The sequence below is a fragment of the Micromys minutus genome (assembly GCF_963924665.1).
Source record: "Micromys minutus genome assembly, chromosome: 2".
NCBI lineage: Eukaryota > Metazoa > Chordata > Mammalia > Rodentia > Muridae > Micromys > Micromys minutus.
Window position 1 is genome coordinate 48753933 of NC_137971.1, and position 131712 is coordinate 48885644.

The following is a 131712-nucleotide window of genomic DNA, read 5'->3' on the forward strand; positions in this document are numbered from 1 at the left end:
GAGGGCGCCGTCGAGCGCATGGCTGAGCGCGACGAACCCATTCCGCGGCCGCCACCCCGGCGTCCAGCCCGGGCCTTTGAGGACGAGGAGGAAGAAGACCTGCTCATAGGAGGCGCTGGACTCAGGGCCCTGGGGCCTGCCAGGGATAGCCTCCCAGCCTTAGAAGCCCCTCCAGGATTAGGCACCTGAGCCTTTTCCCTGTAAGAAGGGCTTGGCTTCTCTGGAAGAAGGGTTCTGCGAGGCTGTGGCTGTCTGGATATACGGTGCCGCTGGGCTTCTTACTTGGGGCAGAGAAGCATCATTGAGCGAGCTGCCTGGCACAGGCAGGCCTGAGGCCATCTTCAAACACTCCTAGGTAGTAAGAGAGAGTCCCTGGGCTGACCTCTGGGCAGTTTTCAGACCCAAGAAGTCTGGGATAGAGCCACTGATGGTACAACAGATGAGCTGGTTCTCACCTGGAACCAGGGTCACCACTCATCCATACAATCACCCCGACTCTGACTCGATGTCCAGGGCATCTATTACTTTCTCCTGGGGATCGCCTCGGCCTTCCCTAGCTTTTGCTAGCGTCATTACCTTTGGGGCAGATTGTATAGGGGCAAAACTGCCTCTTCATGCCTGTGTTGGGGGTGGAGGGTAGTTCTGGCCAGAGGCAGGGCATAGAGACTGTCCAAGACAGAAGCAGACATAGACTGGGGCCCAACACCCCAGCTTTCCTCAGTTTTCCACCAGGTCTCCCCCTGATAGCTGTAGGGTACACAGAAGAGAGGGTTTCCACCCCATCTTTCCTCCTGATCTCTTCTCAGCATGTGCTGAAATATTGCTGGGCAAAGAGAGATCTTCCCTCTTCTACAGCCTGTGTCCTCGGTTATCATGTATGAGAAGATGATGCCACTGTGCCTCTAGGGCCTCCTGCCCCAAGAGAGAGGGGCTTTGCACTCTAGGAGGCTGCTCAGGGCCTCTGTACTGCCTGCACTCTCCACTTCCTTACATGGGCACAGCCAGGGTGGCTGGCACGGCATGGGGCACTGGACAGGCACCATGTGCCTCTACTCCGTCACCAGGGACAGCCTCTGAGGGGCTGAGGAGACCAGTGCTGCAATTCCCAGGGCCAGATCCAAGCAATAATAGGAGGAGAGGGCCAGAGGACACTCAGGGACACTGTCAGGGCACAGGGGCTGGAGCCCCAGAAGGTAGTGTTTTCTTTAGAAAGAAGAAAAAATAATAACCTTGTAAACATAAATTATATTTCTTGGAGAAAGAATGTGTGTTTCCTACATGTCTATTTATTTATAAGCCCGGGAGCACCGAGTTCTACCGCTGTGGTTGCACCTCCCCCACCCATGTGCCCCAACTTTGTGTCAGGATGACCCTGGTCAGCTGTTGTGTCCTTCCTGTCTGGGGAACAAGTGCCTATCGCAGAAGGAATAGCATTGCTCCCTGAAATTGGTCTTCTGGCATCTCTGGGTGTCCTCATGTTCTGGCTCACCCTACTCTTGCTTATGCTGTGGGGGTCATCTGCAGCTTGGTTCTTGGGTTCTAATTCTTGGATCTCACATGAGCTGGGCTGGACTTCTTTTATTTGCTTGCTAGTTCTGGCCCCTCTCACTCACTCTGTGACTGTACTTGCTCCATTCTCTGCCTTTCTCAGCCTCAGTTCCTTCAGTTTTGCCCCCCCATCACTATGGCAACGAGAGCTGATGTCATGTGAAGCCAAAAGGTCAGGCTCAACACAGTAGCTGGGCTAGTACATTGTGCTGGGCTCTGGGTAAGGAGGAGGCTGGGCATAGATCAAGAGTGAGATAAGATCAGACAGACAGACAGACAGACAGACAGAGTGAAAGTGGGGGGTGGGTAAGACTAATGTGGGACCCAACTGTAGGCTTTGATTTTGTTGAGGTTCCATCTGGGCTCTCTGTAGTCTGGCATTGTGGGGTTAAGGATTTGAGAGGTGAGGTTATCGAGTGGGTTGAGTGAGAGTTGCAGCCCACCAGAGGCTGACTTCTGGTTCTGAAACTTGTCAGATACAGGGGAAAACACCACAGACCAGGTCTGTCCTTGCTCCTAGTTCTGCTGTTGGCTGAATGGCCCTGATGAAGTCTTGGATCCCTGGGCCTTAGTTTCTCCATCTGTAGCCAAGAACTTGGGTTTTTAAGTCTGATGCTCCGACTCAAGACTCTACCCACTGTTTTATCCACCATTCTGTCCTGTGTAGCTACAGCTCAAGTTTCCTTTCTGATGTTTCTGATGCTTCTGCTCCCCTGGCCTGACTCACTCAAGGCCAGATGCCCTACAGTGGGCTCCCGTTTGTCATCCTGAGGTGTTCATGTTCAGATGCCCCCCCTTTCTTTATCAAGCTTAGAGCCCTTATCTATGGCTATTTACTATCCAAGGAGGAGCTGCTGAGGTTGTCAGAAGCAGATCCAGTTTCTTCTTCTGGAAAGTTAGTTTGGTTAGACTCCATGCCAGTGCCCGATGCACTCGTTTGGATCTTTCTTAAGAAATGAGGGCACTTGGAAAAGGAACATCTATTGCCAGGTCCCCAACTCAGCTTCCCTTGGTGGTGAAGAGAGCAGGGTGTCAGGGACCCCATTATCACCGCCTTCCTGTAAGTCCCCTGGAGAGAAGGAAGAGATGTGTGACGCTTGTAACCACAGCCTATACGTAGTCCCCCTGGCCCCGGTTTCGGGCAGTTAGAGGTGGGACACATGCTGAGTAGGACAGGAGAGCTCTAGGGGGTTAGGTTGTGGCATTTAGGGGAAGATGGTCAAGAGAGCTGGTATTCAGAGCAGGAGAAAAAGCCAAGGGGATGTGAGTGGTGGGAAGAGGAGGTGGTAGGACAGCAAACAGGTTGAGGAGTCTGGGTCCTGCCTATTGGCCTGTTTGTAGACATCCAACCCAGTGCTCAGTTCCCACCGTGGAAGAGCTACTCCATCCTTGGCTGGCTGGCAAGTTAGCAAGTGAGATGAGTGAGAATCATAGCCTGTCTCCTCCCCTCTGATTCCCAAGCCTGCAGACCGGCTGACCTTTTGATTGGCAGGCAGGGCATCCGAGTCTGGGATGTTAGCAGGATCCTTTCCTAGCTTTAGGATTGCCCACTGCAATGGTTTGATAAAGGGAGAAATGGGGTGATTGGGAGACCCTTCCCAGAAGCCCCTCCCCTCCTTCCATGCAGCCACACCAACTTTCTTATCTCTCCCAAAGCTTCCTCAAGACATCGGGGCACTGTGATTCTGAAGATGGACATTTATTACCACAGCCAGGCGTGCCACACAGAACGTCTATTCAGACAGGGAACCCTGCCCGAGGGCTCACAATCTAAGAGACACCATACTCACACACATGTGCATTCACAAACACATAGACACACACAGGACCCAGACATTGGGAAGTGGATGACTGCACAAGAAACAGATGGGGGCAGCTCAGGATGGAGGCATCAAGCATGTCCGGACTCTCCTTCAGCTGTCATTCTCAGAGAAGGGGAGGAGAGCCCAGAATCCAGGAAGGTCAGAGAGACCTTTAGAAGTAATGCATCTGGGAGGGACTTGCAGGAGAAAGTGGTCTCAGGCACATGAAGGGATGTATGAGCAGCTCAGAGCAAGGCAGAGGGAGTGAGCCAGAGAAGTCCAAGGTAGAGGCCCTGTGCCAGTGGCTAGGGTCTGGCACCTCTGCTGTGCTGAACCAACTGTGCTAAAACTGTTTCTTGGGTTTATTTTCCCAAAGGAAAGCTAAACCAAACCCAGGGTGACCCTGAAGCTACTTACCTTTCCCCAGGACTCCCTCGAACTTCTGGAATAGAAGCCAACCAAAACTGTTTTATCCCGTCAGATGCTTGTGCACACTAGGGCAAGAGCTATCCCCTAGCCTGCATACACCTTTGAAAAGGGATGTTTAAACTACATTGTAGGAGGTTAAAGGGGCAGAAGGGGAAAGGGCAGGCAGCTTCAGAATAGGGGTACTTAGTACAGATTGAGGAGGCAGCTGCTGGCCCCCAGATGTGGGGGACTGAGGGTATGTGACCCTCTTTACTTCAGAATGGGGCAGGGCCCATGGAATTATGGGGTTCCCTTAGTGCCTATCTGAAGCAGATATAGTTGGCCTTCTGCAGTACCCTGAGAGCTGGCAGGCCAGCTGCCCTGGACCGAGCAGGGAGTGGCTGGGAAATTATTGCTTCTTTGTGAGCAGAGGGCATAGAGAGCACGTCAAAGGACATGGCTTGCCAGAGCCACAGACAGGAGGGCAATGGAGTCTCTCAGGTCCTCAGTTTGGAACTTGCCAGTGGGGCTTTTTAGATTGGAGAGATCTTTTTTTTTCCAACCATAGAGAATCAGTCTAGACAACAGGTTGGAGAAAGGCCACAGGTCCAACAGGCTGACCTAGAGCTCAGCCTATCCTTTCTTCCCCCTGCCAGGACCTGAAAGGAGACATGGGCCCCAAGTCATAGCAGTTGAGCAGGTGATGGTGAGGTGGTGGTTGGGGTCCCATCTTTGCTTTTTCTACCGACCTGGGAGAGTGATAAGGGTTCCCTGGAAAGAGAGGGAGTGTGTGCCCAGCTACATGGACTTGGAGGTCTCAGGGAGATTCCACTACTTCTAAGGATGACTTTAGGTCTGACCTGGGGTATGCGATGCTCTCTGCTTTGGTAGCTGGTGAATGTGGGAATTAGTCTGAGTGAGCCGGAAGCTCGGCAGGCCCAAGCCACTAATAAAAAGTCACGTCCCAGAGGTGACAAGCTGAGTGGAGATACCCCCAGGACTCCCCAGTCCCTCCAAACCCAGCTGTTGCTTCCCTTGGGAGAAGAGAGAGAGGGCTGGGACCCACAGAGGAAACAGCCAAGGCCCTACTTTTTCACGATCCTTTATTATCAGAACAGGCCTTGCCACAAAAAGCAGGGCCCATTCCCACAAAAATATGATTTGCAAAGAGGAAAGTTTTGCTGGCTTAGAGGGTGCGTATGGTGGAAAAATTGTATGGTTCTTTTTCCCTTTCGTCTTCTGTTCTCTTTGCTGTATTTTTTTCTTTTTTTGTGATAGTGGATTTTTGTTTTGTTTTTTATAAAACACTTGCGCTCAAGGACTCAAACACAATACAAACAGCGCCACCAGTTCCCACCCCTGGGGGTCCCAGTTGAGCTGGGAGTCCCCTTGGCTTTTTTTTTTTTTTTTTTTTTTTTTTTTTTTTTTTCTTTTGTGGCTGTTTTCCTTTGTCCCTTCCCTGGCCTCTGGTGCTGGAGGGCAGGAGGAGGGTGTGCTGGGGCAGGTGGAGGTTGTGCTGGGGCAGGTGGAATTTGTATAGCAGTTACACGGAGAAGACAGTCACAAGAAAGGCTATCTAAACAACATAACAACTAAGTCTAGGGTGCCCACAAGATGTCAGTTGATGCTCATAAAGGGGCTTGGGACACAGTGAAGAGACAAATTGGCTCTGGCAGTCCCTAGAGGCTCTGTGGGGTAGGGTGGACAGGCAGGTGGACCTTGCGTTCAGGTGTCAGTGACAACTTTGCTCTGGGTAGCACCTTCAGAGCCCTCCTGCCTTGATTCCCTAGGTCAGGTGATGGTGGCCTCACAACCTCCCCCATGAGGTAGGTGAAGTATTATTACCATCATTTTACAGATGGAGAAACTGAGGCCCAGGGAGTGTGGGTGACTTGCCCAAGATCCTAGGATAGTGGTGGCAGAGTTCTGGTGCCCTCCTCACCGTCAAGTCCCCCCACCCCTTTTCAGGCTCCTCCACTTGTCCTAACCATCCTATGCCCAGACTCTGTATTATCCAGCTGTGACTTGGGCAAACCTACTGTGCTCTTGGCCCACTGTTTGCAGACTCTTGCCAGCAACCCCACTCAACCTACACGTGGGGTTGAGGAATCCCAGGTTGGGTCACCACTATTCCTAGTAGTCTGAGGGGAGGGCAGCTCTGGAGGGGATGCTCTCTGACTGGCTCGGAGGTTCAAGAGCGAGCCCTGCCTAAATCTGCTGCCAACCTCACATCTACGGGTGCAAGTTGCTCTGGTCCCTCAGATGGCTCTGTGGAAGTCCTGTGGAGACTGAGGCAGATGGGGGCGGGAGGATGGCAGCGATTTCTCTCGAATTTACAGACTTCCTACTTCTTTTTTCTATTTCCACACATCCTCTGCAGGGGTTTGGGAGGGTCACTTTCCAGGGACTACACCCAGTTGGGCAAAGGAGTTGGGGAGATCCTACTTAAAGCAAAAGCTGCAGTACACAAACATTTAGATTTACAAGTAATACAGGGGACTATTCTTTTTACAATGGAATTTTTCACTCTACAAATGATTCACCTACTACGTAAGAGATTTCTCCAGGTCCCTGGGGACAGGGTGTGAAATTTAAGAATGTTTTGATGTGAACAAAAGGAGATCTCACACCTTGAGCAGAAAGTTGGGCTTAAGGGGAAGCCGACTGAAGGGAAATATGTCCAGATAACTGTGCTCCCACTGTGCTCTAGATATGCAAGTCCAGTCAGGAGCCTCTTCCATCCTTAGGGTGTCAAGTTGCCAGCTAGAGAACTGAAACTGTGGGCCCCAACTGCAACCTCAGAGGTGGTGTTCTGGTGCCACCTGGTGGTAGAATCTGGGAATGTTGGGCTCAAGTCCCTGAACAGGTTTTGAGGCTCTTTGACCAGCTGAGTCCTTTTTCAGTCTAGCACAGAGGGTTGACAGGACTTAAGAGGGATCATTCTGGAGTCTGCTGTTTCCAAGGGGAAACCAGTTCTAGTCTCAGCAGAGGCTAGGAGAAGAAACGGCAGCTTCTTTGTGTATGGCAACCCCAGACTCCTGGAATGTCCCCTGCTTCCCCTGCTTGCCTGGTGGGTGGGAGGGGTAGAAAGAGCTACTACTCTGGGGTTGGGGTGGGGTATGCATCAAGACAGCCTGTGGAAGGCAAGGGTTTGATCAGATTATGCAAAGAAAAGGGGGAGGTATTGGGGTAAGGGGTGGGATCAGGGGCTGTATCCTAGCCAGAGTGTGGAGCAAATGCCAATTTGGCTGCAGTATGAGATCTGGGAAGGTGGGGGTCCCCGGGTGAGGGGTTAGGGATGCCTGAGAAGGAGGGGAGCGGTGCCCTGTTGGAAGGCCATGCACACGGTGAGTAGGTGCCTACGGAGTGTGAGCCCAGGCCCAAGGGATGACATTGCAGTGGGGAATTGCTCCTGGGGAACTGTGGGGGTGGGGGCTACAGAAACAGGCAAATGGGTGCCAGGAGTCAGCTGAAACAGCCATTTTCCCTGGTCCCTACGTCTCAGGTGTCCATACCCTTCCTCTCCTACCTTCCCCGTGGCCTTGACCTCTACCTGGCCCAGTCCCACTTCATCCTCAAGAAACTCTGCTACTCTCCGTAGCCAATCAGCACTGCTGGCCCCAGGAGGAAGGGAGTGAGCACCCCCTTTCACACGTGTGCACGAGCTTCCAGGTGCACATGTGCACAGGCATGTGGGCACACACACACACACACACACACACACACACACACACACAGTAGACACAACACAAATACACAGGGCCACGTCTCCAGGACTCTGGAGCACATGTTATATACTATCCTCAGTGTCCAGGGCCCAGTCGGCACCTGAAGCTGGGACGGGCCTGATGACTAGGCCGTGGCCAAACGCCTCGGCCTTCCTCTTCTGGGCCCCAAAAAAGGGGGGCTAGGGAAGGGGTGGCTTCTCTCCACTCCAGGCACTGCCTTAAAGAAAACGGGGGCTACGCCCACCTGGCGGGCCTCTGGAGGGATCTGCCCATCTGGCTCTTGAGCTTTCCCCCATGTCTTTAGTATCAGCAAATCAGGAAAGAAAGAGGCAAAGCAGGGAAATGGCTCCCAGAGCTCCCACCCCCGAGCTGGACTCATGGGGTGGGGCTGGTACTTCCTAGAAATGGGGCCCAGTAGAGTTCTGGTACCCCTCCCTGGCTGAGCCCTCGGGGTTCTCCCCTCACCCATGGCAGGGGGGCCGGGCTGGGCATTGTGCATAAAGTGGTAGGGGCATGATGGAGAGCCAGGCCTTGGCCCTTGGGGCCTCCCTTGGCCCCACTCAGGCTTTCAGCTGGTGCCACTGGGCCACAGGTTGCCGGGGACGAGCGATCATGTCCTTCCAGTGTTTTACTTCACCTGGTCCGCTCTTCCAAGACAGGTAGATCTGGGGAGAAACGAAGAGGCATTACGGCAGGCTCCGAGGCTTGGACCCTGTCCCATGGTAACAGCCTGGCCCACAGAGGCTGCCCCATTCCCTTCCTGCCAGCCTGACCTAGTTCCCTGACTGTGCTGTTGCTCAAGGGCCTGGGCATACCTGGCCCTTTGACATCAAATGCAACCTATCTTGTAGTGAAGGTCAGGACACAGGCCTCTGGCTGGGGCAACCTTCCCTGCCCTAGGAAGGGACACGATTGTTCTTGTCTCTTCCATCTCCTGGCATTTCCTGTCCCCACCCCCAGACTTTGTACTGGGGGCTTTATATCTCGAGATCAGTGTACACTTACAAACCTGGCAGGTGAGCAAACTACATGATTAGCCTGAGTTTTCAGACGGGGAAACTAAGGCACGCAGAGCTAAGAGTCTTACCTTCAGCCATAGTTAAAAAGTTCAAAATGGTGTGAGGAAAGTCTTGGTGGTTCTAGGCTACCAGTTCAGCCCAGGCTCCTGTCAGGGCTTCACAATATTGCAGGGCTGCCCCCAGAAACTCCCAAAGTAGTCTCAGCTGAGCCTGGCTTAGTACTGATGCGTGTTCAAGGCCAGGGCATTGGAAGAAAAGCCGTGTTGCAGGACCCTGGCCAGGACACCTTAAGGCCATCAAGAGGACAACTTAGAGGGCAAGAAACTCACAGGTCAAAGAGCCTGGGGGCCTTAACTACGGAGTACAAAGCGCCAGCTGACACTGGATCCTGGGGCAGGCCTGAGGCATTAGTGGAAGAACTGGCCAAATGCAAAATGAAGTCTGGTGGGGTCACAGCAAGGTCCCATGTCAGTTCCTTAAGCTGTGACAGATGCTTTGTGAGGGGCTAGCAATGGAGGACACGGGGAAAGAGGGATATGGATATATCATATTATATTTCCTACTTTTCTGTAAATTTAAAATGAGCAGGTATAGCATCTCATACCTAAAATTCTCACACTGAGGCAGGATTGCTATGAGTATGAGGCCTGGAGGTATATAGCAAGTTTGAGGGCCAGCCTGTGCTACAAAGTGAGAACCTGCCGAAACAAATGATAAAACACAAAAATAAAATGAGCAAATGCTGTGCAGTAGTGGAATATCTCTCTCAGCCTCAGGCTCCTCAGTGCAATGGTCTGATAATACAGTCAGCTGAGGATGGCGCATCTGCTGCCCTTTCCTGACTAAGTTCACAGTTAGTTCCCTCTGAGGCTCACTGAGTACTCCACCCAACTATTCCACCATCACCACCACCATCACCACCACAGCTCTCAGCCACGTGCTCCTTTGTGACTACTTGCGTTTGCAACATCCGCCCAATATGGTACCACCTCCTGGAGCAAGGCCAGATTCTCAGCCTCCAGGAGTTGAGCTGGGCCTAAGACTCAGAAAGGTTCCAAGGTTTTTGGGCTTCCTAAACTATCCCAGGCCAAAGAAAAAACAAAACCCACAGAGGACTGGTCTGTTAAAGGAAGCTAAAGGTACTCCCCAAGGAACACCTGCTTCTATAAAGCAGAGCTGTAGAAGGGTCTAGAAGGGCCTCTGGGTGGCTCAATGGGCCATGCTCACAGCATATCCTCTAGTCTCCATGCCTATGTCCACAGGTTGGCTGAATGATACTCCCAAGGCCAGCTTTCTTCCACAAGGCTAACTGCTTTTCTCTTCCCAACAACTAGGCCCTCCTTTCCATCTCTCTGGGGAATGCCTCCAGATTGGCCCCTTCTCTGCAGATGCCAGACCATCCTTCTCCAAACACACCATTGTTGGGGTTTGAATGAGAATGATACCATAGGCTCATTATATTTAAATGCTTGGTCCTCGGCTGTTGGAACGTTTGGGAAGGATTAGGAGGTGTGGCCTTGTTGGAAGAGGTATGTCACTGGGGCTGGGCTTTGAGGTTTTAGAAGCCCATTCTATTCTCAGTTAGCTCTTGCTGCCAACTCAGATGCGAGCTCCTAGTTACTGTACCAGCATTTTGCCTGCCTTCCTGCTGCCATGCTCCTTGCCATGATGGTCCTGGACTCACCCTCTGAGATTGTAAGCAAGCTCCCAATTAGATGCCTAAATTATTATTTTATTAAATTATGAGTTGCCTTGGTCATGGTGCTTTTTTACAGCAGGGAAAAATATCTAAGACAGTCATATACCAAGGGACCTGCACTTCCATTCTTTTGCTTCCTCTGCCCTGATCTCTGGTTCCCCACACTATACCTGGTCAAGCTTCTATGACTTGCTCAGGGTTCATGAGTGCTTGTCCAGCACATTTAAAGGCCCAGATTCATCCCCTGCACTGCATACAACAGGTACAATGTGCTTGCCTATAGTCCATCACAGTATTTGGAAGAGAGAGGCAGCAGGATCAGAAATCCAAGACCCTACTCAGCTACAAAAGAAATCTGAGGCCAGCCTGTGCTGGTTGCGAACGCCTTTAATCCCAGCAGTCGGGAGACAGAGGCAGGTGTACCTCTAGAGTTCAAGACCAGCCTGGTCTACAGATTAAGTTCCAGGACAACTAGGGATACATAGGAAAACTGTCTCGAAACAAAACAAAGAAAAAAAAGGTGATGGATATCAAACTTCTGTTACTGAACAAATGACCACACATGCAATAGGTAGAAACATTTCAAAGCTGGCTTTTATTACAATAAAAGCTACATTTGTAATTCAAGTGCCAGGCTGAGGATCTCTCTCATTATGTCCTTATCAAATGCTCCTACTACACTGTGTGGCTGGCACTGCCTGACTCTCATTTTGAGCTGAGAAAACGCGGTTCAGAAAAGTGGCAGGTTTTTGAACTCCAGGACCAGAAGCATAGCTTAGTGGCAGTGAATAACTGGGTTTCATTCTAAAAGCCACAAACAGACAACATAACTGAAACCCAGGCAGCTGGGCTTCTGCATCTGTACTAAGACCCAACATCACGTTAGAAACACAGGAATGTGTTTTTCAGAGTAGAAAAGTGGAGGGTTTATGACATAGAATTGTACTGTCAAAAACTCAAGTCATGTCTGGCTTCTTGCCTAAAATGCAAAGGTCACCTTCATTGAGAATCTCCTTCTATCTCAGATGGTTCTGACCTTACTCTGGGATGCTCTGCAGGGTTGGCATTAGCTTCATTTTACAGAATAACACAGAAGCTCAGGGAGGCCAAGTAACTTATTCTAGGCCACCCAGCCAGCTTTGTGCAGATCAGCTAGGAGCTGAAGTAACTAAGATCTTCGGTTTCTGGCAAGGGGCTGTGCCACAGCCTCACTCAGCTCGACCCATAGGAAGGGCAGAACCAGTCTGAGAACTCAGAAAATCTTTAGGGAATTCAAAGTACTTCTTGTTCCTTCTTTCCCTGTCTGGGTCTTTCCTGGTGTCCAAGTCAGACCTGTGCTCATTCTTGGCCCTTGCTGCCTTTGACCCTTCGGGCCCGGCTATGCACCCCAGCCCAGTCCTACCTTGCCAATGACGTCATTGCGGCTGAGCTTGTCTTTGTCCATGACAGTGATGATGATGGTGGTCTCCCTCAGTTTCTCCGTGGGTATGTCAAAGGCGAAAGACTCGTTGAAGATGGGGTTCAGGTTCCTCTTCTTTGTCACCGTCTTCTTTTTCTCTACCCGCTTGTCTTTATACATCAGCCACACCTTCACATAGGGGTCTGGGAGGTGGTAGAAGAAGAGTCAGAGGGACAGAATGTGTGTTAGGGGGACTCAAAGGATCCTTGTGCCCTTCCAGGCGCAAAACCCTAAGTGGGAGCTGGTTGCATGTTTTTAAGTAGGTGACGAGGCCAGGTCAGGGCAAAACCAAGAGGGATTGTGAATAATTAGCATATGGTAGAACCTGAAAAGACCCTGGGCATTGCCTCAGTGTTTTATGCTAGTACAGGTCTTCAAAAGCCACACCCAAGCAGCACCCAAGCTAGGACTAGGGTCTCCCCACCACAATGTTGCCTTTCTTCCTGATTCAGGGAAGCCTGGCTGTCATGATGACAACAACCCAGAATATGTCCAAAGAGCTCTGCTATCTCTAGTCAGAGGACTAGCAGGCAGGGGTTAGGGTTAGGGCTTTAATATACTTCCATGTCCCATATTTGAAGTGACCCTTGGGTCATGGGAAGCTCCCCCTACCCCCGTGGGCCTGCCCATCCTGCCATGATAAGTCTCATCACCTGATGTGCCCCCGATGTCCATGGCTTTGAGGTTTCGAGCTTTGATGATGTTCACGATGATGGAGTTGGCAGAGGGGTTGTAGCAGAGAGACAAGAGCAGCTCCCCTCGGCTCCCCTGTAGGGCAAAAGGCGGGGTAAGGCTGGGCCACAGGGAGGGGGAATGCTTCCATGGATCTCCCAGCAGGGATGACAGGCGTGGGAGAAACTAGAAGGGAGGGTGTGGTCAGGGAGCCCAGCTGTCCACAGGTCTCATCTGCCCAGACCTGGGTGATAGCAGCCCCTTTGTTTGTCAACACTGCCATGCCACCCCCTCTCCCCTGGAGAACCTGCTCTTGCTCAGGGCTCCTAATTCTCTGAACAGAGCCCTGGGTTCACTGCATAGCTCAGGTGACTCGCCCCAAGTTCTAAACCCCAGGGCTCCAGTCATAGGTGGAAGCCCTCTCTCTGGGGGCTGCCCACCAGTTCTCTACTCTGAGCCCTGCTGATATCCTGGGGCTAAGGATGGGTGAGGACCCTCTTCCAGCCCTGACCACATTGCTTCAGTTAAAAGACTGCAGGGGGGGCTTACACTCCCATCGCTGCATGGCTTCAGATCCTTCCAGAAGGTCTGCATCTGGGTCAGGTCCACCTTGTTGAGAGGGATAGACACCTCCCCAATGGGGTCATTGCGGCTGAAACGGTCATAATCCAGGACCTGGAGGTAGAGGATCCTCTGCACCACTTTCTCATAGGGAAACCCTGGGGCAGACAAACAAGGTGAGAAGTATTATCACAGCAATAAAAGAAGTTAAAATGGAGAAAAGGGAGAGACAGAGAGTGGAAGGGAGGGGAGGAGAGGCGGGGGAGAAAGAAGGAAGGCCCTGACAGGCGGTTGGCCTTGTAACCTCTGCCACCAGCCTAGGCCAGGGGGGCCACAGCTGACTGCAGTGCACTTTCTGAACTCTGTCTCATGTGACCCACCAGATGGGGAAACCAAGGCTCAGATGGTTTACGTGACAGTCCCAGGACCTACAGGAAAAAGACCATTCATGTGCTCATTGCTTGTGTGTCCATTTCAGGTCTGGGCGGTGGCCCCCTTGTTCCCTCGATCAAGTCTGGACAAGTGGCTCTGCCTGAGGCTATGAGGTTATCACATAATGAGTCCCAGGAAGAGGGGGCAGGGAAACTGAAAGGGCCTCTGAGAGTGAACCAGTGTTCTGGGACTCTGCTTTCTCCTTCACTTCCCCGCAAGGCTGATAATCAGCCTGTCTATCAGCTCTTCCTCAACAGAGCCCATGTTGGATATCCAAACCACCAGCACCTCTTGTCCAGCAACCACGAGAATTGTCCAAACCGCCCTTCCCGCTCCCAAGCTTCCTCCCATGGCCCATTCTCAACACTGTGGCCAGATTGATTTTTTTCAAAAATAGCCAGCATGCTACAGACTGCTCCTTTTAACATCCTGGTGTACTCAGAAGGAAAGCCAGCCTACTTTGGTACCCAATCCTTCCAAAGTGTGACCCCCCTGTCTGCCTTCTGTGGGCTGGTACCCATTCCTCCCTCAGTGCCCAGGCTCCATCCCTATACCGTTCTCCTGATTCCTTGAAGTCCTGCCCTCATCAGGACCTTACCTGTGAGCCCCCACCATGCCTACTCCAGCCAATTTTCAACTTTTACATCTAGTTCTTCCCTGACATCACAGATGGGGTGGGCTGCCCTGTAGCACACTCTATCACTGTGCCTTCTTGCCTTTAGGGCAAGCCCAAACAGATGTCTCCATTTCTTTCCTCCGTTATCCTATGGCTTGCCTGCCAGGGCAGGGTAGTCACTTCATATTTTCAGATTACATTTATGTGTGTGAATGTATGCACACATCAATGTGTGTATGAGCTCATGTGCACACATGGGTACTCATGTGCCAGTGTGAATGTGGAAGTCAGAAGACAACTTGGCAGGGGTTGGGATTGGTTCTCTTTTTCCACCATTGTGTATCCTGGGGATCAAACAAAAGTCATTAGGCTTGGCATCATGTTAGGTAGCTCATAACTTCTGACCTCCACAGGTCCCTCACACAAAAGGGTTTTACTTATGTAGGTGCGCACAAATGCACATAAAATATTTTTCTTAAAAAAAAGTCAGCAGTTGAAGAAGACACCCAATGTTAACCTCTGCCTTACACATGCATGCATGCACATGTGCGTGTGTACCTGAACACACAAAGCCCAGGCACATGTCCATGTGCACACACAGAGAATAAATAATTGAATGGATGAATACACATCAGTGGGTTGGCCCCTTGGCATGGCCAGAATGGATGAGAAAGGGAGGAGGACAGGTCTGACTTCTGTGGGGCACAGGTGACCTGAGGTGGGTACAGGCCAGCCTGGATATGTTGTGAGATACTGAGGTGTGAGCAGGAAGAAGGGAACACTTAGGGAGCCCCACCAGCTGGAGTGATGGAGGTGAAGGAGTGGGAAGAACACTAGTAGGTTCCTCACCAAAGACCACAGAGGATCCTGGGATGGGTGTGGACCTGGGAGAGGATCCCTCTGACTTGCTCAGGGTCTGTCTCCCTTTCTACCTACGAAGGAAGATAAGTCTTTCCCAGGTGACCCTTGGCATCTCTTCAGGTGACATGCATGAAAACAAGTGTCCTGGGAATATTAGTGGCTCCAAGAGGTTCCTGGGTCTAAACCAGTTTTTCCAGGGCCAGTGAAACAGTCTCTTACATGCCCAAAACTCATCTAACAGAACCCACCTTGGATAGCTGGTTTCTGAGGGGTTTTCTCTGCACACTAAGAAAAGTCTATACAGGGTTCCCCAGAACATGGCTTAATATCAGCATAGCTTTGTCCTCCATGAGGCAGGACTCACCCATTCTTCTCTGAACTCCCAGGACCCAGCTAAAAGTCAGCAGCGAGCAAATGTTTGTGTGAGAGTTGAGGACTGGGGCTCTGCCCATAAGCCTAACCCATGTGCTGGCCATACATGCTTCCAGATGCCAAGCCTCTGGTTAACTGTGCCATCTTTAACCCTGTGCCCATGTTGACTCGAGGAGGAGGAGGGGCCTAGAAACACAGATGCATTTACCTCATTGTCAAGGCACAGAATACACGGGCGCTGATGGGCTTGGATGCCAGTTGGGGAAGGGGCCCTGGGACAAGTATGTTGGGTTCTAGAAGATCAGGGCACCTCAGAGCAGTTGTAACCCACAGGGACTGATTTTCTCTGGCTAAACCAAGTTATGGGGAGACTTAAGGCTTCCCACTGTGGCACCCTGCCTGGCATAGGAGCAGTTCCTTCACTGCAGACCCTGTGTTCTCAGACATGAGAGGTAAGATTGGCTTTGGGAGCAGGGGCACATTTGATTTAATGCCTCTTGGAGCCAGAGGGAATGGCTCAGAGCTCTTGTTTGCCTCCCATGGCAGTAAGGGGTCAAAGACCAGCAACAGACCATATCTCCAAGGAGCTGATGTTAGCACCTTCTAGGTGTCAGGGCCTGCTCTATGTGCTTTGAAAAGTCACTAATTTGCTTAATTACTATTATTCCCTCTATTTTATAGATGAAGAAGCCAAGGACCAGAGGGGTTAGGATTTCCTTAGTGTCACACAGCTATTCAATAAGAAATCTGAGGTTCCAGTTCAGACAGACTAGATCAGGGCTGAGGAGGATGAAGATGAAGATGGAGGAAAGAATCCCAGAAGGTTCTGATACTTTCACTAGGTTTGCAGGGGCTCTTTACTTGGTTGCTTCAGAGCAATGTACCTCTGAATGTCATAAGGTGGGACCCTAGCCTGTAACAATCTTCCCCCTCAAAGCTAGTATGTTGACTTCTCTCACCTCCTGGGACCAATCAGAGCAACATGTATAGGGTTAACCAGGCATGTGTGTGCATGGAAGTTCACTGTGTGTATGCATCTTACATGTGTGTGTGTGCATGCCTGTGCACCTGCAGGCATGGGTTTGTCTGTGTTTCTTAACTGCAGCCACACGTGTGGGATGGATCAGTGGGTGGGGAAGCAGGAGCAGCAACCAGCCTCACCTTCAAATAGAAAGGTCTCGTTCCAGTGTGGGTTCAGATTCTTCCGTTTCACCTTGGTCTCCAGTTTGTGCTTCTTATCGGGTAGCAGGTAGATCTTGACAAAGGGGTCACTAGTGCCGCTGAAGTCCTTGGCTGGCAGCTCCTGGGCCTTCATGACCTTCACGGTGAGTGTGGACTCTTGGAAGTTGTAGCCAACACTGAACTGGATTCGGCCCAGGTTCTCTCGACTGCAGCCCTCATGAGCCTCGTCCTCCTCGGAGCCTGGGGAGAGCTGCGATGGGAAAAGATGGCGGGTTGGTGAGGAGTCTGTCTCTACCAGGCTGCTGAGCATGCCAGGGGCCAGAAACCTGTCTGGACTGGAGGCCTGCTAGCCAACTTCTCCTCGTTGCAACATGTGGCCAGCTGGGATAGTGGCCTGTCACATTCATGGCCAGTGTAGGTTGTTCAGCCTCTGAGAGTCCCTGACTCAACAAGAAAGGGAGGGAAACAGCCAGATGGTTCTGCTTCCTGGACTTCAGAGTTGTGAGCAGGATACCCAGCTTTCTCACCTCCTCTTGAAACCTCTCCAAGAGTCACCCTAAGCTGTGCTGGCCTTCTCCTCTCCTAGTCCAGCCCTACACACACATGGGAGACATACCAACTCTTATAAAGGGCCTTTCTAGGGGCTGTGGATGATGCGGTTTATAAGATAGGAAGAGCAAGAGTTCTGATGAGAGGCTGAGACACCAGGGGCATGACTAAGCACGCCAGGATGTCCCCAGGGATCCTGACTGAAGGCTGGGGTCCGAGGGGCTGAGGCTGTACCTCCAGGCTATGCCTGTTCCTAGTCTCCACTCCTCAGAATAGATACCTGACAGGCATGGACAGCAGGGGCTGGCCACGAGGAAGGGTTGGGTATCCCATTTTCATTACCACATGGAAATGGGAGGGGCAGTTGGGCTCTCTAGGAATACTGAAAGGCCTCGAGGTTCTACCCTGCCCTGTCAGGGGCCCGACTGGCCTGGTATCTTTATGGTTCACATCTCCTTTGGTGACAGAGGGGACTCAGGAGCGGGCACGTGGGACGAAATGGTAGGCACTTGCCTGCTCCTCACATTCCCTCAGAAAACCTTTGCCCCCCCCACCCTGCTTCTTGGAGAGGCAACCCCAGCTTCTCAACACAGCATCACAGTGACATAGGGCAGACAGAGGCACATACCATGGTGAAGACTCTTACGTCACCTTCAGGCCAGGCGGCTGTCACCCACCTCTTGCTGAGGAGACTGGCTCAAAGAGGTTAAGTTATACGTTCAAGCTTCGGAAGCGATAGGGACCCTTGCCGACTTTGAGTTCCACTCAACAGGCCCAGGCCCTCCCCCACAGCCACTAAAAGCAAAGACCTGCCTGTCCTGCCCCAATGGGAAGTGACCAAGTCACACTGATGATGGAAAATACAGCACCTGCTACACACTAACTCTCTCGTGTGCTTGGCCTCCTTTGTGTCTTACTCTCCCCTGAGGCAAGCACCGGTATGTTCAAAGTTTGGCTTGGAGTACACACACAGAGTTTAGGTCACTCACCTCAAGCCCCATGATTGAATGGCTAGTCATAACTTGATGTTGTTTGTGGCCAGTGACTGCAGGTGCCTAGCCACTTGTCCTGGCTCCTGAACTTAGACCTTAATTTGAACTTGACCTCCGGCTCCACCCAGTGGCTGAAGGGGAATTGCACTGAACTTGTGTGTGTTTGAGACCCTCTGCCTCTATCACCCAACTGATGGAGCATGTGCCACCACACTTAGTTGATTAGCTGCTGGGGACCAAACAGTGCTTCATGCACGCTAGGTGAGCACTCCACTACCTTGAGCTACTTCCTAGTCCATTGTTGATGCCCCTTCGTACTCCCTGGCTAATCTCACAGCCCACAGGATCTATCCTAGGCTCATCCAGGATGTGGCTTTCCAATGTAGAGCACCTCACATCCTAAGCTCACAGAAGCCATCTTCCTCCAAACTTCACTTCCTGAACCTGCAGGCTGTGGACCATGGAACTTAAAACTGCAGGACTCCCAGGAGGATAAATGAACTCATGGCACAAGTAGGCAGAGCCAGCCAAAACTACCTGCACTCCCATTCCCTCTCATATTATGAGAGAGTCTAAGGCCCCTGTAGGTGTGGGTGGCCTCAGCTCATCCTAAGATTGCTCCATCTCTTGGGGGAAATTGGTTTCTCTAGGCAGACTTCACCTCTAAAGGAGCAGAAGCTAAGCACCCATGTGCTTTCTCAAGGTCCAGCCCAAGCGCTAGTAAACAAGCCATTTCCATGGCAACTAGGCTGCTCAACTTTCCCCTCGCATGCCCAAGCAGTAAGCCTTAAAGGACATCAAGCCAGCCTGTGGCAGGTCCCACGTTCCCCAGAGAGGTTGGTTCTGTCCATCTCTACGTATCTGACTCTTGGCCCTCAGCGTCAGCAGCCTGAGGTCTGGACAGCACCATAGGGTAAGGTCACAGGTCATACTCTGGCCTGCTTATCTTTACTGTCACTGTTAATATCAATGACCTGGCCCTGGCAGAGGGATGGGTAATTAGACTTCCCTTCCCACCTTCGGGCATCTGTGAAGCACGCGAGAGGGAGATGGGCCTGTACTTCCTTCCGCTGCTTGAGTCTGCCAGCCTCTCCCTCAGGGCACCAAGGGGCCGGCCAGCTGGCTGGGAAAGGGTTGTCCCTTCTGGGAACTTGACTAACGGGAAATAGCACCAATTAAGGGGCTATGCAATGAGACAGGGTGGTCCTTAGCAATGCTGCACAGAAAAAAAAAGACAAACAACCCACACAGAGTTGGAGATAGGAAGGAAGTTACAAAGGGCTGGGCCAAGGGAAATGCAGACCCATGCTCCACCTCAGGCCTGATGCCTGGCAACAGGAATCCTTACCCAGAAGCCTTGTGACTCTGTGAGCATATTGTTACTTGAGGCAGAAGAGACTGGCAGCCCCAGAAACTGTGGGACTGGGTAGTTAGAACCCCTGCTTTCGCAGTATGGGAGCCATGGAACTTATCTGAACCCTTTTATGTTCAGTAGAAAGAAAAGGTGCTGGGTTCCCACCATAATCCTCTCTAAACCTTCTAGAAACTTCTGGCCCACCAGATCCTTAACTGTTTCTTGTCTGCCAGCCATGCCTGGCCTTGGGCCTTTGGGAAGAACAAGTGGCTGAGACACACTGGTACCACCAGGAGGTGTTGTTACAGTTTCAGTGATGATGAACAGCTTAGACTGGGACCACAGGCCAGTCAGCAATGGAGCAAACAGGGCCACTGATGGGTTATAAGACAGTCACCCCTGGGATTTCCACCTTACTACCATCTCTGCCATTTTGGGGAAGGGGTACCTCCCTCAAACCACTGCCCCACAGCCTCTCCTTCTAGGACATAAAAACATCTTGTATGAGTAGGATTTCTTAGGCTTTTTCTTAGTTCAGAAAGGGATCAAAGTAAGACAAATGAGGAAACTGAGGCACGGAAAGGCATTTTGATGAAAGATAGGGTAGAGGGGATCAGGCCTCACTCAGTCAGCAAAGCCATCATGCTGGGACTGACTACCTAAGTCTCCGACTGAGCTGCCTACTTCTGGCCCCCCCACAGCCCATCCCCACCCCTCCTCACCATGAGCATCTCGCTGGTGAGGGAGTTGACAAGGTCCGAGACAGAGGAACGGGGCTCCGTTCTGCGGTCAGACTCATCGTGTGGCGTCTGGCCCGGCACTGGGGCTGTATTCACAGCCTTTCCTCCTGCAGGCAACCTGGAGGTGGGGGTAGGGAGGGAGTTCCAGTGAACACGGGTCTCATGTAGGGCTGGGATGGACTCCACGGGATCTTCTCTGAGAAATCAGCCCTTGTCACTTCCTGTGGGCCAGCAGGAGTGAAACCCTTGTTCACAGAAAGCCTGGTTTTCCCTAAAGACCCACACTCAGGGATCACCCTTCTTAAACCTCTGCCTCAGGTGATTGGCTGAGCTGCCTTGGGGCTGTTTAGAAGGAGACTTCATGCTTTCTGTTGCTCCCCAAAGCCCACCAGCTCTCTGGCTTACATGGCTATTCTCTTGAGCTCCCCGGATCTGCAGAGACCTGTTCCATTCAGTCTGGAAAGGGGAGGTGCTAGGTGGCCTGTCCAGGTTTCTCTCCACGTCATTACCCTCTACAAACACTCCACAGCCTCTCTCCCAGAGCCCCACCTGTGTTTGCTTGGCCTCATCAGAGCCAAAGCGTTCTTCACCCTATAGCCAAGGTGAGGCAGGGACCACACGTCCATATGGCTGTCTCTGTCTGGCAGTGTCTCTGCTGTGATAAAAGTGTTCTTGAGCTGTCTCACACAGTACCAGCCATGTGCTTGGAATCTATATATTACATTTGCATGCGGCCGGAGTGAAGGAGTACTGTGCACATGCTGGTATGTGCATGTATGTGTATATGCACATGTATATGCATGTGCATGAAGGCCTTGATTGCCAGTCCTCAGATGTTATCTATTTTGTTTTTGACTCGGGGTCTCTCACTGGTCTGGAGCTTGCCAAGTTTGGCTAGCTGGTGGGCTACAGGACCACCTGCCTGACTTCAGCTCCCCAGCATAGGGCAGACGAATCCACTGTACACAGATTTTCTTTTTACGTGGGCTCTAGAGGCTCAAGTCCTTGTGCTTGTGTGGCAAGTCTTTTCCCGACTGAGCCATCACCCCAGCCCTGAGCATTAACGTTTTAATCTGATTTAATACAAGCTCTTTTACCAGCTGAAGATGGCGCTCACTGATAAAGTGCTTGCTTATCCAACATTAATCAAGACCCTATGTTCTATTTCTAACAGGGCACAAGAAGTGCCCATTCAGCTTTAATAGACATTTAGGGCAAGCGATAACCGCATGTGCCCTAGTACCCAGCCCGTTCCCCACTCATCCGACACATTTGATAAAGACTCTCACCCAGAGTTAGAGAAAGGCAGGCTGCCACCTAGCAGGCAACTGTGTTCATACCCGATGCCATGTTGATCCAGGGGGCCAGGATCTCTGGTTTAGCAGCCAGGTGGTTGGCCCAGGCTCCTTTCAGCTGGGACTTAGGAAGGGGCAACTAAGACCCTGCCCAGGGACCAGGCTGGAATGTCTCATGAGGAGGAAAAGGTAGGGCAGGCAGTGAGGAAGAGATGGTGTAGGGCTTGGGACAGGTTAAAATTAAACAGCCTTGAGAGCACACAGGCTGGATACAAGCCACATCCTGGCACAGACCAGCTTGAAGTACACGGGCGGCCACAGCAGGTAGATACAGACATGCTCAGAATATGCCAGGCCCTGGGGAAAAACACCAGGATCCAACAGCAGGGCGTGCACACACAGATACACATACACACACATAAAAAACACACACAAGCCCAACAGATACCTAGAGCGACAGGGAGAAGACAGCACAGGCCGTGGACAGGGCAGCCAGCGTCTCTGTAGTAACACACACAGCTGAAAGTATACTCGGATCCCCAAAGGGAGACCCAGCCATGCAAAAGTGTGCATGTGAACTGGAACAACACAGCAGCAGAAAAGGCAGGGACAGCAGGTCATCAGGTGCAATGTACACCTGCTGTGAGGTCCTGGCCTTGCTCTGTAACACATATATATCCACCCACCTGCCTGCCCTCTCCCTGAACACCCTAGAGGTGTGGACACACCAGTGCACAGAGTAGCAAGCACAGAGAAGCTCCCCACCTCCACAACCACACACATACACACACACACACACACACACACAGAGGCACACACACATGGACACGTGCTCACACAGACAGGCACAGGGAGAGGAAGAGGAGACTGAAAATAGCTGGAGAGGTAAAGTCAGGTTAAAAATAGAGCAGGAGAGGAGAGAGCGTGAGATTGACTACTGAAGGTATGAGAAAGTCGGAGTTATTTTGGCCACACCACAGCGTCAGCATAGCTGCAAAGCAGCCTGGGAAAAGATGGTCAGCACCCCTGAAGCTGTCGGAGGTCACAGGACAGAGAGATAGGCATAGGGATCAGCAGAGGGAGAGGCCGAGGTCACTGGCCCAGGGACACCCCTGTGAGGAGCAGATGGAGGAAGGAGATAGAGAAAAAGAGACAGAGAAAGAGGGGAGAGGCTAAGAAAGGTTAGTCAGACGTGTGGAGAAGGCTGCTGGGTGGACAAGGGGACAAGGAGGAGCGAGGCGGCCAACAGGAGAGGCAGAGAGGAGGCGGGGGACACACAGAGGTGGAAGAAACATGGTGGCTTCGAAGGAGGCGAGCAATGGGGGTGGCCTGGTCCACTCTTCCCCCGACTCGGGGTGGGGGTTGGGCCACGGTGGAAACCATTTGGATCCCAAGGAGCAAAGGTGAAATGCTGGAAGGATGGCCATGAGCACGCAGTGGGTGGTGTGGGAGAATGAGTGGGACAAACACAGCAAAGGTGGAGGCTCCATCCCCCATCCCACTTCCACACTTAGGAGTACCCTGAGGTATATATTGAGGTCCAGGACCTGGGGGATTCTGGAAGGGAGCCTTCAGAGGACCAAGACATGTTGGGTAGGTTAAAGGCAGATTGTCCCTCACATCCCCCGTAGCTTGTCCGAGACCCATCCTTTCTGACTGGACCCAGAGTGGCTTCTCCCCACAGAGCTCTGGCTGGCATGAACCTGTTGCTTAACAGACAAAGGGGACTCAGTGCTTCCTCCAACAGCAGCCAAGACACCTGGTCAAGCTGGCGTGGGGAGAGCATGTGTTAGAGGGATAGATGAGCCAGCCTGTGGCTGTAAGGCCCCAAAGTCAAAGGGTGGATCCCAACGCTGTTGACAGCTAGGTGGGAGCACCTATGCTAAGCTATGGGATAGGGGCACCTACTAGGGAAGAATCAGTTGAGTGTAGCCCTTGAAGCTTTCCACTCAGAGACACCCCAAGAGTTATGAGAAATGAGTTTCAAATATGGGAGGGATGAACAGGTGGGAATGGTATGTGTCCACTCGGAAAGTGGGGCCAGGCGGTGGTGAGGGCCCAAAGCCTCCACCTCCATACCCACCTTTCCCAGGCAGGCAGAGGGCAGGCTGATGTCATGATCAGAAGGGATGGGTGCACTAAAATATGGAAACCTGAGTGGCAAGGAGGTATAAATAGGATGTTGGGTGAGAATGGAGTCGGTTAATTAACACATGGGTGATGTGAAATCTCGTTTCCAGCCTGCATCTGCTCCCTCACACTTCACACCTTCCTCCCAACCCTCCCTGGCAAAGGGCTTGGGTTCTTCATAGGCTTTCAGAGGGCTCCAGTCCCCCTGAATCCTTTTGTCCCTGGCCCCAATCCCCTCTCCTTGTGGCCCTCTGGCCTGCTTGGAGCCCATCTTTGAGACCCCGTGGCTTCTGTCAGATCCAGTTAGGTTGGGGGTGACAGTCTCTGCTATTCCCCCAACCGCTTCTTCACATACATGGACTCAGGGACTGACACCAGCCATGGCACCAAGTGAAGAAACAGGTTCATTCTCCCCTCCTACTCTGTAGGGACTTCTTTCTAGACATGCAACGTGGAATCAGGGTGGGAAGGAAAGAGAGGGCTGGTCTCCAGAAGCCACTGTGAGATAGCCAGACTGCTGTCAAATATAGCCTATCTCTCCTAAACTACAGGCCCCCAGCAGCAGCCTGGGGCGGTCCCTTCCTGTCCCTAAAGGCCTTTAATGAGCATCAGGGTTACCAGTCTAAACCTGATCTCTGCCCAGCTCATAGGATCTGACAACTGTCCCAGTCCTAGGGCCCATTTCCTCATTAGAAGCAGTGTGTGTTCCTCAGAGGTCACTCTGCTCAGTGCTTCATTTGACAGAGGCAGATGCAGAGGCCTAGACAGGGTCTCCAACTTGTCTGAGGTCATGGAGTGAGGCTCTGGATAAACCAGTCCTGGCCCACATGCCCTGTCTTTGGTCTCACAGAAAGCAGAATCCAGCACAAGTAGATGTGAACAGCCTAAGGCCGGGTCAAGGGAACAGGCAGGTAAAGATTCCACCTTTGGGAGTGATAACAGACCCTGAGACCTTCACCCCCTCCCCTTCACCTATGAGCAGTGTTCACCCACTCTGCAACAGAGGGACCAGTAGGAGCTGCTTCCCTGAATTCTGGGTGGAGAAGGCTAGGAGGTCCAGCCTTTTACTGCAACCACCTGGCTAACGCTGGTCTTCACTGGGCCCTGAGGAAGGCAATGGGGCCAGGGAGCCTGGCAGAACCAGACCTTGACCTTTCTGTGAACAGCTGGCCCCGCATCCCATTTCTGGAGGCTGTGCTCAGGGGACACCCTTCTGGTTCCTTCTGGTCACCAGGCCTCTCCCATGGTTCCTCACCCCAGACCCTTCCCACCAGGGGCTCTTCTTCCGTGGCTGAGTGGCACAACAGGCCCTGCAGGCCAGGGGGAGGTTGAGGTGGTGGGGATAAGGAAGAATAGGCTTAGCCATTCTCCAACATCCGCCCTCACTCACCAACCACCAGAGAAACGGGGATTTCGGGTTGGGAAGGGGGACAGAGATGAAAGATGGAGGGGCAGCAGAGGGAGGCAAGCAGGGAGATGGGGCCCAGGAGGCTGGGCTTGCTCCAAGCCAGTACAAGCATGCTGAGGAGCAGGCTTGATCCAGAATGGTCCCAGGATGGTCCCTTCATAGACCCACGGGACACCACTCAAGTGGTCAGGGGACAAAACACCAGCTGGAGGGCTTCTCCTACTCCAGCATCTGCTGAAGACACCACCACCTCGTCCAGCAGTCGGGGCCGGCTGAGGCAGGTGGACTCTCCGTGCCTCCTTCTCTGCCGCTGCCGAAGGCCTCGCCCGTGCTCGTACCTCTTGTCCCCCTGAGCGTTCTGGTTCTGCTGGGTTCCTGGGTTTTGCAGGTCAGGGATATTGGCAAAGTCATCCTGTTCCGAAAGCCCTAATACCAGGGATAGCACCACCATCCGGCCTTCCCTGCCCAGGATGGGCAGCCCACCAGCCGGGGTGAAAGGAGGTGGCCCCGTGGATAGGAGCAGGGGTGAGGGGAGGAGAGAGACAGAAACAAAGAGAGAGAAGAGAAAAAGCGTAAGAAACTGGCCCTGGAGAAAAGAAACCAATCTTCAGAACTGTAAACAGTTGGAGAGCTGGGGTGAGGGGGAGAAAAGGGTCCAGCTGCCCTTGGGCTAAGACCTGGAGCCTCTGGGGTAACATAGGACAGAGGCTAAGCACAGGCCTCAGGAGAGGACTTAGGTATCTGGGATAGTCCCCAGGGAACACACAGGCTGGAGATTGGAGCAGAGGCCCTAGGACATGACATCCCCAACTGAAGTCATGATTATCTCTTCCCTAGGAGAAGGGGGAAAGTCTTTCTTAATATCTTGCACAGGGCTTGTGAAGGGAGTTTGGGGACACAGGGGAAGCACTACAGAAAAATGTGACATTCAGTGGGCATTATACATTGAGCTCAGGGATGCCCTTCATAGATCTCTGGGTCATGCTCAAGCAGATGTCCTTGAAGCCAACTAAGCAGCTTCTTCCAGGCTTCCAAATATACAGCCCTTCATAGGAGAATCCCACATCTGTCCCTTCTGAGATCCCAGGCACAATGGGACCCCTCTCCTGTCCACCTTTCCAGAGCTTCAGTGAATAAGAGGCCCCAGGACCTGTTCAGTGGAGGTCTTTCCTTGGAGAAACAGTTCAGAAGGCATCAGGAAACAAAGGTGGAGAAAAGGTACAGGAACTTGGCAAGGTCTGGAGAAGCTTTGGCAGGGCTGCAGGGAGTCTGTGCCTGCAGTAAGATGCTGCTCTGAAGGAGGTTGTCCAAAACAGAATACCAGGCAGGTACCAACAGGATGAGTGTGACTTGGAGAGGATGTGTGGGCAGCAGCACGGGGTTGGAGGTCACACACGTGTGGAGCCCCCCTCAGAAAGGCATGGGACAACTGTGTGGGCCTTTGCTAGTGTCTCAGGCACTTCCTGGAAGGAACGGCAAATTCTGGCTGCTCTGCATCAAAGCCATCAGAATTTGCAAGGGCTTTGTAGAGCTCAAGAGAACCTCTGTAGCGCCCATCAGAACCAAGAGTTGAAGGATTCTCAGGCAGGGCAGGCATGCAAACATGCCTTAAGAAGGGAGACTGACAGAATGTTCCAGAAGGGGGTGGATCTTAGGTCAGGAATCTATCACATCAGCCACTGATGGAAAGTAAGAGCTTCTGTGGTTATTCCCCAGAGAGACTGTCAAAATGGGAACTCGGGCCAGACATAGCATCTGGGGTGAGGGATGAATGAGTTGTGGAAAATGGAAGGCACTCGCTACTGGGGTCTGAGAAACAACAAAAACTAAGCAGAGAGTGTTCTTATTTTTCTTCTTAGTCTTTGTCTTGGGCACAGCCACAGCAAGCTGACATGTGCTGGCATCAAACTTTTGGGGCTCAATTCTCTCCTTCCCTTAGGCCGGAACCTGGCTTCTTTTGCCATGGCGTATTGCTAATGTCTAAGTTGGTAAAATTCCATTTGGCTGTTCAGGAGCTAGTTGAGCTGGAGAAAGGCGAACTCAGTGAAAACACATGTTGGGTTTTTTTTTTTTTCCCCCAAGTTAATGCATTTTTTAGATACTGCTTTTGGTCTTTAAAACCGAGCTGCTTCTCTGCATAAATACCCAGACTGTCGCTCTCTGCAGCTGCACAGGCTGTGGGGGCAAGGATGAGGGGCAGAGCTGGGATTTGGGGAGACATACTGGGGGAGTCTGCCTGGATGGGGGTCACACCTATCAAGTAGAAAGGATGCAACCTCCGAGCAAAGGGAGGGCAAGTTACTGCAGAGCCTGGGTGGCCCTCTCAAGTAGACTCTGGGACCTCAACAATACAGTAGCTAAACTGCAGGGCAGGGGTTGGCACACCTCAGCCTGTCAATAGTTCTGTACAGTCCACAAGCTGGTAATGGTTTCTGTAATCTAAAAATATTAAGGGGATGAGGGGAAGAAACCTTATGTGGTAGAGACTAAATGTGTCTTGCAAAGCCTAGAGTATCTGGCCTTCACGGGCAGGGTGTGCAACCCTGTGCTGGGAGGGAAAGTAGGTGATGCACTGAGCTCGGAGGTAGCCAGCAGGTAAGGGGTATGAAAGCTGCTGTGGGGTCCAGAGCATGGGCATGTGACGTTGGCATCTGAGCCGGGCCACAGGACGTGGGCATTTAAGACATGCCCATCAGAATTCTGGTTGGTTAGGAAGATGGTGGGCCGGGAAAAGTTGGTATCTGGGCTTCTGCCACCAGGGGAGCTTAGGCACAGACCCTGGCCTAAGCAATTGCAGGAAGAAAAGGAAGGGTGTGGGCAAACTCCAGCCTAAGGTCAGGTGGGCCCAGCTGACCCTCGGTTCTGTTCCTGCCATAGTGGAACCAGATCCCTTGACCTCCTATCCCATGGCCACAGCACCCATTTCAAAACAATCCACTGCCAAGACAGGAGGCCTTGCTGGGCATCTTCTCTGGTGCAGCACTTGATTGCCTCCCACAAAGGCAGTTGGACAGGTGAGCCCGATTTCCAGGGGGAGCCTTGGGAAGAATGGTTGATGGGCCACAGTACAGGCTTCTTGCATCCAGTTGTGTTCAGCTAGTTCGGTTGAAGGCCTTTCTGAGTTATGGCTCTTATCTGGGCTGGAAGCTCTGTCTGGGCTCTCAGATAGAAATAAAACATGCTTTGAGAAACTTGCTGGCCTTCTGGCTGTCCTGCATCTTTCCAATGCGTTCCACCTCAGCCCTGGGCTTCCTCCCAGACTTACGGTGCTGCCCCACACCTGAGAAGTAAGTTTCTCAGGGGAAGACCTGTGTGATAATTCTGTTCTCAAAGCTGGAGCAAGGCTCATAGGCCCACACCTCTCAGCCCCTAGAGAGTGAATATTCCTGTGAGGGTTGGGGTGGGGGCCAAGCGCCTGGGAAGCAGCTAAGCGTGGTGCTGCTTCACCAAGCTGAGTCCTTGAGAGAAATACCATACTCTGCAGCTTTGGGGGTGTGGCTCGGGTTTGTCCTCAGGGGAGGAAGGGTCATTATGATAGGGCTGAGGTCAGGGATGGATGGACAGGGCTGGTACATGGGGCAGAAAGGTCAGCAGGGTCTGGTTACAGAGAGGAGGGGAATTGGAGATTCAGTGGCAGGGATGGGTTGGGGAGAGGAGGAGGGAAGGGCAGAGTGAGGCAAGGCTGGCACAGTGACAAAAGCAGCTGGGGACTGACGGGGGGGGGGGGGGGTAGATCTCAGGGACCTCCAGAGCACTTAACAGTGTTCTCATTAAACTTTGGGGGAGGGGAAGTCTCTTCTCAAGCCTCAGAGGCACTGAGGGAGTTTTAGGGTCCTCAGAGTTCTAGGGGCTCTGATACAAATCTTTTCATGGTGGGGCTCCATACACAAAAGGCTGAGGAGGGGGACCCTGAAACTTGCCAGACACACTGTCAAGGACACAGAGGAACAAGAGTGTCCTGCTCCAACTGCTCCCGAGAGACTTAGTGGGGAAAGAGGCTGGGTGGGGGAGGTGGGGAGCTGGCCCGCTCAAGGGGAGGACTTACAGGAAGGATTTCATGTCCAAGCCTCGGTTTCGAATCTGCCCCACCACGTGGTCCCAGCTGCCTGGGTTGGAGCGGCTGCGGCCCCCAGCTGCCCGGTACTTGGAGCCGGCCGAGGTGCCCTGCCGAGCCTGACCCCGACCATAGGCCCGGGGGTTGGAGCCCGGTACCGAGGCCGCGTGGGCCTGCAGCTGGCCCAGGCTCTGGCTGGTGGTGGGCTGACTGGGCTGCCGGCCCCGCTGGTTCTGGCTCAGCGGCTGCTGCAGGCTCTGCTGCCGCATCAGTGTGCGGGGTCGCTGGCATTTCGGCTCTCCCGCGGAGCTGGGGATAGACTCAAGGGTAGTGGCCGTGGACAGGGTGGAGTCCTCGAAACTTGGGGCGGGTGGAGGAGAGGAGAGAAAGGAGAAGCAGGTGAAGGGATCACAGTGGAAGAGAAAGAAGCCGAGGGCCAGGGCTGGGAGGCCCCAGTGCAGGGCACGCTCGGCTGGACCTCGCCAGGCCTCCATCGGAGTTGTCACTGCTGCAGTCGCTGCCACCACTGCCACCACTCACCCACCCTGAGGTTCCCAGGCTGGCTCCGCCCACCCACCTCTGGACCTAGCTCGATGGTTCCCCAGTACCTCTGTCTGGCCCGACCTCTCTGCCGGTCTGAGTGGGCTGCAGGAGCTGTGGCAGCTGCGTGGTGAAGGCAGGTCCCCAGGGCCCTATAACTGCCTGTCATGTTGGAATGGGAGGGGCAGGGAGCTGTCGCCACCCCTCTGCCATTTCACTAGGGGGAATTTCACTAGGAACATCTGCCTCTGTGTTCTAGGTACTACTGCTCTTTGGAGACAGAAAGAAATCCAGGCCAGCACAGAGTTGGCCTAGTAATGGTTAGGGAGGCAGGGCAGCCATTCCTCAAACTTTGTCAGAAAAAAGAAGGCAGACTCACATATAGGCACCTGCCCTGTGGCCAGAGCGCCTTGGAGTTCAGTTCTGGGACAAATCTCTGACTTCCTCTTAGGAATTCCTGCCCTGGTACCCACTGAATGATTCCCACTTAGAAGTGAGGACCAAAAAAAGAGGAGACAGGAATGGAGGAGTCCCAGGAGCCACCGGTCGGGCTTCACTCTACCCTGCCCTTTACATATAGGAGATGTCCATGCAGTGGCCCACCAGCATCTCTAAACAAGCTGGACAAAGGAGAGAACAACAGGAAAACAGGGCCTGGCTGGTGAGAGGTGATGTGGAACCAGAGAGACCTGGGTTCAAAGCTCACCTCTGTCACTATTAACTGGGCAACTTTAGATGAGGTTTCATATTTCTTCAGGCCTTAGTTTCTCGGCTGTAGTCAGAGAGCACAAAACAGCCCTTTAGTGGCCTTGTTCAGAGCTGGGATCAGGGTTGAACTGCTAACTGCTCCCACGACAGGGCTTGGGGACAGGAGTTTGTATTTCTCCTTAAGCTTTTGTGTTTCTGCCTGTTTTGTGATCTGACCAGAGATCAACTCTGGCTAGCAGCAACCACAACAGGGTTGTGGCTAAGCTGTCACTGGGTATCAGAGAATCAAAGCAGACACTGTTGAATAACTTCAAGTAAGTCCCTTTCCCTAGGTCTGAAGTTCCAATCTCCTCGTCCTTTCCAATCCAGATGTTTGGAGCAGGAGGTGGTGAACTATGACCTATAAGCTAAATCTGTCTCACTGCTTTTATAAATAAAGTTTTATTGGAACCTTGCCACTAGCATTTGCTTACATTCCATCTGAGGCTGCTTTTTCTGCTACAATGGTAAGGCTGAGAAATGTGAAAGATGTTGCTAGGCTTGCAAAGTCTAAATTTCCTAGATGTTACTTGGTCCTTTACTGAGAGAGCCGGTCCACCCCTGCTCTAGGGCCATGGGATAGCCAAGTAGATCCTGGGAGTAGTAGGAAGCCCCAGGGCCCTTGGAAGCCACGTTCACCACAGCAGCCAGACCTCAGCCATGCTCACCCCCTAAATCTATTCTGGGAACCGAAAGACAACAGTTAGGTGGCCCCTGTGGGATGGGCAGAGAAAGAGAGAGGGAAGAGATAGATAGATAGATAGATAGATAGATAGATAGATAGATAGATAGATAGATAGGAAGGACAGAATGAAAGAAGAAAGCAAAACGTGGCTGTAGCTGGGGAGTTCTAGGCAGGCGGCAGTCTGGCCTGACTTGGGCTGGGAATCAAGGCTCTCCCCAGGGCAGGCCTATGTCTGGCCAGCCTTGGTAGGCCCACAGTTCAATGGGGGGGGGCAGGCCAGCTGGGGGAGGGGTGCACACCATCTTCTCTGCCTCCTTGCTGACCTCATTTCAGTTTCCTATCACATCCAAAATTAGTCCAATTTACAGCCCTTCAGTAGCAGGAAACTAAAACTGGATCCTCCAGGCCTGAAGCCAGTAAGCAAATGCCACGGAAGCCCAGTCAACCTAGAGACTGGGGCATCTGGGGAGGAGACCTTGGTTCTTTGATGGGATGTGAGACATCCATTTCTAGGGACATTCCTGTATCAGGAAGAAGTGGACTTGTGTCTACTTGAGTCAACGAGCAAATGAGGCCTCAGCCTGGTAGCCCTCTGTGGTCTCCACTGGGGAAGGGGTATCTTCTGAAGAGAACCAGGAGGGTCCTAAATTGAGCCAGGTAGCCCAACACTAAGAAAGTGTCAAGGCTGTTGGCCGTCTAAGGGGGATGGTATTTCATTCCCCAAGAATGAAACAGTGTCAACAGATCAAAGTGGAACCCACATTAAAATTTGTGAGGTGCTCATGGTTCAGAGGATCTGGGGCTTGCAAGGGCTTTACTGTGGGAGACCAGAAGTTCTGAAAGTCAAGAGGAAAATAAGATAGCCTTAGTGGGATGGCAGATCATGCTTGTGTTAACAGTCCACAACTGCTAGGTAAGCCAAATGCAGTCCTTAAAAAGAAACACCTCCGACCACCTCTGACATTTGAAAGGAGCTGCTTGCTAGGCCTCAACAATCTCAACCCTCAAGAACTCCCAACAGTGGGACAGCTCACTGACCAAGACAGGACCAGCCAGTGGGGATGGCTTTGATGAGATGAACATTTGAGGCAGCCTAGTGGCTGCTCATAGATGAAACCCTGTGGCGGATGGTGTCATGATACAAGCAAGGCTCGGACAAGCAGATGAAATCATTCAAAATGGAATGGCTCAAGGCTGGGGTCTAGAGCCATCAGCTGCCCAAAAGAGGGAAGGCTCACTGGCTAATGAGTGTGTAGATACAGGGAGAGAAGGGCCTGCTCCCCAGGAATGGGAATGGTCCCACGGTGGAACAACCAAGGGCCTGGTGCCCACAGAGGGGATGACCTGATGGCTGAGATGGGGTGGCCAGTCAAAGAGGATGGGATGGCCCAAGGACTGGAGTGAAGCTGCTCTGGGGACAGAGAATGGAATGATCTGGTCACTGGCAAAGGAAGACATTAATGGGAAGCTGCCAGAGGCCTGAATGTGAGAGCGTGTGGCTGAGTTGGTTGTGCCTGATGGCGAGGGCAATGGAATGAACCAGGGGCCAAGGACGGCACCTCTGGGGGCAGCAGCGGGCATGCCAGGGGTCCCGCTGTCCACCCTGGTGGGGGCAGGCCTGAGCTCACGGCTCTGGCAGCCATGGGGTGCCATCACTCACTTGGACAAGTTGAGCTTCCCTGCGGCCAGGTGGCTCTGCACCATCCGCCAGCGGCCTCTCCCCGCCTTGCCACTGCTGCCCGGCTCGCTGGGGGCAGCCCCGCCGCTTCTCAAGGCGTCCTCTCCGGGTGGTGGCACCGGCGCCGGCTTCTCCCCGAGCCGGCCTTCCCGCTCCACCGCCAGCCCCGCCGCGGCAGTGGCCACTTTGGCGCCTGACAGGAGTGTGCCACTGGAGGCGTGCAGGAGGCAGCCAGGCCAGAGGAGCACCGGGGGTGGCGGTGGGGGAGAGAGGGCAGGCCACACATGGGGTTGGGGGTAGGGGAGAAGAGGAAAAACATCGACAGATAAAAGGAAGAAAGAGACAGTGAGAGAGGAGAGAAACAGACAGACAAGAGACAGACAGAGAGAAAGAGAGACATCAGCACTGCAAATGAGTTAACAGTGGAGCCTGTAGAGGAGAGAGGGGACCGGGCGGGCTGGGGTCAGAGAACAACGCACCACGACAATGGAGGGGGCCCCTCCCCACCGCCTAGGGCAGGAGCGGTGGGGGTTGGGGGAGGGCAGCCACCTCCAACTCTATCCCACAGGACAACGAAGGGTTAACGACGGAGGAAGAGCGGGCTGTCCAGGCCAGGAGGCCCCCAGGCAGGGAGAGAGAGAAAGCCGTGTTAGTCAGAGTTCATCACCACCACCACCACCATCACCGCCACCACCGCCACGAACCACCGACCACCGACCACCGACCACCAGCAGCCACGGCCGCAGCACACAGCGGGGGGAGGGGGGGAGGAAAAAGCGAGCCACAACCGAGAGGGAGGGACCAAAACGGGCAACCCCATCCTGACTGCACAGAGGGTGGGGAGCCAGGGGGCGTGTCTAAGGACCAGGTGTGGCTGCGGAGGGGGCTCTCCTGCGTGGCTGGCCCTGGGAGAGGTGACAGGCGAGGCATAGGAAGGCGAAGGGGCAGGAGGGGTTGCTCGTCTCCATGGCCAGCCTGCCCATGGGATGAATGGAGGGGAAAGTGGAAGGAGATGAGCAGGAGAGGAAGTGAGAGGGGACAGGAGAAAGGAAGGGTGGGGCGTGCGCGGATACTCAGTACATATGATCAAACCAGGTAAAGTCACTCACTTGAGGGACAGTCGAGGGTCGCCATAAGGGGCGTAGGGTGAAATGTTTAGAATAAACTCCTTGGGAGGATAGGAACTCCATTTCTGCTGCACTGTGCTTTCATTGTTATTCCAAAAGTCTCTGTCTAGGTCGCTGGAGGGGCAGAGAGAGAGGGGAGAAAACAGGGAGATACAAGAAGAGACCAGAACTGCAAGTCCTGCGTGGGCAGAAGGGACGTGGGGCCCCTGGGGGCACACAGAGGGTGGGGCATCGAGGGTCTGCTCCTGCAGAGGAAGAAAGGCAGGAGGGCAGATGGGCACCGTAGCCTGGGCCAGGCATCCTTGCACTCGGATATCTATGTAGGCACGCACACTCATACACACACACATGCACTGGAAGGCTGGCCAGGGAAGCTGCACAGGAAGGAGACAAGCTGCAGGCAGGCTGACGGGAGAGCCTCGTGCCTAGGAAGCTGGTGGGAGAGAGAAAGACCATGAGAAAGGAGGGGGTCGGGTTGGGAGGTGGAAGTGGAAGACAAGGCCTGGATGGCAAAGGGAATGCTGGGAGAAGGGGAAGGTGCTAATTTAATGTTAGAAGGTGCTGGAAAGTAAGGCAACTCCTGCTGCTGGTAGCTGGCCCTTTCTCTCTCTGGCCTCAGTTTCCCACCAAAGACTGGCTTGTCTCCCTCTTCCATCTTCTCTCCAGTAGCCTAACACATCCCTGGGCCTCCTCCTACTTCTGATGAGGCTGGAATGTAGGGCTTTCATGAGACTGGGTGAGCAGAAGGCTCCACTTGAGACAAATAAGGTGACTGGGACAGTTGGGTGAGGCGTTCACATGAGGGAGGTAGCCTGGCCTCTGACCTCAGAGAGGGTGTCATCAAGGGTCATCAAGACCCTTTGTTCTGGGGCCCATGTGAAAGGAGTCAGCTCTTCTGTCGGTGGAGCCAATGGGACCTGCTGAGCCTTGGGCCCACAGTAGACACTTGGCCTGGCCTGCTGGGAAGTTTGTGCTCTGTCCCTTTCTAAGATGGAGCTGTTGGGTTTAAAAGGGATCCTTACCCTAGTCCACCCCCCCTCCTCTGGGTGATCATGACATAAAGGATGTAGGAATTTCTGTGTAGGGATACAGAGTAGGTGGTAGAAACCTGGGCTTCTGCAGGACATGGCCTTGATATTCAGAAGCTACAGACTGCTTGTTCATCTCCTGGGCTCCCAAAGTGACAGGGTTGGGCACTGAGGGAGTGCTGGAGAGGTTGCTGGCAGTTAAGAGCACCGACTGCTCACTGAGGGAGAAAGGTAGCTCCCAGGCCACATTCTAGAAGGAGCCATACATGGTAACAGGGATGATACTGGAGTAAGAGCCTGGGAAAGAAGTCTAGCCTGTGTCCCTGCTTAAGCGAGGAGAAATATGGCTAGGAGCCTGGCATCATGGGGGCGTTCTCCCCTAAGAACCAGCTATTCTCAGGGGAGCTGCTTCTCACGTTACATCATGACTTTGATGCTCCATCTGAGATAATGAGATAAGAAGCTAGACTGCCACCACAGGCTCATAGGAGATGGTGGTCTTGACTCTCCCAGGTGACTGTCACTGTCTAGATACTCTTTGGAAATATCTTACAAGGGAGTCTCAGCACAAAGTTCAAGCCCAGGCCTTGAGGCAGCTCACAAAGTCAGGGGGAGCAATGGGTAGGGAAGGAAGGTAGAATAATCTGCATTGCAAAATGCTCTCTCTACAAACAACCTCATGCTCATCAGAGACATTCTTTTGGCTCCACTCCCCAGCAAGACCTTGTTTGTGGATGGAGAGCCCCTGTATGAGGCGTTAAAGGATGGCAGTCTCCCTTTTCCTGACACCCCCCCACCCCGTCGGTATCACACAAAGGGAGCTGGAATGTGCAGTGTCTCCCCGACTGAGTTGGCTGTGAGCCCCTGGGTGTGTTCATCAGTTCAGGACTACAAGTGCTCCAAGGAGCACACTTTGGGAAAGCAATTCGGCATTGTTCCTGAACCCTGGACAACATGCTTCCTACACTTGATCTTCGCCAAAAGGCTGAGAAGCGATGACAACATGCTTCCTTGGGAGGAAGTTCTAAGTCAGTGGGGGGGGGGGTTGTGTGGTAAATAAGTTGCCTAGGATGGGAAATGCAAGAACACACACATGAGAAGTGGCTTCTATGCTCAGGGGCAGCCTGGCAGGTGAAAGCAGGCTCAGGCTGTAGACAATGGGTCCAGAGGATGTCAGAGGGGCACTGTGCCCTCACTGTGCCTTGAGAGTCCTTTGGGGGCTGTAGCCTGCTTCCTGCCTTGATGCCCTCCTTTCCCTTGCTAGCTAGAGGAGGACACTTTCTAGAATGCCTGCTTTGTCCTGAGCCCCCTGTCTAGGAAGATTATATTCACCCATCCTCTCTTGGGCTTCAAATAGCCCAGACTGGAGGTGGCCTCCTGCTCCCCTCACGTGGCCCTCCTCAGCTCCCACCTTCAGAAAGCTCAGAGCCTGTGTTCTGCAAACAGCCCCCAAGTCCCACCAGCTCCTGTCTTTGAAGGGTGTGCAACCAAACTGAGCTTCAAAGACTCCCCGTGGTCTCCTTCTGAGCCTTCCACCCACCCAAGCCCTCAGTTGTCCCACCCTTCTATTCACCCCCCACCTCACACAACCACCCCATGACTTCTATGAAAGTCTCAAACAGGGTCAGAGTAAGAGATGAAAAGAGAGGAGGGGCAGGGAGGAAGCCCTTGGGAATGGATAGGGGAGCAAGGGGAAGAATGAGAGATGCAGGAGGGCAAGGGTGTGCAGGGGTACAGGGGAAGGGGCAGTGAAAGTGGGGGGCCTTGAGTGGACATGGGATGGTTAGAGCTGGGGGCTCAGCTTCCAGGCAAAGCCCCTTGGCCAGCAGGCTTGATTCCATCTAGTTTAGAGTGGAAGATGGGCTGGACAGAACTCCCTGTGAAGACCTGGTCTCCATGGAGAGCGAGGTGGGGAAAGCTCCATTCTCAGGGCCTTAGCCTAGGTAGGCAGGGGTTTCTCTACAGTCCCCTAGTGACTCTCAGCAGAGAGCTGGCCAAGGTGGTCTTGGTCTATGGCCTAGGCTCTTAGATCTCAGTAGAGAGCCCTAGGCAGGATACAATCAGTAGGACTTAAGGAGGGATGAGATGCAATAGGAGGGCAGAGCCCCTCCCATGGGTCATATTCCCTGAAACTCAGCACTGAGGCTGGCTGAGGTCCTTATGGTTTGTCTCCCACCCTTTCCAAGTTGATCCGGGAGCATGAATGGAATGTGAGAAAATAAACTCAGTCTATGAAGAGGAGGTTCCAAGACCATGATTCCAGGGTCTCGGGAGGAGGCTGGAGGGTCCAGGGGCCTGCTAGGGTGGGTGAGGACAGTGTATGTGACATTATGAGTTGGATGGAAGATCAGCATGGCTTGTACAGAGCTGTGGGTGAGAGGCAGACTTAATGAGGCTGCATTCTCCAAAGTCTCAGGGTCTGGAGCATAAGCAGAAAAGGGAGGGGGGCTACATCATCTGGGGTTCTGAGACTAAGGGGGTGGGCACGGCCATGGCCTCATGGAGTAAGGAAGGTACTAGATAGGTGTGTGGCCAGGTCTGAGGACAGGGAGAAGGGCTTCTTGAATATGGGCTATACTGTATACCCCCCAAAACTGGCAGCCTGGCACCTACTTGATGGCTTTCTTCTCACCGCGCCCACGCCCCGAGTCTGGTGTGCCCACCGTCTCCAAGGAGTTCTTGTAGCGTTTGCCCTGTGGAGACAATATCAGGGTTACTTTTCGGTGTGGGGGATCTGGACAGTCCCCATCTCCCCAGATCAGAACAGATGATCCAGAGGTAAGGGGATAGACTAAATATCAACAAAGCCAGAGGCAGTGTGAGGGACTGTAGTCATTGTGGGGTACCCGTCTCATGGCTGGGCCCTGTGTGGGCTCTAGGACCTGTCTCTGCCCACAGCAATTCTTTATGCCTGACCCTCAGGTATCAGGCCTGTCTGCTTGTCTCCTGGGCCTCTGGCCCAGCTCCCAGAAACACAGTTTTCTCTGCCGTGGACAGACGGCTCTCAGGCGCCTGGCCACGTCACAATGTCCACGTCACCACCCCCAGATGGTGGGGGTGGCATCCTGCAGGGCAAGGTTGGCAGTGGCCAATGACGTGAGTAATGGGGGCGGGGAGCAGGCCATGTGACTGGGCTTGCCAGGGTTGTTGGTCTTTGCCTGGGGGCTTCCTGGGGTCCTCATGTCCTGGGGCTAGGAGGCAGAGACAGGGCTTCTGTAAGAGATGATTTTGGGAAAAGGAAGATTTGAGCTCAGGGGTTCCTGAACTCCAAGGGGCTCCAAGATAGCCTGGCCTCTGGAAAACCCCAAGTTGCTTAGCCCAGTGTGGGCAGGAAACAAGCAGGGCAGGGGTGGTCATCCTGGTCCACCAGTGCAAGGGAGAAAAGCAATGGCCAGGTCTGCTGCTGGGAAGGTGAGCACCATTCACCTTCTCGGCTTGGGTTTCTAAATTTAGCTCATGCAGAGCCCAGCCCCATTAACATTCCTGGCTGCTACCAAGCGTCCTCATGAGCACCCCATGGGCCTCGGGTCTGGGCCAGGCCCCAGGATGGTGCAGGCAGTTCGAGGATGCAGGCTGGACAGGGGCCAGGTCTGCCCTGCAGCCCCCTTCACCATCAACTGGAACACAGACGTACAGAAACGTAAGCATGCACATGTATGCTTCAGCATTTCATCATGGGCACTCACACTGCAGCCATAACAGTCAATTATTCCATCTTTCCAAACACAGAATAAGCAGCCACAGCCGTGTTCCCACAGGCCCCTGACAGCTGTATGGCCACAGGAATCTGGGGAAACTACAGCAAAGTTCCCAGGAATATGTGGCGTGCAGAGCCCTCTCTTCGTCTTTACCTGCAGCGCCTCTATATCTCAGGCCACCTTGATTTGGCCCTAGCAGGGCCACCATGCCACATGTCACCCTGGCCAAGTCCCCCCTGCCCTGACCTTCCTTTACTCCCTCCTGGAATGGTTTGATGTCACCAGGTGGGTCCACTGGAGAAGAGGCTCCTGGACTCTGGCAGCATCTCTTTCTCTTGTTTATTTGTGTCAGATCTTATACTCTGGCACAAAGCCCCATAAAGGTGCGGCTGTTCACTCTCTAGCACCTAGAGTGGCACTTGGTGCCTACAGGTAGTTTGCATCACCAACCTGAAGTGCCCTTCTGTTTCCCCAGCAAGATTGGAGCTTTGGGCCTCAAGCTATATCCCTGACCTCACATCTTCAAATTCAAATACAGAGATGCTGGGTCCTCTGGGGGGGGCACCCTTCCCTCCCCTTTCTCTGGTTCCTCCCATCAGCCACTACTTAGAGGTTCAAATTCCAAACAATTCCCAATACTGACTGGAACCATCAGGGGCTTGGCCAAGCCATGGCCACCAAGGGTTGTTTTTGGAAGGACATCAGGTAGGAACTGGAGTCATGCTCTTCCCCAGCATTTGGGCAGTAGGAGGCTGGGCCTTTCTGAGGGAAACTTTGGAAATCTCTACACCTTCTCCTCTTTCTTTCAGGTATTGGCAGGATACCTTGCCTTGGCCAGCACTCTTTTCCAAGGACACCCAGCTGTCCTTTCCTCAAGACCAGGCAGGGCTGGGGTTGGTGATCTTGATGGCCTGGGACATTTGAGAGAGATTCTGCAGCTCACAGAACCTTTCCTGTTGACTGTAGGAGTCAGGGTGCTTGCTATGTGGGACAGGACCCAGGGTAAGACTGGGCTGGGGCAGGGAGAATTTCATAGGACAACCTATATCAGAAGATCAAGGTAAAGTCCCAGAGATACTAAGACTCCAATGACACTAGCCTGCTTGTGAGGGAGGGGCTTGCTGGGATGATCTGGTAAAAGCCAGCTAGAGATTAAGGAAGTTATTAATGTTTGGAAATAGAATCTGGGCTGTCAAAGCATCGCGTCACTGTTGCTGAGGGGACAGGAAGGCCCATCTGCAGACTGTGAGGTAGCATTTTAATGCTCCTTCTAAAGACCAAGGAAATTGCCTGGATAAAAAGGTCCTGTTATCCGGGACCCACAGTGCTTGGAGTTTGGGGTGGCATTTCTAGGGCAGGGAATGGGCACTGAGAAAGTAATGGTCTATGAAGAGCAAGTCCAGAGAGATAGAGTGTGGTCTAGAGCCCTGGGAGATTCCTGGCTGGATTACTCTGTGGTTGGGCCAGAGATGATGCTGGTTCAGAACCTCGAAGGTGCCCAAGCCACTGGGTGCTAGAAGTCCCTACCTACTCTGTCTCATACTCTATTCCCATCAGAGACAAGTGGTGGTGGGATGAGGCCATTTATACTCTGGTCCTGGAAAGAGTGCTTTCACAGGTGTACACAGATACACACTCAGACTGGCACAGTACTTATGCAAGGGGAACTAGGACATGGGGAAGACCTCAGTTACACAGGATCTGACAAAATGATATGCATCCCCTGCTCAACTCTCCCCCCCTCCACCAGATCATACAGCCTTCTTCCTCTGCCTTCAAACACATTCATGAGGTCTCGCTGGCCGTACAATGAGGCAACAAGGCACACATCAGTCTGCAGTATGTGCATACCAGCCACTTCCATGGTCTTAGAAGACACTGGCAACTCGGGGCACAAAGCCCAACTCCCTCCAGTTCCTCCCTTGGAATTTGGAGGCAGTAGACCAAGGAACAATGGAGGGCAGCTAGCTTACACACCAGTCCACAGCAGGGGACAGGTCACACTCACACAGGGACCTGAGCTTGTGGTTCTTCCCCAGGGGTGAGCAGCTGCCCCAGAATGGAGAGGTTCACCCAGTAAATGAATTTGCCCTCTTGAAGGAACCACGGTGGGTTGTCTGCTTCTTAAGTTCTTCCCATGGTTTCCTCTGCAGACCTCAAACCCTTTCCCAAAAATATCTACCATCTTTTCTTCCTACATGAGTGTGGGGCGTGTGGCCCCTTCCCACTCAGGGCCTACAATTCAGTTTTCAGCCGGTCCTTATAATTTTTGTGTGTGTGTGTGTGTATGCTGCCTCCAATCATCTCATTCTGACCTGGAGGTGGGGGTGGGCATAAAGGGTGAGGGGGGTGTCTAATTTCTTCCTGCACCTGGGACATCTCAGGGTCGCTCCCTGTAGCCCTCTCAAGTCTTACAGTGCTTCTGGGCAGGGATACCTCAGGCTGAAGGACCCCTGACGGGGTCTTGCAGAGCTGCAGCATTTGCCTAGCTGCAGGGTTTGGGTGGAACCGGTGGCTCGCAGCTCTCTCTCCCAGCGCCCTCGAGTGATGAATGTCCCTCCTGACAGTCTCGTTACTTATTGATAGCCTAATCCCGCTCGTTAATTCCCCAGCCCTCGTTAAAAATGAAAAGAAGCCGTTTGTGCTTGTACAAACCAGGAGAATCAGGATGGATGTGCAGGCGGCTGGCGGGTGGGGAGGGGCGGGCAGTGCCTTCTCATTGGCCAGAAGGCTGTGTCTTGGCCACGCCCACTGGGGGGCCCGTGGGGAGAGAAAGGAGTGATGCGACGCACCAGGGTTCCAGGGGTCTCAATTCTTAGTCTGCGGCGTGTGTGCCTGCAGTTCTTTATGCATGTGGTGGGTCATGTGAGCACAGGCTCCTATGCAGTGCTCCGCAAGTGAATCCCCCGATGTATGCCTCCCGGGTGTAAAAGGATGTATGGGACCTGGACCTAGGCAAAGAAAGGGGGTGAGTATGTGCAAGCTTGTGGTGTGAAGTTCTGTGCACATGTCCCTGACTGTGAGCAGACACGTCTTCTGATTAGCTACTCCATAGAATTCAGAAGCCAGTGATTGCAGTATGGCCGACCGATGCAATGCCAGGCCCGGTCCCAAAGGGTCTCCCAACAAGAGCCTCACCAGTTTGCGCTGACACCAGTGGCACAGGCCGCAGAGGACGATAGTGACGCTAAGGCTGACGGTGATGATTGCAGAGACCAGCAGGACATCGCGGGTGGGTGCCCCTGGGGAGGACACACACAGTCAGAGCTTTATAGGCCAGAGCCACTCTCTAGCCTAGAGCCCCCAGAACAATCACCCTCCCCTAACCCTTCTTTCTGGCTCTTTGCATTCCCAGCTTTGCTTTTTCTCCCAACCCGAACCTGGGAAGTCCCTCCCTGCTCAATGCTTCAGCCTCTCCATCAGTACAAAATGAAGAAACACATTGCTTGGTGACTCTATTTGTTTCACTCTTGAGAGGACACATATGCCCCTTAGGTGCATCATGATTCTAGAAGAGCCACTGCTTCCCTGTGGCCTTCTTGTACTTCCCCATGCCACACCTAATTCTGAACAGCAAACAGGCCCAAAGTACATCTGCCTTTTGAGCACCTTCAGACTCCCTTTAAGGGCTTTCCAAGACTCAACATGTGTCATCAAATTCGAGTATCTGGAATGTTCTGCCCGAATTAACTCAACCAGTCTCAGCTCCACCCTAGCCTCCCAGGCTTGCTACCTGCCTTCTCTTTCCAGTTGGCTCCAGCCTCCTCAGCATCATTTGTAAGGACACAGAAATTCACAAAAGCCACTTAAAGCTTCTATCTTATGCATTCTGGGGTCTCCTACTTTAGGGACGAAGACCTACTGTGAGAGTAAAACCACAGGTTTCTGCTCAGATACTGTTTCTGAACTCTGTGGCTCAGTTTTCTCCTCTGGAAATGCATACTTAACAGCCTCCCTGTCTTCCTCACAGGGGGTTGTAAACATTAGCCCAAAACAAATGTACAGGATGCAAAACCTGGACCAAAAATGACCATGTGGGGGAGTGAACGGAGAAAAAGCAACAAGGAGCATACGTGAGCTCTAAATATGTGTGCACGGGGATGTGTCCTAAATCAGGAGGATGCAGTTTATTTACAGAGGAGCCCGCATGGGCTTCTCAGTGCCAGTGATTGTGGTAATTAAGAGTTGACGATATCTGTCTGGTCCTGGCTCCTGTGGTTTTAGCTTCTGCCTCTCTCCTCCTCTGGGTCTGTCTTATATAGAGCCCTCATAGAGGAGGGCTGGGTGGTCATTCTCAGCTCTCAAGCCCCTAGGCTTCCCCCACCAGTACTTGCAACACCCTGGGGAGCCTATTTACTACCCATTCTTTCTAGAAGGCTGTTTGGGTCAAACCAACTTCTGAGACCTCCCAGGAAATGTCACCCTCACACCAGCCCACCACCTGCCAGCCCTCAAAGTCCACTTCTGTGCCAACTGTTCATTCCAAATCATAGGCAACCCTCTACGTGCAGCACATGAGCTTCTATCTGGTCCTGCCCAATGGCCATGGACAAGCCCTTATGTCTGGGACATCAGTGTCATAAATGTGAAAGAGTCGACCTTTCCTAACTCAGAGGTACTTCACCTATAGGGACAACATCGTCTCCAAGACAACACGTGAGATAAATGTTAACAATTAGTTTTAATTTACAGACAGGGCAGCTGAGGCTTAGAGAACTTGGACTGACACTCGGTTTCTCAGCCAGTGGATGAGAACTGATGTTCACACCCAGACAGTATGGCTCAGAGTCCAGTCTTTTGTCTTGGATATTGGTTTGCGGTTCTCAAAGCATGCTCTTTGGAACACCTACTATTCCCTGGACTCTTTGGGGGTCTGTAGAGGTAGATTCTGAGCAGAGAAGGCTGAAGCCCTCTTCAATCAAATCAGCGTCATTTCCCTTGGCTTTATATCTTGGGCTTTTGTAGAAAATTACATTTGAAGAAGGGGATGCCGAGCAAAGTTGAATCCTTCTGGAATGGTGGCTCAAGGGTCTCCTGCAGTGTGGATGCTATTATCTTTCAAGGAGCAGACCCCTCCCCCACAAGATCTCTCAGACCCCTTATCCTTCACCCAGCCCTTGAAGGCAGGGTGAAACAAACGCTTGCCATTACAGATTGCACTGATGTTGGAAATAAAAGTGACAAGGTGTCCTTGGCCAGTGTGCCCTCAAGTGCTGTTACCATCAAGGGGCACAAGCGTGCTCTCTCCTGCCAGCCAGAAGGAATCATTCCCGGAGGATGGAGTCACTGTGTCCCTGGGCTTCGAGGGACCTTGGAAGCCACAGAGTCAGGCCACATGATGCATGATCCCCTCTGGATAGCCCTGGTGGTGACAGGGAGCTGTTCCTGCAGGAGGCTGCCTCTCCTGCAGACACCATTGAGAAGGCTGCTGTGGCTTGTGCTGAGTCCAATCTGTCTCCCTGGAACTCCCAGCCACAGTCCCCAGCCTGCCCTAGGGCTGCTCTGCCACATGACAGGCCTCTGAATCCCTGCCGACAGTTCTCATGTCCCCTTCAAATCTTCTCCAGGCAAAGCCGCCCTGGCTCTTTCTATCCCTTCCTCAGATGACATGCATGGTTTCAAGTCCCCTTAACGTCAGCACATTAACATTTGAAGAAAGAAGTGTTGCAGCCCTAGTCAGCCTATGCCCAGGGTGGAGTCCCACGACCTCTCCTTGGGCAGAGAAGACATCCCGGGTCCCCAGGGGTGAGACAAAGACAAGGGCAGACAGATGACATTGGAAGACCTGGGAGGCAGAGCAAACTAGGAGCTAAGCAGAACCAGCCTGTTGGGCCAATTGTAGGGATGTTCAGGGAGGGAGGTATAGGCTCAGGAATGCTACTGCCCCTCTGCCCAGCCCTGTGCTGGGCAAGTCACCACATGGGAACTTAGCATTCACAATCAAACTGAGTCCTGGCTTCCTGTCTATACCACCCTCCCAAGCAAACCTGAAAGGAGAAATAAGGAGGTGGACCCCCTCTGAAAGGGGCCCAACTGCCTGTGCATGGAATTCTCTAGTAGATCAGCTCCAGTGAGGTAGAGATTGGTTTCTTACATAAACACCATTCCATCACGAAGGGTGAAACCTGGTATACCGTAAGTGTTCAGTAAATACTTTTTGGAAGAATCAAAGAGTAAGTCTAGCCCCTGGAGGCTGCCATTTATTAAGCACCCACTGTGTACTACACTTCAGGACCCATGAAGACAGAAGCTGTCAGTGCCACACTCACTCCAGTATCCTTGGTGACACACAAATACGTGCTCAGTAAATATTTGTTGAGTGTGTTCGGTGCCTGCATATGTTATCTCGTTTGTCACCCAAACAAGATAGAAGAGAAGAAATGGGAGAGGCGTCAATGACAGTCTCAGAGTCTCGATCTTACACACACACACACACACACACACACACACACACACGCACACAGGCATTCATGCACCTTCTGAACCAGAACCCTGATTATTCTTTCTCTGTATCAAACTTTGCCCTACCAACCGTTGACTTGTCAGTATCCCGATGAAAGCACCTCCACGAAGCCTTCCTTAGTCTGCCCAATAAGAATTGGTGCCACCTGCCTCAGCAATCCCATGACGCTGTGCCTGCAGCGTCCTTTGGAGTGTAGTGATTAAGTGCTGTGGCTTTAGAATCAGACTTCTGGGCTCAAATTTTGGCTCAGACTCTTTCAAGCCACGTGACCTAATCCCTGCATGCCTTGGTTTCTCTACCTGTGAGCCAGGGCTAATAATAGCACAGTTTTCCTTGGACTACTGAGAGACTAACAGGAATTAGCACATATAATGTGCTTAGCCCAGTGCCTGACACAGAGTAAGCAATAAATGCTAGCTATTATCATACCATTGCTGCATTGTGCCCTGGACCAGAGCTATCTGGGGCAGGGAGCAGGGCTCACCGAGAAGTGAATAAAACACTGGATGGGTCCATTTGTCCCCAGGTTAGCAGAGGCCAAGGGTCACATTTTACTGGGTTGTGTGCATGCTTTTCTACTCCCTACCTCAGGAAGTAGCCCTGTAGAAGCTTAATGACAGCAGGTATCAGTGGGCGCTTCTGGAATAGAAGGGGAAGGGCTGGGACATAGGAGATGTGGGACAAGAGCAACAGCTGGAAGCCAGGCTGGGCCTCAGGTGTGAACTGCAGACCCAGTGCAGTCCTTGGTAAAGCTTTGGTTCCACTGCCTCTCATCTCCTCAGCAAGCCATAATTTATGGATGAACAGAATCAAACAGGACTGCGGGCTGCTGGGATGCCCTGGGGAAGCTGCTTGAGAGGCAAGTGGACTTCTGAGGGCAAGCTCACTGGCTGCCTGGTAGGGGGAGGGCAGGTATATGCACAGAGAACACAGATCCAAGCACTGCAGATCTCTCGTGTAAACACACACAGAGAGACTCATCTCTGTCACAGATTTCGTGCTCACACACACATATGCATGCATACACATGCTACAGGGCAGATGTCTGGTCCACTCTATCATTCATGAGGCCTGGGCTTTCAGGTGCTTCCTCTGGCCTGGAATTCTCACTGCCGACTTGTTTGTCATTTGTCCACTCACATAGTATCTCCTCCTTCCTTCCAAGGCACAGCAGAGTAGGTATCTTGGAAGGCTTCTTGGAAGCTCATGATTTGGGGTCAATCCCCAGCCCCATCACGGTCCATATGCATGGCCTATGCCAGGCCCATAGTAGGTCTCAGTGCTCTCCTTTCCAACGTTGAGCATCAGTCCAGCATGCTCCTGGTGTGGCACTGTCAGGACTGAACAACAACTAACATTCACTGGGGACACCTACTGCGGTAAATGCCACACCAGGAAGTTTCTGCATACAGTCTGGAGAACCTATTTAACATCCCCATCAGACAGGGGAAGAAGCAGAGGCCTGAGTCTGTGCTTTCCCACCCTGCTACTGTGACCTCCCTCTGACTGAATGGATATTAGGAGATATGCTCTATTGTGCTGCCTAGCTACACCCATTTCCTTCCTCCCCCCCACACACCCAGGCCAGTTATTTTATGCCCGGGAGGCTTTGCATGATGTCTTAGTCAGGTTTCTATTGCTGTGATCACGACAATGACCAGAGGCAACGTGGGGAGGAAAAGGTCTACCCCATCTTACACTTTCCAGTACCACTCTATCGGTGAAGGAAGTCAGGGGAGGAACTCAAGCAAGGCAAGAAACTCAAGGCAGAAATGGAAGCAGTAGCCATGGATGCATGCTGCTTCCAGTCTTACTCCTGGCTTGCTCACATTGCTTTCTTATGCACTACAGGACCATCTGCCTAGGAGTAGTACTACCCACAGTAGACTGGGCCCTCACACATCAATCTTTAATTAAGAAAATGCTCTATTGATTTGCCTATAGGCAATCTGGATGGAGGCATTTTCTTAATCAGGATTACCCCTTCCTAGATATGTCTAGGTTTGTGTCAAGTTGACTGGATGTCTGTTCCGTACAGTCTTTTCTTCAAAGCATTGTCCAAAGACACTCTTCAGACTTCTCATAGATCTTTCTTTCCTTATCTCTCTCTCTCTCTCTCTCTCTCTCCTTTCTTCCTTCTTTTCTTGTAACTTTTGAGTTTGTTAAACTTGTGTATTGTTATTTCATTTGCAACAGTGTTTTCTCTGTGGGTGTTTTGCTTTGGTTTTTTTTTTTTTTTTTTTTTTTTTTTTTTTTTTTTTTTTTTTTGCTTGTATGTCTGTGTGAAGGTGTCAGATCCCCTGAAACTGGAGTTACAGACAGTGGTGAGCGCTGTGGGAATTGAACCCAGGTACTCTGGAAGAGCAGCCAGTCTGCCTCCTGAGCTCTGGGGCTAAAGGTATGAGGTCACTACACCTGAATGAAAGTAAATTTCTTACGCCCATTTTATAATGAAGGTAACTGAGAGTCAAGGACTCAGAGCCTACCCTGGAGCACCTTCAAGAGAGATAAAAGCAGATGGGATCTGAGCCATGTCCCATAGCTTCCACCTATTTTACTCTTAAGGATACTGTTTCTTAAATCATTCCATGGCTAGAGGGAAAAGAAAGAGACTAAACACTAGATGAAGAAGTAAGTGAAAGGCCTTGTCCTGGCTAGATTTTTGCTTGCCAATTTGTTTTTTGTCAATTTGACACATACTAGAATCATTTAAGAAGAGGGAACCTCAACTGAGAAATGCCCCCACCAGACTGGCCTATGGACAAGCTTGTAGGGCATTTTCTCAATTATGGAGGGCTCAGACCACTGTGGTGCCATCATCCCCTGGAAGGTGGTCCTAGATGGGACAAGAAAGCAAGCTGAGCAAGTCATGAAGAGCAAGCCAGTAAAGAGTGTTTCTCCATGACTTCTGCTTTCAGGATGAACCATGCTATGAACTTGTAAGATAAAAGTAAACCTGTTTCCTCCCCAAGTTGCTCTTGGTCATGATGGGTTTTCTTTTTGTTTTTGTTTTTTTAAATCACAACAATAGAGCCAGGGCTGAGTACCCTCAGCCTAATAAAGCACTCTCAGTTGGTAGAGGCCTAGAAGAAATCCTGAGGTCCCAGAAGAAGCTGGGGGCCAGATGCTGGAGCTGGGCTACCTGGGAGTGGAAAGAACAGAGTAGTCTGAGGCTGTGCCCAGAGCGCCATCATTGGTACTGATTAGGGCACAACCAATGTGTGTGTGTGTGTGTGTGTGAGAGAGAGAGAGAGAGAGAGAGAGAGAGAGAGAGAGAGAGAGAGAGAGAGAGAGAATATATGATTGAGAGTGAGTTGGGGATGGCTGGGTCTAAGTCTGCCAGCACCTTCCCATCTTGAGCCCACCTCCTCCCACCTGATCCTGCACTACACAGTGCTTCTCTCAGCCCCCAGGATGCTGTTCAAGATGGGAAGCAGTGAAAGTGGGAGTCAGGGCCCTCCACGTGCTGAGCATATGGAAATTGGGGGGTGGCATTTACAAGTAGACAGAGCCTACTAGCCCAGGGTAGGTGATGTGGATATAGAAATGGAGCATTTTGGGGTGCTTGTGTCACCTCCCTTCTTCCTCCAACCCAGTACACACCAGAAAGCCAGGAAGTGGCGAGAAAGGAAGGTAGAACCACGGAGCCAAAGCCCTGCTGTTGGCATTCAGAAGAATTTTGTATCCTCTCTTCACTACAAAACTCCTCCTTCCAGGCCACCCACCTTGGAGCCTGGGAGCTCTCTCCTTGCAAGTGGAAGAGCAAATGAGATGGGTGGGAGAAGATAAAAGGAAAAAGGAGGGGAGAGAGCCCAGCATGCCTTTCCAAGGAAAGCTGGATCTTGACACTCCCCCATACCCTCCTGGACATCTTCTCTGAGTGTCCTTCCGGAAGCACTGGAGGGGCCAACAACACCGTGGGACTCACCTGGGGCAAGAGCAAGAGAAAGGCTGAGAGGAACTGTTTTTGGAAAGTTACAAGTAACTGAAAATAGGGGCTTAACACAAGCAAGCTTTCTCAACCTTGACTGTAATAAAAACAGATAATGCGTGAGTGAGCTAGGGCGAGCATGCTGGCAGGGGCCGCAGAGGCCGGCTGCATGCAGACAGTTTAGAATTCAGAAGAGGTGCCAAGTGAGTAAGCATCGAATGAAGGATTATCCGGGTGGGCCAGGAGCCGGTCCAGCAAGAGCTGGATAGGGACATGTCAGGATGCACAACACTCAGACTCCTCATTGGGGGTGAGGCCTGGCAAGCTACAGAGTCTTATCCACGCCTTCCCTATTTCTGCTCTCTCTTCCGGCAGACATCATCATGGCCTGGGGAATACTAGCTCACATTTGTACTGTGTGGAACAGTTTGTGAAGCGCTGGACAGTTTACCAAAGGTTTCGCATCCATTACCGCACTTAATGGAGGTCACAAGGGCATCTTCTGTCCAGTAACCTCCTCCCCACACCACAGCCACCCTCACCTCCCACAATGCCTGGCTTAGGGAGGCCTGGAATTGCTTTGAATGCTGACCTTCAGCCTCAAAAGAATAGGAGAGGAGACAGGCTATCTGCAGATCACAAAGATCTGCCGAGGCCAGAAGCCATAGAGATCAAGGCCATTCTGGGCAGACAGGTTCAAGTGTCAGATCCATGCAGGGTATCTAGCCAAGTTATCCGGGAACCTGCTGCTCTCTCTGCCCACCTTGTTCCCAAAGCTGATGAGCTGCCTGGGTAGCCATGAAAACGATCGCATCCATCAGAGCAGCAGGAACCCAAGAAAGGAGGAGCTCACAGGAAGGGCCTCTTCAGCAGGAGTGTGGAGCGGGGGCAGGATCAGGGATGTGTGATGATTAAGTACAAGCCTTGACCACTAGTTACTCCTATGAATAATGCATTGTTGTGCCTTGGCCTAAATCAGCATCTTATTGTTATTAATAATACACGGCAGCACAGAGGCTGGGGTTGGAATGCTACGGTGTATCTCATTGGAGGATCTCAGAGCACGGCACAGTTCCTCAGTACTGATGACTCAACTCTACCTCCCCAGGCTATAGGCTTCCTTATGGGCCAGGAAGGGCACCTGTCCTCTGACTTCCTCCCACCTGAAGCTTGGAGCCTCGAAGGCCACAGGAGAGAGGACTCATCCGTCCTGAATTTCAAATTCTCAGCCAGGGTTTTGGGTGGGGGAGGGGAGTACACTTAATCTTTGCCAGCTCAAGGGCTCTTGAAGATGCAACGTTATGTGAAGCAGCTTCCAGAGATTGTTTAAGAAGGAAAGAGGCGGCTAGAGAGGGACTCCACACCGGTAGGGATCTGATGAGTTCTACTACTCATCAGCTGTGTGACCTTAGGCTACTCACTCACCTCTTCGTTTTCAGCCTTGTCGCTAGAACCTAGGGTGTGTGAGATTCCCTCTTGTGTGTTATTTCACTAGATTAGAAGATATGGTCACAGGGTTAGTGATTTAGAGGACTGAGTGATTGAGTGCTTCGGTGCTGCCCTTGGTACTGAAACAGATGTAATCCGGAATCCCTGTCCTTGGTGCTGAACACTCCTCTGTCTCAGAATCATGGCCTCCTCTACACCGCCCCTCGCATTGTTCCTATAGAGGAAGACTCAAGAGTCTGGAACCTTCTCACAATTACAGCGCAGTAGCTCTCCTTTTGTCAGTCCCTTCCTGACTAGCCCCAGCTAAAGCCACCAGAAGATCTCCAGAACTCTTTTTCTTTAGATGGTGCTGGTCTAGAGTCACAAGTCTCTCCGCTAATAAGAAGACCACTCCCACTTCCTTCTGGGGCAGTCTGCCACACTGCCTCCTGGTGGCAGTCTTGAAACCTGCACCCAGAGCAGAAGCACAGAAGGTCCCCAGTGGCGGTGCAGGGTGCACAGGGAAGAAGCAGCAGACGGCCTGGCCCCCGCCGCCCCCTCACCGCTCCCAGGGCAATCTGGCACTCTGAGCTTGCATCATTGCCCAACATAAGCATGCTCCAACTCGCGTGTCCTTGTTCTGGTCTGGTTGGACGCCATGCTGCCCCGGTCACAATGCAGATTGAACTCAGATGACCAAACTGGACCGAGCAAAAATTGCTATTTCCTCCTCCAGGTGGTGGGTGGTGTTGACTTGACAAACATCAACCTTTCCTCCCATTACTTGGCCAGAAGATGCCTATAATTTGCTTCCCTCGGGGCAGAGGCTCCTTATCTCTCAGCCACCTGAATGAGAAGCTTCTCACAGCCCTTCCTTAGAAAAGGAGCCTGGGGAGGCCATAACCACAAGACACTCTTATTCTACAGGTGGGAGGCTCTTTAAGAAGTAGTTGTGGGACTGGAGAGATGGCTCAGCAGTTAAGAGCACTGGCTGCTCTTCCAGAGGTCCTGAATTCAAATCCCAGCAACAACATAGGCCTCACAACCATCTGTAATGGGATCTGATTCCCTCTTCTGGTGTGTCTGAAGACAGCTACAGTGTACTCACATACAATAAATAAATAATGGTGATTCTATGGATTGTTTGAAGTTATCTTGGCTGCCTGAAGAAACTCCCCCAATCACCTTAAACAGCTCAGCTGGCAGGGTGATTGCTTATATGCACCAGGTCCTAGGTCTGGTTCTCAGCACATCATAAATGAGGAATAATGGTTCACACCTGTAATTTGGCATTTGGGATGTGGAGGCAGGAAGATCAGGAGACCAGTTTGGGGATGCCTGAAACCCTACTTCAGAATGCACAAACAAAACAAAGCAGTCACCAAAGACAATACTGAACCACAGCTTCTCTGAATTCAGGGAAGGAGTGAAGTCAATTTACTTTAATTACAGTACAGCTATCTAGTACCATTCATTGAGCACTTATTATATGCTAAGCACCGTACTAAGAGCTCTTTTAGCCTTACAAACACTCGCTGGAGGAAGCATCATTTTCAGCCTCCTACAAGTGAAGAAAGTGGGGCTCAGAGAGCAGGAGTAATCCCATGAGATGATGCGGCTGGTGGACATGAACCCTGGTATGGGAAACCTGATCTGTCTACCCTTAAACATCAGCTGTTTTCCAGTGTTCCAGAGGCCTCGCCACCCTTCAGGAGTCTGCAAGACTACTCTCCCCAAGCATCATCCGGACCTCAGCAGACAGCCACACGGATGGGACAGCAGCACCTTGCTGTACGTGTAACATTTCTAAGTGTTGCTATAGCCACTGACTGAGCTGGGCCTCGTGACACGGAGGGGTGAGCTGGCCTTGACTTCACAGGGGTCAACGCTAATGATCAAATAAACGAGTAGTTCGCCCTAGGTCACATTTGGAGTCAGAACTCAGCTGAAGGTGGTGGGCCTGCCAGCTTGGGGCTCTCTTTCCACTTGCTCAAGGCTGAGGTCCTGGCACACAAGGCACAAAAATCCTTGGGGGCTTTATTTCCTAAGAGGCTTTCTCAGGCCCTGACCCGGGCTGTTTTCCCTCTCCTGATCCCTGGAGGTCACCAGCTGGCTCAGCTTTAAGTTGGAGTCTTGGAGTCTCATTCTAAATGTTTTTTTTTTTCTTCCAGGCAATTACCTCCTGCTAATTAGGAAGTGTGGCTGCCAGTCCCAGGGCCCTGGGCTGACCCCTTTCTCAACCCACGGGGATGAAGGTGTGTGGAGGGAGGGAGTGGCAGCACTAGTCATAAAGACGTCCTGGGTCAGGGCTGGCCAGGGCAGTGGGGGCAGTGGAGGGTCAAGTTGTTTCAAGGACATGTAAGAAGGGAAGTGAAGATGGTCGTAGCTAGGAGCGGGGTCCCTGAATGACAGTAAGGAGACCAGAAGCCACAGCAGCCTAGACTTACCCATGCAGAGTGAAGGGGCAAAACTATCTGGAGAAACATAGATATAAGAATTAAAAGGAAGGAATGAGATAAAGAAAGGAAAGACGGAAGGGAGGAATCTAAGGAACAGACATAGAGACAGACGGCTCTCCCTTGTTCAGAGAGGAAAAAGAAGCCATGCCATTAAATGGCCAAGATTACAAAGAGGATGGCAGAGGGAGTCGCCAGGAGACTCCAAGAGGGAGAAGGAAAGTAGGAGGTCAGGAAAGAAGGAGGAATCACTGGAAGAAAACCCTGGAGGACTGGAGAATGGGGGAGGCTGGCTTGGAGTGGAAGCTCCCAGAGCCCTGAGAAGGGCTACTTCTACATCGCCCTTGAGCCTTCCCAACGTCAGTATGCAGCCAGCTGGGCTTGCACGCCCTCCTACTCAGCCACAGGTGTGGGCAGGCATGGCGGCAGTCCACCAGCTAGCTCATGCCCCAGATGTTCCACATTATGGGGACAGCCAGCTGACTTTGCTCCAATGCTAACTTATAACCCCTTCCAGTGGGCTGAGCCAGGGGACCCTCCTGGGTCTCAGTAATGTGATCGGAGCAGGTGGGGCTGTGTGCTCCAGTCTGTCTGTGTCTCAGCAGAAGGGTCAAAACACAAAAAGGTAGTTTTTGGCCAAGGTCAAACAGCAAGAGGGAGAGGAAGCCTGGCACAGAGACTCAAGGTATAGGTCCCCATGTGGGGGTCCCATTCCCTGCTAGGCAGTAACAGCAGATGAAGGTGGATCTTGGCTGTCAGCAAGTCAGACCTTGATCAAATCCCTGTGGTGTATGGTGTACTGCATGGAAGGGAGCAAGGGTGGCCAAGGGGTTGAAAGAGAAATCAAAAGAGGGGGGGGAGTTGGGCTAGAAGGCTCTGCACGGGCAACAATGGCAGCTAACATTATTGAGGACTTACTAGGCTCAATGTGTCACTTGTTTAACAGGTGAAGTGTGGGATCCCATTTTATTCCCATGACAACCCTATCACCCTATTATAGAGAAGAAAGATTCAGAAGGGCTAACCAGTGAAATGGTTCCAACTTGGTGGCTAGCCAGCTATCGTAAGGCCACCAGGCAGAAGACCCCTCTGTTATGGCAGTATCTGAGTTCCCAGTTCTGAAAATCTAGGCCCCCAAATTCCAACGGGCCTGCAGATTTTCTTGCTGCATGAAAGCGAGAGGTATCATGAGGTTCCACATCTTAACAAGTCCCATTTTAAGGCACTGTAGCCTGGGTTCTGGTCTCAGCTCAGCCACTTGCTTCCTGTGTGACTTCAGAAAGGTCATTTGCCATCTCTGAGTCTTGCTGCTCTCACCTGTAACTTCTAAGAGTAGGGGGCGAGATAGCATTGACAGCTCATGCGTGCACGGTTCACATACTAAGGATCCCCCTGAGACAGCGCTAGTATCTCCATTCCACAAACAGGAACGGAAGCACGGCAAGGGTGAGCTGCTGAGGTTACAAAGCAAATCAGTACACAGCAGATGCGGGATATGAACCCCATTACTTGTATGTCTGCCTGTGCAGGTGCCTACATGTGTGCCAGTACATCATTTGTGTGTGTGATGCATGCAACCACACATATACATGTGGAGGCCAGAGGACAACCATGGGGGTTGTTCCTTAGGAGCTGTCCAACTTGATTTTTATTTATTTTTTATTAAATCTTTATTTCCTGTTCATTTCGTTTGGAGGACAAGCAGGTACCGTAGCCTGTCTATGGAGCTCCGAGGACAATTTGTAGTAGTTTTGGGGTTGAGCAGAGGATTGGTGGCAGGTGCCTTTGCCCACTCTGTGGCTTGTTCTTCTTTTTGTTTGTTTGTTTGTTTGTTTGTTTTGAGAGGGAACAAGGTCTCTCACCAGTGGCCAGCATGCCTCAGGAATCCTCCTGTCTCTGCCTCCCTAGTGCCACGATTACAAGGGTGTCCCACTGTGCCAGGATTTTATTTTTAAATGTTTATCTGGGGAATTGAACTCAGATCCTCTTTTTTTACAGCAAGCACTGTAGTAACTGAGCCACCTCTCTAGCGCAGTCATTCTGATCTAGGGTCCCTGTGCTCTGCCTGACTGCACATTCTTAGTTATTTCCCTTCGAGTGGCTTATCCTTTTTTTTTTTACCTACCTGTTCATCTGTTCTTAATCAGTATGTACCTAGTATAGTCATGCTGGGTCACACATACCACAAGTATTCCAGCTCCAAGATGAGGCCAACTCTAGTATGCACTTATGCTCGGGCATGTATGCACGCGGACGTGCACACACACACACAGAGGCACACACACAGCCACACACACAGGCACACACACAGGCAAACACACAGTCTCTCTCTCTCTCTCTCTCTCTCTCTCTCTCTCTCACACACACACACACACACACACACACACACACACACATACTTCTGAGTGCTGGTTGGTTTGTGGAGACCTCGTGCCATGCTGCGCTGCAGAGCCACATGGTAGTGACGTGGGCCACCACACCCTCTCTCTTCTGCCTCCCTCTAATGCCTGGGTGGCTGGCATGCCACGTCACACACCTGCTGGCACCCCATCCTCGCTGCCTTCCTCACGCCTCTCCTCTAACAGAAGCAGGCACCTTCTCCAGGAAGGAAGCAGGCTCAGACACAGCCTGGCTCCCACGGCCTCAAGATGCCAGCCAACTCGGGGGTGGAAAGGGAGAGAAAGAGGCATCAGCATGAGGCTCTGGGGGGCTTTGGGTCTATGGTTCCTACCAAGGACCAAGCCTTCCCTCGGTTCTGGCTGTCATAACTCAACTCTCACAACCCCAGGGATGCCAGCCCCACCTTAGTGATTTCCACAAATAAGACAGATGGGGGACATGAGAACAGAGGGGTCTAGCCCTCACTCCCAAGCAGGGTTTTGGTACCACCGGGGCTCTCTGGCTGAATTTTAACTGCACCCCTCCACCCTATCTCTGGTCCCTACGCTCTCCTCCCCCTGCCCAAACATCTCAGAGTTCTGGGTATTTTTAGGCCTCAGCTGACAGGCTGTGAAATCGCTCCCTTCGCACCTCCCCAACCAGGCGGGGGCTGGAGAGGGAGGAATGAGGTTGGGGCGGGCCACACAGACAATTCATTGGGCTCCTCCTAGGCTGGCAGGTGCCAAGCAGTGTGTGAGGGGCTCCTCCCCTTTTCCCCAGATCTTCTGGCAAGAGGATCTCTCCACATTGCCTGGAGAAGAATGGAAAAGAAAGACTCTCTACTCCATTCAGGGACGGGAGGATAAAGGGTTTATAGGGACAGCACTAAGCACTAAGGAAGGTGCCGGGGACACCCTCTGAGTCCAGCTCTGTAGCCAAACCGACTCTAAGCACTCCCTTCTGAGAGCTGGGCTGAGAGACAGGCTGGCTGGGATCCTAGTAGGATAAGGGAGGCACTAGGCAGCGTATCTCAGTGGTTACCACTCAGCCTGTGGAGTGAGAATGACTCAAATTCTTTATCCTGCTTTTTGGAATAACCCAGCCAAGAGCCTCTAGCTTTCTGGTCCTCAGTTCCCTCACCTATGCCACCTAGGTGGTCCACACACACACACACACACACACACACTCATTCACACACTCATATACACATATTCTCCCTCACACATACATATGCATGCACACACACCCATATGCATGTATGTAGATATGGACTCAGATGCCAACATGTCTTTGTATGCTACCAACACCTCAGTGTAAGTCTATTTGCCCTGGGATGTCTGCACCCAAGAGAAATAAGAAGATATATGTAGACCCTGCTGGAAATGGGACCCTGTGCCAGGGGCCCTGGGTATGGAAGGGGGGGGGAGCCCTGCCTAGTTGCCATGGAGACAGTTTAGGTCTGTTGGGACTCTGGAGCCCAGACATGGCAGCTTTAGTGAGCTCTGTAGTTCCTGCTATGGCCTGTCCCTGATACCCAAAGTAGGCACAGAATGCAGACCCAATCAATAGGAATATCACCTATGTCCCTGGGGTCCTGTAACTATTCAACTATTCTCACCGGCTCCCCTCCCATCTCTGAGAGAAGGCCTTTGCTAATGAGCTCAGTGCTAGAAGGCCCTCTCAGGGTCTTTACTAACACCCATCCAGATGGGCTACCATCTGAATGCACAGACTCACCACAGGTTTGCTAAGGTCAGGGCGTAGGTAACCCGACTGTGGGCTTGACCTGTTTAGGTGAGAGTGCGGCCGAAGGGCAGAGGCAGAGATGGGCAGGTCTGCCTCCTGGTGAGACTCTAACTCCATCCCTCAGGCCGCCACACTGTTACAGTTCTTTTCCATTACCTTACAAAAGCAAAAGTGGGGGTATGACTTGGTAGAATTGTTGCCTCCCAGGAATCCCCACTTCCTAACCTAGATGTGGCCGTCTAAACCTATAATCCTAGAACCTGGGAGGTAGAGGCAGGGACACTAGACATCCAAGGTCCTCTGAGGCTATGGTAGAAGTTTCAGGCCAGCCTGGAACACACGAGACCCTGTTGTTCCCTGGTTAATAGCCGAGGCCCAATTTATCTTCCTAAGCCTCACTCCTCGGTACTGTTCCTCAGGGTCTGGTTCGGGCCAGCCACCCGAACCTTCCAGCCACGTTTGAGCACTGGTCACTGCCACCCTCAAGTGGCCAAGCCCTTTCAGGCTCCTGTGCCTTTGCACATTGTCAAATGCCTGACCTGTGCCTCTTCCCACGGCAAGCTCTTATTTGGTCTTCAAGACCCAAAGCTCTGGACCCAAAGCTCTTGGATCCTGCAACATGGCTGGAATCCCAAACTGAATTCTAATTTTAAGTTCTTGCCAGGGTATGCTGATGACAGACGTGTAATGTGCTTGAAGAGTGCCTGTCACACAGCGAGCACGCCACAAATTCGTGCCACCTTGACAGCTACTTCCCATGGCCTCAGCGAAATCCTTCCCAACTCTTTCACTAAGACAGTAGCATGCTTGTCCTTCCTGGAGCTTCCAGAACCCCCGTCCCACACATCAATCTCTTAGTACGGGGTAATGTTGATAACAGCTGCCCTTCCACATCACAAGTGTTTACTACGTGCGAAGCTCTGAGATGACTACTCTTCTTGCCTCATCTCTCCTCATCCTCCAGTCACCCAAGAAAGAAGATTCATCATTATGCCCATTTCACAGAGGAGGAAACTGAGGCGGCAGAGGAAGAGTGAGACAGCAACAACTACTTCTGCAGGAATGCACCTAGACAGCAAGTGGGCCCAGGGCCCTGGCTTAAGCAAGTCATCCTTGGTGGCATACACACAAGGCACCTAGCATATACTAAATGCTCCACAAATAAGAGCTTGCTACTATAGTGCTTCTGCTTATATTAGTGGTGGGGAGGTATTGGAAGAGCTGAGAAGAATCCTTAAGCAACATGACCTGCAGAGCTCCCTACTCCACTCCTGGAGGAAGAAACCAGGGACTCAGAGGGGTCTTGGGTCTGCTACACAAAGGATCAGGGTTTGTAAGGTAATAGACAGGGAACCCTAATATCTCACTGGGCCTAGACACCCCATGGGATGTTTTGATGAGCAACTCCTCTAGAAGGCTTTGGTGTACTCAGATTGGGCAGAGCAGGACAGGGTCTGCTTTGGACTGGCCAAGCCAGCCACAGCTCTCTGGCCCTGCTGACACTATCCCATAGTAATGAGACGGATCCAATTTGTATCCAGAGCCCCACCGGGAGCAGCTGCCGCGGCAGGGTTTGAAGTAATTTAATTGGACACATTAGCCACACAGCTCTCTCCTCTTCTCCCCTGTTTGGGGCTTCATGCAGACACCCCTTTCACACTTATCTAGCCCTGGAAGGGTGTAGGCACACATACCATCAACCAGTTAGGACAGACTCATTGGCACCCCTCTTCTCTTTTTTCTGGGGCTTCTAGAGGCACAAGAACCAGAGGCCCCTTTTTGCTGATGCAAACCGTAGCTCTGGAAGCCTCCTGAAACTTAGACTCAGACCCTCCCCTCCTGCCTCTTCCAGAGGGAAGAACAGGGTCACCCCTTTCTCTCCATTCAGCAGCCCCACAAGCCTTCATTCTCCCAAACTCCAAGGACACTGAAGGAGCAGGACCAGCAGCACGAGCCTGCTCTGACAATTCCTTGGTTCTGTCACTATCAGGGTAACTAATGATACAGGGGATAGTCCTTCTCTTGGAGCCTTGGGGAGGAGTGGAAACACACATGCACAGAATCAGTTACCAAAACACAGATGAATTCAATTTAACCCAACTACACACACACACACACACACACACACACACACACACACACCCATTCATGCATACACATACACCATAATATACATACACCACACACACATGCACCACACACACTACATGTGCACATTCACACATGCACACACAAGCATACACACAGTATCATGGTAATTTGTCTCTGTATACAGAATACTCTCACAACCCCATCCCACGTTCACACCCATGACTGCTTACACTAGGTGAGGCACTGGTCCCTGAAGATGGAAGCCAAGTTGGCAGGTCGAGGGTGCAGCAGGGGGGCAGGCAGGATCCCTAGAGAGTCCACACCCTGTCAGGCTGAGTATAGGGCCGGGGGAGGGGCCCTCCCCAGAGCTTTCCCTTACAGCTCCCTATGCACTTCAATGCACCTTGCTATGAATACACTCATTAGCTGCTGTTTACAGCGGGCAGGGCACTCGGCACAGGAGCACAGTTATTACAGCCGGCCAGCCAGCTGCCGCCCGCACATGCACGCACGTAGGTACACACAGCCACCAGGCTTCTGCCAGCACCCCAGCTTCCCCTTCCTCCTCGCTGGAGCCCCACATGTTCTCTCACGTGGATATACCAATTCCCCAAACACCCCAGCTCACCATATAACGAATTGCAGCCCCAACCATCCCGGGCGACACACCTCACCCGAGGGTCCCTTCCAGATGGAAGCTGCCCAGCCTTCCCAAGTAGTCGCTGAGCCTGCCCACCTTCCAATCAAGGGGTTGTGGATGCAGGCATAGATGCTGGGCGCTCTCCAGTCCTTTCCACAGGTCTCATTCTGTCTGCCAACTCTGTTCCAACCCTTGGGGAATTCTGCTGGGTGAGACAAAGTCTGGCCCTCCAGAGGCAAGTTGGACAAAGCCCAGGAGGACTACCCCCTGCTGCCTGAAGGTCAGCACCTCCATGTCCATAGAACTGGCACGACTCGCTTGGCACCACTAGCTGGGCTTCCCTAGCAAGGAAGAAGGGTGCCCAGGCTTAGCCTGGCACAGACTGGCTCCGGCACCTGGCCAGAGCAGTGGCTGCCTTGATGGAGAAAGCTGACCTCATTGACCGTGAGTGCCACCTGTGGGCACTGACCATGGAATGGGGACACAGAGATGTCTGTGCCCACCTGGGATACCTCAGTGTCTCTGAGGAGGCCCTGGAACCAGCTCCTTCTCTTCCACTCAGGACTGAGCCTCCCAGCCAGCACATGGCCCTCTCACCAGCTACTCCCTTGTTGTTCTAGGCCTGATTCCCCTGGGGGAAGCAGTTATTGAAAACGGTCCATCAGATTCAATAAGGATTCAAAGTCCCTGGGAGAATAGGTGGTGGGTGGAGAGTGGGGGTGGGAAGGAGGGGACCACATGCTCCTTCTCTGCCCTTCCCCCATGACAGGTTTCAATATCTGGGCTGGAGGGCCCTTGCTCTGTTGCCCTTGGAGTCTGTGGGTCAGTTAGGACCAGGACCCGCTGGCCAAAGACTTCTTTGTTTACTTGATGCCCACCTGCTTCTCTGCCTTCTAGCCTTTCTTCCCTACCCCCACCACCTATCACTAGCTGGCCCATCACCATGATCCAACCTTCTCTAGCATTCCTACCATCAAAGAAGGTCTTCAGGGCCACCTCTTTTCCTTAAGTACCTAGCCTGATGGTCAAGTTGTCCCAAGGCCATGGAACAGAACATGGCAGTCAATGAGAAGCCTGTCTCCACAGCAACTCTATAGCTTAGAGGCCCCATATCCAAAGGTAATCCTCTCCTGACCCAATGTTAGACCTGCTCAGCCTCAGACCCCCTTTCTGCCATACCTATTGGGGGAACCAAGTGCTCTGATAGTCTGACCTCTGCTCCAGGCCCAGAACACAGGCATTACAGCAAATAGGGCCTGTTCAGATGGGGTCAGCTAGGGGAGGAATGTCCTCTGGAGAACAGTTGTCAGGGAAATTGTGGAATAGTCTAGCTTTGTTGGATTTTCACCCAGCCTTAGTCCTAGTCCCATCCATGGGCCTTATACCATAAACGTAATCTGTTCTTTCATCCCTAACGCTAGCTTCACACCAACCCCTTCATCAGACTCTGCCCTTAACTGTGCCCAGGACTCGATAGTTGATTTAGACATTAATAACCTTGCCATGCCAAGGCCCTGTGTGTCTGTGCATGTGCACGTGCGTCCCCTTCACCCCTAGGGAATGACCTGCCTGATGGGGTGTCTGCAGGGGACAGAATCCACTAACAGGTGGGACAGATGAAAGCTTCAGCCACTGCTATCCAGTGGGACTAATAAAGTCCCAGAAGCCTGGTAACTGAGTAGGAAGCCCTGGGGACTTGACCCCTCTCTCCCAGCCCTTCTCTTTGGCCTTGCTCACTAGCTCACTGCAAGGTCACCTCTCCCTCCCTCCTCCTTCCCACTGCTGTTCTGCCTGTCCTGCCTACCCACTGCAACGCTGACCCCTGCAGGCCTGCGGAGGCCCTGCCCAGCCTGGGGACAGGCAGTCAGAGAGACAGACTAAGGAGGCAGACCAGGCCAGCTTTAAAAGGCAGAGGATGAAGGTTGGGAGGAAGAGGATAGAGGAGGCTGCAGGTAGGGAGTGGAGTGGGGGTGGGGCTGGGCAGCCTGGAGCAGAAGCTCATGGGTATCCATGGGAAAGACCAAGTCTACACTCTCCACCTGGCTTCTGTTATCTTCCACCACCTCGAGGTTTTTTTATAACAGGAGTAATGATGCCTGGGGGCCAGGGACCAGGTGGAGAGAGAATAGCAGATGTCAGGTAAAGTCTTGGTCTTAGGAAGAGCCCTATGGGGACCTGCAGAGGGGGAGAGGAGAGAGAGACAGACAGACAGACAGAGAGAGAGAGAGAGAGAGAGAGAGAGAGAGAGAGAGAGAGAGAGAGAGAGAGAGAGAGAGAGAGACCTCTGGAACTAGTGGGGGGGCTGAGAAGCAGAAGAGGTTTTCTTTCTTTCTTTCTTTCTTTCTTTCTTTCTTTCTTTCTTTCTTTCTTTCTTTCTTTCTTTGTACTAAAGCAACAGTGGGCCACAGGTGTTCCTGAGAGGGGTAAATGAAAAGACCGGGCTGTAAGAGGTACTGGCTCCTATAGGACCAGAGGGGAGATGAGGGACTGGTCTGAGTCATACAAGAATTAATTTGCATATCTCACTCCTACCTGGTGCCAGGCAAAAGGGAGTTGTGGGTGGTTAGAAAAGAGGGACACCGGACCCTAGCTGTGGGCAACAGAGTCTGGGAGACCTTGAGTAAGTTGCTAGGGATGGGATTCTGACATGAAATTATAGGGACTCTAAGGAGTGTGGATGGTGATACCAAGTTAGGGCACAAAAGGCCCCAGAGATGCCAGAGGACCAGGATTCAACCATATCCTACCCGCACCAACCTATTTTTGGTCCCATCAGTCAAGTGCTCACACCAGAAAGAGGAAAACCTAGCCAGTATCTTTCACAGTCAGAACCACTCTTGCCACAGGCATTGGTGGACCCTGTGGTTTCCAGGGGGCAAGATGGGCAAACAGGAAAGGGACGGTCCAGGGGCTGCCAGCCTGTCAGGAGCAGCTATGGAATCCAGGCCCTTTGCCCAGAAGATGCCAAGCACATCAAGCTGGTCTCTGTGGAGAGGGCAGAGGTGCTTGGAGGAGTGGCACATCATGGTGCCAAAGTATTAGAAGGAGAGGAATGGGTGGGCAAAGGCATGGCCCACGGCCAGTGACCTAGTAGCAATGGAGACTGTCCCCACTGCATTCCTCCCATCCTCACTCCTGAGCTGGGCTCTGAACTCCGGTGATGAGAATGAAGCAAGCAAGAGGCTGCTCCCACCTTTGGTCCAAGTGTAGGAAGCAGGCATTCCCTGAGGAGAAATGTCAGGATAGGTGACCTGGGTTCAGACAGATGATGGAAGGGCCCCTCAAAGGTAATGTCCCTTCAGCCCACACCTAGAGGACATTCAGAGAAGGACGTGAAGTCTCCAGAGGAGACTGTGTCTCAGAGCCAAGTGCTGAGTGAATACAGTGTCTGGCCCCCAGGAGGTCAACCTCAGTGGGCTTGGAGTGCCCCTTGGAAGAAAACAGCAAGTGTGGATTGGACATAAATGGGCACAGTGTCTGACAGCTTCCTGTGCAGAGCTTCAAGGACTTGAGTCCCTTACTGTGGAGGGTTTCAGCTTGGCCTTCCTCACAGCACCTGCCTCCTCCAGAGGCCCTTGTCGGGGACCCAGAGACTCTTGTAGGAGCAGGTCGTAGCCTTGGAGAACAGCCCAGAAACAGACCCCGGAGGGCAGGAGGCGTGAACTAGCAAAAGTGGGGGTAGGGGGGTTCTGCTGGGTCTAGAGGAGTATCCCAGGTGGGAGCTGGAACCGAGCCTGGACAGGAGCTGAAGGAGACCTGTCTACAGGTGGGCACTGCGTGGGGGAGGCGTCAGGAGCCAAGGAGGAAATGGCAGAGCAATTTCCAGAGGAAGGAGGAGAGATTCCTGGCTTGGGCTCTAAGGATGCTAGATGGATGCTGAGCCTACAGTGGGCTCGCAGGCCACTCCCTTTCAGAAAGGCAAAGGGGTGCGGTCCCCTTCCCCTCTTCCGTGGTAGGACTGGAGTGAGTTTGTGTTCTTTGCGTCCCCCTCCCCAAGCTTAGGAGAACATTGTCCGCCACCCCCATTGCCATCCACTGCTGCGCTTTCTCTTCAGGTACCCCTGCCTCCCCCTTCACAGCTCCTGCGGTTCCCCACCTCCCAGAAGCCTCTATCCCCCGCCGCTGCACCAGATTTCCACTTGCCCCCTGGAGCCCTCTCAATTCACAGTTGGCACCGCAGATGACACTCCGCTCCGCTGTGCCCACATCTTGGCCCAAAGCTGCCAGGATCTTCTTTGCCTTGAGGTCCCCCAACATTGACATCCCCGGGGCACTGGTACTGGGGAGCAGGGGGTACCTCTGAGGGCACTGCCCGGCTCCCACGGGGACAGCAGCTCTTCGCTCCGCCACACACGTTGTCCTTGGGCTGCTGGGGGGTGGGGGGGGAGGTCTTTGTGGGGACACTGCGAAGTCGGCCCCGGGCATCCAGCCTACCAATGTCCCGACTGCGGGGTCTGAATCTGAGTCTCTGCCACTAGAACCCACGCCCCCGGGGCACGGATGACCCTGGTAGAAAGGGGTGCAATTCGTGCAGCTCCAGCCGACAGCAGCCCCAGGCTGGGGCTCCGAGACGGCGCCCAGGCGCTGCAGCCGTCCTACCCGCCGGTGCGGGGCGCCCCAGCCCGTGCGGGGCGCCCTAGCCCTCGCGGGGCCGTGCTTACCTGGGCTGGCCGCCTCCGGGTCCCGGTACATGGTCCCCTTCGTCGCCGGCTCTCTCCGGGCTCCTCAGAGCCTCCTGCGGCCGCGCGCTTCTCTGCCGCCGCTGCAGGGCATGGGGCCGGGCGACCCCCGGGGGCGGGTCCGAGGGCGGGGGCCGCGCAGGCTGCACGGAGCCGGGGAGCGGGGGCCGCCCGCCAGCCCTCCGGGCCGCCCGCGGAGCACGCTGCCGCCGCCGCCGAGCCGCGCGGAGCCTCCTTCCTCTGGCCTGCGCGCCGCGTGTGCGCGCCGGAGCGTGTGTGAGTGTGTACGAGGCGGTGTGTGTGAGTGTGTGTGTATGTGTGCGCGCGTGTGTGTGAGTGTGTGTATGTGTGTGCGTGCGTGCGTGCGTGAGAGTGAGTGAGTGAATGTGTATATGTGTGTGTGTGTGTGTGTATGTGTGTATGTGTGTATGAGAGAGAGAGAGAGAGAGGGAGATAAAAAGAGAGAGAGAGAGAGAGAGAGAAAAAGAGAGAGTGTGTGCGCGCCCGGGGCACCGCCGGCGCCGCCCGCCCGCCGCGGAGCGCCACGGCCACTGTCACTGCTGCGCCCACTGTCGGTCGCGCGCTGCACTGCAGCCCTGGACTGGCCGCCGCCGCCCGGAGCCGCCCCGAGGGCACGGCCGCCGCCCCGCGCACCCCAGGCGCTCACGGGGCCCCTCCTGGAAGGGCGGCGGAGCTCCACGGCTATGCTCGTCTAGGCTACGGAAGACATGATCCATTCGGTCCGTGCGCCACGGGTGGCGGTGGTCTCGCACGCCACAGGGTCACCCAGCTGGCCACCTCCTCCGAGGTGCCCTCTGACTCCGCTCCGTAAAGCGTGGAGATCCACCCCGTGTTTTCCGCTCGGTGGCCGTTCGAGGGCGTTAGCTCTGGACACGGAACAGCGGAGGGCCAGGGAAGCAGGGCTGGTGGGTATCAAAACCAGGAGTGGAGTGTGTTGACAGCGCTGGGACTCGGTCTGACGGGTTTGTCTTTCCTAGAGCTGGCCCGCTGCGTGAACGAAGAGGACTAGAATCTCCATCTTCCGTGGGATACTAGGTATCAAGACACTTCCCACTTATTTCAGCTCCAAGGGAAAAGAAAGCAACCGTTCAGCCCCTATTCATTTCTTTCCCGACTCCATTCTCTCTTTCCCTTCACCTAGTGCACCCCTGATAAGAATGAAAAACCCCCTTCTCCTGCCAACCTTGAGAATATCTTGACGAGCTCTCTGCCCCTGTATCTGATCAACATTGTTCAAATCGGACGGGCTCTGTTTTCCTCTACAGAATAGAGACTATTTGGTTCTGGGGCAGGGAGAAGACTTTAAAGGCCCATGGGGATAAAGTACCACACTGCCTTGCACACATCATCTACACAGGGACTCACTTCTCTGCACCCATCACACTCAAGCACACAAACTACCTAGCTCATAAAGAGCGATAGACCCTTCTTAGGATGCAGGTGTTGCCGGACCCTGTATTGAAAGGGGTGGGTAAGACAGCACAATCTTTTAGTTACAAATGTCAGCATTCATCCATGCACTTCACGAGTGAACCAGACTTTCCAACATCAAAGATTTTTGCTCCCAAAAAGCCATCTATCTGGCTTTATACTGTGTGTATGGCTCATGCCCTGTCATGCCTCTACCTCCCACACAGTACAGGCAGCCAGCATCCATGAATGCAAACCTTTGTTCCAAGTATCCCCCACTGTACTTGTGCACGCACACATGCAACACACAGACACACACCACTTCCTAAAACTCACATAGAACCCACCCCTCCCCCACACATGCATATTCACCTCCACCCACAGCTTTTCCGGTTGAGAAATAGATAAGAAAATTTCCCCAGCAAACCTTCTCTAAGACTGTTCTGATGGAGAACATATTTCCTGGGAACTGTGTCTAGTAAAAATGGAAGTGTAGGTTAGGGTCTGTATTTCCCCAGTGGCCAGAAATCTCAGGTCTCACTCTGTGGTCAAAGATGCTATTCTGTCCCACATTCACCATGCACCCAGGACTTTAGGAGCTAGCCACAGCCTGCTTTGGAAGTCCAGCAAATCCTAGGAAGCCAATCTGGGCTCTAGGGTCTCCAGTTCTTATTCATCTCATCTCCCAAATCCAGCTGCCTCTCTCAGTGGTGGGTAAAGAGTACCCCATCCTATACCATCAGTGGGTATGCAGAAAGGTCCCTTCTTTGGGAAGCGTCCTACTCCAGATTCCTCCCATTCTCCTGAGAGAGACAAAGAGAACAGCATAACTCCTTGACATTGCAACTTAACAGGTCTTTTTCTGGACAGCTGGAAGTTTCCAGTTTCTTAGAGCTGATGAAGAGGACATCAGAGAGATAACCCAAGCCACCTCCTCGGGTGACAAATGGTAAAAATCAAGCCCCTAGAAGAAACCCAACGAGTCAAATGTAACCCCAAGATCTGCTTAGGGGACATGGAGAAATCCTCGGTTTAAATCCCAGACTTTTGCCTGTCAGTCTGAGATCCATGGGTAGACCCTTCCATTTGCTCCCATCCCAGGACTTGCAGTCTTGCCTTTAAAAAAATAAAATAAAATAAAATTCAACTCATTCTCTCTCAGTAGGCATGAGATATCTACTACTCCAAACATCTAAGATGGACAGACAGTCCGTCAGACGTGCTAGATAAAACCTTGTGAGATTGCTTTGTGCAAAACAAGGCTCCAGGGCATTGTGGGTTTTGATTTCTTTCTTTTTTAATTTTTATTCTTTGAATACTGGGGATTGAGCCTAGGGCCCTGTGCTTACTAGGGAAGTACTCTGCCACTGAGCTAAATCTTCAACCCCCTAAGACTTTGAAAACTCTTTTCCCCACCTGTGGGTCTCAGGCACTTTGTTTTGGGAAAGCAGAGGCTTTGGAAAGAGGAAGAAACAGAGAGATTCATGTGGCTCTGCCAGTCATAGCAGTATTTAGCCTGCACAGACACGTGTTTTCAAGTCTTGCGTTCTTCATTCTATATTGAGGATAGCCATTCTGATTTCTTTGATTACTGTAAGATTAAATGTGCCGATGCCATTAATGATATTTGAAGCATTGGTTTTATTCTTGATATTGATTCCTATTGTTGCTCATCATTATGAGATATCGCATACTCTCCATTCCTGTGCTTTGCTTGTCGAAGAAGTCATTTCAGAAGAAGTTTAACCTCAAACCATTCTGCTACATTTAAGGGCTCCTCTCTCCTGCTGGAGCACCACGGGAGCCCAGCCAACTGGGAGTTCCTGCCTTCTAAGCACTCACAAGGACTGGGAAGAAGCAGGAAATAGACCTGCACAAGAGCCTAGGCTTTTTGGGCAAAGGACCCAGGAGACTGTAAATTACTCCCACCTTGCTCTCAGGCCCTGACTCTGGAGGGGGGCCTTCGGGAGAGGCCCTCTTCTTCCATGATGCTGCAGGCCCCTGTGTCCTGGGTTCCATGACGTGGCAGGAAGCATTCACAGTACCTGAATCCCCAAGGACTGGCTTGCTGCATGCCTTGGACCCCTTAAGCCTGTTTTCCATCTGGTGCAGTCATTGAAATCAGGTGTCCTGGGTCAGCTGCAGGCCTGGAGTAGGAGCAAGGAGGGACAGTGTGTCCCTCCGGAGCAGATGCCAGGCTTCCACTCTCCCAAACAGGGCCCCCGAGGCCACCTGGCTGTGTTGCTAGGCCACGGCATGGAGGCAGGGCTCCTGGGTCCACCAGCTTCTTTCCTGACATAATCTCTATTCTCCTGCCTCCCTACAGCTCCTGTCCCCTCACCCCCACCTACCAGGCTACAGGATGAATTATTAATAAAAATGCTGAGGAAGCTGTTTGTGTGTGCATGTGACAGAACAAACACATCTCCCTCCTTGTCACAATCCATGTGGCAACAGACTCAGATAGAGAATTAGCCTGATCCAGGAGTGACAGGCAGAGACCAGCTACCACAGCCACATCGGAACCACAATGTGCTAGGCCAGCAGCAAACACTTGTCCCACAATCCTGTCCCCACTGCCCCCTGTCAACCTCTTCCTTCCTCCTCTGCAGAGACCCAGAGTCTGGACTGGGTCATAGGATAGGATTAACATGTAACCCAGGTGTGGTGTCGAATGCCTGCAATCCTAGCACTTAGAAAGTTGAGGCAGAAGGACCAGTAGTTCAAGGTTAGCCAAAGCTATAAAAGATCCTGTCTTTAAACAACAATAAACAGATGCCATTACCCCGAAGGGAAAGGACAGCAAGGACCTAGACGGTGGTAGCAGCTATCACCGTGCCTGTCATCTCAGGGGGGCATAAGTACTTTTGAATTTCCTACCCATGCCCAGCCTTGTGGTAGTCCTGCTTTGGAAGCCTAGTTCTAAAGACAGAGAGTCCATGTTACAACATTAAGAGCAGAATTCTAGTCCTGTGCTCTGCTTCTGCCTCTGTTTCTCTAGATGTTAGTCATTGGTCACTTACTCAATATCTCTGGGCCTTGGGGGGTTCCCCACCTGTACAGTAGGGTTAAAATATGACTGCAGAGATGTCAAAATACATTGAAGAGATGGCAAGGTGTCTTTCCAGGTTCCATGGGAGTGACCCCAAAGCATCAAGAACTCTGATCCAGGCTGATCTTTTTATAGCTGCAGGCCCTCAAGGATTCTCAAGGCTCTACTGCAGGTCCAGAAGCATTCTACCTCCATATCATGTCCTCCCTTGTGGTTTTTCCCATCTTGATTCCCTCTTTTAAAAACATTTATTTATCGTGTGTGTGTGTGTGTGTGTGTGTGTGTGTGTGTGTGTACATGTCATAGCTTGTGGGAGTCAGTTCTCTCTTTCCACTATCTGAGTTCCCAGGACCAAACTCAGATCATAGGGTGTGGTGTCTGGAACCATCTCATGCCCCTGTCTCTCTTTTTTCCGTGGTCCTCCCATAGCTATCCATGCTTGGCTCAGCTCTTGTAACATCTGCTCCCAAAGCCAAAAGCAGATGTCCTTCTTCTGGCCAACGCTTATAGAGACAGCTACAGCCTTAATTGGACGATTGGTCTTGGGCCTCTGTGTTGACTTTTGGCTGCTCCAGACCCCTGAGACTAAGGCCCCTTGAAACTCTTTAGCTTGCTGATGCTAAATTCAAGAATCTGAATTAAGATCCTCAATTTTTCTGAGAATCAGTTTACAATTCTGTGCCATAAGGATGCTATTTTACCATCTTGACAGTGTCTTAGGTCTTTCTGGAGAAATGCAGGCACAAACATACGATAATTTGCTTTCGGTAAGCGTGTGGTCTAAAGTTTCCAGTTAAAGACCCCTTGTCCTTAAGCTTAGCAAGATGGTTTCCTCCAGCCTCAACCCAGTTCTTTGCACTCCTTGCCTTCCCCATGATCACTCTGGGTCATGAGAGAGGTGAGCTAGGAGAATCTGTTCCTAAAGTGTTTCCTTCCAGCCTTTGTGGCTTCTCCCTTCAGTGCTGTGTGGCTGGAGCCAGCCGGTCTGCAGCTCAGACTGATGTTTTAATCCTTCTTGGAACCCATTGAACCGGCTTCACCTGCCTTTCAAGGTATTTAAAGGTTCTTTGACCAAATGCTTTTTGATCCTCCATTGATGGGAACCAAGCAGAGGCTCTTTCGCCAGCTGCCCCATTCCCCCTACGTGATTAGTCTCTAAGAGCTCTTTTTGATATTGCAGAAACCGTCTGTGGTTTGTTCAAAGCTCTTGCTCTTGCCACTGCCTCCCCCAGAGAACCAGGCTGGTCAGCTCCATCCTCCAGTGCCCATCCCCCATGATGGCCTAGTTAATGGGGTCCTCCCATTATCAAACTCCCACCTGGACTGTTTGGGGACCTCATCCATAGTCTAGTTGTCAGAGAATCAAGTCCTGCTCCTTTCAGGGAGCTTTCTCATGTCCAGATAGGAAGAGTGAGAGACCACAGGGCCCGTGGAGTCTCGGGTCCCTTTTTCAGGGTCTGGTTAGTCAGTTTAGTGTATCTTAGGTTGGCCCCCAATGGGCTGTACAGTCAAGGATGAGCACAAACTTCTGATCCTTCTGCCGCTATCATTCCAGGCCTGATGGGACAAGCACTTACAAGCCAGGTTTGTGTAATGCTGTGGATGGAACCCAGGGCTTTATATATGCTAGGCAAACACTTTAACTGCATACCTTCCCAGCCCTATCCCAAGATCTCCGTGCTCCAGTAGTGGCTAGTTTCCAATCTCCAAAGTTCCTCTTGGCTGAGTCCAGATCCAAAATTGAAGGGTCCAGGGTTGAGGAGAAAAACTAGGTTCCTTTGTTCCTAATAGTGGAGAGCTTGTAATCACCCAGCTTGGGGCCCTGTCATCTCCCAATCAGAACCCTGGGGGTGGGGGGATCCTTGTCTCCAGCTTGGACCAACCGATGCTGGAGTGCAGGTACTGGAGGGAATCTCGAAGGGGCATGGTGGAGCCCTGGTGAGGTGACAAATATTTCAGACTAGAGAGGACAGAACCCAAGACCATGCCCTACTTGGAGGAGGAGACCCAACTAGAGCCAGTAAGCCTTGAATGCTGGAAAGTGCTCAACCTCAGCCCAAGGCCCACCTCAGCTCTTACTGAAGTTGAAGATTTGCAGTGGGTATGAGGGTCCTTCAAATCACATGATTACCCATGAGGGGACACTGCTGTCCTGTAACTGCCTTCCCTAGCTTTGGGCTTAGAATGAGTTCCAGCACCCAGTTAGTGTAAATCACGAGGCCCTTCTTTCACTAAGACCTCCAGAGAGGCTACTGGGCACAATGGCTGTGCCAGACCCAGTGCTAGAACCCCATCCCGGCAACTGTGATAACCGGAATAGCAGCAGCCAGCATTTATTGAGCTCCGAGGACTTGCTTGGCCCGAATGCCAAATACATAACACATCATCTCACTTAATAGTCACAGCAACCAGCATAGAAACTGTCCCGTGGTTATCCCCTTAGGAAGGTGAGGAGGGTGAGCCTCGAGGTAGAGCTTCCCCCTCCGGTGCTGCTCCACTGCTCTGCAAGGTCGCAGGCAGAAGTGGGGATCAGGAAGCCAGTCACCGGAAGTGGGCCGTGCTGCCTGTGGAGCTGTGGAGGTGAAGTTAGGCAGGTATCAGGGGCGGTCCCTCAGCCACCTGTGAGGTGAGGGAGAAGAGGCTCCCAGCAGTGTGGGAAAAGAAAGAGTTCTATCCCCTACTTCCTGGCTGCTCTAATTTCTCTCAGGTCCCTGTCTTCCTGCTTCCATCCTCACAACTGTGGGTGGCCCCCAAGGCTGTCTTCAGCCTTCATCTTCCTTGCTTTTCTCCTTGTGATCTCATTCACTCCCACAGCCTCAGCCTCAGCCTCAGCTTCAGCCCTGCTTCCAGCCCTGTCTCTGGAGCCCTGACCTCCCTCCTGAGCCTGGCATCTGCATTCTTAATGAAGCATCTCCACCCAGGTGGAGTGAACTCATTCCCTTCCCCAGGGAAGCAGCCCCCATTAGATCACAAGGCCGCCCACCCCAGAAGGCCTCATTAACTCTCCCAAGCCCCAGATCTGTTTTCCCAGCTCCTCTTGGAACTCTCCCTCATCCAGTCAGCCTCTTAGCTCTGCAGTGTTTCTCACATCCTGTCTCTGACTCTGCAGCCACCTCCCCAAGTCACATTCACAGCCTCTCACCCCTCAGGCATGGCTCCTGACCTGTCCCTCCCTCCCAGTCCTTCTCCAATGTGACTCTTCTGGCCATGATCGGGCCTCTTGTTCCTAGGCTCCTGGGGGTTTTCAAAAGCTCCCTACTAGCAGTAACATTAGTTATGCGTAGCTTCCTGAGATGCCCTAAGCAGCACCTTCTCTGGTAAAGCCTCTATATGTTGCCCCATTGCAGGTTCAGTGCCTCATGTTTAGCTAAAAATTCTTTCTGAGTTTCCACCAATAAGTTCCCATTCTTTAAGGCCAGTTGGGTAATCCATTTCTTCTAGGAAGCTGTCTCTGGTTGCTTCTTCTGAACCTCAAATGTGTGTCCTTTATGGAATCCCTAACATCAGGATTTAGCATCTTTTTTTCCTTCCTTCCTTCCTTTTCTTTCTTTCTTCCTTTCTTTCTTTCTTTCTTTCTTTCTTTCTTTCTTTCTTTCTTTCTGTCTGTCTTTCTTTCTTTCCTTCTTCCTTCCTTCTTTCCTTCCCTCCTTCCTCTTTGTTTTTGTTGTTGTTTGGTTCCTTGAGACAGGGTTTCTCTATGTCCCTCTGGCTCTCCTCTCAGAAAATCTCAAGTCTCTGCCTCCCAAGGGCTGGGGTTAAAGCACGTGGCACTACTGCCTAGATTATTCAGCATCTTTCTAATCCTATACTGCACTGGAGATCCTTCTTTTATTTAATTTCTTGAGAAAAGGTCAGCTCAGGCTGACCTTGAGTTTCCCCTCTCCCTGTTTCTCTCTCCTCCCCTCTCCACCTCTAAGCACTGTGATTACACCCAGGCACCACGTTGCCTGGCAGTGGGAACACTTTAAATGCAAGAATTACTTATTCCTATCCATCTTCATTTTCTTTCCTTCACATTTTTATCGATCCAGCCAACAAACATGGGTTGAGTAGCTACTTTATGCTAAGCATTGGAAACAAAGAAGCCCAATTCTACCTCTAGGTGCAAGGTGTGCACAGGAATTGGGTCGGTGACAGAGGAATGTTTGAGTGCACTCAGTTTGATAGTCCCGCTTTATGTATACCTTTCTATCCACTAGTCCCTGGGAATGCCAGACCTTAGGTGATGGTATGCATCCACGTCTTTCCCTCCAAGATGAACAGTGCAGCATACATGATTGCAGGTATGAGTCAAGTCCTCTTGGATGAGAGAAAACAATACAATGACCTTAGCCCTGGGGACACCCAAAAGCTTCGATAATGCCCACTGTGTTGCATTAAACACGAGTCTCATAAATCTTTGCTGTATTATGTGGATTTGAAGAAGAAAGAAAGCATAAATGAGACTAGAGAGAAGGCTGTGGAGGCAGGGCATTTTTATAACATCTGCACAAAGCAGCCCTGTCATTTGCTGCAGAGGGATAGGTGAGCTCATGGACATATACTGCTCTGAACTCTCAAGAAGGAGAGAGCTGAGTAAATGTACTGGTGATTAGTCTACCCCCAGAAGACCAGGTGAGTACTTCTGTCTACGAAACTTGAGGTTCCCCCAACTCTGAGAAAAACAGCCAGATCCTGGGTAGCTCACCGTTCTTGCTGGGCTTCAGCTTCTCTGCCTGCAGTGTGAAGACTTGAGAAGGTGTGGTCCTGAGGGTTTCTGGTGCACTGGTGACATAGTACCAGGGATAGTATCTACCCAGGACATACCCTCTCTGCCTGTCCTCCTTGCCACACCCTGGGCTGAGCTCAGCTGTCCCCATAGTGTTACCACAGTCACCCCCTGACACATTCATCTCTTCTGGTCAAACAAGGCCATGGGTTTTGTTTTGTTTTTTAAATCTGTGACTAACCTTGTTAATCCCAGAGAATGGACTTAGAGGTTTTTCTTTCTTTTTTGTATGTGTGTCTCTATTCATATGTGTATAGCTATATGTGTGTTTGGATATGTATACATATGTGTGCATCCATATGTAGGGCAGTAGTCAATGTCTCCAAGAATTGTTCTCCATCTTAGTTTTTGAGATAGGGTCTCTCACTAAACCCAGAGCTTGACCACTGGACTAGACTGTCTAGCCAGCAAACCTTAGAGATCACTTTCTCTTTGCCTTCTCAGACCTGAGATTCCAAGTATGTGCTTCTGTGCAGAGCTATTTATGTGGATGCTGAGATCTGAACAGGTCCTCATGCTTACACAGTAATAGTAAGTGACTTTACCAACTGAACCAGTTCCCTAACTCCTTAAAGCCTGTTTTCTAGAAAAACCCTTTTGCAGACCCTTGTCTTCCATCCCTAGCCCACTTGGAAATGCCCTGGAGCTTTGCTACCTGAATCCACACAGTCTTAAGAGCAGGGAACCACAGCAGGAGAGAAGCCCCTCTAGATGTGTCACCTCTTAACCCTATAAAGAAGACTTTGGTCATGACCCTTCCTGACCTCCTTTTCTGGTGCTGTATTATTTGTTTCGTTTTGTTGTTTCATTATTACCAGATATTGAGCAGAGACAACTGTGAAAAAGAAAGATTTATTATGGCTCATGGTTTTAGGGGTTTTCAGTCTATCAGAGCCAGGAAGTGTAGGTGGAGCAACCCTGTCTGCACCACCTGGAGTGTGAGAAACTGCCCACATGCCTTGGGTAAGAGCAGAAAGTAGCTGGAACTAGGCACCAGGCTCAGTGACCTACTTCTTCCTGCTAGGTCCACAATCATCGGCAGGGGAACAAGCACTTTAACATGAGCCTGCAGAAGGCTTCTCAGATTCAAATTTTAAGAAGTGATAAATTCCCCCCACATAGTATCCCTCAGTTCACAACATCCCGTCTCCATTGCTTAGCCCTCCTCCCCTGACACCGTGTCCTCTCTATATTCCACAGCCCTGATATTTCCTTACCCACTGTCCGTCTTCCTACGCCGCCCCTAGCTCTCATCCCCTGTCCTCATCCCTGCCCTCATCCCTGTCCTCATCCCTGTCCTCATCCCTGCCCTCATCCCTGCCCTCATCCCTGTCCTCATCCCTGCCCTCATCCCCTGTCTTCATCCCTGTCTTCATCTCTGTCCTCATCCCTGTCCTCATCCCAATCCTCATCCCTGTCCTCATCCCTGTCCCCATCCCTGCCCTCATCCCTGTCCTCATCCCTGTCCTCATCTCTGTCCTCATCCCTGCCCTCATCCCTGTCTTCATCTCTGTCCTCATCCCTGTCCTCATCCCTGTCCTCATCCCTGTCCTCATCTCTGTCCTCATCCCTGTCCTCATCCCTGCCCTCATCCCCTGTCTTCATCCCTGTCTTCATCTCTGTCCTCATCCCTGTCCTCATCCCAATCCTCATCCCTGTCCTCATCCCTGTCCCCATCCCTGCCCTCATCCCCTGTCTTCATCCCTGTCTTCATCTCTGTCCTCATCCCTGTCCTCATCCCTGTCCTCATCTCTGTCCTCATCCTTGCCCTCATCCCTGTCCCCATCCCTGCCCTCATCCCTGTCCTCATCCCTGTCCTCATCTCTGTCCTCATCCCTGTCCTCATCCCTGTCCCCATCCCTGCCCTCATCCCTGTCCTCATCCCTGTCCTCATCCCTGCCCTCATTCCTGTCCTCATCCCTGTCCTCATCCCTGCCCTCATCCCTGCCCTCATCCCTGCCCTCATCCCTGCCCTCATCCCTGCCCTCATCCCTGCCCTCATCCCTGTCCTCATTTCTGTCCCCATCCCTGCCCTCATCCCTGCCCTCATCCCTGCCCTCATCCCTGTCCTCATCCCTGTTCTCATCCCTGTCCTCATCCCTGCCCTCATCCCTGTCTTCATCCCTGTCCTCATTCCTGTCCTCATCCCTGTTCTCATCCCCTGCCCTTCCAAGAGACTTCTTGCTCCATAGTCCCTACTCAACTTTCAACCTCCTTTTCTCTCTTGTCACGTATGGCATCAAAACATCAGGTCAGAGCCCTTCCATGGATGTCCTTTGTTTTTGAACAAAAGCTCAGATTCTCTTTTCACCTAATCTTTAAAGGACTGCCAAAGAGGGCTGAAGATATAGTTCAACTGGTCAAGTGCTTGCTTAGCTTATAAGAAGCCCTGAGTTTAATTCTCATGACCGCATAAGCCAGATGTAGTAATATACGCCTTTACAGGTAATCCTAGCACTCAGGAGGTGAAGGTAGGAGGATTGGATGTTCAAGGTCATCCTCGGCTACAAAAAGAGCTCAAGGTGTTCTACATAAGAGACTGCCTCAAAGAATTTAAAAAACAAAAGGACCTACCAATAGTGGTGGGGAGCACACTTCAGACAGTGGGTACAAAGGTATATACATGTGATGGTGCCTGGCTGGCAGAGTCAGAAACCTGATAGGATAGGAGCCTGGTGTGGGCATCAGGGCATCTCAGGCACACCTGCTGTATTCTAAGTTCTCCTACTGAGGATGCAGCAGGGTCTGAAATAAAGATATCTGCCCTTGGAAAGCTGATACCCTAGCCCAGCAGGAGAGACAGCAAGCCGCACTGAGCATCAGAATACAGAATAAGTTAGAAGATGTGAGCGCTGTGGGAATAAGAGATGGCCATGGCAGTGTTCACCAGGTGGATGTGCATTTCTCCTTGGAAAAGGGTCATGTGAACATTGAGGGAAGGGAGAGATTTGGCCTTGTGGCCCTGTGTGTAATAGTGGGTCAGATGATATAAAGTAGCCAGGAAAGACCTTAAGACATGCACACATCTGGGGTATTAGAGTGTCAGCAGGAATACCATTGGGCTGGAGAGGGAGAGGAAGGGAGATGAGGTAAGGCATCACAGCAAAATCTCTGGAGGCAGAAGGCCACTGAGTGCTCTGCGAAGGGCAAGGACAAATGAAGATGGCTTCCATGGTGGGAGAGCCTTTATGGCTGTGGGGAGGAGTTGGGAAAGCAGAGGGAGGAGAGGTGGATGCTGTTGCGATAATCCAGGCGAGAAATGATGGTGGTTGGATGCCATGGGGGAGGTGGATCTATTTTGAAGGCAGAACCAAAAGGATTTTCTGATGGATTGGATGTGTGAGTTGTGACAAAAAAGGAGGAGGTGAGGCAGCCAGCAGGGTTCATCCTGAGTGATGGCAGGGTGGGATTGCTGGTGGATGACTTGGGAGGTTTTCATTCCAGATACCCTTCTTCCCAATCCTTTCTCAGATCGCCCACCACCAAGGAAGCGTTTTAGACTTTTTCCCCAGTTGTTCCTCCCTATGGAATTTTAACTCCAAAGTTACCGTAAGTTAACATACTTTGAGAAATCACAAACCATTGCACTATATGAGATAATTTTGTCTTCCAAGAATCAACTTTTGTATCTCTGTCTCTGATTCTCTCTCTCTCTCTCTCTCTCTCTCTCTCTCTCTCTCTCTGTGTGTGTGTGTGTGTGTGTGTGTGTGTGTGTGTATGTGTGTGTGTGTTTTCCCTGGAGGATGTATATACAATGGATCAAGTAGAAGAGAGAACCAAGACCAGCTTTGCCTGTGTTGGGTCAGAGCTCTTCAAATACAGAGAGAGATCACAAATCGATGGACACTTGGATGGATACTTGAGGGCCAAGGCTGGAGATGAGGATTTGGAGTCATCTGTGTGTGTGTGTGTGTGTGTGTGTGTGTGTGTGTGTGTGTGTGTGGAGAGAGAGAGAGAGAGAGAGAGAGAGAGAGAGAGAGAGACTGTTTAAAGCCAGGAGAGTACATGAACTTGTTGGGGGAGTAAATGAAGAGAGAGACCAAGATCAAAGACTGAGCTTGGAGTGTCCAGTGACATCTGAGGGAAGGGAGAAAAGCTGAATAGAAGTTGAAAGGAACAACCAGATGTAGAGGGGGGAAGGAAAAAAAGGGAGGGGAAGTAAGGGGAGGGGAGGGAAACTGATGACTCCTGGAAGCACAGTGGAAATCATGTTCCTAGGAGTAGGGACTGTCAGAGCCTTCCAGAAAGCCAGCTGTAGGAAGCATGCAAACTGATCATTGGCAGAGCCCTGTGGGAGTCTTTGGACTTCTTCATGACACGATCTTTGATATAGGAAACCAGCAGGAGGTTCTGTGGAGAGAAGGCAAGGAAATGGGCAGTAGCTGGAGAGGGAAAGGTTAAGCCAGGATACAGGGTGTTGAGTGAGATGGGAGGAAAAGTGTGAGGCTCGTGTGTGGAGAGATAATCAGTGCAGAGGGAATGGCTGGGGGTGCGGTGACATGGGCAGGATGTTCCTGAAGGTATGGGTTCAGAGTCTCAATGGCTGGGAGCGTGGGCAGCCATGGGCAGTGTGGTGGGGTATATTGGAGAGTGCAGATACTGGTGGGGAGGAATGCACCCATGCAAACCTGAAGGTGCTTCTGATCAGATTGCCTTCAGGGACTGGGAAACAAGATCAACCTCTGAAAGAGGTCTAGAAGGGCAGGGGAAGCCAGGCATGGTGAGGACATGGAAGAAGGGGGCAGTGATCAAAGCCCCGAGCCTTCCAGGCTTCTCCTCACAAGACCAGACTGCTCATCCCCAGGTCTTGAGCTCCCTGACCCTGCTGAACTTTAACTGTGTTGGGCTGCAGGAAAAGCAGAGGTTAAGTCAGGTGCCATTCTTTGGGTGCTGTCCACCTAGTTTGTTGAGACCCTAGCACTTGCTAATGAAGCTAAACTGGCTGATGACTAAACCCAAGAGACCCACCGGCCTCTGCCTCCCAACACTGGGACCACAAGTACTTTCTACCACATCAGGCATCTTTTGTGAAGCTACTGAGGATGGAACAGGGGTCCTTAATACCTGTATGGCAGACACTTACTGACTGAGCCAGTTCTCCTGACCCCAAATTTAAGTTTTGAAAATGTTCATTCCTGTAACTATACTAGAACAGGATCCTTATCTTTTAGATCCTAGCGCCTGGCAAGGCTGTATAGTCAAGCAGCCAGTATTGGAAGGAATCTGGGTCCTTTTTGTGTTTTTCTAATGCCCTGTGCCTTCCTGTTTGTGAAGCCGGAGCAGAGGACAGAGCCAGTACCATGTTGGTGTTTTGTACCTGCTACCTAAGGAGAGGATGAAGAATGAAGAAGCATGGGGTAGATTTGTTTTTTGCCCCTACATGTCAAAAAGAAAGAAGTGGGCCATGTTATATCTGTGTCCCCACTGAGGAAGGACTTTGATTCCGTGAGCCCCGGCACTCAACTCCACTATGTGAGTTGAAAATCACTCAGGTGCGGATCCTGGGGACAGAGCCACCGGTGAGCTTGGAACAGTCAAAGGCCAGGGTTATACTGGTTACCTCCAAAAGAGCTCATGGGATCAGGGAGATGAAGCCTTTCCCCTATGCCCCACCCTTGGACTTCCTCCCCAGCCTGGCCCTTCCTGTTTGCCTCTCTGCCCTTCACCTCCCCACCCCTGGTCATTTCCCCAGGAGTGCAGAATAGGTGTGGCTTTCTCTCTTAAGAACCTAGAGTGACTCTAAGGAGGGTGTGTCCAGTATGCATTCATACGGATATATGTGTGCGTATGGTTATGTGTATATATGCGTGTGTTTATGAATATGTGTGTGTGTATGTGTATATATGTCTGTATGTGTGTAAGCATGTAATTTATGTATATATGTGTATGCATGAGTGTGCATGTAGGGAATAAGAGGATTGAAGAAGACTGTGTGCTCTAGCTCCCTGACCATGAAAAGACTTTTAAAAAAAAAAAAAACCCAGCCTTGGCAGGGGCCTCAGGGTCCTGCCTAGATACCTGCTGAGCACAGATGTAGAGGAGGGCCATTTGCTCCCCTCAGTTCACTCTCTACCTCTGGCAACCTGGAAGTAGCAATAAAACCTCTTCACAGGGGCCTTCAGGGAGCAAGTACTAATGGGTCAGAATAGGTTCCATGGCCTCAGAGAACAGCCACAATGTTCCCTCCACTTCCAAAGGCCTAGTGGGGGGCTGGGCAGGAGCTGCTAAGTGCCAGGTGGTGGTAAGGCTTGAGTGAGGTGGGTACAGACAGAGTGCCCAGCAAAGCCCTAGCCCTGCTCCTCACCTCTTAATGAGCAGAGAATCACAACAAGTTTCAGCCTCCGGTCTCTGCAGAGGGTGGCTCCCGCACTAATGCTTGGCTGCCCAGGTCACTCCATGTTCTGCAAGCAGGCAGCCTAATGGAGAACTGGTTCTCAAGTGCCCTTGGCCCCTCTCTCTGCCCTCCTCCCCAAGAAAGCTGTAGCAATGGTCTATGAATAGTCCACAGTCTGGGGTCTTTGGGCATCACCCAGCCATGTCCATTCTGCTTGCAGTGTGAGGCAAACCAAACAGAAAGGCATGGGCCAGCCTACAGATGTGCAGCCATTATTCCTGGGAAGCCTGCTTCATCCTCTTTCCCTCAGATGACTGAGACAAAAGAAGTCACTTAAGGGCCCTCACTCAGAACATCCAGCCAGAAGCAGAGTAGGTTAGGGTGACAATAACCACTCTTTTTGCTGAGGACCTACTGTGTTCCAGGCAATGTTCTAGATGTCAGGAAGAAGGCTGAATGGAAAGCTTCCCTTAGAACTCATATTGCTAAATTCGGTCCCTTTCACTGCCATTCCCAGTTCACAGAAGGGGAAACCAAGGCTCAGGGGGATGAAAATGCCTAGGGAGCAATTCAGGTTCTTCAACCACTGCGTGGTAGAGTAGGGATTCTATCCACAGCCTTGCTTCTTAACCCATGGGAATCAAAGGGCAGACATTGGTCACTCAATAAATAGCCTTTGGTCAGTTTCCCTCATGTGTACGGTCCAGGAGGTTTTTTTTTTTTTTTTGCAACACTGCAAATCTGGGCGATTGACAGACCTGGAAATCTGGCTCCCTGAAACATGTGGCCAATGAACTTCTTCCTGCCACTAAAGACAGACAGGTGGTCCAGGAGTCCAGCCTTACAGAGAAATAGAAATTTGGTCCCTGGTCTTTGGAGAGCAGCCTGGTCTAGCTTTGCGCTACTCTCCAAGCTTCTTCACAGGAGTCATCTAAGACTACTGGAAAACACGAATATTCACTTTATGATTCACAACAGCAGCAAAATGGCAGTTATGAAGTAGCAACAGAAATAATGTTAAGGTTGGGGGTCAGCACAGCATGAGGAGCTGTATGAGAGGGTTGAGGCATGAGGAAGCTCCAGAACCACCACTCTAGGGCACTGAGTTCTATTTCCAACACCAGTGTCAGACCCAGAATGAATTTGAAGGCCCAAGTTCTAATCTGCCATCTGCCGTTGCTACCTTGTTATGATTGGGGAGGCTCCAACCCCTCATTTGGGTCTCCATTTTTTACACTTACGGGGTTTTTTATTTACCCCTGAGTTCCTTCAGCCCTGTTGACTAACTGTAGAAATGTGTTGAGCCCTACGTAGGAACCCACTCAAGCTGAGTATCTGCTATCACAAACATTACTCTGTCCTGTGCTATCTCCTTATAAATGATGGGCTGTGGTGGAAGAATGGCCCCTATAGGCACATATTTGTGAGTGCTTAGTCACCATGGAGTGGCACTATTAGAAGGGATTATAAAGGTTAGGAGGTGTGCCCTTGCTGGAGGACCTGTATCTTTGGGAATGAGCTTTGAGGTTTCAAAGCTCACCATGCCCAGGGTCTCTCTCTGCCTAAGAATCAGGATGTAGAGTTCTCAGCTACTGCTCCAGCACCTGCTGGATTACTACCCTGCTCCACCATGATAATAAGGGACCAAGCCTCTGAAACTGTAAGCCAGCCCCCAGTTAGATGCTTTCTTTCACAGAGTTACCTTGGTCACTGTGCGTTTTTTTTCCACAGCAATAAAACAGTGACTAAGACAGGAATTACATTGCTCACCCAGACCTGGTGTCTCCTTTACCCATCTGTTCCCTCAAGGCTTTGCATCCTCAGCCCTTTGCCACTGAGCAAGGGGAGACCAGAGTCATGGAAAAGATGAACTGAACCACATAGAATCATGGCAGGTTGGCCTGGTAGTGGTAAGGACTCTTGGAAGAACATGCTTGGCTGGAAAGACATTTCTCATCAAAAGCATTCCCATGGGTAATGGGAAGATCATTTCTTCATTTCTTTGTAAAAAAAAAAAAAAATCCCCATCTAACATGGCTGAGAGAAAATCTCCCAAGTAGGAAGTTGAGACAGGGGTCTGCAGCTTGGCCTCTGCTTGACTTCCTCTATACAACCCAGCTGTAGACTGTGCTCAACCCAGGCTCTAACTCCAGGCTGGGTGAGAAATGCTAGCTGGATCTCCTCTATTCCAGTTCAATCACAATATTAAGATGTGTGCATGTGTGAGTGTATGTGTTCACACACCTGTGGGTCCCATGTCCTGCCCTATATAACAGATTAGGCAAATCATAATTCAGAACAGAGAAGTGGCTGACTGAACCCTGAGGCATGTGCCAAGTCACAAGCCTCTCTGCACCCTTCAAGTTTGGAATGTTCACTCAATGATAGTAGATCAAGTCATCTTTTTTTTAAAAAACCCTTTTTAAAATTATATATGCTAATTAATTTTTACTGGGAGATGGGAGGATGAACCCAGGGCTTCATACATTATAGATAAGCCAACTATCACTGAACTATAACTCCAGACCCTTATTTGTTTATTTATTTTGTTTATTCATTTTTATTTCATGAGTTCTTTGCATTCGTGCATGCGTGCATGTGTGTAACCATGTTCATGCCTGGTGCTCACAGAGATCAGAAGAAGGTAGCAGATCCTTGGAACTGGAGTTACAGACCATTGCGTGCCATAGGGTAGTGCTGAACACTAGACCAAGGTTCTCTATAAGATCATCAAGTACATTTAAACACTGAACCACTTCTCCAGCATCCCCAGACCTGTTCAAAAGTTTTTACGGGGAGACAAGGGCTTGCTAAGTTTTCCAGGCTTTTCTTGAAGTAATTTTTCTTTCTTTCTCTTTTTTCTTCCCTTCCTTCCTTCTTGCCCCCTTTTGCTTTCCTTCTTTCTTCTCTCCTCCTTCCTTCTCTACCACCCTTCCTTCTTCCCTCTCTCTTTGAGACAGGGTCTCCTGTGTCCTAGTCTGGCCTTGAACTAGCTCTGGAGTAAAATAGGAACACAGGACTTCTTAGGATTATGAGTCTGAGTCACAGTTTACGAGCTGCTGAGGACTTAACTAATTGGTGTATATCAAACAAGCATTCTACCAACTGAACTATTGTCTCATCCTTAGTGTTGGACAATCAATTCTAAACCTCCTAAATGTTGGGGTTACAGCTGTGCACTATCACACCCCAAACATCTATAGAAATCAGCTGTATGCTGTACCAGAACCCTGCCCATTGATGGCACAGTGGCCCAGGATGTGTGTAGTCTAGACACGTGCAGGGGGAGTTCAGAGAAGGAGGAGTAGCACCTCCCAGGGAGGAGGCCAGGGGCCTTGAATGGCAAATCAGTGGGGGCAAGGGTTAGGGCTGGAGGACTGAGCTAGTGATCTGTGAGTATGCTGTTTTGCTTTGGGCCCAAATCTGTACCCATGAGTGGTCCACAGGTTCAGGAAACTTATAAACATGCCATGGAGAGCCGTCTCCAGAAGAGCTCAATGGGATTGTATCTGGGCTGTTGCTCTGGACCAGGACTCTGTACCATCCTTGCCCTTCTCTCCTTCCCTGGCAGCATCCAGTCTCTGGGTAAATAAGCTGCCACGGGCTCCAGGGACACAGCATCAGGGGGAGGTGACAATAAAAGCTTAAACAACTGTGATATAGGAGGCAGCCACAAATTCAGCGGCTGAGTTATCTGTGTCTACTGTTGACTTAGCAAGACTGCGGGCCTCAGAAATGTCAGTGCCACGATCTGCCCCTACAGCTGTCAAAGCTGTTGGTGCTGGGGAAACTGAGTCACTAGAGGAGCATGAAGCACTGTGCAGCACAAGTTTTCAGGGGTAGGGAGTAGGGGTGTGAGGCTGGAAGATGCATGAATGTTTGGAGCAGGCCAGCAGGCCCCAGCTGCCGGTATCTAGAGGGGCAAAAAGTTTCAGCATGGATAGTTTGCTGCATGGACAGAAGTCAAAAATTGCAGCTGCAGGTTGGCCAGTGGTGGCAAATACATTTAATCCCAGCACTTGAGAGGCAGGGGAAGCAGATCCTTGGGATCTCTGAATTTGGGGCCAGCTTGGTCTACAGAGTTCCAGGACAGCCAGGACTGTATAGAAAAACATAAAATTGCAGCTGCTCTGATGGTGACTAGTTTTATGTCACCTTGACACAAGCTAAAGTCCTCTGAAAGGAAGGAATCTCAATTGAGAAAATGCTTCAGTAAGATAAAGCTGTAGGCAAACCTGTAGGGCCTGTTTTCCTCCTTCCTTTCCTCCCTCCCTCCCTCCCTCCCTTCCTTCTTTCCTTCCTTCCTTTCTTCCTCCCCCTCCCTTCCTCTTTTTTCCTCTTTCTATTCATTTATTTATTTACTTTACATCCCCAAATCATCCCCCCTCCTCTCAGTCTCCTCTCACATAGATTCTCCTCCCCAATCTCCCCTCCCCTTCTCCTCTGAGGAGGAGACCCCTTGTGTATCACTCAGTGACTGATGGGGGGGGCAGCTCATTGTGGGTGGGGCCATCCCTGGGCTAGTTGTCCTGAGTTCTCTAAGACAGCAGGCTGAGCAAGCCGAAGGAAGCAAGCCAGTAAGCATCACTCCAACTTGCAGGTTCCTGCCCTGTTTGAGGTCCTGACCTGACTTCCTTCAGTGTTGGACTGTAGTGTGGAAGTATGAGCCAAAAGATACGGTGTTTCATCATAGTGATAGTAACCCCAACTGGGACAGGAAGTGACTGCAGAGTCTGGCTGTGCCCCCTAGCCCTGTCACTTCTCTGAGTACTTTAAACCCGTCTCACACATGATACACGGAGGGAGCCTGCCTTTGTCCAGGGCCTCTCCATCCAGGGCCATGCTTGTGTGGCTGCCTGTGGATAATCTTGAAGAGGGCAAGACTCAGGCTCTTTCTGAATGCTAGACAGGTCACCCTTACCTTTAGAGCACATGGGTGGCTTTGGGACTCTCCTCCATGCCTGCTCTTTGGGAGACCTCAAGCAAATCTTCAGTCTGTGCCTTAGCTTCTTCCATCTGTCAAGTGACTGGGAAGGTCTCCAAGGTCCTGTTCTTCTGTAGTGAAGGAGCCATCTTCCCTGCTCTGCTCCAACACCTGCTTCTCTGCTCTCCATGGCATAGATTCTAGAGGTTTTTATTTCAACTTGTTTATCATCATCATCAAAAACTTGATTTTTCTTTTTTTAAATTTTCTATTAGATACTCTGTATTTACATTTGAGATGTTATCCCTTCCCCTCCTCCGCTCCCCTCCCCACATCCCCTCCATTTGCCTTCAGAAAGGTGCACTCCCTCCTAATCACCCTCTCCACCCCATTGCCTTGGCATTCCCCTACATTGGGAAAACATGCCCTCCCTGGACCAAAAGCCTCTTCTCGTATTGATGCCAGACACTGGTATCTTCAGCTACATATGCAACTGGATCAATTGGTCTCTTGATTTTTCATGACAGAGTTTCTCTGGGTAGCCTTGGCTATCCTGGATTCACTCTTGTAGACCAGGCTGGCCACAAGCTCACAGAAATCTGCCTGACTCTATCTTTTGAATGCTAGGATTAAAGGTATACACCACCATCACCTGGTTGTTACTTTTTGTTTGTTTTTACATTTGTGATTGTGTGCACCCCAACCACTCACAAAAGCACAAGCCTGTGTCACAAAACACATATGCAGGTCAGAGGACCACACAGCAGGAGTCACTTTCTACTATATGAATTCTGTGGCTCAAACTCAGATCATCAGGTTTGGAGGTACACATCCTTACCTACAAAGCCATCTCTGTGACCCCTGGGGTCTTCCCATTACAGTCTCCCCAGGTGCCTGGGGAGCTTAGATATGCTACTGGCTTTGCAACTCCCAATGACTCTCCTACCTCCCCTTTCCAGGTCCCTTCTTTCAGAAAGCCTGGCTGTTGCACCCCACCACAACCCTCAGGTACAGCTGGGCCCTGCAAAACCAGGCTGCATCATGGGCTCCTGTGCACGTGTTGAGGTACAGATCTGGAAGCCTCCCCCTGCTTCTCTTCCACCTTCTCTTTTTCAACGGGGGTGCGTGGGCACAGTGTCTTCTTTTAGATTCCCCTCGGCACGGCTAGGATGGGTGCCAGGGCCTTGGTGGTACAGCCGGTGCTCAGGGGGTTGTTTACAGCCTTCAGTGAATCACCCACAACAGCCCAGTGACGGCTGGCCAGGCCTGAGCTCAGGAATGGAAACGGGGAGACCATGTCATTTTTATTTTTTAGACAGAGTCTCAGGTAGCTCAGGCTGGCATCCAGCTCACTGTGTAGCTGAGGATGACCTTGAGCTCTGGGTCCTCCTGACGATATAGAACACCAGAGTGCTGGCATTTTAGGTGTATACCACCAAATTCAGTTTATGTTCTACTGGGGATGGAACCCAGGGGTCTATACATGCTAAGAAAGTAATCTAATAATTAAACTACGTTTCCAGTTTGAGACCATGTCTTAGAAGTCTCCTTAGAACTGGGGGTAAATCTCAGTTTGTGGAAGGCTTGCTTAGTGTGCATGAAGCCCTGGGTTCTAGCCCCAGTCCTGCATAACCAGTTGCAATTTCTGCACTCTGGAGGTAGAGGCAGAAAGATCAGAAATTTAAGGTCATCCTCGGCTAAATGGTGAGTTTAAGGCCGACCTGGGCTACATGTGACCCTGTTTAAAATGGGGAGGGATGGAGAGATTGCTTAGTGGTTAAAATACTTGTCACACATGCATGCAGGCAGAAGTTTGCATTCCCAGAACCCACATAAATACTAGATGGGCATGGTGGCTTGGCTGTGATACCTGTGCTCAGGAGTAGAGACTGGGGCTCCATGGAGCAAGTTGGCTAGGCAGACTAGCCATATCAACAAGCTCTGGGATCAACTGAGAGCCCCTGAATCAGAGAAAGGTGGCAATTGAGTAATACTCCTAACATCAACCTTGGACCTCAACAAGTGTGCACTCCCCCTCCCCCAGTACACATACCTGCTTCCACATACATCTACAAAAGGCTCTTGAGATGTTGGGACAGGGTCCCAAAGGTCTCTCAGCTTTTCTCACTCTTAGAGAAGCAGGCATGGGAATTTGAGAAGCCAAGCTGGGCCAGGATGGAAAGGACCTATTCTGTGTAAGCCCATTGGTTCATTCATCTCCCATTCCTACACGGGGCATCAATCTGGGGGGGCCTTGGACTGGGAACCCCAGGAGTGTGTGTGTGTGTGTGTGTATCTCAGTGATGAATTATCCCAGACCTTGGCTTCCAGGAGCTTATAAGGGGTATTGTGAGCTATTGGAGGCAGTCACAGGGTGATTTGGGGTACCATTTATTTGCTGGCTCAGGCTCACTGAGGCAAAAGCAACAGCATATGCCCCATTACAGAGGTTGTCTATCACAGCAATTAGCTGTCTGCTGGCCTGTCCATCTCTGTGTACCTTTGTCCCCTCTTCACTTGAGTCTCCATTTCCTTATTTGTAACATTGACATGGTGCTTTAGTGGGGGAGGGGGGAGTTGAAGCTGGTCTCAAAATTTTCATGTATTTCTCCAGTAACGAAGGGGGAATCTTACTAGAACAAGAGATGTAAATGCCCACTAGAATAGTGCATAGATCTGGGTGTTAGTGAGGTCCTGGGGGCTGGGCAGGCGGGGTAAACAGGGCTGTCTGTTTAAGCAAGGAGGGAAGCTAGAGTAGGGCACTGCCAGCCAATGAGACCATCTCTCCTGGCCCAATGTTTGCTGTTGGAACAAGAGCCTGGTGTGTCAACAGTGGGGGATGAGGTGGCCCTTCACTGCACACACAGCCTATCCCTGGAGCTAGCGACAGAGACCTCTGGAGCCTAAGTCCCCATAAAGTAGGGACTTGTCTGAGCTGTACTCCTACTCTCTTCCCAAGCATCAGCCTGTGGCAAGGAGCAGGGCTGGTATGCCCCTCAAGAAAGGACAGGGTCCCCAGGGCCTGCAATGACGGCCATTGGCTGTGCTCCTTGTAGAGATTGCACATGGGTTTAGTCTTTTTTATTATTTTAATTACATTCTACTTATTTATTCACTAAGTAGGAGAGATACACACCATAGTGGAGGTCAGAGGACAGTTTACAGGAGCTGGCTTTTACCTTCCACTCTCTGGGCCCTGAAGATGAAACTTGGATCATCTGGCTTGGCAGCAAATGCTTTCACCTGATAGGTCATCTCACCAGCCCATAAGCACAGTCTTGACTCTAATATCAATTTGACGAATGGCCCTAGGTCAGTCCCTTCCCTCTCTCAAGGGAAGTCTCTTGTGTCATTTTCATTTCCTGGGATGAGAGTATGGGAGGTAATATATTAGCCATTTGCCTATGGGACCCTGCCTCTTCCACCTGATGCAACGTGTTGGCTGATGCCAGTGGTCAGTGTCTACTCCAGGCCAGATGGTGGGGACATGAGGGTACATACAGCCAGGTCTCCAGCTCCGGTGTGCTTCTCCTTTAGAAGGGATGGGATCTGTGATTCCAGATTGTGCAGAGAGGTCACCTGTGGCTGCATGGCTTTACAAAGGGCCTGGGATCACACAAAGCTTAGGTCACATCCTGATGCTACCACTGGGTAATCGTGTGATCTTATACTTGTGCGTCATCTTTGAGCTGGGGATGATGCTGTCAACCTACTGGATTGTGGTGGCAACGCCTAGCTCTAGCATTGTGCCTTTTCAGGATGCTGGGAAGGTGTTCAGAAAGCCTTAACTGTTGTTATTCTAGCCAAGGATCCTGACAAAACCCCTCAGCCATACAAGAAAAATCTCTGACCTTAGCAGGGGTAAGGGAAAGTGAATCATGTGCCCTGAAATTGATGGGCAGCCCGGAGCTGTGTGGGACAGAAGGCCCTGGGAAGCAATGATTACGCCCTTCCTTCCATTACACACCATCCATACCCCATTAAGCTTGCAGTTCAGATGTCCTTAGAAAAGCCCCCTCAGGCAGGAGAAATGGCTTGGTTGGTAAAGCGCTTGCTTTGTAAGTGTGGGAACTAGAGCTTCATTCTCAGATCCCACGTAAAAAAAGCCAGACCCAGCAGTCTAAGTTTGTAATCATAGTAATGGCAAAATGGAAAGAGACAGGTATCTCTCTGGAGGCCAATGGGAGACCCTGTCTCAAACAAAAAAATAGAAGGCACCTAAGAATCTGACCTACACATGAACATGCTTACATGTATGTACACACTCGTATACCCTCCTACATCGCATAAGTGTGTGTGTCAGATCCTGGATAGCTGAGGTTGGTCAAAGAAGCATGTGGGTGCTGGTTGAACGGGCTTCCCAGCATGCTTGTGGAGAAACTGAGACTCAGGCATTAAGAGGACCATATTTTTTAAACATCTCTTAGGACCCATCAGGAGTCCCAGTCTGGCTCCTCACCTCTTTGTAGACAGCCGAGTGAGAACGGAAGCTCCTAACTCTAGTCCAGGTGAGCATGAGCTCTGCTTTGCTCTCTCGGGTCCCCAGCTACTCCAGCACCCACTCTGAGGAGCCTGACTCTGGGGAAACAGATGGTGACAGAGCCTGCCAGGTACTGGCTGCCTTGGAGCCCAGCTGTGGCACAGATGTGGGGCAGGGGAGGGTGTGTGAAACAAGGTTCAGAAGGCAGGGACCCTTGGCAGCTCCTGTCTGAGTCACGCATCAGCTCTGGGAGTGGTAATGAGGGTATTAGGGTTATTACTGCCAAGTGACTGGGAGCGTGCTCGCTCACCCGAGCAACCGCCAGGCAGCGGCAGCTTATCCTGCTTGACTGTCAGGCTGCCGCCCTCACCCCTGCCCTCCTGTCCACCCTCAGTCTCTGGCCTCCACATGCCTCATTAGAGCTGCCTGGGCATGCCTCTCCCCCAGACACATCATTTCTCCCATTGCTCTTCCTGGGCCCAGCCAGAGACACAAAGCCTAGGTTGGGGGCTTGGTGGGTACAGTGATCCTTGAAGCTGATGCACAGGTAGAGTGTGGCAGGGACACCATCGCCAAAGACAGGCTTTGGTCCCTTAACAGGACTCTGAAGCAAGCAGAACTGAGAATACCTCTGTGTCTAGGGAGAGCTGCCCCTTCTCCCCGACTGGGCTTCATGTCTTCGCTTCAGCTCCAGTCAGTAGAAATAGACCACATATCCAAGTGGTCTAGAACTGGGCTATGAGGTAGAGGACCAGGGTGGCAGTCATGATGACAAATGACAGATGGCTGAACCTTAGTGCTTGCTCTGTCCCAACAGCTCTGGTCTGTGCTAGGCTTATTTGCATTGACTCTGTCCTCAGAACAGCTCTGTGAGCTGGGGTAGTGTCACTACCATTCTATAGCTGAAATAACTGGCCCAGAAAGGCGAAGTAAGTGACCTCAGGTCACACAGCTGGTGAGCAGAACAGCTGGGCTTCCGTCTGAGCATCCTGGTCTCAGAAGCCTCTTTCTACTGCAGCCTTCATGACACCTGCCCCAGGACCCCTGTACCTGAGTCAGCTTCCGCTACCACTCCTGCATTCCTGTTTCAGAGAGACAGTGGCCATTCAGCCTGTCCACCGTCCACACTCTTCTTTTGTGTTCTAAGCAGTTCCACCCCTGAGTGCTGGCTTAGGCTCTTCCCATGGTAAATTCAAAGCCATTGCCCTGTATGCCTGATGTGGCCTAGATACATAAGCACTCATGGAACACAGGGGAAGAGTGGAAAGAAAAAGACCTTCCATGGCTTACAAACACAAGGTAAAGGGGCCCCCTTTCTGAGCCTCAGTCTTAGTGGAATCTTCTCCCAGTTTCCCTTGAGGATTTATGATGCCAAGTTCTAAGGTCCTGATCCTAGTAGATTCCTAAGCAGCCAGTGTGACCAGTGTCAGGAGGTCCCTCTCTGCTTGTGAGGTTGAGCCAGGACCTTTGGGCTTAATGGATCTCAAGAGGCCACTGTCCTCACTGTCTTTATGCGGGAGTCCTACACTCATAGCAGGACCAGAAAAAGAGCACTGCTCACCAGGGCTCCGGCCCTTGTGACCTGTTGTGGGGGACACTCCTCACCCTATCTTCTGGAGCCCAGCACCTGCCCTCCCAGTGGAGGAGGTGTAGGTGGCTCCCTGCCGCTTCAGTGCTGTCGTCACCACCCCAAAGATGAGACTCCAGGGAGACTGTCTCCTGGCAGCAGAGTCTCTGCTGCCCTGCATGGGTGTGTTTGAAGCTGCCACACCCACTGAGGGCTGACTAGACCCTATGAGTAGGTTTAGAGATTCAGTTTTGTCTGAGGCACAGCAACCCCCTGGGAAGTGGGGGCAGATGAGGTAGCCATCCTTGCTGCTGTGGCTCCTGCCTTTGAGTGAGAGGAGGCACCTGGCACAGGCACATGGCAGGTGCCAGATACTAGGGACAACATCCCTCAGTGGGGTTCCCGGAACACTTTGGCCGCCAACAGGGTCAGAACACCTGGGGGAGTTGCACCTTTGACCTGGTTGCTGGGAAGAAAATTGTTCAGCTTTTTTTCCAAGTGGGTGAAAGTGGCAGGCTCCACCCAAGACACCCCTCTGTCCATTCATGTGCACGAGCTCCTTCTTGGCTAGCCTCAGTGGACAGATATGGAATGCAAGGTAACAAGTGCTCAAACTTGCATTGGAGCTATGGCAACGCAAGTGCAGATACAGCCTCTGTCCCCAAACTGTCCTTGCCTTGAGAGGGTCCCCACATGCCATTTCTACCTCTAGAAAATTTCATGGAGCCAAAAGCACATTTAAAATTTTGTCTCAGCCAGGAGGGTCTGAAAATAAAACAAATGAAACAGCCAGACAGTGATGTGCACACTTTTAATCCTAGCACTCAGGAGACAGAGGCAAATAGATCTCTGTGAGTTCGAGGCCAGCCTGGTCTACAGAGTGAGTTCCAGGACAGAGAAACTCTGTCTCAAAAAACTAAATAAATATAATATTTAGAAACTGTGTGTGTGCTTTAATTTTGAGGCAGGCTTTTTGGTGAGAAAAGGCAACTGGCACAGGTGCATGGCAGGTGCCCGATGCTCAGGCTGTCCTTGAACTCCTGATCCTCCTGCCTCTGCCTCTCAAGTTCTGGGATTCCAGGCAAACACCACCATGCCCAGACTAGTTTACATTTTTATTCTGAGTGAGGGGCACATGCACAGGGTTCAAAAATCCAAGATTAAAAAGAAAAAAATCCACAAAAATAAGCTGGGATGATGGTGTGTGATATCAGCACACAAGCACACAAGAGGATTGCTCCAGGCCAGTCTGCAACAACAACAACAACACAAACCAACCCATCGACCCCCTCCAAAACCCCAAAACAGGGCTGTCAGGTGGTTCAGTGAGTAAAGGCTTTTGTCACTAAGCCTAAGGACGTGAGGATGAATCCTGGGACCCATAAGATGGAAGGAAGGAGAGAACAGACCCCCCCAGAAGTTGTTCTTTGACTTCTATATACATGCTTTGACATGGGAGAGTACAGACATATACATGCACACATGTACACATAGACACACATAGCAGACAGCAGAGTCCCACCAGCCCCACCCCCACTTTCCTGCCTCAAAGAGAGGCATCCTTATTTCCTGAAATATATTATGTATATGAACCATGACCTTCATTGGTGTCCACACCCATCATCTTTGACCATGTGTGCACATCCTTCTCCTTCCTGCCTCTCCTTCCTGGCAGATATATCTTGGTTACTGCTAGGCGGTTTTTGGAAACAGTACCCTCATCCCTGCTTTATGGCTATGCAGGACTTCCTTATATGGAGCGGCCAGGAGTTATTTAACAGATCTTATTGATGCACATTTAGCTTGTTTCCAGCCTTTGGCAATTACTTTAAATGTTGCAATAAATAACCCCCCACATGTGCTGCTTCAGTAGGTAGTAAACCTGCAAGTGGAGGCCCTTCTGGGGAGGTGTGGCGATCCGAGATCCTGACTGGGTGGAGAGGGTCACAATGCCTTCCACAGTGGTGTTCCTAAGCTGTACCAGCCCAACCTTGTCTGCTTGCCCTGCTCCCCTGTGGCTCTGCCAGCAGGCATGTTATCAAACTGTGAGCTTTGCCAATCTGATATTTGAACAAGGCTGTGTCAGTGCGGTAAGAAACTTTAAGACAGCAATTACAGAGTCTGTTGTCTGTTGAGCAGGAGGACGTTGTGCCAGGCACGTGGCACACATGGTGCTCATTTTTCCTGAAGGACCACTGGATGTAAAGAGAAGTTGTCTGTTACATACAGGAAGAGACAGAGGCTAAAAAGAGTTAGGTGCTTTCCTGAGGTCCCACAGTCTCAAAGAGCAGAGTGGATTTAAACCCAGATCATCTGATCTAAACAGCCCCTGATGCTCTTGCCTTGTTCCAGATGGTTTTCTTGTGATAGGCTTCTGGTACCCTGGGCTGAGTGATAGACAAAGATCTGGTCTCCTTCAGCCATGTGTGGGTCCCTCCCCAACATGGGACTCCTAAATCTTAGGTCTGACTTCAGTACAAAGAGAGCAGGCTCAGTGAGAGGTGGGCAGGTCAGGCATCACATCCCTTGGTAATTCCAAGGTTCATTGAGCCCTGAGACTTCCTTAGCCTTTCACTGAGGACTTTCCTCTCTGGAGCCATCCCTAGTGCCCTCCCAAGGAAGTCCTGAGACCCATCTTACCATCCACAGTTCAGGCCCATGACACTATGTGTTCTAGACAGCATCTACTCTACTTCTAGAGTAGCGAAACAGAGAAGACTCCAGGTGCTGTGACGAGTACCCCTCCTGGCACCCAGGAGGTGACTCCATGACGTCATCATCTTCCTGGCCCCAAATGGCTTTACAGAAACTCTGAACTCTGATCTTGACCAGCACGGGTGGGGCAGGAGGCTCTGTCAACAGTGGGAGAAACTCATTAAATGAATGTCAATATGATTAAAGGCTCAGATGGTCCAGGAGACACAAGTGACGTCACCCTGATGGTAGGAAAGGACTCCCTGGGGCATGTGGGGGTGGGTGGGGGGAGGGGCAAATAGTAACACAAATGTTGGAAAGGAGGGAGTGAGGGAGAGAGAGTGGGTGCCTTGTGAGATGAACAAAGGAGAAAGGCAAGCCACCCAGACAAAAGATCCAAGAGGAGAGAAAAAGAAAGAATAGAGGGCTATCAAGATGGCTTGCTGGATAAAGAAGCTTTCTGCAAAGTCTGATCCCCTGAGTTCAAATCCCAGGACCCACTGGCAGAAGGAGAGAACTGACTCATGCAAGTTATCCTTTAAGACGCACACAGAGGTAGAATGGGTCTGTAGACAGAGGGAGGAAACTAAGATTGAGCTACTAAAGCATTCTGACCTGGGAATCCTTTTTAGGAAGCTGTGGACGGCATCCTCAGAAACTCTGAGTGGCAGGTTTGTCACTCAGGCAAGAATAAGATGGATGAAACACCCACATGGTGTCAAGTTTGGCTATAGGTGTCAAGAACAGGCAGGAGACTGGCAGAATGAGAAAGAGATACATCTGCTCCAGAGGTTTGTAAGCACATAGGGAAACTGGCACAGGTTAGCTCAGAAGGGTCCTCGACAGATCACTCTAGGGATCCACGATGGGGTCACATGACAAAAGCTGGGAGCAAATGTCCTAGACACACACACGCATACACTCACACACACACGTCTTCAACCCTCAAACACATATGAGGAGGTATAGCCTGCCTGGTACCTGGTGTTAGGGATGGTGGATAGCCTTCATCTGGAACATCCTAGGCTGATCACAAAAGTTGGAGAAAGAAGGGTACTGAGCAAAGCCTGGGGTCTGGTCCCTGCGCTATAGGTGATAGGAACCAGTTTGAGTTCCAGCTCTGCCATTCTTTTGGGTACCATCTTGTCAAAGAACTCTCTTCTCCAAATTCTGTCCTGGAGGATAATGACAAGGTTGCTGGAGGATTGATGAAATGCACTTCAATGACCCCATCAGTCTACCTTGCCTTGTCCCAAGGTTACGGAAAGATCAGTAAGATCCCTTTGGCTACACTTGACTCTGCGAAGAAACAGGGAGAAGCAGAATGTATGGGAAAAAGAATTGGTCCTGTCTTCTGGCCCCTGAGGGTCCTTCATCAGTGTAGCTAGGAAAGCTGAAGGTGGGAGAGGAGGAACTAGATCAGACAACTGGAACCTCCAAGGCTAGATCTCACCCAACCCTTGTACACCCAGGACCCCTCCTGATGTGTTTAAAGCTGGGGGGGGGGCATTCCTAGAGCTGCCTAGCTCCTGGAAGGGTCCAGGGCTTCTGCTATGCCTGCCAGGCCCAGGCTGCTGGATGGCATACAGACAGGCAAGCTGGCAGGCAGCTGGCTGGCCAGCGGGCATAGCAGGAGGGTAAATTCCACATTTGCATTTGGATGTTTCTGGCCCCAAGGACCGCTGACCTTTACAGCTGTTACTTCCGCCCCTCTTCCAAGCCTCCTGGGCTTAGCTAGGCTGGCCATCAATTCCTCAGCCTCATAGGCAGGTGTCAAGGGGCCTGGGAAATGTCCTGAAGACCCCCAGCTTGCTCTCCTTACTTGTCATATTATAACCTGACTCAACATCTGCTGCTGTCCCCTCCCCCACTACCCCCACAACCACAGGATCCTACTCCACTCCCACCCCCACAGCGAGTCACTGACTGATACACAGGCAGCTTGGGCCCTTGGATTAGCAATGTCAGTCAGTCGCCCCCGGGGCTCTGTGACGTCTCCCTGGGGATTCCCTGTCTGTGCTGAGTGGCAGTAGTGCTGAACACTGAACACTATCAGCTTTGCTGGGCTCAGCAGTCAGGCCTGCACCTCTGAGAGTAGAAATGCTCCCCAGACCACCTGGTCCCCAAGGACTCTTGTCACGGGTGGCTTGGCTAGCCAGCTGACTGAGCAAATCCCACAAGATTTTTGTAAATTAAAATCCATCTCCCAGATGGCCCAGTGCAGGAGAGTTCTTGCTTTACAAGCATAAAAACCAGTGTTCAAATCCCCAGAACCCACATAAGAAGGTGGGTGTGGTAGAGTGCTCGATGGGGAGGCAGACCCTGATTATCCTGTGAGATACCCGACGTGTAGCCAGAGACACCAGATATCTTCCTCTGCCCTCTGATCACATGTACATAGATGCACACCTGCTCATACACACATGCAAAGGTTCTCTATTTTTTTTCTTTAAAAACCTCAGTGTCTGTGTACATGGGTATCTTACCTGCATGTATGTACCACATGTGTTCCTGGTACTCACAGAAGCCAGACGATGATGTTGAATCTCCTGGAATTGGAGTTAGACAATTGTGAGCTGCCATGTGGGGGCTGGGAACCAAGCCCAGGTCTTCTAGAAAAGCAACAAGTACTCTCAACTGATGAGCCATTTCTCCAGCTCCCACTTACAACTCTAAAACCAAAGTCTATCCCCTAACTCCAGTGGGAGCAGGTTCTGTCCTCAACCCCAGGAACACAGACAGAACACTGATTCCCTTCTATCAGGGCTAAGGACTGAGCCGAGGGGCTTGGGAATGCCAGCTAAGTCCTCCAGCTCTGATCTACAGTTCCTGCCCCATTCTTCTTAAAAGCAAACATTTTATTATCCTTTGATTTATTTGCTTTGTGTGGCCGGGGCACATGATATGGCGCATGTGTGGAGGTCAGAGAACAGTTTGCAGGGGTCAGGAGGTCAGAGAACAGTTTGCAGGGGTCAGTTCTCTTTTTTCTCCTGAGTTCTGGGGATGAAACTCAGCCATCAGGCTTGGTGACATTATTGTCTGAACCACCTCATTGGCCTGCTGTTTCTTATTCCCACTGATACTTCTATGGCCAGGTGTGTGTGCCTGTGTGTGTGTGTGTGTGTGTGTGTGTGTGTGTGTGTGTGTTGGGGGGCTTTGATGATTATCAGTGGTTGATATACCTGTTAAAATATGCCTACCCCCAATACATCACAGTAAGATTGTAATTGGAAATTGGTGTTGACCAAGCAGGGCTACTTAGGAAAAGTGGCCCTGTCTCCAATATACCTGGTGTCCTTAGGAGGGAAAATAGTAAAGATATTGACACAAGAAGAGTATGTCACATGACAGCAGACACAGACTGAAGCCTCCAGGCTCCAGTCAGGGAACAGAAAAGAGGGCCAGGAAGGGGCAGGGAGGGCTTGTCCCCTTTATCCCCACCCCCAGGACAGACCTGGAGGGAGGGCCTACCAGGCTTTATTGAAAATTTCAGAGCCTGAAGGTAATCCACTATTGTTTGAAGGCACCCAGGTTGTCATTAGTTACAGCGGCTCTAAGACAGGAATGCAACCAGGGACAAGGGCCTCAGTCTGCTGTCGCTTCCAAGGGAACAAGGGAGAGACGGCTGCAATCCAGGTTAGCAGGTGAAAATGCAGCATCAGGTTGTGGGTCTGAGTGAGCAAGCACCCAGCTTCATGCATGTTCGCTCCTGCCTGGCACTGTTACAGACCTTTTTATTTCCTCCTGTGTTGCCCAGGCTACCCCGGAATTCCTGTGCTCCAGACCCTCCTGGCTCTACCTGCCAGGAAGCTGAGCCTTCAGAGGTTGGGCCACAGCACTTGCTTATAACAGGTCTGAAGGCAAACTTCATCTAATCCGACCAATGTCCATGCCAAGGTTATGATGCCGTTTTATAGATGGGGCTGAGAAGTTGGCGGTTCACACTGGTCTACGGCAGGTGCAGACTTGAATCCAGGTTCTGGGACTCCAGATCCCACACACTTAACTATTACTCTGTGCCCTGTGTAAGAAGGAAAAAAAGAAGCAAACAGAGGGTTAAAATCTATTTGTCTACTTGGAGAAAGAACTGAGTATCTTTTCCAATACAACCTCGCCATGAAACACCTTCCTCTCCGTTTTCCTATTCCAAGCTTCCTCATCTGGCATACAAAGGACCCTCCCCCCATACACCCACATACCTGCTTCCCACCCTGATGCAGCTACAGAGAAGCCAGTTAGTGGCCAGTAAGGCAGAAAGGCTGAGCTGAGCTAGGATATCTGTTTTGCCACTTATAAATGTGACTTCTGACCCTGGTACTTCACATGTGAGGTAAGAATGGGACCAGGGCACCATAGTTGAGTGAAGGCTGGTTAAATTCCAGTCTGATCTTGATGTGCTGGCACGTCTCTGCTGCTGCTTACCTGTGCCCCTGACTTGATACCTTTCCCAGAATTCTCTGCTCTCCTTCAACATCCACCTGGAGGGATCTTCTGCTCTGGCTCCTTGAGTAAGCAATGCCCACACCAGGACCTCTCAGGGACATCTCCCAGCCTAAAGACTCATCTACTGGAGACGGTGTGTCCATGACCTCATCCTTTCCTCTTGGGACAGGAGCTGTGGGCACATAGGGATCTTGCCTCAGTTTACCTCAGTTTATCTCCATGGTATAGCATACCTAGTAGAATTCCTTTTCCTCTGTTTCCACTGCCTTTTATCATTTGTCCATCTGCCCTCTAGCTGGTCCCCATGGCCCCTACTGACTGTCCTGTCACCTCCGGTCAAGCATGGCCTCAGTAGGGGGTGGGGAAGGGGCAGACTCCTCTCTTCACCTGACAAGCAGATTACAGAGCTGTCTTTCCCAGAAGACAGTGGGTGACAAGGTTAATTAGCTGCCTGCCAGCTATCCATTCAAATGAGCTGGCTGTGCCCCAGGGGGTAGGGGGGTTGTGGGGGGGTTGGTGACAAGGAAGGACAACTGTGTCCAGTGTCTTCCTCCTTATTGGAGCCCTGGGTATAGGGATCCCTATACTATTACCAGAGTCCACTGTACAGTCCCAAAGGGCTGGCCAACTATGACATCATCTCATGCTGGGGCCCTTAGAAGGCCTGAGCTCCAGCCCCACTTCTGCTATGTATGTGACAAAGTTGCCTCTGTAAACCCTGATGCTAGGTGTACATGTAGGTCTGGGTTGGGCACAGTAGCCTGAAGGACATGATGTCTGGAGGTTTCCCTCCATTGGGTGATAGTGTAAACACTCCACTACCAATGGCATGCCTGTGACCTCACACATCAATGCTACTTACACTACAGTTTGTACAGAGTTGCCATAGACCTGGGTGGATTTGGGCTAGCCTCAGTTAATCATCTTTCTCAGTTAACCACCTTCTCTCTACTCCATGGCTGACCAACAGGAATGATTGGAAGTTGACCAGGCAGAATTTAGAAGCTTTGCACTTGAAAAGTAAGAGACACACCAGAATAGGCAGGCCTCCTTTTGGTTTCAACCTCCATTTTTCTTGCCAGGTATTGTAGACATGATGCCTGGAGGTAAAGCAGCCATTGTACTACTGCAAGGAAGAAAGCCAACATTCAAAGCTGGAGACATCTTGAAGCCAGCAGACCTGCCCTGGACCTTTACCTCCAGCTCCCTTGTTATGTGAGAACAGCTTTCAGGTATTTTTTGACTTGGGATCAAAGATGTAGGTTCATTTTGGGCTATGAATGTCCCCATTGTGCCAGGCCACTTTAGGCCTGTGCCAGAGTGGCACCACTCAGCACCCGTGGACCGGCTAACTGGATGAAGAAATGAGGGTCAAGTTTGCTCAAGTTCATGGGGATGGTAATTGTAACATCACTAATATGGAAACCTGCTGTGTCCTCTACAGGAAGCATCACCTTACACGGTCACACAGAGACAACACAAAGCAGAACTCTGCCCCCATTTCACAGATGACAGAAACCAAGTCCAAAAATAGATTCCACAGTTTATGGGTGGCAACGCAGGCTTGCCTGAACGTGTTGGCCTCCAAGTGTGCCTTCAGTCTCTCATTTCACACTCTCCAGGGGCTCAGCCTGGTCACAAGTCTCCTTTCCTAAGAACCTAATGAAAAGTAGAGCAATGGTGTTGCACAGAAAGGCCTTGGGGACTTCTGAGTCTCAATTGTCACATGCAGCTCTGCTGAGCTTGGGGAGACAGACAGGCAGGATGAAAGAGGGGACCCAGAGAAAAGCAACTGAAAGGCTCATGGTGGGCCAGTCTGCAAGGAGTCATATCCATGGCTTCTGATATCAGCTCCTGAGATCTCAGGGTTCCCCAAAGTCCCACCTTTCTGTCTCCATCCTCTGGGTGGATGTCTGCTTGTTCCCCTGAGGCTGAACCAGAAAGGAGGGTGTGGACAGAAAATAATGGCCAATCCTCTGGAGAGTCTTTAGAATGTGACTCACTCGATCAGATCAGCCAGCCTTGCCAACATGGCCAGTGGGACGTCCTGGGGTGGAGAGGCCATTAGACCAGTAGTCTCTGTACCTATGGGTACACACTGCTCAGAGGAAAGGAGCCCAAAGGAAACCTGGTGGATCAAGAAACAGCCAGAACTGAAGATGAGGGAGGAAAAAGGCAAGAAGCAGAGAGGAAGCTAGGGATGAGACTTAGTAACTAGAGAGAGCTTGCCTAGCATGTGTGAAGCCCTGGGCTCAGTTCCCAGCACTAACTACATGAAGGTCTGATGTGTATTCCTATATCTCAGCACTCAGGAGGTAGAGGTAGGTCAATCAGAAGTTCAAGGTCACACTCAGCATCATAAACATTCAGGGATAGATATATTAGACACATGAGACCTTATTTTTAAAACAAAATAAACAACAAAAAAAAAAGGGTGTCTCAGAGAGAGGAACCAGTCTGTAGAGAGGCTTTGCTGGCTCCCTGTGAGGCACAAATGAGAGAGAAGTTAGTGAGAAGTGAGAAGCTGGCCCTGGGCCTGTTAAGCTATGTTGGGTTTTATATATTGGGACATAGAGGGCTGGACAGTGTTCCAGCAGAGAAGCAGGACCAGGTTAGAATTACAGCATCTCTAAGCTTCTCCTAACTCAAGGTTCTGGGTCTCTGAGTCTGTAGTTAAAAACTGAACAGCGCTGTGAACCGACTATGCTGGCCACAGGGAGATGTGCATGAAATGGTTACCATGGAAGGTCTGTGGTTTCCTTCAGTACCACAGGCAGGCAGGATGAAGAGGACAGGTATCCCCAAGTTCAAAGCCAGCTCCACAAAACTCTTGACATGGGTTCTAACTACAAACATTGTCAGAGAGATGGAGCCTCCTCTTTTCCTGCCCAAGCTCTGATCACTAAGCACACTCTGAGAGGGAATGGCATCATTGTTCATGGATTCTGTCCCTGTTGACCTGAGAAGGAGACCCTGCTTCTGAGATGTGGAGCTGTGTGTCTTGAGCAGCTTATGTGCTCATTAGAAGGCTGTAGTTTGGTTCTGAGTGTCCTCCAAATTCTGGGATATCAAAGGTCTGTGTGTGAAAGGATTGGAGCCCAACTAGGTAGTGAAGTGGTAACATTTAGGTCATTGGTGATGTGCCCTGGAAGAGGAAGTAGAAATCCAGCCTTCTGTAATCACTCTTTCTTCTGTCCACAATGAAGTAAACAACTCACTCCAACCTGTGTTCCATCATCACAGGGCCAAAGGCAACCCTGACCTGGCACTTTCAAAACTGAGCTAAAAATGTTTTTCTCGAGTTGATTGTCTCTGGTATTTTGTTATAGTACCAGAAAGCTGACATATTGAAGGGAAAGAAATTACTGGATTTGTCCCTTTACCTGCATTTCTTGGTGTGTTATGTTAGCTCTCAGTTCCAGAGTTTCTTGTGATTTAATGCAGTATCTACAGCAATGCCCACTGTCGCTGAGGGACCTTTCGTGATGTTGAAACAATTCATACTACTCTTATATTTGTATATATAAATTTAATATAATGTGCATGAAATATGATACTGTTTTTTAACTGCTTCATTTGCTAATCATTTTTACAAAAACTGGTTAACAGAATTTTATTAAAATTTCAAAAAAACTACTAATTGAGATTTGATTCCAAATGAAGATCTCAACTATTGCATTCATTATAATTTCCATTTTACCTTTTTGTTTCAAGGAATAATTCTGAGTATTAGAAAAATATCTTTGGGGACAATATTTTAAATCTTCACCTACTGGAAAGATGGCTCAGTGATTAAAAATACTTACTGCTTTTTCAGAAGTCCTGGGTTTGGTTCCCAGCAGCCATATGGTAGCTCACAACAGCCTGTAACTCCAGTCTTAGGGACCTGACTCCCTTTTCTAGTCCCCTTGGGTACCAGCACACACAGGATACACATAAACTCAAGCAGATGCACGTGCATCCACTAACTACAGCTTTTAAAATTCCATTTGCTCTAATTTACCGCATGATTTCTGTAGTTACTGGAAATCACATCCAGGACCCACAGAAGACAAGGGACACTCTCGAGTCATGGCTCCATCCTCATGTTTTATCTTTTGGTAAAATTCGATTCCTTTAATTTCTTTGGATCACTATCACTACAGAAATTAGTCATTTTTAGTGAAGTGAATACATGGGCATTTTATAAAATAAAATAAAAATTTATGAATTATGTATCACACTATCACTTGTCTAAACACAGCCGGCCCTGTCAGTGGGCTACCCAAACACCCGTTTCCACGCATTTAAAACCAGGGCCTTACACACACTCCTGTTTTGCCACTGTGAAGGTGTGTATGTCGAGGTAGGAGAAGAGAACATATTTTATTTAACAGCTTGTTTGGTTTGGAAATATTTAAGCATATGGTATGTGGGTCTTCATCTGCAGTCCCGAAAATTTCAGAGGCTGGTCTGGATTTTTAAAAATAGCTTTAGGGGGCTGGAGAGATGGCTCAGTGGTTAAGAGCACTGACTGCTCTTCCAGAGGTCCTGAGTTCGATTCCCAGCAACCACATGGTGGCTCACAACCATCTGTAATGAGATCTGATGCCCTCTTCTGGTGTGTCTGAAGATAGTTACAGTGTACTCGTATATAATAAATAAATCTTTAAAAATGGCTTTATTGATATGTAATTCACATGTTATCAAACTCATTCTTCTAGGGGTTGGAAGAGGTAGCTCAGCAGGTTAGAGGGAATACTGCTCTCGAAAAGGATCCGAGTTCCGATTCCAGTACCCACAATGGGCAGCTCACAAATGCCTGTGACTCCAGCTCCAAGGGATCTGACTGCCTATTCTGATCTGCATGGATGCCTGCATAAGTGTACACCTGAGCACACACATACATGTTCATACACATGCACACATGAGACACATACAGACACACATGTACACATACATGCACATGTATACATACAAGCACACACACAAGTAAAATGTAAGATCTTTTTTAAGTGCCTGCCTTTCTAAACTGGATATTTCCATGGTTTTTAATATATTTCCTGCCTTGCTTTAGTTACCACTAATCCTAAATTAAATCTCACTAACCTCTGTGAGCAGTTGTTTCTTATCTTCTAGAAATACTGAGTGCTCTGCCTGGCTTCACGAATTTGCCTGGGTAGTGCTGTTGGATCACATGAGATGTGGCCATTTGTTTTTTCTTTTGCTTGGCATGACGTTTTCAATGTCTGTTCATTTCATATCACCTATTGGTGCCTCACTCCTTTTCTTTGCTGAATAATATTCCACTCTGTGACCATATCCATTCATCATATAACAGACATCTAAATTATTTCTATATTATCTCACTCCTAAGAACACTCCCATGTAAGTCTCTGGAGGACATATGTTTTCAATTCTCCAAGGCACATACCTGGGAGTGTCATTGTTGAGGCATGTGGTACCTCCGTGGTTTATTTTCTGAGGAACTGCCAAGTGGGATTTCCAAAACAAGCCTACCATCTTGCATTCCCACCACAGGAGTTCTAATCCCTTCCCACTCCTGACAGCACTTGCTATTGTCTGCTTACCTTTATATTCTTGCCATCCTAGCAGTATGAAGTGGCTTCTCATTGTGGCTTTGATTTGCATTTCCCTGGTGAGTTGGGCTAAGCAGCTTTGCATGTGTTTATTGGCCATTTGCAGATCTTTGGAGAAATGCATATTCAAATCCTTTGCCCATTTTTTAATTGGGTGATTCAGGTCTGCATTTATTTTGCCAGGGATAAAACTGCCGGCCGGAAGACCCCATCACAGACACCTCAAGTGCTTTGTCAGCAGCCTGGGCCCTTGGGATGGCCACACTTACCTAATACCCTTTATAGAGGCACTGAATGGAAGTCTTGTCTAGCTAGCATGATTGACACCCCCCAGGGTTGACCCCACCACCACCTCATAAATTGGGTATGGTGATAAACACTCACAATCCCTGAACTTGGGAGGTGAAAGGCAAGGTTATCTTCAGTTATAGATGGAATTTGAGGCCAGTCCAGGATGCCTGAACCCCAGTCTCAAGAACAACAGGGGCCTGAGGCGATGGCTTGGTCAGCAATGTGCTTGCCAGACAAGCCATAGGACCCGAGTTCGATCTTCACCTCCAGTGTAAAAGCTGTTGTGTGTGCTTGTACTCCTAGAGCTGTGGAGGCAGACAGGAGGATCACGGGTTTTCTGGCCAAGCAGTCTAGTCAACCCAGCGAGCTCCTTCGGTAAAAGTCCCTGTACCAAAAAAAAATGAGGTGAGAGGCTGGAGAGGTTAAGGTACTGACTGTGTGCTCTCTCTCTCCCACCTCCCTCTCTCTCTGTCTGTCTTTGTCTTTCTGTTTGTCTGTCTGTCTCTCTCATGCATACACACACACAAAGTAATAAAAATAAATTTAAAAAAACTTAAAACAAAGGCGGAGAGCAACTGAAGAAGACACCCAGTCAACCTGTAGCACGTGCTCCCCACATGCAGTAAATTTGAATTAAATCACAACACCCCCCCCAAGGGCAGCGTTTGTGTTCTAGGGACTTGCCATCTTATCTCTTCTGCAAAGTTTCCTCTAGAATTCCTCTTATACAGTGATATTTTGACCAAAGCCAAGCTCTGACTGGCTTCCGTGGTTCATGACTCATCACCCCAGGTCTCAGCCGTGCACACTTGGCTGCCTCAGTTTCCCCGCCATCAATAGCTGTCTCCTCCCTTTCCCTGAGGCAGAACTCTTGGGGTTACAGCACTAGGTTGGGATTGTAAATAGTGGTAACTGGAGGAAGTCCTTGGGGTGTTTGGTGGAAAATTATCCTTCTGTAACCTCTCCTGCAGGGTCCCCTGGTCCTAGGGTCCCAGGACAGTAAATAGCCCAGGCAGTCCCTACACCTCAGAATATGGCACCCTCAGATATGGAGTGGGGGACTGGACATCCCTGCTCCCAAACCCAGCTGTCCAACTGTTTCTTCCTTCTCTTCTGGGCTACCCAAGCCTCCTCCCTCTTTTCCCCAAGTGGTGAGTGGCATGTGACTGCTCAGGGGACTCGAGAGGCAGTGGGAAGTGACACAACACTCCTTAATGATTATCTTCCTTCTGCATCCTAGCACCTAAATTTAGCCAACAGAGCCTCAGCACAGGGGATGAAACTCCTCCCTCCCCTGGACCCTGTTCTTAGGGGAGAGAGAGCCAGACCTCCCCCGCCCTACACCCTGGGTGGCAGTGGAAAGGACTTCTCACCAGCCTGGGGATGGGTCAGAATATAGCAAAGGCCAGTGGAGGAACTGAGCTCCAGGAGTAACCCTCCCCAATGCACATGGCAGGAGGTAGCTGGGGCCACCAATCACCAGGGAACAAAATGGCACTACCCACTGACAGGAAGCCTGGAAGGCAAGATGGAGGGGAGAAGTGGTCTGAGAGCTAGGGACATAGGACCCTGAGTGAGACACTGTCCAGCTCTCAGCTTATGTTCCACCACCTTCCCGATGTGGAGCCTTCGGCGAGTCAGCCACCCTCTCTGCGCATGTCCATGTCCCCTCATTGGTACACAGTGTACCTGCTGAGTAAAGTCTACAGTCTGGAGCACCAAGCAAAAATGGATGGGCCCAATCATGATGTCGGTCCAAGTTCTGTGGTGTAGCGTGCTAGCCCTGCAGTGTCCAGACTTCCTCCAGCGCTCATTCAGGAAGCCACACACCTGCTCCTCTAGTCAGTTTTCCCTCCCCTTCTCTTTTGCCAGTATCTAATTCAGCCCAAGCTGGTGGCCACTGCCATGCAGCTCAAACTTCAGATCCTGTTTCCCTACTTCCCATGTGCTAGGATTTCAAACACATACCTCTGTATCTAGTTTATACAGAGCTGGGGATTGAACCCAAGGCTCTGCAAGTATTCTGCCAACTGAGCTACACCTCCAGTCCTGCAGTGTGACACCTTTGCTTTAGACAGGAGTGCACAGGCAGAGGCAGGAGAATTGTCATGCCCTAGATCACCTCCAGACTCCTGGCTGCCTCTGACATTGAGCAAGATGCAGACTACTCTCTTGAGCTGGAGTCACCAAGTCCCCTTCTGGAGTGGGAGGTGATATATTAGGTGGGCAGAGAGTGCTCTTTACAAAGTAGGAAGTGAGAAGCTACACCCCTGCGGGGTCATGTCCTTCCTGAAGAGGCCTGTGGGTCTGAGCTTCACTCATGACGTTACTCCCTGCGGTGGCGTGCTCATGATGCTGATGACGTACAGGCAGCTCATGTACTGTGGGCAGGTTTCAGGCACCACGCACTGTCCTAAATTTTGACACATGTTGAGTCACCTCTTGCTCACAATGCCTTAGGAGATAGGACTGTGAACTGGAGGCCTGGCTGGGTCAAAGCCCTGGGACTCTCAGAACTGATGGAGTGGGGCTCCAACAGAGGTGGTCTGAATCCATCTGTGTGTTCACCCTGTACCGCTCCACCTCCAACCACGGTCCCTCTGGCTCACTGATGTGACCTGTTTCCCCCAGGTCTGAAATGTGCTGCCCATTGGAAGGTGGATGTTGGGAAGAGAGGTGTGAGCCTGGGGTACCCTTACCAGCTCGACAACCCTCCTTAAAGGCCCTGTGACCTCAACAAACATAAATCTGACTTTTGTCAAAGAGACAGCTCAAGCTGCAGAGAAATGTTTTCTCAGCTGTCTCCTGCTCCTTCACTTGCTCACCGGCCAGTAAAGGGTCCAGTGCATAGAGAGAGGTACACCAGCCTTCAACAGCATCTCTCTGGGTGACACAGTGAAAGGTTGTTCCTGTGAAGGGCAGAAACAAGGTTTCCATCCCAGCAAGGGGAAGACACATGTGCACTGTCCCTCGTGGACAGCTGGGGACTGCAAGGGGTGCCCTGGGGTCTTTGATACATGGTGGCTTTGTGACTGGCGTTGTCATGGGGTGATCATTCAATCCTACCCATCCAGGAGGGACAAAAAAAAAAAAAAACCAATAGGAGGGGCTGAAGAGATGGCTCAGCAGTTAAGAGCACTGATTGCTCTTCCAGAGGCTCTGAGTTCAATTCCCAGCAACAACATATTGGCTCACAGCCATCTGTAATGGGACCATATCTTCTGGTGTGTCTGAAGACAGCTACAGTGTACTCATATACATGAAATAAATAAATATATATATCTTTAAAAAAAAAAAAAAAAAGAAGACAAGACTATCTGAAGGGAGAATTGCCCTGGCAAGGATTCTATCTACATCACCATGCCCCATGGCCTTCAACTGGTATTTCCCCGGGGAAGATTCTGGAAAGGATTAACACCTGCTAATTTTTCATGAAAAATCACCTAGCACACCCATGGTGCTTATAAGATGCAAAATGGCCCAGTAACAGAATACCCATGTATAAGGGCTCTTGGAATATTCACAAGTGACCTGTATGTACTTAGAATACATTCATTTAAAAGAGAATAAAACACCAACAGCAACAACAACAAAACCAACAAAGCAGCAATGGCCACACACTGTACTGTTTTCCTCCCAAGTAAACAAAATGTGCAGCTATCTGCTTCAGGGCTGGTAAGGCCATCCCACAAATGGGAACCTATATTATTCCTCATTTCTTGGTTTCTCATTAGTTAAGTGGAAGTCACGTGGCTTCTACCTCATGGTCCCAAATGGCTGCTCCAGTTCCAACAAGCACGTGCATATTACAGCCAGCAAAGAAGAGACAAGAGGTTTCTACATCACAGAAGAACTATAGATATCTTAAAAGGAAATCAGGGATATGCTGTCTTCATTTCAGGTGACTTTGTGTCCAGCTCAGCATCAGGAGTTCGGTGGGAAACATAGCTGGAAACAGCTGGCAGCCTCTGGAATCCCATAGTCTGCCTCTGTTCCACAGGAAGGCTGGCTGTGTTTCCTGGCACTGTGCCCCCAGCGGCCCTGAATCACTCGCTCTTTGTTCTTATGCCTTTCTTGTTCTTGGACATTCATCCAGTTCTCCAACAGGAGTGCTGTAAGAGCACAACTCTGCGCGACGCACAAAGCCTTCCCTCTGGCTTTCAAAGCCCCTTGGCCTTCAGGACCGTCATCTGTCACAGCTCGATTCACCTCTGCCCCACCCTCTGGGCCAGTGCCTGCCAAGACTCCTCTCCTCAGCCCTCTGCAGGACTTCAAGCTGACCTTGACGGCACACTACAGAAGGGTACCTCGGATGTGTGTCTTCCTCAGTCTCCAGGGAGAATCAGACTCCCTTTCTCCGGCCTCCCTTGGGCTTCCGGAGCCTTCCGTCATCTCTCTATTTATAGTTAGAGTCAGGTGGCTCTGGCCTCCACGTTGCTGGGTCTGGCTGGGAGAGCTGGTTCTGTCACCTGCCTGGGAAGGCTGGGATTTTTCCAAAGCAGGCCTGTGTCCCCCTCACTGTGCCAATGCCCTGGAGAGACACCCACACCAGAGAGACCCTTACCATGCCCACACCCTGATGGCTGCCTGAGCCTTGCTGTGTCATGGGTGCCCCTCAGCTCCTCACTTTTGGGACATAACTGGAGCACCCAGTTTTTCACCACCCTGGCTTGTAGGCCTGGGGACCAGCACCTTCCTGCCCCTGCAGGCCAGAGCCCCACCGTCTCAGTCTGTGACCTCTCTGAGCCTCTGCCATTTATAGCTGACTCCTCTCTGATCTAGCACAACTGGGGCTCCCAAGAGACCTGAGGAGGGTGATGATAAGCCCCCAGGTCCTTGTGGATTTCATACTCTCCCTACCACTTCTCTGACCCTCAGAAACTGGAGGAGGGATTGCTGTGCCTCTGGACCTCATCCCAAGGGATGGCAGTGCCCAGCCCACCTAGCTTAGAGACTGAAGAAAGCCACTGGCTGAGGGTCCCGAAAGCATTTGGTACCAACAGGGAGAACTGGCGCCTCCTCGTGGACAGCAAGAGAACGTCTTCCTAGCCATCTTGTGGTCCAGGCTAGAATGAATCTGAGACTGAAGTCAGGGTCCCTGTAGAGCTTACTACACTCACTGCCAACTGGGACAGATCTCATCTCGTTCAGGAAACCTCTGTTTCCTCAGTCTCCTAAGCAGAGATGATAACCCCATACAGAATCACACCAAAGCTTCCATCCGTGACTTGGGAGATCAGCTTTGCACAGTGCCGTTTCCCAGGTCCCCAGGGGCAGGGATAGTGAGGAGGTGAGACGTCAGGACTTCTGAGTTATCAGTGGGTACACTCTGGGTGCTGTTTCACTGTGACCTTGGCCTCTGATGTATTAATTTCTCCCTCCAGCTCCAGGCTTTCTCAGAAGTTTAAGCTCTTATTAACATACCTGTCCCAGGAACAAGCTTACATCTGTATCCAATTAACCTTCCTGCCAAAAACCATTCCATGAGCTCTTTGCCAGTGTTCACAGGGATATCTCTGCTTTCCCTTTTCCTGAAAAACAGAAGTATTGCAGGAGCTACATCACGATGACCCTGTGGCGGGGGTTACAAGACACTGGCCTCTGGGGTGAACTTGGGGTCTTCCAGGAGCTGTGACTGTCATGCTGAGCTGGGCCCTAGCTGAGAGGCTGTGTGGTTGGATGTGGGCAGGGAGAGGAGGCCTCCCAGCAAGCACCAGTGAATGGAAAAGGTATCCTTTGATACTTCTGGGTGGAAGAAAGCTTTCTGAAATGCTTGCTGGGTATAGAGACAGTTTTGGATGCGTCTGTGATGTTGAAGCTGACAGTGGTGCTGCAGCCTGGGGGGCTTCTGCCTGGACCTGCCGAGATTGCCTGGGTACTCTTTGTATTAAGCTTTGTGTTCCTCTGGGGTGGCTGGACATGAGATAAGCAAGACTTGAAACTTCACCTCCCTTAGGATGGACCTCTCGTGTGTGTGTGTGTGTGTGTGTGTGTGTCCCAGGCTGGCCTCAAACTCATGATCATCCTGCTTCTGTCTCCTTCAGTAAATCCTACAGGCATGCACCACCATATGGGCAGGATGGACCTCTCTTACAGTGACCCCCAGACTCATCTCCAGTGTCCTAGGAGGACCCAGGGGACCTGGTGGAGGTGTGGGGTCTGCAGATCTGCAGGGGTTTCCCTCTTAGACCCACGCATGCGATGGCCCACCAGATGTGACTAAACACCTATTATGAGTGTCTAAAGATAAACCTATATTGACAGGCAATCTGACTGTGTAGTTGAGAGGAAATGTGATCCATAGGCTGAGCCTAAAGGGGTGGGTAGCTGGGAGCAAGATCCCCTTCCTAAGGCCCCACCCAGGAGTAAGGACGGCAATGGGGACATCCTAGAGCCAGCAACCAGATCCTAGGCCTGACTCCATCTTGGGGATGGACAGACAGAGGCAGCCCTGAGCGCTCCCAGACCTTAGCTCCTGCCAAACTGGCTTTTGATCTTCTCTATGCTCTCCCTCTCTCTCCTTCCTCCACTAGTGAAGGTCTCCTGATTACCTGTCACCCGTGAGATGTACCTCCTTGTCCCTTGCCCTGCTGTCCCTTACCCTGGGTCTAACCTCCTCTTACCTTCCCTGGGTCTCTAGTCAACACTGCCTCCTTTTCCAAGGCTCAGTTCAAAACAGCTTTCTCTTTTGACAGCTTCTCTCAGCCCAATTCTGTTCTGTCTTTCGGGCTGGGACCCTAGTGGGACCTCTGCCCACAGCAGAGGCTCCCTGACCCAGTGTGTTGCCATCCCTTCGTGAGCAGGCTCTGTTGAAGTTGTTTCTTCTATTTTACAAAGGCCAGCAGGAGGCTGGGAGGGTTTTCATGAGCTGCAGAGCTGGTGCCTGCATTGGATTTGTGCTTTAGAAGTTCACTAGGGCTGGCAGAGGCGAGATGAGGGCACGGGGCTTCTATGATTGCAAGGCAGGGAGGCTGTGAGGGCAGGGGGAGGGGAGGGCTTCTCACGGTACAGCCTTTTTTTTTTTTTTTTTTTCCAGAGATTTCTGAGCCTGGCTCTGCACGAGAAAGTCATGTGTCTGACTCCCCACCTCTCAGCCCCAACCAGGAGAGTAAAAATCAAATCCCTCAGATGAGAGTAAAAGGATCTTTGGTACCAGGGGCAGATTGTAAAGAATTCTTTTAAGTGCACAGAAAGGTCATAATGTAAAATTTAGTATCTCAGCCCCACTCCTGCCCGCTTCAGAGACAAGGCCTTGCCCTGTAACCCAGGCTGGCCTTGAACAAGAGGTCTTCTGCAGTGCTGGAATCACGAGCCTGGACCATTGTCTTCTATCCATACTGAGTGTTTTAGCGTCTCATTAGCTCAGACTGGCTGTGTATTCACTGTGCATCCACAGCTGACCTGGGACTTCGGAATCTCCTGCTTCTCCACCTCCTGAGTGCCAGACCCAGGCATTTGTACTTGATTTATACAGTGCTGGGGATTGAACCGAGGCCCTTGTGCTTGATAGGCAAGCACTGTATCAACTGAGCCATATCCCCAGCCTCAATCTGTGTGCGGAGTGAGTGACCTATGATTGTATGTGGGCACATGCCATGCTGTGGTATGTTTTTATCTTCATGGTGTCTTGGAGGACAGACAGCTTTAAGAGTTGGTTCTCAGGCTGGAGAGATGGCTCAGCAGTTAAGAACACTCACTGGCTGCTATTCCAGATGTCCTGAGTTCAATTCCCAGCAACCACATGGTGGCTCACAACCATCTGTAATGGGATCTGATGCCCTCTAATGGTGTGTCTGTCTGAAGACAGCTACAGTGGACTCACATATATAAAATAAATAAATAAAGCTTAACAAAAAAAGATTAAATAAGAGAGAGAAAGAGAGAGAGAGAGAGAGAGAGAGAGAGAGAGAGAGAGAGTTGATTCTCTCCTCCCCCCTTGTGGGTCCAGGGACTGAACTGAAGCCACACAATTGGTGGCACTTGCCTTTTGGACACCCTTTGTTTTTGTGCTCATTTTAGTAGTAAGCATTTCCATCATGTCTCTGGAGCTTTCCCATACTGCAAAGCTGAACCTCTGCATCTGCCGCACAGCCCTCCACCCTCCCACCCCACTCTCCTGCCCTTTGCCCCACTCCAATCTGCTTCCCTGCCTGTAAGCCCCCCCCCCACCCAGGGGCAGAAAGCTTCACTAACTTTCTTTTGTGACTCAGAGTCTACACATTTCTCAGTCTTCACGTAGTTCCGAGGCAGCTAGTCTACAAGCTCATGTTTGAAAACCAGTGGCTTGTTGTCACTGAAGGTACCCTCATGTTGTTTCTTGCTCTTGGGTGTAAAACTAGAGCCTGTGACCTCTGGAGGTAATTTTCTCTCAGATAGGCCATCAAGATCTACTCTAGTCAGATCAGGCTGAGAACCCAACATCCCAAATTAGGATTAATTTTCATGACCTGTATGTTTGTGATGTTTTGTATGTTGGCTGCTCAGAATGTGGTCCTGCATTCCTTAGAGCTGGTTACAAAAGTCCTCCCAGGCCCCACCTCCACTGCAGCATCACAATGAGTGTGTTAGCAGCTCCTGGGGGGCTGGTGAGCATACTGATTGGGCAGAGGGCCTGGGAGTTGGGCCAATGGAGAAGAGGGGACTTGCTTAGAGTTGTGGAAAGGGACCTGATCCCAGAGCTCTGCCCTTTACCCCCACACCAGGAGGACAGAGAGGCTGGCAGAGAGCATACACAGGCTAATGTGGGGCTTGGCCTGCACCATGGCCCGAGTTGCCTTTAAGTAGACTGTTTCTATACATCTCTGTAAAGCTTAGTTCCTGATTCTTAGTCACCAGCCTGGTGTCCAGAGACCCAAGGCCTCAGCTATAAATTCCCAGAGCTACGGGGACATGGCCTTGAAGGCCTTGAACTTGCCCTGTCTCTGACCCTCCCAGCAGGACATCTAATCTGCTGAAGCTCCAGTAGCAATCTTGCTTATACTGATCATAATGGCGTACAGGGCTCCAAGCAAGGGGTGCAGTCACCAGGCTGCTCAGTCCCCATGGAGACCCAGGAGGATGGCACAGGGTACACCCTGGAATAGTAGTACAGTGTCCTGTGTGTAGCCAGTGCCCAAGATGGCATTTGAAATTTAGGCTCTCTGTCAGGACTGAGAATCTCACCTACATTTTTGCTCTTTCATCTTTTCCAGAGGACTGTGAAGAGCTGAATCTAGAATTTGAACCCAGGGTTATGCATGCCCGGACCCTCAATCCTTAATTGTTGAGCCCATCCTCTTCAGCTCACTCTCAGACTAGAAGCTACACAAGCCAAACTGATCACATGAGGATCTCTGTGGACTGGCTTCCAAGTCCCCTGAGTCCCCCTGGGATTGTCATCTTGGCAGTAACTGTCACTGAGGAACCCAGTCCCAGGAGCAGCAGCTGTAGTCTGGGAGGAGAGACAGAAAGTGACACCTTCTGGTCCTGAGGCTCTGTGCCTGGGGGAGGGGGCACGGATTGCACACCTGGGCCTGGTGCGGCAGCTGTCACAGGAGGCGGCAGGAATGGGAACTGTCAGCGTGGGTAGAGGTGCTTGCCCACCCAGGCACTGTGGGGTGCCCATCACAGGGCTCGGATGAAGGCTGAGGGGGGCAGGTGGGAGCACAGAGCTCATGAGACAAGCCCTGGCTAGACAGTCAGGGCCTGCGCTGGCTTCTACACAATGTAGAAGGCACAGCGTGACAGAGGGGGTTGAAATAGCAGCTGGAACCCTCCCTAGCTACAAACTGTGGTGAGTCACTTCTGGACTTCCAAATTCTAATGGGGGTGGAAATGGTGCCTCTTGCCCCGCTGAGAGCCTTTGGGGCACCAGCATACATGAAGTACCTACTGCTTGGCACGCCTTCTCGTGTGGGTTGGCTTTGAAGAGAAGCAATTTACACCTGGCTGCTGTGAGGGGCAGGTGAATTACATATGAGAGAGAAAAAAAAAAATACATGGTGCCAAGTGTACAGCAAGCTCTGTCAGTAATTGGTATTACTGTTAGGAACAGGCCAGCTACATAATTTGCAGAGCTCAATGGAAAAGGAAATATGGGGCTCTCACACATAACTGATTAAAAGCTCCAAATGGTGGGGCCAGTGAGGTTGCCATACTAAGGAAAGGCACTTGCCACCAACCCTGACATGAGTTGGAGCCCGAGAACCCACATGATGGAAAGAGAGAACTGTCACCTACAAGTTGTTCTCTGACCTTTACATGTGCATGGTGGCAGGTGTGCACGCTCTCCCCCCATACACACACACACACACACACACACACGCACGCACGCACGCACGCACGCACGCACGCACGCACGCACGCACGCATGAACACGTTTTAAAATGTAAATTTAACAATAATAATAATTCCAAGAATGGCTGCAGGGCCATAGGCTGAGAGCAGCGTCTATCTGAGCATATCTGAGCATACATACCTGCAAAGTCTATAGCTGGCTTTGGTGAGGAGACAAGGTTACCAAGGTTCTTACAATGCACTTGGCTGTACAAAATTAAGGATACCCTAGCCCTATCTCTTGGTCTCCTGATCATTTGGGTAAAATTCTGTGTATTGTGGGAGCTTCTGACCTTCCCTCTCATTAGCTTTCACATCATGATAGAGCAGGCTCCTTGCGGTGGAAGCACATGATCCCATTGCATGGACATTCGAACGTGAGCAAGGGGCTACTCGCTCCAGATAGGTCACCACTGACTGAAGCAATGATTCCAAGGATGAGCTTCTTGGGTTTACTGCTAGGAATGTGATGACACTCCCAAACAGCCACATCATTGAAAAGCCTTATCCCAGCATGAAGTAAGACAACATGCAACCCATGCAGAATTACATACAGCTGGTAGAAAGGTTCAGGCAATCCTAGCTGCAATCTCAAGTGGGTGGACCCTCCCCACCTCTTCTATGAAGGAATGTCTGTAGACCCAATCTGTGTGTGTGTGTGTGTGTGTGTGTGTGCATGCACATGGAGGACAGAGGGCAGAAGTCAGTATCTCCACCTTATTTTTAATATCAGTGTGTGTGCATGTATGGTATGTATGTCAGTACAGGCACATGCATACCACCACATGTATGAAGGGCAGAGGACAACTCTCAGGAGTTGGTTCTCTCTACTGTAGTATCTGGGACTCGAGTTCAAGTACTCAGGCTTGTGGCAAGTGCCTATATCCCCTGAGCGGCCTCACCAGACCCTTATTGCCTATTTTTTGAGATTGGGTCTCTCACTGAAACTGGAGTTCATCGATTGCCTAGACTGGCTGGCCAGTAAGCTCTGGGGATCCTCCTGTTCCTGCTTCTGAAGGCTGTGGTTAGAGATGGATGCTGCCACACCTGGCTTTTTATGTGAATGCTGGGGATTCAAACTCAGGACCTCACGCTTGTGCAGCAAGTGCTTTACCCACTGAAGCATCTCTTAATTCTCAGCAGAGCCAGTTTCTGAAGCTCTCCAGTGAGCAGCCACAGCTACTTTGACGAATATGGTTACAGCTGCTGTGCTCAGGGACAGCTTGCCACAACAGAACCTGAGAAATCATCCTATGCCTACCCCCAAAGTAGGTAAGCCAAAGGTACCTTGTCCTAATGCAGTGTGATGACCCAGAACAACCTTAGGACAGGACAGAACTCTGTAGTAACAGAGGGTATGCAGAGGAGGAAAGGGTAGGAAGGACAGTGCCCATGTGTCAGCCTGGGCTGTCCCTGGGGGTGGGCACGGGGGTGGTTCTGTTCTCTTGGTGTCTCTGTGTTTTTCCCCATGGCAGACATTGCCTTTATAATAGTAGGCAAAACCCATACACGCGTCTCTATTCAATAAAAAGCACTGTTCTCATAGGAACCAGGAAGACAGCCCCCCCCCACACGATGCAAAGTACATTCAAGGAGAAAAAATAAAAGACATGAAGATGGTTAGATTAGAACAACTCATCTGTATTACCCCTACATAGCTCGCCACCCCCCCCCCCATTAAAGCCTGGTGTGAAAGGCTAGAATTGTGTTTTACTGGGCTGCCGGGGTGGTATGTGTGCGTGCGCCCGTATGCCTGTGTGTCCTAAGTGTGATGGTGTCTGTGAGTGACTGAGTGTAGGAGGTTGGGGAGGGGGGAACAGTTGGTTTTTCCAGAAGCTAAACCCAAAGTGTCCTCTGTGATATTGAGTGGCAGAAAGAGAACAGGCTTTGGATGGATGGGGTGGAACAGCGTTGGAGTCCCAGCTGCACCAAACCTGTCACGACCCTTCGTCAAGCAGTTCCCTGGTGTAGAAGAGAGAGCACAGAATCTAGATTTTAGGATTCGGTTCTTATAATGAAAGAAACCCAGCTAGCCTCTAGTGTATAGTAGGTGTGCAACCAATGAGGATTCAACACCTTGAACTTCGCCATCCTCAGATGTAACCCGACCCTTGTGAATAGGAGGAGGACTGATGGCGCTCTGCTAGGCCAGGGTCTGCAGTCCCTGATTCACAAGAGTCACCATTTAGTCCTGTGCTCCAAGGCACTGGGAGTCAAACCCTTGCTAGGGCCCTGGAAGGAGCCATTTGGTGGAGCGTGGAGACCCCTAGTGGTCTTATTAGAGACTGCACATCTCATCCTGAAAACTCCCACTCTGGGTCTCCTCCCTTCGAGGCCCTGCAAACGTGCCTTGAAAGTGTCCTGGAAACACTGGTGGTACCTTTAGGTGCAGACAGGAAATACTTATCAGTCTTAAGAACCCATTTTCAGATGCAGCAGAGACAAGGCCATCTTATTTCTGCTTCTTACCCTTACAAATATCCATACGGAAAAGGAACTTGGGCAAGAAAGATCTACTTACAGGCCTGTAGGAGTCAGGTCAACTATGGAATGAGCAGGAATCTGAAAATTCATATGATTGTCAAAGACCTAACTTGACTGATAAATTGAGTCTGATGTCATAATTCCATTCTTCTTTGGCAGGCATGAGGGAAACACCTACATTCATGCTTACACAAGCCGGCGCCTGCGGTATGCCAGCCACTGGGAGAAGCCCTTAGTGTATGGCCTCTCATCCCATTCCCTACACAGCAGAGACTCTGAGCTTAGTGGGCAGCTGATGTTCTAGAAGCACAGGTGTCTGACTGTAGAGTGGAGATTTGAACCCAGCCCCCGCCCCCAAGCTCCAGAGCCCAAACTCTGTGTATGAATCAATATGCCTGTTTAACAGGGACTCACAAAGCAAAGTTACTTTCCTATCTCTGGGCCTCAGGTCCTCCTTGGTCAAGCCAGATGTTTGTTTGGTCACTGTGTTTCAGAGAGGGTCCTGTAGGTGCTCATTCCCAGCCTCAGCTGTACTTGATACTGAATGGGTTCTCTGTGTCTGAGCACATCCCAGAATTGGGACTTTAGAACGACTTCTCAGGTTGTTCTAATGAGGGCTGGAGCTCAGACTGAACACACATGCTACAGAACAAGAAAACACTGTTCTGCTCAGGGTAAAATCTGTAGAGCTGGAAAAAGTGGTGTGTGCCTGTGTACTGGCTGGCTTTGTGTCAACTTGACACAAGCTGGAGATCACAGAGAAAGGAGCCTCAGTTGAGGAAATGCCTCCATGAGATCCAGCTGTAAGGCATTTTCTTAACTAATGATTAAGGGGGAGGTCCCAGCCCATTGTGGGTGGTGCCATCCCTGGGCTGGTAGACCTGGGTTCTATAATAAAGCAGGCTGAGCAAGCCAGGGGAAGCAAGCCAGTAAACAACATCCCTCCATGGCCTCTGCATCAGCTCCTACTTCCTGACCTCCTGACCTGCTTGGGTTTCAGTCCTGACTTCCTTCGGTGCTAAATAACAACGTGGAAGTGTAAGCTGAATAAAACCTTTCCTCCCCAACTTGCTTCTTGGTCATGATGCTTGTGCAGGAGTAGAAACCCCGACTAAGACAACCTGAAATATCACACTTCGGCAGGGAGAGGCAAGAAGGTCTAGAGTTCAAGACCAGCCTCGCCTAAATGAGAACCTGTCTCAAAACTACCCTTCCACAGCCCGAATAGCCTCCAATTTCTTCATAGATGAAATTCACACCTTTAATATGTATAATTGGATACAGCTCAGGAAACTCCAAGGTTTTGAAAGCATCACTAGCAGAGAGACAAACATTTTCTTCTCACCCTCTTCCCATTAACAGTGCTCCTCATCCCTCCCCTCAAGTCCTGGGCAACTCAAATATGCTTCCTGTATTATGATTTGTGGGACCATAAAAGCTGTGGCCTCTTTGTTTTCTGAGATAGGGTTCTATCATGTGGCCCTGGCTGTCCTGGAACTCACTCTGTAGACCAGGTTGGCCTCCAACTCACAGAGGTCTTCCAGCCTCTGCCTCCTGAGTGCTGGGATTAAAGACATGTGCCACCAACACCAGGCTAAGATGTAGCCTTTTTAAAAATTCACTTATGGGACCAGAGAGATAGCTCAGTGGTTAAGAACACTTGGCACGACAAAAAACCCAAGTTCAATTCCTAGCACTAGAGTCAGGCAGCTCACTACTGCCTGCAATTCCAGCTTCAAGGGGCTCAGACAACCTCTTCTGGAATCTTTGGGTGCTAGCACACAGATGTGCTATGTACTCAGACAACACACACACAGAAACAATTTTTAAAAAATTATTTGTGTGAGTGTGTGTGTGTGACAGGGAAGGGTGAAGAGAACATATCACAATATGTACATGAAGCTCTGAGGACAATTTTGTGGAGTCGTTTCTCTCCTTCCATACTTACATAGCTTCTAGGCTTTGAACTTGAGTCACCAGACACATGGAGGGCACTTGCTTAGTGGATTGCTCTCCCTGCCCGGTTATTTCACTCCTTAAATGGTAAGCTTCTTAACCCACACAGATCTGCCCTGATGGCTTAAGCCTGGAGCGGCTCGTGTGAGGGCCATATTACTTTAATCAGATAATCAGATTACTTTCCTCCTTGGCATCTGGCAGAGATCAGAACATTAGGCAAAGGGAAATGAAAGCATAAAGCACCCATCCCACTGGGCAGATATTTATCAAGTGCCTGCTATACACAAGCCAAAGGCCCGCACTGCAATGTAGCATACCCTTGGGGCTTCCTCAGCACAGTGAAACCCTGGTCGCATGTTTTTCCTGCCCAGACCTCCTAGCTCACCTCTATCACCATAATTGCCATCTTGAAGCATTTCATATGGAATCCCTCGCCAGACCCATGACAGCAGATACAGAAAAGGCCTTATTGACAGATGCAGTAAGAGGAGAGTTTGTTTGCCTGCATATGGGAGGTTAGTAGGCTTCCAGTGTGGTGCCATGAAGGCTTTCCTGCCACTGCCTTCCTCTGCATCCCATGGCCTCCTTGTGCATTTGGGATGCAGGGCCATCAGGGAGAATGCCTCTTCATTCTTGTCCAGCAAAAGAGCTATTGAACTTTTGAGGGTTATCTTCCAACAATGAGAAAGGTGGTCACTACAAAACCATGACTGAGAGCTGGAGAGATGGCTCAGTAGTTAAGAGCACTGGCTGTCTTTCGAGAGGTGCTGAGTTCAATTCCCAACAACCACATGGTGGCTCACAATCATCTGTAATGGGATCTGATGCCCTCTTCTGGTGTGTCTGCAAAGAGTGACAGTGTACTCACACATAACATAAAATAAATAAATAAATCTTTTTTAAAAAATGAATGAGTCTCATCCTACATTTTGTTATCCCAGAGTGACTTAGACCTGCCTATCCCCTAAGCCAGTGGTTCTCCACCCCAGCTGATGGAGCATCAAAGTCACCCAGTGAGCTTTGGAGAAAATAAAATAGTGACACCCAGGAACCATGTCAAAGACAATCTTCCTATTAAGTTAGGACTCTGGTGGTGAATACAGGCACCAAGGGTTTCTAAGCAAGTGTTAAAGGAATGTACAGAACATAAGGAAAGCTTTGGGGTTAGGGTTTGGGCACCATTTCCAAAAGAGGTCATTGCCCTGGGCTGAAGACCCCCCCCCAGAATAAATGAAGATGTTCATCAGAAAACATCATACCCACTGCCTGTTGCTAGACCCCACTGCCCAGAGTATACCAGTAATTAATAATTTTTAAAATCCTGTAATTTTCTTGTGAATAGCATAATTATATTGCTTGGTAATTTGCGTGTGTGCTAAGAGCATTAATTTACTAAATGTAAACATCTAAATCTATGCCGCAATTATTGTAAACCATGTTAGCATGCCTTGATTTTTAATATCCTGGGAGCTTCTCCCATTGTAAGGTGTCCAGGAGCTGGGGGTGTGGCTTAGTCACCAAGGCACTTGCTTTACAAGTATGAGTGCATGACTTTCATCCCTAGAACCCACATTCAAAAAAGCAAAGAAAAGAAAACCAGGGGGCTCAGGAGGAACACACACACACACACACACACACACTCGAAGGACCCAAGACTTCATTAGCTTCTAGAGATTTTACATCTGATATTCAGCCACAGGCTGAGCTGCACAGCCCTAAACACATCCTTTCTGTACAAGTTTGCACACTTTATCCCAATTCTCCACTGCCCTGGAGTTGCATTACACCTACTCCCTTGGCCATGGTTTTGTGGTGAGTGAATGTCTCCTCGGCCCCTTGACTGTGACCTTAGTATGTACTGTGTACTAAGCTGTGAGCTAAGAGGTTGACAGAAGCTAAACAGGTCCCATATGGTTGCTGCCCATCAGCCTGAGTCTGGGATGGTTCATTGTATGGTACCCTCAACCGAACTAAAGAATGCCCAGATAACTGATGGACCCCATTAAGGGTGTGTCTGTAAGGGTATCTCTGGAAGCAATTAGCACTATACTCTCTAGATGACCACCCCTGGGTATAGTTTTGTTTTTTTGTTTTTTGTTTTTTGGGTTTTTTTTTTTTTTTTTTTTTGGTTGTTGTTGCTCTTACAAAATACCCAACAAAAACAACTTAAAAAGAAAAGGGTTTGGGGCTGGAGAGATGGTTCAGAGGTTAAGAGCACTGACTGCTCTTTCAGAGTCCTGAGTTCAACTCCCAGCAACCACATGGTGGCTCACAATCATCTGCAATGGGATCCAATGTGATTCTGGTGTGTCTGAAGAGAGAGTAGTGTACTAATATATATAAAATGAATAAATCTTTTTTCTAAAGGGGGGGAAGAAGGGTTTGCAGTTCGAGGCTTCACGGAAGGTGTGTGGAGTGTGAAGTGTGAAGGAGTGTGAAGTGTGGAGTGTGGAGTGTGAAGTGTGGAGTGTGAAGTGTGAAGAAGTGTGAAGTGTGGAGTGTGAAGTGTGAAGGAGTGTGAAGTGTGGAGTGTGAAGTGTGGAGTGTGAAGTGTGAAGAAGTGTGAAGTGTGCAGTGTGAAGAAGTGTGAAGTGTGGAGTGTGAAGTGTGAAGAAGTGTGAAGTGTGAAGTGTGGAGTGTGAAGTGTGAAGTGTGGGGTGTGAAGTGTGGAGTGTGAAGTATGATGTGTGGAGTATGAAGTGTGAAGTGTGGAGTGCGAAGTGTGAAGTAGCTGGCTTTATTGCATCCAGCCTCAGAAAGCAGGAGGAGATGGATGCTGGTGCTCAGCTCAACCCAGTCCACAGGATAGTGCTCCCCAATTTAGGGTGTGTCTTCCCTTCTCAATGAACCCAGTCTAGAAACTCCCACAAATGTGCTTAGAGGCTTGTCTTCTAGGTGACTCTACCCCAGTTGATAATCAAGGCTGACCACCACACCACCCTCACCAGTGTGGGTAGACAACAGCCAGTCCTCCAAGGTCCTGAACTGAAGGAAGGGAGGAGAAAGGGTCAGCTGTCTCTTCTTCAGCCGAGCTGACATTTTCTCCTGCTCTTGGAAATCCACACCCCTGGTTCTTGTTCGTCTGCTCTCCGGCTGAAGCACACTCCCAGTTTCTCTGGCTCAGCAGCTTACAGGTGGCACACTGTGGGACTCTTTGGCCTCCAGCGTCATGTGAGCCAATTTCCACAATAAGCTCTCAAATGCACACATGCACACTATTGGCTGATACAGAGCCACAGGAAGAGACGGAACTCTGCTGTGCCTGTGGCCATGCTGACCTGAGAGGCTCTGAGGGGAATAGTCAAGCACTTCTGGGTGTGTCTGGAAGGACAGACAGAGTGGATTAACTAAAGGGGGCTTCCCTGTCTCTGATGTGAGTGGTATCTCCTGAGAGCTGGGAAGAAAGAAGAGGGAAGCCCTCCTTCAGGGATTCTCTTTGGCCTATTGGAGGTGAACAGTCGGTTTGGGTGGTGGTGGTGGTGTTTTTTTTTTCCTCTCATTTCCCTGTGGCCATGTTGTTATGTCTCCCTGTGATCGCAAAGTAATGACTTCAATAATAATCCAAAACCTCTAAGACCATGACTCAGAGAAACTTTCATCCTTGAATCTACCCTTCAGGTATTTTTCACCGAAAAATGAAAACACCTACTTCCCAGAGTACAGCCATGCAGCCAAGCCAGACTGTGTTGTACAGGGTCAGAAGGCCCAAATGCTGTTTTAAACCAACCAGCTTTGGGATGTTGGTTAGGCAACATCAATGCAGCATTAACTGCCTAACATACATTTTTAGACTAAACTGGAGATAGGTATTCAGTTTAATGATTTTTCTTTCCTCTGAGAATTTAAAGGCCTAGCCCAAGGGCAAAAAGTGACTGAACAGAGGATTTCCCTGTGGGTGTCCAGTCATCACATCTAGCATTTTGAGGGTTGTAGTCAAGTCTCAGTCTAAGGGTAGGGATTCTTCACCTCAATACTTCAAAATGAAACAACTTAGCTCTCTCTCATCATGTATGTGGCCTTAGACAGGCTCTTAAACTTCTCTGGGCCTCAGTTGTCTCATCTGTAGAACAGGACAATAATAATAATCTGCCTTGCTCTGCAGATTAAATAATGTCTGTATCAGATGCAGGGATCAGGGTGAGGTCCACAGTTACATCAGAGAAGCAGCCATTCTGCCACACAACTCTCTTAGTAAACAGCCAGAGCCTTATCATTCTTAGGAGCTAAAGTAGAGAGGGATCTACTGGCCAATGTTCTGTCTCCATTACTGTGGTGGATTATGTAAGAAAGGTCCCTTATCGTCTCGGGCATTTGGACACTTGATTCCCAGTTATTAGTTATTAGTGCTGTCTGGGGAGGTATAGGAGGTGCCACCTCGTCGGAGGGACCTCAACACCACTGGAGGGAGGGTGAACGTGAAAATCCACAGACACTTCCAGTCATTCTCTCTGCTGTGTGTTTCTGGTTCTGTCTGTGACCTTTCATCCCTCTGTGCCCGCCACCCCATGTCCATAATCTGTTGTCATGCTTCTGTCTGCTCTGCCATTGTGGGTTCTCGTCCCTCTGGAACCAAAATCCAAACAACCCCTTCCCTTGTCATGGAACTTTATCACAACAACAGAAAAGTAAGTAATATGGCTACTCACTGTGTGTGTGCTTGTGTGTGTGTGTGTGTGTGTGTGTGTGTGTGTGTGTGTGTAGAGGTCAGAGGACAGCCTTAGGTGTTGTTTCTCAGGCACCATCCACCATTTTTTCTGAGCCTCTTACCAGCCTGGAACTATCAAGTAGATTAGTCAGGCTCGCCAGTGAGCCCCAGGGACCTTCCTGTCTCTTCCTCCCAGTGTTGGGACTCTAAGTAAGAACTGTCAGAAAGGCCTTTTTTATGCAGGTTCTGAGATTTGAACTCTGGCCCTTGTGCTGACTAACCTTACTGACTAACCATGCCTTCTGTCCCTATCAGTGAGTACCTGACTCGAATCAGGTGGCCATGAAGTACATGGCTAGCGTGGTGGGGCAGAAGGAGACTAAAAGTGCCAGGGGAGGGTCAAGTTCCCTGGGTTGGTTGGTGAGCCTTCCAGATTCTGAGACTTGGTTTACTCAGAGTAAAAAAAACAGATGCTGCTGGGAAGTGGGGTCAGAGCTTCCTGCTCAGTGTCCTCTGCTGCCTGTAGTGAGGCCCCTCCTTCCCAGGGGGACCCTGAGCCCTGCTGAGCTGGCAGATCCTGGGGGCCTGACAGCTGTGTCCACAACCTCCTGTCAGTACAAAGCTGGTCTCTTTAAAAGGCAAAGAAAGGCGCAGGGCTTTCTCTGGAAAACTGTGTGGCAGGTGGGGGAAGGGGGAGAGGCTGGGGGCTGGCCTACAGACCAGGGCCAGAGGTCTCTGAGCCAGACGCTCAGATAGGGAAGGTTGGCTGAGCCCTGAGGCCAGTCTCGGGTGAAACAGAGAGGATGTCCCAACTCGGGTCACTTTGCTCTCAGAGTCAGTTTTCTTGAAATGAGTACTGATGTTCCGAACAGGTTCTGTGTGGGGGTTGGAATGGGGGAAAAGACCCTTGCTAAACTGCAAGGTTTCGAGGGTCTAGAGGCTGCTCTTGGGTCCTTAGTTTCTGTGCTGTAAAACCCAAGCAAGAAGTTTAAAGGACCTTACAACTGGGATATGACTCTACCCAGTTCTGGGTGCAGGTCTCTCTCATTTGGCCTCCCCAGGACAGTGAATAGGAGATACTACCAATTCTATTGTTATGTATATATGTGGTTTTCCCACCCCCACCTCCTCTACTATAGCACTGGGGATGGAAGACAGGCCAAACACTTAGCTATGTTCACAGATCTCTTTTTGCCATTCTATTTAGAGACAGGGTCTCATTAAGTTTCTCGGGCCAGTCTTGAACCTGTGTTCCTCATGCTCAGCCTCCTAAGTATCCTATGCCTGTATCTAAATCTAAAATCTTTCCTTATAACCTCACATTTTGAGTGGTCAATTCCTCAGCTTGTGGCTCTATGAAGCCTTTAGGAGGTGGGGCCTGGCTGGGAGAAGTGGTCCACTAGGGGTGTGTCTTTGAAGATTACCCACTTCCCATCTAGCTCTCTCTGTTTCTGGAACTGTCCGATGCCAGCAATCATGACCACACACTCCGGATGCCTCAAACCTGACTTACCTCATGATAAACTGGACCCTCCAAAACCATGAGCCCGAATCAGCTTTTGTCCTCCTTAAATTGTCAGATATGTTGCCATTGTGACCAATACACCAAATGGCTCCTGCCTGTGAGTGTAGAAGACAAGGAATAAAATGAACTAAAGAAGTCGGTCCCAAAGTGAAAATTGGTGCCATTTCCTGTCACTGATTAAAATACTCTAACAAAAGCAACTTATACGAGACAGGATTTATCTCAGCTCACAGTTCAAGTATAATCCTCTGCGGAGGAGAAATCAAGGCAGGGGGAGCTCAAAGCAGCTGGTCACGTCCCATCCACAGAGATGGAGGTGAGAGTGTTGTTCTTGAGACCCCTGCTCATGCATTCTGGGACCCTGCCTCGGAATGGTCCCGCCCACAGCAAAATGGGTCCTTCCACATCAGTCAACAGAATCGCAATGATCCCTCACAGGCTAGCCCAGACATTAACTTTCCAGGGGATCCTGGAGTCCGGGATGCAGCTGGCTTTATAAAACAGGGACTGGTAAAGCTGAGACTTGAAGGCTCATGCCTTGAGGCCTTGTGGTGTCAAGAGGACCCATCTTCCCGGCAATCAACATGAGGGGTGATTGGGGACAACGAAGGAGCCTGAGTACAGACTGTGGAGTGGAAAGTGGCTGAGGGCTAGAGAAGTGGCTTCCTTAGCAAGCCCTAAGCCAGGGGACCAGTGTTAAAGATCAACAGGTGTCTCACAACTATCTACAATTCCAGATTCAGGAGACGGTGTAGCCTCCAGGGGCTCTGTATAGCCTCCAGGAGATCTATGTAGCCTCTAGGGATCTGTCTGTCTTCAGGAGATCTGTCTGGCCTCCGGGTATCTTTCTGGATATCTGCGTACCTGAGCACACGTGGTTCATATATGTGGAGGCATGAACATACAAACACATATTCTTTAATCAAAGACATAGTTTTTAAAGAAGATGGGTTGGCAGGAAGAGGCTGGAGCTGTTACTGACAGCAGACAGTCGGATCCCATTGATTACAACATTCACATTCATCAAAAGAAGCCACACAATAAGATGTTTACAGTGGAACTCACCAGGGGCACAGAATGACAGCTTTGTTTTTCTTTGTTTTTTTTTTTTTTTTTTTTTTCCCTCATCTTCGTGTTAGACTTCCAGGATAGCAAAAGTGTGCTAATTCTATTCTGGAACAAGGTCTCAAATACTTAGACTCCAGCAATCCTTCCGCCATGGGCTGCTGGATAGCTGAGACTACAGACTTTGTTCCATGCCAGGTTCTTTCATTTATTTATTTTTGTTGCAGGAGATTGAACCTTTATAATTGAGGTAAGAGCTCTGCCACTGAGCTACAGCCACGGCCCTTAAAAGGCTTTTTTATGTATCTGTTGGGGGTGTGGCTTGATTGGTAGAATGCTCATTTAGTATGCCCAAAGCCCTGGGTTTGATCCCTAGCTCTTCCAATATAAACTGCCTGGCGTTGGGCAAGGAATTGCTTCTCCAGGGTTCAGTTAATCCCACCTCCCATGCTGTTGCTCTGTTGTTGTGGTGATGGTGTTGTTGTTGTTGTTGTTGTTGTTGGTGGTGGTGGTGGTGGTGGTAATTGAACACAGGGCTTTGGATTTGCTAAACAAGAGAGTTCTACCTCTGAGCTATAGCCCCAGTCTATTAATGTCTCTATTATAAATGATGTTGAGTGCAGGCTCTGACTCTCAGGGCTCATTGAAGGCCATGTGAGTTGAGGGTGGGTCTCAGTGCCTGGTGGCTAAGAGGTATGAGCATCATTTTTATTGACCATTCACTATATATATATAATTGACTTGTGCATTGTGTGACTAAAGAGAGGAGGGGATAGCCCAGCTTCCAAACTCCTCACGAAATACATACTTTGTTCTGTTCAGCAGGGATTGCTGAGCACATCTCAGGGAAGTTATCAGCAGCCAGATCCCTCCAGTTAGCTCCGGTCTGATGCTTTTTCCCAGGACCCACTCAGAAGATCTAACCCCTTCCCAGCCACTAGGAATTGGCCCCTACCCTCTGCTCTCTGTGACTGTCATCATACACGTGGCTCAAAGAACAATTGCTGAATGAGTCCCAGTGAGCTCCTCAGAGGACTCTAGGAGATCTGCAAGGACATCTTCTTGGTCACAATAGCTGTGTGCATCTGTGTGTGCATGAGTGTGACCTGTTTATATATAAACACGAAGTAGTCTTTCATGCTTCTTATATACACAGAATTTTCTGGGAACGAGACTATTGTGTATTCAGAGAGAAGATTGCCCTTTGTTTTGTTTGGCATCTTGCCAGGACTCGGTTCCTAACTCATGTCACTGGCAACGGGGCTGCTCGTGGTGTCTGAGTCAGCTTCACAGCCACCTGTGTCCACTGTCCTTGTGGCTGCTGTGGCCCTCACGGTTGCTTCGCTAGGATCCCTGCCTACCTCCTATAGTCAGTTTGCACCCTGCATCCTGAAATTCCTATTATTTTATTATAAATTATTTTTCATTTTTTTCCTTCATGGTGTAGTTAGGATATTACATTGATTTTTCCCCCATTTGTTTAAAAGCATGTGTGTACACAGGTTAGGTTATTTATGAATTTCATTTCTACTCAGGGAAGGGAGCACCAGGAAATATTTGTCATAGGAGCCAGCCTGCAAACCACCACTTCACATTTGTATAATTCCGGAGATACGTTTCCGAATGGGCCTCAGCATCAGCCTTCAGCTGGGAAAAGTCTGTTGCTGAGATAAAATACTCAGCCGTTCACTCGCTTGGGGGATGTAGAGTCTACCTCCATTGCTGTTCTGTTAAATGAAGCCTTTTCCTCTCTCTCTCTCAAGTAATTTTCTATGACCAGTCTTTTTGACCACTCCTGTCAGTCAGTGTCTTTTCCAGACTCACTTGGATCTGGAGAAAAAAAGCACCCGTGTGGTTTGGCCAGCCTGTCCCCTCACATGCTGCTACCCAGCTTCCTTGCCTTAGTGCTGAGGCCTCCTCTCGGGAATGTCCAGTCGGCATCTCCTCCAGTTCCCACCACCTTCCCCTCTACTAAACTGTACCCATGACTTCCCATTTTGTTCTGGCATCTCTAAGATACTTCTAGAAAATCATTTCCACCCAGGCCAGAGAAAAGTGACTGCGGGGGGGGGGGGGGGGAGGAAGGGGGGAGCAAAATGTTCTATTTCAGAGGTTCCAGGAAAGATGCTCTTCCCATCCAAGTCCCAACCATTGTGAGGCAGGGGGTAAGACATCTCCCTACATACCCAGGCCAAGTGGGCTTTGGATGTTTCCATTCTTCAAGCTGACATTCATCTATGAAACTATACAGCTTCTGGCCCAGTGGGAACTCCACAGGCTGCTTTGGGATAAATCAGTAGACTCTTTGCACAAAGATAGGGCCAGGCACGCCCAGAAGCTCCCCCCACAGACAGCAATCAGCTAAGTCCCTTCTCTGCAGAGGAATGAGGACAGTGAGGATGGGCATCCCTGGGACTCGGTGGATCCTCAGTGAAGGGAGGGCAGAGGCTGGCCTGGCACTGATACCCACGTTAATACTGATGGTGGTTTGGATAGCAATGGAGGCTGAGGCTGAAAGAAAGCCAGAATTTCCTGTCAGAATCTGTGCAGAAGACTTGGTTGGTTCAATATGACTCTATAGCCTCGTGTGGTGACATACCCTTGTAATTCAGTCCCATCACTTGGGAGGTAGAGTCAGGAGAGTTGAGAGGTCAAGGCCAGATCTGACTACACGGTGCATTTAAAGCTAGCCTGGGCTACATGAAGCCCTGTCTCAAAATCATTAATCAAATAGGAACCTTCCCCCTTAATATTTTTAATATGATTTTGTGTGGCCCAGGCTGGCCTTGAACCTGATATGTGGCTGGGATGACCTTGAACTTGGATGACCTTGAACTTGGGTCCTTCCTCCTACCACCTCTTAAGTGCTGTAATAACAGGTGTGGGCCACACTCCTTGGTTCATGCTACACTGGGTGGAGCATCCTGGGGAGAAATAGAAACAGGGTGGACCATGGGTGGTGGGAGATTGTAAATAGTCACTGGAGAGTCTTAGAAACATTAAGAAGGATGCTGGTTTCTGCTGCCATTTTAACAGGATCTCACAGGGAGAAGGAGTCCAGGAGATGGAGAACTGACACCTTCTGTCTCATGTAACTTGCTGACTTACTATATCCAGGTCCATCTCCCCTCTTAAATCCCCATCTGTCCTATTTCACTGTTTGTCAATAGCTGAACTTTACATCTATTTTTACTTTTAAAGTCATACATATGTGAGGTGGGGTCTGTGCACATGTGAGTGCAGTGCCCAAGGAGACCAGAAGCAAGTGTTAGATCTCCGGGAGCTGGGGTTACAGATGCTCTCGAGCCACCTGACAAGGTGTCTTTGCAGGCGTAGTGCTTACTCTTGACAGCTGGACCTTTTCTCCAGCCTCTAATAGCTGAATCAAACTACAGGCATTCACTTACATGTCATGGCACCCATGTGGAAGCCAGAAATCAAACTGCAAGTGTTGGTTCTCTCCTTCTACCATGTAGGTCCCACATTTGAACGTGGGTCGTCATTCTTGGTGGTAAGAGCCCTTAACCACCTGGTTTCTCACTAGCGCAGTAGTTGAATTTTGATATATTCATTGGCTCAGAAAACGAAGTACAAAAGATGACTTCAAATTTTGGAATGCTTTTCAGGGAATGGATGGTATTAATCACTGGGGCATATGCATACATTTGAGAGCCTTTGTGTGTTGTAGCAGCCAAATGCTTTCCAGTGAGGTTGCCTACAAGGCGCGGGTGGGAAGTAGGAAAGGCCAAGAGGGGAAGCTGATACTTCAACACCACAAATCCCTCAGGGTCCAGGTATCCCACTGAGGAGAATCTGGGTCCCTACTACAGTCTTGATCTATGCCATTAATTCCTTGACAACGCAGGATCTAGAGATAGGCTTTGACTGAATCATACTGTAGTTTGGATATGGTTTGAATATGTTTCCTGCAGTTTCAAGTCCTGAAACAGTCCTCGTTGTATTAAGAAAATGGAAGCAATCTGGCCATGTGTCCAAAGGTATGACCCTTGGAAGGAGATTAGAGTTGGATAAAGTCATTAGGTGAAGACCTCATGATTGAATCCTACTAGCTTTACAAGAAGACAGAGAGAACACATGCACATGCATGCACACTCACCCATATATACACACATACTCACTTATACACACACATATGCATACTCACTCACATACACACACACACACTTATATTCATACACACATTCACTTATACACACACACATACTCATATATATACACACACACTCATATACACACATACACACACAAATTCATACACACACACTCATATACACACACAGGCACACACATGTATGCATGCACACTCATTCATACACACACACTCACTTATACACACATACATGAACACAGGTACATGCACATACACATGCACGATTGCAGGCATGCTCATATTCACACACTCTTTCTCACATCTCACATGAGGTTCTATGTTACTTAAGGATGCTGCCAGCAGCAGCCACGCCCTCTTCCTTTCGGCCGCGGCAGCCATCTTCCAGTTAACTTGCCAACATGACGAACACAAAAGGAAAGAGGAGAGGCACGCGCTATATGTTCTCTAGGCCTTTTAGGAAACATGGAGTTGTTCCTTTGGCCACATACATGTGAATCTACAAGAGGTGATATTGTAAACATCAAGGGAATGGGCACTGTTTAAAAAGGAATGCCCCATAGGTGTTACCACGGAAAAACCGGAAGAGTCTACAGTGTCACCCAGCATGCTGTGGGCATCATTGTAAACAAGCAAGTTAAGGGCAAGATTCTGGCTAAGAGGATCAATGTGCGGATTGAGCACATCAAGCACTCGAAGAGCAGAGACAGCTTCCTGAAGCAGGTGAAGGAGAACGATCAGAAGAAAAAGGAAGCCAAGGTGAAGGGCGCCTGGGTTCAGCTGAAGTGCCAGCCTGCGCCACCCAGAGACGCCCACTTTGTGAGAACTAACGGAAAAGAGCCTGAGCTGCTGGAGTCCATTCCCTATGAATTCATGGCCTAATGTACAAAGAGAAATAAAGGACCCGGGCTACAAAGTGTTAAAAACAAAACAAAGACAAAAACAGAAATAAAAAAAAAAAAAAAAAAAAAAAAAAGGATGCTGCCAGCAAGAAGGCCATCAACAGTTGCAGACATTTGACCTTGGATGGACTTTCAGAGTTGTGAATTAAAATAAGTCTGCCTTCCTTCTTCCTTCCTTCCTTCCTTCCTTCCTTCCTTCCTTCCTTCCTCCTTTCCTTTCTTTCTTTATGTGTCTGAGTGTTTTGCCTGCATGTATGTATAAACACCATGGCATGTGGTACCTAAAGAAGCCAGAAGAGAGTATTGGATACCCTGAACTGGAATCACAGTCTGTTGTGAGGGGCCATGTGGGTGTTGGGAACTGAAACGGGATCCTCTGTAAGAGCAGCATGTATTCTGATTTGCTATGTAATTTCTCTAGCCCTTAAGCCACCTTTTTTTTATAACTCCCATAGTCTGTAGTCCTGTGTGACTCACAATAGAAACAGGTAATACAGAGGACTCGGTGCCACTCATTAGCAAGCCAGTCCACAGGCTTTATGGGCAGGGCTTAGATCACCTTCAGGAGAACTGCACTGTTCATCCTACAGCCCAACCAAGGCAATCAGCTGTGACCACTGGAACCGTTTCAGCAGATAGAAAAATAAGCAGGCTGGGACTATATCCCCCAAAAGGTGCCTGGAAATTTGGCTAAGACTAAAAAGCTTTCGGGCAAGGGATATGAAGTGACCAGAGTCTCCTACATAATTGGTGGGAGTAAAATGAGAAAACCACTTTGAAAAGCAGGAAACATGGATCATAGCACATCCTAAACATCTACCCCTAGGAGCATACGTAACAAAAATGAATGTGTAGAAAGAGAAAGAAGGGGGGAGGAGCAGGCAGAAGGGAGAGGAGAAGGGAGAGAAAAGGAGAAGGGGAAGGAGGAA

General features: G+C 50.6%; 2 protein-coding genes and 1 pseudogene across 4 annotated transcripts in view; 2 read left to right on the plus strand and 1 right to left on the minus strand.

Moving 5' to 3' along the window:
• LRRC10B (leucine rich repeat containing 10B) overlaps positions 1-1073 on the plus strand; it is a 1943-nt gene extending 870 nt beyond the window's left edge. The window contains exon 1 of the mRNA XM_080911777.1: positions 1-1073. This exon is cut by the window's left edge and continues 870 nt beyond it. Coding sequence (XP_080767903.1) covers positions 1-189 — 189 coding nt within the window. The 3' untranslated portion in view covers positions 190-1073.
• A 3049-nt stretch (positions 1074-4122) lies between these two features.
• On the minus strand, positions 4123-64632 carry SYT7 (synaptotagmin 7). Of its 2 annotated transcripts, XM_080913170.1 has the most exons (13): positions 64180-64632; positions 41523-41626; positions 37300-37379; positions 33641-33772; positions 32514-32741; positions 28873-29241; positions 25166-25288; positions 19977-20112; positions 16339-16609; positions 12885-13054; positions 12317-12431; positions 11607-11806; positions 4123-8151 (listed from the first exon to the last, which is right to left on the minus strand). In XM_080913170.1, the coding sequence occupies exons 1-13, from the start codon at positions 64208-64210 to the stop codon at positions 8047-8049; spliced, it is 2064 nt and encodes a 687-aa protein (XP_080769296.1). In that variant the 5' UTR covers positions 64211-64632; the 3' UTR covers positions 4123-8046. The 2 variants fall into 2 exon arrangements, with proteins under 2 accessions (XP_080769296.1, XP_080769297.1); XM_080913171.1 differs by lacking the exons at positions 25166-25288; positions 28873-29241; positions 32514-32741; positions 33641-33772.
• A 65650-nt stretch (positions 64633-130282) lies between these two features.
• Positions 130283-130763, plus strand: LOC308416406 (large ribosomal subunit protein eL21-like; annotated as a pseudogene). The gene has a single exon. The product of its transcript is annotated as a large ribosomal subunit protein eL21-like (transcript).
• Positions 130764-131712: the final 949 nt, after the last annotated feature.

Bases quoted from the DNA above. Each gene is read 5' to 3' on its own strand.
- SYT7 (XM_080913170.1), bottom strand. From the start codon at position 64,210: ATGTACCGGGACCCGGAGGCGGCCAGCCCAG. The intron at 33,773-37,299 runs GTAGGTGCCAGG...CTGCCCCTCCAG, and splicing joins GGTGAGAAGAAAGCCATCAA to CGACCTAGACAGAGACTTTT. The intron at 13,055-16,338 runs GTGAGGCTGGTT...TGTCTGCCCCAG, and splicing joins CGAGACCTTTCTATTTGAAG to GGTTTCCCTATGAGAAAGTG.